The sequence below is a fragment of the Tachyglossus aculeatus genome, chromosome 3 (assembly GCF_015852505.1).
Source record: "Tachyglossus aculeatus isolate mTacAcu1 chromosome 3, mTacAcu1.pri, whole genome shotgun sequence".
Lineage (NCBI taxonomy): Eukaryota > Metazoa > Chordata > Mammalia > Monotremata > Tachyglossidae > Tachyglossus > Tachyglossus aculeatus.
This window is the reverse complement of record NC_052068.1, coordinates 58,123,970-58,268,148: the sequence shown is the minus strand read 5'-3', so window position 1 is coordinate 58,268,148 and position 144,179 is coordinate 58,123,970. Positions and strand designations below refer to the sequence as shown.

The 144,179-nt window shown below is 43.4% G+C and overlaps 1 protein-coding gene and 5 non-coding genes across 7 annotated transcripts in view; 4 read left to right on the top strand and 2 right to left on the bottom strand.

Annotated features, from left to right (window-relative positions):
• The window catches only part of LOC119926268, a 137-nt gene extending 33 nt beyond the window's left edge, over positions 1 to 104 (top strand). The window contains exon 1 of the small nucleolar RNA XR_005450156.1: positions 1 to 104. This exon is cut by the window's left edge and continues 33 nt beyond it. This is a non-coding gene — a small nucleolar RNA (small nucleolar RNA SNORA7).
• Positions 105 to 26,697: 26,593 nt separating this feature from the next.
• On the top strand, positions 26,698 to 26,834 carry LOC119926226. The gene has a single exon (XR_005450118.1). It is a non-coding gene; the product is annotated as a small nucleolar RNA SNORA7 (small nucleolar RNA).
• A 7,329-nt stretch (positions 26,835 to 34,163) lies between these two features.
• LOC119926286 lies at positions 34,164 to 34,300 on the top strand. Its single transcript, XR_005450174.1, has one exon. It is a non-coding gene; the product is annotated as a small nucleolar RNA SNORA7 (small nucleolar RNA).
• Positions 34,301 to 52,845: 18,545 nt separating this feature from the next.
• Positions 52,846 to 52,983, bottom strand: LOC119926334. Its single transcript, XR_005450220.1, has one exon. It is a non-coding gene; the product is annotated as a small nucleolar RNA SNORA7 (small nucleolar RNA).
• A 2,786-nt stretch (positions 52,984 to 55,769) lies between these two features.
• Positions 55,770 to 142,355, top strand: DAB2 (DAB adaptor protein 2). Of its 2 annotated transcripts, none has more exons than XM_038743681.1 (14): positions 55,770 to 55,853; positions 101,374 to 101,565; positions 106,637 to 106,776; positions 109,778 to 109,876; positions 110,590 to 110,721; positions 114,193 to 114,276; positions 114,740 to 114,766; positions 117,525 to 117,587; positions 122,835 to 123,491; positions 124,445 to 124,607; positions 133,317 to 133,952; positions 136,256 to 136,374; positions 139,116 to 139,190; positions 140,729 to 142,355. In XM_038743681.1, exons 2-13 carry the CDS (start codon positions 101,475 to 101,477, stop codon positions 139,182 to 139,184), a joined length of 2,280 nt encoding a protein of 759 aa, XP_038599609.1. In that variant the 5' UTR covers positions 55,770 to 55,853; positions 101,374 to 101,474; the 3' UTR covers positions 139,185 to 139,190; positions 140,729 to 142,355. The 2 variants fall into 2 exon arrangements, with proteins under 2 accessions (XP_038599609.1, XP_038599608.1); XM_038743680.1 differs by lacking the exon at positions 55,770 to 55,853 and adding an exon at positions 57,739 to 57,881.
• On the bottom strand, positions 94,681 to 94,818 carry LOC119926060. The gene has a single exon (XR_005449974.1). It is a non-coding gene; the product is annotated as a small nucleolar RNA SNORA7 (small nucleolar RNA).
• Positions 142,356 to 144,179: the final 1,824 nt, after the last annotated feature.

Below are 144,179 nucleotides of genomic sequence, written 5' to 3'. Positions count from 1 at the left end.
ACTCTACCAGCCTTGGTTACGGGAGAGAGAGTCAAGCAGAGGCATACCCATTCCATTCCTACCTTGGCCAGTGGCTAGCAAGTGGAAGGCAATCTGCTACAAGTCAAAACTCACCTGTGCTGGGCAGCGGCGGCAAGGGAGAGAGTCAAGGGCGGAAACTAGAGTTTACTTCACAGAAGGTAGCAATGGTAAACCACTTCCATATTTTTACCAAGAAAACTCTCTGGATACACTACCAGAACAATTGCAGATGGAGAGCGGGGTGTTCTCGGAGGGACGTTTCTGTTGTGTCGTTATGTGTTGGAAATGACTCGACGGCATAAGACAAGACAAAACATGGTATGGTCTCCCTCAGAATTGTAAATTCCATCTGGAATAGAAAGTGTCCATTGCTTCCCTGCAGTCATGTGGCTGTAGTGATGACACCCTATGACTCAACTGTGTCTGGGAAGATGTGGCCTTAGAGATTCTTGAGGGCAGGGATCATGTCTAGCAACTCTATTTAATTATACTCTCCCAAGAGCTCTCTCTGGCTAGAACATAATCAATTACCTCTGATTGACTGGGAGAAGAGTTAAAAGAGACTTTTAGGTACCACTGGTAGATAGAATTGTGTTTGTGCTACTAGACCGTAGTCCGAGAGATGGAGGAAGAGAGATGAAGAGCAGGACAAGAGGCCAAAATCATAATAACAAACTGATTGATGGTGGAAAGGTCTTGTCTTATGCTGTCTTGTCTTCTTTGACCCATAGCGACGCCATGGACACATCTTTCCCAGAACGTCCCATCTTCATCTGCAATCGTTCCGGTAGTGTATACAGAGAGTTTTCATGGTAAAAATATTGAAGTGGTTTATCACTGCCTCCTTCCATGGTGGAAAGGTAGAGGGATAATTATAAGGCCCTGCTTTTCAGGAGCCCCATATCTTGGGCTGAGAAAGTGGCAGGTTTAACGAAGCAACATGGCACAGTGGATAGAGCATGGGCCTGGGAATCAGAAGGACCTGAGTTCTCATCCTGGCTTTGCTACTTGTCTGCTGTGTGACCTTGGGGAAGTCATCAGTCATTCATTCAATTGTATTTATCGAGCGATTACTGAGTGTGAAGCACTGTACTAAGCTCTTGGGAGAGTACAGTATAACAACAAATGGACACATTCCTGCCCATGACGACCTTTTCACTTCTCTGTGCCTCAGTTACCTCATCTGTGAAATGGAAATTGGACTATGAGCCCCACATGGAACAGGGACTGTGTCCCACTCAGTTTGCTTGTATCCACCCCACACTTAGTACAGTGTCTAGCACATAGTAAGCACTTAGATGCCATCATAATTATTACTATTATTAAGGCTGTACAAGTATCAATCAATGATATTTATTGAGCGCTTACTGCTTGTAGAGTACTGTACTAAGCACTTTGGAAATTACAACACACAATAGATTTGGTGGATGTGATCCCTCCCCACAGAGAGCTTACAGTTGCCACCCAAAGCACTTATGTTATACAGCAGCGGACATTCTCTATTCATCTATTTATTTATTCATCTCTCCAATGCCTTGACCTTGTTCATTGTAACTTTGTTTTTCCTCCTTCTCACGCTATTTAATAATTTTTGTTAAGCGCTTACTATGGGCCAAGCACTGTACTAAGCACTGGGGTAGATACAAGATAATCAGGTCCCACATGGGGCTTGCAGCCTAAGTAGGAGGAAGCACAGGTATTGAATACCCATTTTGTAGATGAGGGGCCTGAAGCACAGAGAAGTCACGTTACTGACCCAAGGTCACACTGCAGACATGTGGCAGAACCAGGATTAGAATCCAGATCCTCTGATCCCAGACTCATGTTCTTTGCACTAGGCCACAACTATCTGTAAGTCATTTATGTCCACGTGATTTCTATTTCTATTGTACACTCAGGACAGCCCTCTGCACCTAGTACGGTGCTTTGCATAGTGTAATAGAGAAGCAGCGTGGCTCAGTGGAAAGAGCCCGGGCTTTGGAGTCAGTGGTCATGGGTTCAAATCCCGGCTCCACCAGTTGTCAGCTGTGTGACTTTGGGCAAGTCACTTAACTTCTCTGGGCCTCAGTTACCTCATCTGTAAAATGGTGATTAAAACTGTGAGCCCCACGTGGGACAACCTGATCACCTTGTACTCTCCCAGTACTTAGAACACTGTTTTGCACATAGTAAGCGCTTAACAAATACCATTATTATTATTATTATTATTATTATTATTAATAGTCCAGTTCAGCTCTCGGGATACGTTCCCACTCCACAGGGGTGATGTGTACAAGTACCCACCTCCCAACCTCTAGACTGTAAGCTCGTTGTGGACAGGGAATCTGTCTGTTTATTGTTATACTGTACTCTCCCAAGCACTTAGTACAGTGCTCTGCAAACAGTAAGCGCTCAGTAAATATGACTGACTGATTAATCCTCATTCACCCCAGCTCTCTTACAAGACCTAAGGGTTTCTAATCAGGACTGAAAAGCCCCCAGATGGTGGCTTTTCAGCATATTCGCTCTTTAGAGCTTATCTTCTCACAGTCTACATTCTCTTCTAAAATTCCAGCCCCCTTTCTTCCCCCTAGCTCAAAATAAATCACCACCTCTGGTTCTCCATAAAAAATTCATGCTCAGTGAACCACCCTGGACATAATAGGCCTCCACTGATCTGTTCTGCGCCTTGTAGATCCCTAGTAGATTACACATAGTAGGTGCTCAGGGAATACAATTAATTGATGGATTAATCTGATTTCACAGGACTCTCCCTTCTCTCTCTGGGTTCCTTATGGTGACTCCTCTTAGCAATCAGTCAATCAATCAAGCATACTTATTGAGTGCTTGCTGTATGCACAGCACTGCACCAAACATTTGGGGGAGTAGAATACAACAAAGTTGGTAAACGTTCCCTGCTTATCAGAAGCTTACAGTATAGAGGATGGGCCAAACATAGTGTTTTATCATGTGAAAACATTCCATAAAATGGACAGTTTTGCCCACCCCTAAGGCAAACATTCTATGTCCAGTAAGATGTCTCCAATTTGGAATAAAAGGAAAACTGGTCAGAGCTGATGAAAAGTCTGAATAACACAAAAATGTTATTTTTAATGCAGTCTTATGTAGTCCCTCATTGCAATGTGTATGTTTTAAAAGCATCATCCAAACAGCTTATCATTTTGAGATAGGGAGAAGGGGAAAACACAGGCTCAGCTGAAAAAGAACAATGAGCCAGGAACAGGAGAAGGAAAATCTGGATAATAAAGACCCAAGCTGAAGGAAGTGTTAGACAATCTGTCAATCTCTCTCTCTCTCTCTCTCTCTCTCTCTCTCTCTCTCTCTCTCTTTCTCTTTTTCCTTCCTCAAATCTTTTCCTCCCTTCTTCGTCCTCCTCTTCCATTCACCACCTCCAATTGCCCAGTTCTGACTTTTCTCTCTGCATCACCTCTCTGCCTTATTCTTTCCTTGACTCCCTCCCATGGCTCCCAGCCTCTGACCTCCCTCCTTCCTCAGCCCGTGCCAAAGCCACCGTCTTTTCTCGGCTTTGGTGCTGACTGCTTATTTCCCTTGTCAGTCTTTTCTGAGACTGGTTTCTTCAGCAAACACTCTAAAACCTCTTTCTGGATTATCCCACATTCCAAGCTAGTGGAGTCCAGATTCGTGAAGCTTTACTGTATCAAGATTTTTCCAATAAAGTGCACATTTTGAGACAAAGCAGGATTTAATTACTCCTCTTTCATCACCTCATCTTCAACACAAATTTACTGAGCATCTTCCAGATGTGAACAGAGTTGATCAAAGCAAAGTGTAACTAGCGCATTGTTGGGTAGGGACCGTCTCTATATGTTGCCGACTTGTACTTCCCAAACACTTAGTACAGTGCTCTGCACACAGTAAGTGCTCAATAAATATGAATGAATGAATGAATGAATGGTATATGTCGCAGGACTGCCCTGGGGTTCAAGAGAGGACAGGGAAGCAGTGTGACCTAGTGGGTAGAGCATGGGCCTGGAAATCAAAAGGACCTGGGTTCTAGTCCTGGCTCCACCACTTCCCTTCTGTGTGACCTTGGGTAAGTCACTTCACTTCTCTTTGTCTCAGTTACCTCATCTGTAAAATGGAGATCAAGACTGTGAGCCCCATATGGGACATGGACTATGTCCAATCTGATTCCCTTTTATCCACCCCGGGGCTTAGAAAAGTGCCTGGCACATAGTAAGCACTTAACAAACACCATTAAAAAAGTGGTCAATGCCTGAGAAACAGTGTGGTCTAAAGGAAAGACCATAGGCTTGGGATTCAGAAGGACCTGTGTTCTAATTTGCCAAGTGCTCTCTGTGTGACCTTGGCCAAGTCACTTAACTGTGCCTCAGTTTCCTCAACCAAAAGATAGGGATACCTGTTCTCCTTCCCACTTAGACAGTGAGCCCCATGTGAGACAGGGACTGTGTCTGACCTAATTAACTTGTACCTTCCCCAGTGTTTAGGACAGTGTTTGACACATAGTAAATGCTTAACAAATGCAATTTTTTAAAAATTGGAAAAATTACTCTGGCATAGTTGGGCAATAACTACTTTTTTCTTCCCCTTCTCATATGTTCTTATGCTCTGTATCTGCTTCTGTCCCCATTAAATTGTAAACTCCTTATATTTGCATTCTCCTAAGCATCCATAAAGTGTTGTGTACACAGCAGGTGCTCATTACAGTGTCCTTCATCCAATCAGTGTCCAGTACAGTATTCTGCACCCAGTGGGTGTGTAGTGCAGTGTTTTGCATACAGTAGGTGCTCAAAAACTACTATTGAATGAATGCATGATTGAGCAAATGGTTGAATGGATGGATGGTGAGGGGAGTTGGGAAGGATTTATTCATTGATTCAGTCGTATTTACTGAGCACTTACTGAATGCAGAGTACTGTACTAAGCGCTTGGGAGAGTACAATATAACAATAGATGGAACTATACCATGCCCACAATGAGCTTACAGTCTAGGGGGTGAAAAATGTGGATGAAAAAGCTCTGCCTATTCTGGGCAAGACTGGGCAGCTTTCTAGGAATTCAGTTTAGTCTTAGATGCATATCATAGTATTAATTCTTTGAATTGTATTTATTGACTGCTTAATGTGTGCAGAGCGCTAGTATACAACATTGAGAGACTTCCAACACACCATTTAGCCACATGCCTGCCCTTGAGGAGTTGATAGTCTAATGGAGGAAACAAGATAGGAAAACCCGAAATAGAAACATGTAACCATCGCAGACAAGTATCCCTGGCACATGTTGAAATGTTTATGAGAAGAAAGGACCTCTGAGGCTTCAAGGTTCCAGTTATCAGTTGATGATTGGCTAAACCCTCAGTTTAGACAGGTCACCCAATGGCCAGCCTGGACTTTCTAAACTTTGGACCTTAAGGCCTAGGGCTTGGAAATTTTAATACCACGACTGTGAAACTGAACAAACAGAACCAGTGTGACTTTGTGAACAGCGCACTAGCTGGGGAGTCAGAAGGACCTGGGTTCTAATCCCAGCTCCGCCACTTGTCTGTTGTGTGACCTTGGGCAAGTCATCTCACTTTTCTGGGCCTCAGTTACGATCTGTAAAATAGGGATTAAGACTGTGAACCCCATGTGGGACGAGGATTGTGTCCAACCTGATTAGCTTGTATCTACCCAGTGCTATTTTTGTTTGGCTTTGTATTATGGTATTTATCAAGTGCTTTCTAAAGCTAGGAAAAGTCCAGGGAAAATGTGGGAGAGGCAGACCAGTGGCTAGATGGGTAGAAACCATAACAAAGATAACGGAAAAACCATTAGCAAGGTTACAGATTATGGCAGAAGACAGGACCTTCTGGAGAAAATGTATCCATAGAGTCACTATGAATCAGAAATGATGACACTTGATAAAAATAATTAAGTGCTTACTATTTGCCAGGCACTGTACTAAGCCAGGAGTACACAAGCTAATCAGATTGGACACAGTCCCTGTCCCACATGGGGTTCACAGTCTAAATCTCTATTTCAAAGATGAGGTAACAGAGGCTTAAAGAAGTTAAGTGACTCGCTCAAGGTCACACAACAGACAGATAGTGGAGCTGGGATTAGAAGTCAGGTCATTCTGACTCCCAGACCTACGGTCTATTCTCTAGGCCATGCTACTTAGTACAGTGCCTGGCACATAATAAGTGCTTAACAAATACCATAAAAAGCATATTTAAGAGAAGCTAAGCATACCAAGAGACTCTTGTTGACAAGGGAAGCCTGCTTTCACAAAGACAGAAACATGGCCCTTCCCGGAGTAGATGAAGACTAAGGAGAAATCAGCATGGAGAAGCAAAGTGGCCTAGTGGAGAGAGTATGGGCCTCGGAGTCATAGGGACCTGAATTATAATCCCAGCCCTGACAATTGTTTTCTGTGTGACCTGGAACAAGTCACTTAGCTTCTTTGGGCCTCAGTTCCCTCAACTGTAAAATGGGAATATCTGTTCTCCCTCCTTCTTAGACTGTGAGCACCATGTGGGACAAGGACTGTGTCTGATCTAATTAATTTGAACCTACCCCAGCGTTTTGAACAGTGTTTGAACACAGTAAGTACTTAACCAGTATCATAAACAAACAAAAAAAGATTTAGCTCAAGTATTTTAGTCATATTCCTCGATTCCTTTTTTTTTACCATCCAGAATGTCCTCCCTGATTAAACTCTCACTTCCCCACCCTATTCTCCCTTCTTTTTGCATCACCTCTGCCTTTGGATCTGTATCCTCTAAACACTTAAATTCCTCATCCGACCTCCATGCCCATAACACTTATGTTCATATCTTTATACTCAGGCACTTCCCCTATCTATAATTTATTTGATCATCTGCCTCCCCGACTGAATTTTAAGCTCCTTGTGGGCAGGGATTGTAACTAACTCGATTGCATTGTACTCTCTCAGCAGTGTGGCTCAGAGGAAAGAGCCCGGGCTTTGGAGTCAGAGGTCTTGGGTTCAAATCACAGCTCTGCCAATTGTCAGCTGTGTGACTTTGGGCAAGTCACTTCATTTATCTGTACCTCAGTGACCTCATTTGTCAAATGAGGATGAAGACTGTGAACCCCCCATGGGACAACCTGATTATCTTGTAACCTCCCAAGTGCTTAGAACAGTGCTTTGCACATAGTAAGTGCTTAACAAATGCCACCATTATTATTATTATTATTATTGCTAGGGTGCTCTGCACACAGTAAGTGCTCAATAAATACCATTGGTGGATTGAATCTGGAGCTGACCCCAGCTCTTGCTGCTCCTGAGCCCCCTTGTTGAGCCCCCTGGGACAGATAGTCAGTCATATTTATGAAGTGCTTACAGTGTGAAGAACACTGAACTGAGCACTTAGGAGAGTACAATATAACAATATAACAGACACATCCCCTGCCCACAACGAGTTCACAGTCTAGAGGAGCACAGCAAGAAGCAAAGCTGTTCCCAGCCAGAGCAACCGAGTCTCAAAACCAGCCTCTGTGGCTGTTTCCACCTCAACCCCTTTCCCACATCCTGTCTCTAGGCTGAAACTTTCTCCCTCTTCATATATGACAGACCACAGTTCTCCCTAACCTTCAAAACCTTATTAAAAATCACATCTCCCCCAAGAGGTCTTCCCCAACTAAGCTCTCATTGCCCTTACCCCATCTCCACTTGGATGTGTACCCTTTAAGCTGATATTTAACCCACGCTCATCCCTACAGCACTTCTGTATGTATTTGTCATTTATTATTATGTCTGTCTTCCTCTCTAAACCATAAGCTCCTTGTAAGCAGGTAATGTGTCTAAAGACTCTGTTATATTATACTCTCCCAAGTGCTTAGAACAGTTCTCTGCACACAGTAAGTGCTCAATAAATATAACTGATTGATTGATTTATCGATTGATTCCTACTTAGAGTGTGAGGCCCATGCAGGACAGGGACTGTGGCTGACCTGATTCATTCATTCATTCATTCAATCGTATTTATTGTGCACATACTGCATGCAAAGTACTGTACTAAGTGCTTGTACTAAGTAGAATATAACAATAAACGGACACATTCCCTGCCCACAACGAACTCACAGTTTAGAGATGAGCTTACTGTTCCTCCCGTCCCGCAACAGACAGGGGCAGAGACTGCAGCTTTTTCCTCTAATTGGGGGAGGTGAGAGTCCATCAGAGCCAAAAAGTAGGGTGGAGAGGTTGGAGAGGGAGACCTGGAAGATAGTACAGCCTAGAGCTCCAGTGGGGGTTGATCTGGTCTTGTTGTCATATCCAGAGATATCTCACCCTCATTAAGGAAAAGCTTTTTGTGCCAGTAAAAATGCTCCAAAATTGGCAGCAAATGGAGGTGACAGAAGAGATAAAGCTTCTTATTGAAGTTTTTTTTAATTTTTCCTAGTTATTATATGGCATTCTGAATCACAAAGCTTTTCTCCATCTTACCATTTTCCTAACAAAGTGCTAAAGCTTTAAGATATTCTGATTAGAGTACAGGAAAAGTAGATAGTGACAGTTTTATGACTGATGTAATCCCATTACATCAATTAAAGATGATTCTTCCCCAAGGTTAAAATAATTACTGAGAGTTTCTTCTTAAGGTCATTATTTATTCAAAATGTTCACATTCAACTTAATGCTTATATCATCTCCTTCCAAAACAAGGAAGAAAACATCACATTTCTCAAAAAAAGCAGGCAGAATCTTTATCTCATTTTTTAATGCACAAATTGATGAACCACAGTTTAAAAATATTCAACTAAAATATTGGGGCAGGACTCTCAAAATGCATAAATTGCCAGATTTCCAATGTTTCTTATTTAATAGATATAATTGGAAAAATTAAAAACTTGAAAATCAAGGAAAATTTGGATCAAAAATGCAATCCACCGTGTGCCCAAGGCCTAAAAGAAACCACACAGCAAACCAGAAATATATCTGATTTCCTTTCATTCAGTTTTCATAAAATTTTAACTGAATTTACAAAGCTGCCGGATAGCTTTTGCTAGTGATTTACATCACAATAGGTAGCAATTATGTAGTTAATGATTTAGGTAGCAACAGAAATGATACGGGATATTTTGGCGAGGCAGTGTATAAGGAGATAGCATTGTTGAAATTTTGTAAGCACTGTTTTTCAATCAATCAGTGGTATTGATTGAGAACTTACTATGTGCAGGGCACTGTACTAAGTGCTTGGGAGTGTGCAATATATGTAAGCTTTTGGTAACTCCAAGTTCATTGATAACATAGCACCCATGTTAAAGAACTGTGTACACAAGTGAGCGGCCGGCCCTCCCTTGCCCGCAACGCCCAGGGGAGAGAGCCAGGGCGGGAGGACGATAGACGGGGGGTGCGTCCAGGACAGTCCCCGCCTGTGGACGTGTGGCCTAGACACCCCCCAGGGCCTGGCACGGCCTAAGCCTTTGGCTCGGTCGGATCCCTTTGCCCGATATGGGGTTAGCAAGAGCCAGAGGGGCGATGAGGCCTAAGTGGGCTTTTTCCTCCCCTTCCTCTGTCCTTCCATGCTTCTCTTCCGCCTGCTTCAGTCCTGGTCCCCCCAGCCTTACCTCCTTCCCCTCCCCACAGCACCTGCATATATGTTTGTACGTATTTATTACTCTATTTATTTATTTTACTTGTACATATTTATTCTATTTATTTTATTTTGTTAATATGCTTTGTTTTGTTGTCTGTCTCCTCCTTCTAGACTGTGAGCCCACTGTTGGGTAGGGACCGTCTCCCCCTTCTATCATCATCATCATCAATCGTATTTATTGAGCACTTACTATGTGCAGAGCACTGTACTAAGCGCTTGGGAAGTACAAATTGGCAACATATAGAGACAGTCCCTACCCAACAGTGGGCTCACAGTCTAAAAGGGGGAGACAGAGAACAAAACCAAACATACTAACAAAATAAAATAAATAGAATAGATATGTACAAATAAAATAAATAAATAGAGTAAAAAATATGTACAAACATATATACAGGTGCTTCTAGACTGTGAACCCGCTGTTCGGTAGGGACCGTCTCTATATGTTGCCAACTTGGACTTCCCAAGCGCTTAGTACAGTGCTCTGCACACAGTGAGCACTCAATAAATGATTGAATGAATGAATATTTATTACTCTGTTTTACTTGTAAATATTTACTATTCTATTTATTTTATTTTGTTAACATGTTTTGTTCTCTGTCTCCCGCTTCTAGACTGTGAACCCGCTGTTAGGTAGGGACTGTCTCTATATGTTGCCAACTTGGACTTCCCAAGTGCTTAGTACAGTGCTCTGCACACAGTAAGCACTCAATAAATATGATTGAATGAATGAATGAATCAATCAATCAATCAATCAGTGCTCTGCACACAGTAAGTGCTCAAAAAATACGATTGAATGAATTTATTGAGCACTCACTGTGTGTGATTATCTATTATCTATCCTATCTCTTCAAATGGTTCTTGGAACATAGTAAGGACTTTAATAAATACCGCAATTATTATAATGTAAAGAGAAAACTGGCCTATTATAGACTTAATATTTCACCCTCAGATAAAGCTTAAAAGGGATCTTGAAGAAAATGACTTAAGAAATTACCTGAGATTAATCTTATTCTAACAACATTTCACTAGTGATTGTTGAATGTGTTGAGGTAGGTGAGTTTTATTGGAGTGTTTGTAATAACGTCCCAAATGCTTAGATTAACACTCCCATAACACTCCCTGAAACGGCAGGGGAGTCAGAGGACCTGGGTTCTAATCCTAGCTCTGCCATATATCATGTATCTTCTGTCTACCTCAGCTCTTAGTACAATGCTTGGCACACAGTAAACCCTTAACAAATTATTTCATTATCATTATTATTACTATCACAGATCTGCAATGCAGTATTCTGCACCCAATAGGTACCTAGTATACTGTTAGGAAACAGGAGGCACTCAGTATAGCTAGGGCTCAGAACACAGTAAGTGCTTATTAAATACTTTTGAAAAAGTGAATTGATTTGTAAAATAGTAACCATATAGTTGTATTTATGAAAGTTGGGCATTGTGAAACTTTGGCAAAAAAAGAGGATTTATAAGACATTCTCCTCAGGGACCTTTAAAAGATGTAAATTCTTCAGGGAGGCTGAACAAAGACATGGATTCCACTTGTGATCAGGTTCCATAAAATTGTGACAAATTATTCCATTCCTCTGCCAGATTTTGTCACAGAGCATGAGAGACAGTAATAAATAAATGTCCGCCTGTCATCCCATCAAAACACATTACCTTCCACTAAATAAACAGACATGTCACAGCTACAGTGTCTAACTTTGTGCAACATATAAATATTTCACTGGAGTGTTCATAGTGAGTTTCCTTTCAAAACTGCATAAATCAAAACTTTATTTGGAAAAGTCAATATGAGTTGTCTCCTGCAATGCCTCCTGGAATCTCAGAGCATCCACAGTAATGGAAAACCGGACACTTTCGTGCACTGAGGTAATTAGCAGGAAAAGCAGAAAATCAAATTACCTTGATTTGATTAGCTGTTTTAGGGTCAACCTTCACATTGATGGTGCTCAAGACCAAAATCATTTAGCCTTCCAAAGGCTTTCTTAAAAGTCAGAGGTCTTCTTAAAAGTGACAGTGGACAGGTCCACGCAGTTCTGAGAAGGCAAAGGAAAAGGCTAGTCATCCTACTCAAGAGAAGCAATGTGGCTCAATGGAAAGAGCCTGGGCTTGGGAGTCAGAGGTCATGGGTTCTAATCCCAACTCCGCCACATGTCTGCTGTGTGACCTTGGGCAAGTCACTTAACTTCTCTGAACCTCAGTTACCTCATCTGTAAAATGGGATTAAGACTGTGAGCCCCATGTGGGACAACCTGATCCCTTGTATCTCCCCACACCAGTGCTTAGAACAGTGCTTCGCACATAGTAAGTGCTTAACAAATGCCATTATTATTATTATTATTATTCACAGAGCATAGAGAGTTCACGCTTTAGATTAGTCTACACAAGCAAGGAATGGTCCTTTGTACTTGGGTAGAATTTCTCCAACAACATCAGCAGTGAATCTTTGATTTACTTATATTCATGTCTGCCTCCCCCTCTGTATTTTAAGTTTATGTGGGGAGGGATGTGTCTGTTTATTGTTAATAATAACAATAATAATTATGGTACTTGTTAAGCGCTTACAATGTGCCAAGCACTGTTCTAACTGCTAGGGTAGATACAAGTTAATCAGGTTGGATACAGTCCCTGTCCCTGATCTAGGAGTCCTCTGACTGGGTTCTATTCTGGCTCCAAAAGGAAAGTCACTTACCTTCTCTGTGCCTTGAGTAGCCTCATCTGTAAAATTCATTCCTTTCATTCATTCAGTCATATTTATTGAACACTTACTGTGTGCAGAGCACTGTACTAAGTGCTTGGGAAGTACAAGTTGGCAAAATATAGAGATGGTCCCTACCCAACAACTGGCTAACAGACTAGAAAGGGGAGACAGACAACAAAACAAAACATGTGGACAGGTGTCAAGTCATCAGCACAAATAGAATTAAAGCTAAATGCACATCATTAACAAAATAAATAGAACAGTAAATATGTACAAGTAAAATGAATAGTGTAATAAGTCTGTACAAACATTTATACAGGTGCTGTGGGGAGGGGAAGGAGGTAGGGCAAGGGGATGGAGAGGAGGAGAGGAAAAAGGGGGCTCAGTCTGGGAAGGCCTTTTGGAGGAGGTGAGCTCTCAGTAGGCTTTGAAGGGAGGAAGAGAGCTAGCTTGGCAGATGTGCAGAGGGAGGGCATTCCAGGCCAGGGGGAGGATGTGGGCCGGGGGTCGACAGCGGGACAGGTGAGAACGAGGTACAGTGAGGAGGTTAGCGGTGGCAGAGGAGCAGAGGGTGTGGGCTGGGCTGGAGATGGAGAGAAGGGAGGTGAGGTAGGAAGGGGCGAGGTGATGGAGAGCCTTGAAGCCGAAAGTGAGGAGCTTTTGCTTGATGCGTAGATCATATTTATCTGCTGTGTGTGATCTGGGTCTAGTCACTTCACTTCTCTGTGCCTCTGTTACCTCATCTGTACAAAGGGGATTAATTTGGTGAGCCCCACGTCAGACATGGACTGTGTCCAACCTGATTACCTTGGGTCTACCCCAGCACTTAGTACAGTGCCTGACACCTAGTAAGCATTTAACAAATATCATTTTAAAAAAGGAGGTATCCTTCCAAGCCATTCAGAAGCAGGAGGCAAGGCAGAGAAGGCCTCAGTGTTTACAAGTAAAATACCAGGCATAAAGCAGTCTGGTGCAGAAATCAGTACCAGATGGGGGCCAGACCAGCCGAAAACCAACTATACTGTCTATGGTGAGAGCTGGAACAGCATGACACCATCCCTATGTCCTGAACCTTAGTTTTCCCGGGCATGGCACAGGTGTAGGAGTGAACTGTGGTGTGGGGCCAGCCGTACAGGGGAGCTCGAAGGGAAACTCAAGCCACAGCTGGTTGGCATTGTCCGCAGGGTTCTCCCAGCTTAGTCAGCGCCATCCCAATTGAGAGGCATTTCTTTATTCTTTCTAAAATGTGTAATTGTGGCTTCTCTAAAGGTCTTACTCTGGGGTGATCACTGGGGGTGGCCCTGGGAAAGTTACAAGAGAATCTGAGCAGAAACAGTCCCTAGCCCTCACAGGTTCACAATCTAAAGCTCTCCCAAGTCCCATCTTCTCCACTTCTACTCCTTATTATTTTGGTGCTTATCATGTTATTTGTTAAGCACTTACTATGTGTCAAGCACTGTTGCTAAGCACTGGGATGGATACAAGTCGATCATGTTGGACATCGTCGCTGACCCACATAGGGTAAATGGTCTAAGTAAGAGGGAGAACATGAATTTAATCCCCATTTTATAGATGAGGAAACAGGCATAGAGAAGTTAAGTGACTTACCCAAGGTCATACAGCAGATCCTTGCATACAGGAAATGTAAACTGGGTTTTGGTTGCACTTCTCAAGCTATTTGGGCTGTGCATTGCACTCAGTGGGTACTATCATTTTTACTGCTAAAAGGTGTGGAGAGGTATCTTATCCCCATTTCCCAGATGATTCATTCATTCATTCATTTAATTGTATTTATTGAGCACTTACTGTGTGCAGATCACTGTACTAAGTGCAAGGAAAGTACAATTCAGCAACAGATAGAGACAATCCCTACCCAACACCTGGCTCACAGTCTAGAAGGGGGAGACAGATAACAAAACAAAACAAGGAGACAAAGCACAGAGTGGCTCAAAAGTTTGCCTGTGATCACACAGCAGACCAGTAGCAACTGAACTGGGATTAGAATCCATGTCTTCTAACTCTCAATCCCATGCTTGTTCCATTGGACCGCAATAAAATCAAGGCCTCTCTTAGCTGAAAGGGGGTAAATGGCCAGCCTAATTAAATGAGATCTTAATGCTCCTAAAGAGTTCATTCTACTGTCAACAAGCCATTAAGTTACCAGGAGAACTGGGCATCTTTCATTACCTTTTATTACATTCATTATTTGCAAAGTGCTTTGTTAGGTATTTCTGGGTGAATTATTAAAGTCTTTATAATGACTGTATTGTCATGTTGATGCTTTCAGTACTCAATAAACTTCCTAAAATAACCAGGATCTCGACCACAGTGCTTTGCATATAGTAAACACTTAATAAATGTCATTATTATTATTATTATTATTATGTCTCTATGTTGCAAACTTGTACTTCCCAAGTGCTTAGTACAGTGCTCTGCACACAGTAAGCGTTCAATCAATCAATCAATCAATCAATTCTATTTATTGAGAAGTATTTATTGAATACTTATTGAATTATTGAATTTATTGAATTGAACTGAATTGTATTTATTGAATCGTATAAATACGAATGAATGAATGAATGAATAATAATGTCTTGATTTGTATCACCCTTGAGAAAAAAAATCTCCAATGTCTTGAATTTGCATCACCATTAAAAAAAAAAGATCCGAATTGCTTCCATATCAATTTTCTCATGTTTTCCTAGCAGTAACCCTGGAAGGAAGATGGGGCAGGTATCCATCTCCCCATTTTATAGATGAGGCAACTGAGTCCCAGAGAGGCTAAGTAACTTTCCCAAGGGTCACACAGGATGCCAGTAACAGAGCTGGGACTAGAATTCATATCTCCTGTTCACCGCCACCTTCCCCTTGGATAGAAAATTGACAATTTCCCCCATGTTCAAGTTCTTTCCCTAATCCTCACTGGATATTTGACTCTACCTGCACCTCAGTTTACCCAATTCCCCATGGGCAGAGAAGCATTTTTGAGTTGTCAGGAGTTCGAGTGCCTCAGCTGAAGGACACTGGTGAAATTACTACATGAGCCAGGGCTGAGTCCAAACAGGATTGGTTTGAGTTTTGTGAAATCAGGGGTTTTGCCCTTCACTGGCTAATTTTGGGTTTTGGTTTTGGTGTCATGGCCTTCAAGAACAATGTGTGTTTTTGCTTTCCAAGTTTTCTCAGCTGAACTGTTGTCGCATCCGGAAACAATAATCCCTTCTTTCTTTTAAATTGTTCTTGCTCTGCTTTGTGGCCGCCTGGGCGACTCAGTCGAAACAGGATTCATTGCGGTAAAATGATTCCCAAGAGCAGGAAAAGTCTGTACACTCTTTGGCATGGTTCCCTTTCTATCAGCCAATCATATTTATTGAGTGCTTAGTAAGTGCAGAACACTGCCCATTGTTGGGTAGGGATTGTCTCTGTTGTCGAATTGTACTTTCCAAGCACTTAGTACAGTGCTCTGTACATAGTAAGCACTCAATAAATATGATTGAATGAATGAATCCTTGGGAGAGTACAATACAAAAATAGACATATTCCCTGCTTACAATGAGCTGATGCTCACAAACCTCTATTCACAGACCACATGCTGACCTTCTCTAGACTGTAAGCTCGGTGTGGGCTAGGAATGTGTCTGTTTATTGTTCTATTGTATTCTCCCAAGCGCTTAGCACAATGTTCTGCACACAGTAAGTGCTCAAAAAATGTGATTGCTGACAGAGATGGTTGACTGGCTATCTGCTTGCATTCTGGAAAAAATGCTCTCATTTCTAGTTACACCTTTGCTCCTCAGGCTCTCTCAGAATAGCTATGGTTCTCTCCATTATCACTATTATCATTTTTACTAAGAATTCACAATGTGCAGAGGGCTGTACTGAGCACCTACTATATACAAATCACTCGAGCCCCTATGGTGTGCAATCAAACATTCATATACATTGAGCACTTACTGTTTGCAGAGCACTGTATTTAAGCACTTGGGAGAATACAATATATAACTGAATTGGTAGACATATTCCCTGCCCACAACTGAGCACCCACTGTGTGCAGAACACTGTGCTGAGAGCCTACTGTGTGCAGAAGACTGAACTGAGCATTGTGCCCTACACTGAGCACCTACTGGGTGTGGAGAGCACTTTACTGAGCACCGTATTGGGCACTTATTGTGTACAGAGCACCTTAGTGAAAACCTACTACTAATAATAATGTTAGCATTTGTTAAGCGCTTACTATGTAATAATGATAATAATAATGGTGGCATTTATTAAGCACTTACTATGTGCAAAGCACTGTTCTAAGCGCTGGGGAAGATACAAGGTGATCAGGTTGTCCCATGGGGGACACACAGTCTTAATCCCCATTTTACAGAGGAGGCAACTGAGGCACAGAGAAGTCAAGTGACTTGCCCAAAGTCACACAGCTGACAATTGGCAGAGCCGGGTTTTGAACCCATTACCTCTGACTCCAAAGCCTGGGCTCTTTCCACTGAGCCACGCTGCTTCTCTAAAGTGTACCAAGCACTGTTCTAAGCGCCGAGGAGGAAACAAAGGTGATCAGGTTGTCCCATGTGGGGCTTGCCGTTTAAATCCCCATTTTACAGATGAGGTAACTGAGGCACAGAGAAGTGAAGTGACTTGCCCAAGGTCACACAGAGGAAAAGTGGAGGAGCTGGGATTATAACCCACGTCCTCCGGCTCCCAGGCCCTTGCTCTTTCCAGTAAGCCACACTGATTTTGCACAGCATATACTGAGAATTTATTAGGTGCATATCTTTGGACTGAGCACATTGGGACAGAAAATAATAGTAGAAGACACGGTCCATATCCTGGTTCCATGGTTTCTTCTTAAACTAAAACCTTTCATCACTTCTTTGTATTTGCTTTTGGGGTGTGCCCAAAGCCCAGTTGTCTCTCGCCACCCTGAGGGGCTGCTTGTTCAGATCAGTGCCTGTCAAGCTTTCTTACAGCAAGTATGCTTTGGCCCAAATCCTTTCTTGGGCCTAAGTATCCAAGCTCTTGGGATGTTTTGGATAATGCTTGGAGCCTTTTTGAGAAAGCTTTTGAAAGTCACACTCCAAGACAGGCCAACAGTTTGTGTGTGGATAACGTGATAGCAATCCAGAGTCGAGAGCGGTTTCTCAAGTCTTTTCATTTTTTTTGTTTCATTTTTTTTTGTATGGTATTTGTAAAGTGCTTACTCTGTGCCAGGAAATTATGCCTTAGCCATAAGGTATAGGAAAGCTAATCAAGTAGGATACAGTCCCTGTCCCGAATGGGTATCACAGTCTTAATCCCCATTTCACATATGAGATGTGAAGTGACTTGCCCAAGGTTACACAACAGACAAGTGGCAGAGCTGGGATTAGAACCCAGGTCCTTCTGACACTCATGCCCGGTCTGTACCTACTGAGCCACACTAAGGCAGGGGAGAAAGTGAGACCTAAGATGGGCCTAAAGGTGAAGGAAAGTGTCTCTAAAACATTTGTAACATTCTTCCCAAGGAAACTTCTGGGGCTCTCCCATGTAGGCACAGAAAGGACATTCCTTTGTTTTTCTCACAAATCCATTCACAGAAATTCCAGAGAAAGATAGGCACTCACAAAGGAAGCCAAGCATGGTGCTGTTTCAGTCTAGAGAAGAAGGGCACCCTTGTACATATTTATTACTCTATTTATTTATTTATTTATTTGTTTTATTTGTACATTTCTATCCTATTTATTTTATTTTGTTGGTATGTTTGGTTCTGTTCTCTGTCTCCCCCTTTTAGACTGTGAGCCCACTGTTGGGTAGGGACTGTCTCTATGTGTTGCCAATTTGTACTTCCCAAGCGCTTAGTACAGTGCTCTGCACATAGTAAGCGCTCAATAAATACGATTGATTGATTGATTGATTGATTGATTGATTGTGGATAGGACACTACCCTGGGAGTCAGAAAGACCTGGGTTGTAATCCCAGCTCTGACACATCTGCTGTGTGACCTTGGGCAACTCACTTCATTTCTCTATACCTCAGTTACCTCAAAAGTAAAATGGGGATTAAAACTGCGAGCCCCATATGGGACAGGGACAGTATACAACCCAATTAACTTGTATCTACCCCAGGGCTCAGTACAGTGACTGGCCCATAGTAAGCACTAAACAAATACCATAAAAAAACCAAAAAACAGAACTAGGCCCTGACCCCAGAGGAGCAAATGGGACCAAGACAGCTGCAAAAACTCCTTCCAATCTCCCACCAACACGATCTGGTTTGGGTGGAGAATTTTGAACAGCTCTCTCAGGAAACACCCAACAAGGTCTGAGAAATGAGCCTTTCTAAATCATTTCTCAAACAATTAATCAATCGACAAAACTACTGAACACCTACTGTGTGCAGAGCACTGTGCTGGGTACCTCTCTGTGCATAAATCTGTAATATATTGATCATACTATTTGTTAAAAACTTAAGTGCCAAGCACCATACTAAGCAATGGGGTAGATACAAGACAGGTCAGATTCACTCGCCGTCCCACAAGGGACACACAGCCTAAGGGGAAGGGAGAAGCACTATTGAATTCCTATTTAACAGAAAAGGAAGCAGAGGCTTTAATCAACCCATCAGTCATAATAACTAAGCTCTTACTGTGGGCAGAGCACTCTAGTAAGAGCTTAGGAGAGTACAATATAGCAGAATTGGTAGACTCTTGCCCACAATAAACTTGCAGGCCAGAGTTAGGTGACTTTTCCAGTGTCTCTCACAGTAAGTAAGTGGCAAAGCCAGGGAATAGGACCCAAGTGGTATCTGTGGTATTGTTAAATGCTTACTTTGTGTCAGGCACTGTACTAAGTGCTGGGTGTAGATACAAGCATATCAAGTTGGAAACAGTCCCTATCCCACATGGGCTCACAATCTCAATCCCCATTTTACAGATGAGCTAACTGAGGCCCAGAGAAGTGAAGTGATTTGTCTAAGGTCACACAGCAGCAAGTGGCAGAGCCAGTATTAGTAACCATGATCCTCTAACTCCCAGGCCGGTGCTCTATCCACTAAGCCGTGCTAGCCCATACTCTTTCCTCAAGCCATGATGCTTCTTGGAAAGCAAGTGGGAGAGTAAGACAAAACTAAAAGGAGATTGCAATTTAAAGGAGTCTCGTTTTTCTTGTCTTATGCCATCAAGTCATCTCCGACCCATAGTGACTCCATGGACTCATCTCTCCCGGAATGCCCCACCTCCATCTGCAGTCGTTCTGATCTGGAAAGGAGGATATTAACCAAACATTCCCTCCTAGAAATGACAAAGTTAAAAATGGTGGATAAACTTTGAAAGTAGGAGGACAGGGTGCCCTCATGACAGTGCCGTGTCCTCCAGCCCAAGCCCAACAAACTCTTTGGATCTGGTGCTTTGGTTCCTTGGGGTTAGAGAAGCAACAAGGTCTAGCAGATAGAGCATGGGACTGGGAGTCAGAAGGTCGTGGGTCCTAATCCTGACTGCGCCGCATTTCTGTTTCATGACTTGAGCAAGTCCCTAAACTTCTCTGGGCCTCAGTTACCTCATCTGTAAAATGGGGATTAAGATTGTGAGCCCCATGTAGGACAAGGACTGTCTCCAACCCGATTCGCTTGTATCCACCCCTGCGCTTAGAAAAATGTCTGGCATTCATTCAATCAATCACTCAATCAATCGTATTTATTGAGCGCTTACTGTGTGCAGAGCACTGTACTAAGCGCTTGGGAAGTACAAGTTGGCAACATATAGAGACAGTCCCTACCCAACAGTGGGCTCACAGTCTAGAAATTCAGTGGTATTTAATGAGTGCTTACTGTGTGCAAAGCACTGTAATAAGGTAAATAGCACTTTGGAGAGTACAGTACAACAACAGACACATTCCCCGCCCACAGCGAGCTCATGTCTAGTGTATAATAAGCACTTAACCAATACTGCGGTTATTATTATTGTTAACGGAAAGGGTTCCATTACAGGTTGGCACAGTTTTCTTTATGAAATGTTTATCAGGCAAAATCCTTCAAAATAATATAGTAAACTAGTGGTTAATAATGGTTATTAATCAGCTATCTACACTGTTTGAATTATGAGGTTGCCTGATCTAGTGACCGGGGGTGGCCCCGAGGAAGAGGGAAGGTGGGACTTTCTGTGAAGCTCGGGAGGAGGAAGGGACACAGGCCGACCGTGGGCGAGCGCGTGGGCTGCCTACCGAGGACACATGTGCTCAGGATTTCCTCTGCTGTCCCGTCTCATCAGCCGAGGCGCTGGAGTCGGGGAAGCAGGAGAGGCAGCTGTTGATCCTTACCAGTCTCCCCACTCTTGGCACTGGGCTCTGGAGGGACGGGCGGAGCAGAGAGAGCAGGAAGACAACTGCAGCTCCTTGCAAATAATGACTGTACTTGTTAGGTGCTTACTATGTGTCAAGCATTATTCTAAGAGCTGGAGACATACAAGCTAATTAGGTCGGACACAGGCCCTGTCCCACATGGGGCTTCCTTTCTTCCTTCCCATTTTCAAGATGAGGTAACTGAGGCCCAGAGAAGTGAAGTGACTTGCTCAAGGTCACACAGCAGGCTGGTGGCGGAGCCAGGATTAGAACCCAGGTCCTTCTGACTCCCTTCTGATGTGCTCTATCCACTAGGCTGTGCTGGCTAGATCCCTGGCCCTGAGGGTTTACCTGCCCCTCCATGTTTGTTTTCTTTCTATTTAAAAAGTAGATGAAAATGAATCCAGTTTGGATTTTTCTATTCCCTTTCCTGAATGGGTCCGCGGGGGCTGATCCTGCCAAAAGCCCAGAGTGTAACTCAGCACGTTTGGGGGACAGGTGCCAGGTTGGCATCAGATTGTGTCATATGACCGGCAGAGCGAAGTGGCACCATGTTGGGTCGTAGTTCAACCCCTTTGCCTCTGAATTGGTAGAACTGAGATGATCGACTTGTACTTCCCAAGCGCTTAGTACAGTGCTCTGTACACAGTAAGCACTCAATAAATACGATTGAATGAATGAATGAATCCCCAGAAGTTCCGTAATCCAACCAAACACCTCTTAGGCAAATCACATCCTTGTCGCAGATGCCTGCAAGCTAACCAAACCATAGGTGTGTTCTAAATACCTGTTCTCCATCCTACCTAGACTACACGCCCCAGGTGGGACATGAACTGTGTCTGAACTGATTATCCTGTGTCTACTCCAGTTCTTGACAAGTAATAAGCACTTAACAAAAATCATAATTATTATTATCATTGATTATAATAGATAGTGCAGTGTGGCCTAATGGATAAAGCACAAACCTGGGAGTCAGAAGGACTTGGATTCTAATCCCAGCTCCACCGCATGTCTGCTGTGTGACCCTGGACAAGTCGTTTCACTTCCTTAAATTCCTTCATCTGCAAAATGGGGATTAAGACTATGAGTCCTAAGTGGGACAGGGACTGTGTCCAACCCAAATATCTTGTGTCTACCCCAGCACTTAGAACAGTGCCTGGCACAAAGTAACGGTTAACAAATACCATCATCATTATTATTGGTATTAACCAAGGAGTTAACTTGTAAAATCATCCTTTGCATTTAAGAGCTCTTCTCATAAAGTCACTGGATGCTGAAGGAATAGAATTTGCAGCGGCACTGTATTTGTGGAAAGAAATCAAAAAAAGTGCCTGGCTCAAGCTGCCACCCTGTCATTTTCCCTTTCTATTTTGAAGCTCCATGTTTGGGAATTTTCCTGTCGCCAAAAAGTGTTTGGAAAATAGTCGGCAGGCTGGCAGTTCACTCGGCTTGTTTTCCATGATGGAAGTGAAGTCAGTGGTTAGATGCAGCCTTTAGGGGTCTGATTTGTGTCTCATGATGCTTGGACTGCATATTTTTTCTCTTCCCTGCTCTAACCAAGAGATAAAGAAAAATATCTGGTTTCCAGCTGGAAGAGGAACATATAGCACATTCGCTAAGTGACCTTCTAAAATATAAAAAAGATCTTAGTCTCAAAATCTCCAAAAACGGGAACTGAGAAGGGCTGAGTTTTCAGTGGTGGTTGTTGAAAATCTAGGGTCAGTGAAATGAGAGGAAATATGATTTTCATTTCAGTGTGGCCTTCCTCTCCAATAGAGCCTGCTTTGTTTAGATGCCCAAGCTTGGTGTTCTTGTGGGAGTCCTAGGTTATAGAAATGTTGCTACAAGCCTCAAAGAGAACGACTGAAATGTTTTCACAGGGTGTCAACTTCCCAGTCACCATTAATGTTTACAGTTTCAATAGCAACTCGCATTGCTATAGTAACTCTTAAAGGGAAATTCCTTCAGAAAAACAAGGCTGAAACAAAAACAAATCCTGCTATTTAGATAGTAAATTCCTGGCATATTGATTGGCACTTAGATAGTCCCAAAGACTGCATTCAAGAACTTGGGGGTTTCTTATGTTGTTAAATCCATTTTATGTAGTGTTGGGTGATGGGCTGTAACCCAAGTCTTACAGAGACTCTTTTCTGCTTAGAAAAATATAACTTCTGTGGGCGCTGAGGGTCAGGGGTGTAAGAAGGGGAATGCAGAAAAAATACCTGGGGGAGAATATCCACAGCTATTGAGAATCAATACAGCAATTCCAAATCTCATCCTATTGCTAGGAATTCAGGAAGCAGAGTACACCATGATCCCACAGATTCTTTAAAACTTATCTCAATATCCTGAGTCCCCAAGTCAAGCGAATTCTCATTTCAGTTGGCCTCCACCTTCCTCCACAAACACCAGCACTTTGACAGTCAAGAGAGTGAGCTGTTTGGGTCGATTTTTTTGTGTGGTGGTGGTGATGTGAAACGAGATTGTGTTGACCAAAGATTTCTTGATAGTCTGAAAAAAGGTGCTATCTGGAAATTGTTACTGGTCCACGGAAGGTTCTGTGACTTGACAAAGCAAATGTGATTGAAGGACTGTGAGCCCATTGTTGGGTAGGGACCGTCTCTATATGTTGCCAACTTGTACTTCCCAAGCACTTAGTACAGTGCACAGAGTAAGTGCTCAATAAATACATTTGAACGAATGAATGAATGAAGTTGAAAGCCGTGGAGCTGGAGGCCACTTCTACGGTTCCTGAAACACTCTCATAATAATCTGCCTTTTAACTATCATTTCTTTCAGTGAATATCAAAGTTCATTCATTCATTCAATCCTATTTATTGAGCGCTCACTGTGTGCAGAGCACGGTACTAAGTGCTTGGAAAGTACAATTCGGCAACAGAGACAATCCCTACCTAACAACAGGCTCACAGTCCAGAAGAGGGGAGGCAGACAACAAAACAAAACAAATAGACAGGCATCAGTACCATCAAAATAGATAAATAGAATTATAGATAGATGCATATCATTAATAAAATAAATGGAATAATAAATATGTACACATATACACAAGAGTTGTGGGGCGGGGAGGGTGGTGAAACAGAGGGAGGGAGTAGGGGCGATGGGGAGGGGACAAGGAGCAGAGGAAAAGGGGGGCTCAGTCTGGGAAGGCCTCCTGGGGGAGGTGAGCTTTCACTAGGGCTTTGAAGGGGGAAGAGAGTTAGTTTGGTGGATGTGAGAAGGGAGGGCATTCCAGGCCAGAGGTAGGACGTGGGCCAGGGGTCAAAGGCGGGAAAGGTGAGAATGCAGTACAGTGAGGAGGTTAGCGGGAGAGGAGCAGACTGTGTGGGCTGGGCTGTAGAAGGAGACAAGAGTGGTGAGGTAGGACAGGGCAAGGGGATGGAGAGCTTTGAAGCCACTATTGAGGAGTTTTTGCCTCATACAAAGGTTGACAAGCAACCACTGGAGATTTTTGAGGAGTGGGGTGATATGCCCAGAGCATTTCTGTAGATAGATAATCCAGGCAGAAGAGTGAAGTATAGGCTGAAGTGGGGAGAGACAGGAGGTTGGAAAATCAGAAAGGATGCCGATGCCGTAATCCAGTCTATTTACCATTTAGGAGTGGCCTTCCCTTATTTAGTAAATTGTATTTTTTCATTCAATCGTATTTATTGAGCGCTTACTGTGTGCAGAGCACTGCACTAAGTGCTGTAGGAGGCCTTCCCAGACTGAGCCCCTTCCTTCCTCTCCCCCTCGTCCCCCTCTCCATCCCCCCATCTTACCTCCTTCCCTTCCCCACAGCACCTGTATATATGTATATGTGTTTGTACATATTTATTACTCTATTTATTTATTTTACTTGTTCATATCTATTCTATTTATTTTATTTTGTTAGTATGTTTGGTTTTGTTCTCTGTCTCCCCCTTCTAGACTGTGAGCCCACTGTTGGGTAGGGACTGTCTCTATATGTTGCCAACCTGTACTTCCCAAGCACTTAGTACACTGCTCTGCACACAGTAAGTGCTCAATAAATCCGATTGATTGATTGATTGATTCATTCTATTTTGTCATTTTGTCATTTTGCTATTGTCATTCTCCCAGCTGCTAACTGATGGAAGTGTCATTTGCTCTAGCAAATGGGTCCATTCAGGTAATTCCCAGATGGCTTCACTTACATTTTGTTGTGATTATCTTACTCCACTTGAAATAATGATCCAACTGTTCTTTGAAGATGAGATCACTTTCCCTGCCCAACACTGCAGAAGGTAAGCTCCTCAAGAGGTAGAAGAAGCCACATGGCCTTGTGGAAAGCTCATGGACCTGGAAGTTGGGGGACTGGATTCTGCTGTGCTCCATGTGTGACCTTGTAGAAGTCACTTAACTTCTCTGTGCCTCATGTTCCTCACCTGTAAAGTGGGCTTTAAGGCTTGACCTCAACATGGGACATGGACTGTGTCCAACTAATTAGCTTGTATCTACCCCTCTGCTTAGGACAGTGCCTGGTACATAGTAAGCTAGAAGCAGTGTGGCTCAGTGGAAAGAGCATGTTCATGGGAGTCAGAGGTCATGGGTTCTAATCCCAGCTCCACCATATGTCGGCTGTGTGACATTGGACAAGTCACTTAACTTCTCTGAGCCTCAGTTACCTCATCTGTAAAATGGGGATTAAGACTGTGAGCCCCCCGTGGGACAACTTGATCACCTTGTATCCCCTCCCAGTGCTTAGAACAGTATTTTGCACACAGTAAGTGCTTAACAAATTCCATCATCATCATCATCATCATCATCATCATCACTTAACAAACACTGTTAAAAAGTAATGATAACCTGGTATTTTACTTGTACTGAATACCCAAAACATTTAGTGCCCATTAGACATTTAGCACAGTGCACCACACACAGTAGTAGTAATAATAATAATAATAATAATGGTATTTGTTAAGCACTTAATATGTGCCAAGCACGTACTAAGCACTGGGGTAGATACACATTAAGAAGCTTGGACATAGTCTCTGTCTCACATGGGGCTCACACTCTTAATTCCTATTTTGCAGATAAGGTAACTGAGGCCCAGAGAAGTTAAGTGACTTGCCCAAGATCACACAGCAGGCATGTGGCAGAGCTGGGCTTAGAACCCCTGTCCTTCTGACTCTCAGGACCATGCTCTATCTACTGAGTCATACTGTTTCTCGCTCAGAATGCTGTAGTGGATAGAGCACAGGCACAGTCAGAAGGTCATGAGTTTTAATCCCGATTCCGCCACTTTGTCTACTGTGTGACACTGGGCAAGTCACTTCACTTCTTCTGTGGCTCCATTCCCTCAACTGTAAAATGGAGATTGAGAGTGGGAGCCCCATGTGAGACAGGGACTGTGTCCAACCCGATTTACTTGTATCCACTCCTGTGCTTAGTACAGTGCCCAGCACACGTAAGCACTTAACAAGTACCACAATTATCATTATTATTATTAACAGTGCTTGGCATGCAGTACATACCGAATAGTGTCATTCAGTTCATCCCTAATGAGTTCATTCACTATATATTTTAGATAGAACACTGTGAGGGAGTTTGGCACAATTCTTCCGACACTGCGTGTGTTTATCTGGATAGAATGTGATGTGGTGTTGGAAGAAATGGTTATGTGAATGGATATGGCATCCACTAAGTCAAACTTACTCTAACCCAAGTTTCCTTTAACCTAGGGAATATCAAGTAATAGTAACAATATTCATTAAGTGTCTTCTATAGGCTCTTTGAGGACTGGGATTATATCTACCAACACTTTTGCACTCCCCCAAGTGCTTAGTTCAGTGCTCTGCATAAGTACACAAAACATACCATTGGATGATTGAAATATGCAAAATACTGTACTAAGCACTGGAGAATTAGACACGGTCACTGGATCTCCAAGAGCTCACAATGTATGAGCAAGCGGGGCCACTGGCATATAGGAAATTTGTAAAGAATAGATGCAACTAATAAATCAATAGTATTTATTGAGTTCTTCCTATATGCAGAGCACTGTACTAAGTGATTGAGGGAGGGAGTACAACACAGTGTAGTTGTTTTACGTGATACTACCCTCTCAGGGTCGCACCTGGAGAGTGTCCAGTACTCTACCAGTTTTGGCTATGGGAGGGAGAGTCAGCAGAAGCATACCCATTCCACTGCTAGCTTGGGCAGTGGCTAGCAAGTGGAAGGCCATCCACTACAAGTCAAAACTCACCTGTGCTGGGCAGCAGCTGTATGGGAGTGAGTCAAAGGCAGAAACTCGGGTTTACTGCGTGGAGGAAGGCAGTAGTAAACCACTTCAGTAGTTTTACCAAGAAAACTCTCTGGACACACTACCGGAATGATTGCAGGCGGAGGTGGGGCGTTCTGGGAGAGATGTGTCCATGGCGTTGCTATGAGTCGGAGAAGACTCAAGAGCATAAGACAAGACAAGACATGATGATACCTACCATGAAGAGCTTACAGACTAGTGGGGGATTAAGATATTAAAAGAAATTGCAGGATGGGGAAGGGACAGTGTATAAGGCTATAAACATGAAGTATTTAAGGAATACAGACTCACTCCTATAGGTGACACAGAAGAGAGGAGGAATAGGGTGGGGAAAAGAGAGGTTAATCAGGGAAGGCTTCTTGAAGAAGATATGATTTTTGTAGAGGTTTGATTGGGAACGTGGTGTTTTGGAAGGGGGAAGTAGAACCAACCCTCTGGGTAAGGGATCAGTAGAAAGAAAAATGAAATTGAGGCACAGTGAGTAGTTGGTTGCTAGAGGAGAGAAGTGAGTGTGCTGGGTTGTAGTAGGAGATTAACAAGATTAGGTATTGGAGGGGGAGCAGAATGAATGCCTTAAAGCCAGTAGTAGGGAGTTTCCATTTGATGCAGAGATTAATAGACAACTACTGGACACCTCTCCACAGGCTTTGTTTTGTTGTCTTTCTCTCCCTTCTAGACTGTGAGCCCATTGTTGGGTAGGGACCGTCTCTATATGTTGCCAACTTGTACTTCCCAAGCACTTAGTACAGTGCTCTGTACACAATAAGCGCTCAATAAATACGATTGAATGAATGAATGAAAGAATGAATAGTGGAGGTTCTACTAAGCAGTGGATAGAGCATAATAATAATAATAATAATGGCATTTATTAAGAGCTTACTATGTGCAAAGCACTGTTCTAAGCTGGGGAGGTTATAAAGTGATCAGGTTGCCCCATTTTAATCCCCATTTTACAGATGAGTGCTGGGGTGGATACAAGCGAGTTGGGTTGGATGCAGTCCCTGTCCCTTGTGTGAGGCTCGCAGTCTTGAGCCCCATTTTGCAGATGAGGTAACTGAGGCACAGAGAAGTGAAGTGACTTGCCCAGGGTCACACAATGGAAAGAGCAGAGCCTGGATTAGAACCCAGGTCCTTCTGACTTTCAGGCGCTGGCTCTCTCCATTAGACTACACTGCTAGCACTTACTATGTGTCCAATACTGTTATACTGAGCTGGGAAGGTACAGAGTCCCTGTCTCACATGTGGCTCACACTCTAAGTAGGAGGGAGAACAGGAATCCTCATTTTACAGTTAAGGAAACAGAGGCCCAGGGCCAGGATTAGAATCCACGGCTTAGTAATAAATAAATAACGATGGCATTTATTAAGCACTTACTATGTGCGAAGCACTGTTCTAAGTGCTGGGGGGGGATACAAGGTGATCAGGTTGTCCCACGTGGGGCTCACAGTCTTAGTCCCCATTTTCCAGATGAGGTAACTGAGGCCCAGCAATGTGAAGTGACTTGCCCAAAGTCACACAGCTAACAGGTGGCAGAGCTGGGATTAGAACCCATGACCTCTGGCTCCCAAGCCCATGCTCTTTCCACTGAGCCATGCTGCTTTCTCAGCACTTAGAACAGTGCTTTGAACATAGTAAGCACTTAATAAATGCCATTATTATTATTAGTATTATTACTACTCTAGAAGCAGCATGACTCAGTGGAAAGAGCACGGGCTTTGGAGTCAGAGGTCATGGGTTCAAATCCTGTCTCCGCCAATTGTCAACTGGGCAAATCACTTAACTTCTCTGGGCCTCAGTTCCCTCATCTGTAAAATGGGGATTAATATGAGCCCCCCATGGGACAAGCTGAGCACCTTGTAACCTCCCCAGTGCTTAGAACAGTGCTTGGCACATACTAAGTGCTTAACAAATGTCATCATTATTATTATTATTACTCTGCACACAGTAAATGATCAATAAATATGATTGAATGAAAGAATGAATCCAAGTCCTTCTGATCGCAGACGGTACTCTATCTGCTAGGGCATGCTGCTTTTCAGTGTTTCGTTTGGCAGCCCTTTGTGATGGAAGGTCAGAGGCTGTGATGCCCCGGCTTGAGTCCCACTTTACAGAAGAACCAAGCAGAATATTGACTGGGTGATTGACTGACTGATTGGCAAGGGCATTTGTAATAATAATAATAATAATAATAATGATGCCATTTGTTAAGCACTTACTATGTGCTAAACACTGTTCTAAGCGCTGGAGAGGTTACAAGGTGATCAGGTTGTCCCACGTGGGGCACACAGTCTTAATTCCCATTTTACAGATGAGGGAACTGAGGCCCAGAGAAGTTAAGTGACTTGCCCAAAGTCACACAGCTGACACTTGGCAGAGCCGGGGTTTGAACCCACGACGTCTGACTCCTAAACCCATGCTCTTTCCATTGAGCCACTCTGCTTCTTTGTATATCCCTGCCCTGCTCTAGCTTGCCCACATAGCTTTCATCCTAATTCCCCCACACTCCCTGATATTCCTCTTAAACCCTGCTGCTTTGATTTGCCTCCTGTGTGACCATGGGCAAGTTACTTCACTTCTCTATCAATCAATCAATCAATAGCATTTATTGAGCACTTGTGTGTAGAGCACTCTACTAAGTGCTCAGGAGAGTACAAAATAACAGAATTGGTAGACATAGTCCCTGCTCACGAGTCTTGCACTGTACTAAGCGCTGGGGTAGATACAAGCAAATCATGTTGGACTCAGTCCCTATCCCACATGGGTCTCACGCTCTCAATCCCCCATTTTACAGATGAGGTAACTGAGGCTCAACTAAGTGAAGTGACTTACCCAAGGTCACCCAGCAGACAAGTGACGGAGCCAGGATTTTAACTCAGGTCCTTCTGAGTCCCAGGCCCATGCTCTATCTCACCTGTAAAATAGGGATCAAATAAATCTCTTCCTTTTAGACTGTGAGCCCCATGTAGGGTGGGAACTATGTCTGATCTGCTTATATTGTATCTTCTCCAGCCTTTAGTACAGTACTTTGTACACAATAAGTGCTTAACAAATGGCACAATAATGATTGACAGTATCATTACTGCATCCAGAAAGCATTTCTCACCCAAAAAGCTAACGAGAGTCAACATCACGGGCTCTTCATTGGGTAACATTTCCTGCCAGGGCCAGGCATTGCCAGCTCAGCTGAATTCCCTAGAACTTTTATCCAACCAGAGAGCAAAGGGCTGGGACAGGAAATGGGGAAGTAGGAAAAGTTTTCTTATGCAACAGACAGAGGGAGGTCTTAATTCAAGGCTAATTGAGAAGCTGAGACACTAATCTTATTTTATTAATCATAGACAAGGTACAGTATCTCTCTGTTCTTGGATGATCAAGGCAGACTCCCTTCTTCACTATTACTGTCAATTAATGAATCCATCAGTGGTATTTACTGAGCACTTATGGAGTGCAAATCACTACGTTAAGCACTAGGAAGGGTACATCAGAAGCCAACGTCACTTTTCCCTATCCTCAAGGAATTAAAATGTAGCAGAGGAACATTTAGAAGTGCTCAACAAACATGATTGTTGATGATGATGATTCAGAAATAGTGAAAGCAAGAGGAAGGACGTGGATATACCTGAAAATACCAAGACTGTATCAGGAAGAAATAGAATAAATAATTGAATAAATGTTCATATTAGTGGCTCAGTGGAAAGAGCATGGGATTTGGAGTCAGAGGTCATGGGTTCAAGTCCCAGCTCCACCGATTGTCAGCTGTGTGACTTTGGGCAAGTCACTTCACTTCTCTGGGCCTCAGTTCCCTCATCTGTAAAATGGGGATTAAGACTGTGAGCCCCCCGTGGGACAACCTGATCACCTTGTAACCTTCTCAGTGCTTAGAACAGTGCTTTGCACATAGTAAGCACTTAATAAATGCCATTATTATTATTTCAAGGGCTTATTACTGTGCTCTGCACTCAGTAAGTGCTCAATAAATATGATTGAATAAATGAATATATATGTATGTGCGGTAGGGATTGTCTCTATTTTTTGCCAAACTGTACTTTCCAAGCACTTAGTACAGTGCTCTGCACACAATAAGTACTCAATAGATACAATTGAATGAATGAATTTTATATGTTAGATATATTTTTCATTCATTCATTCATTCAATCACATTTATGGAGCATTACTGTGTGCAGAGCACTGTACTAAGCACTTGGGAAGTACAAGTTGGCAACATATAGAGACGGTCCCTACCCAACAACGGGCTCAAAATCTAGAAGGGGGAGACAGATAACAAAACAAAACATGTAGACAGGTGTCAAAGTCATCAGATCAAATAGAATTAAAGCTATATGCACATCATTAACAAAACAAATAGAATAGTAATATTTTAATGTCTGTCTCCCCTATAGTCTGTAAGCAAGGATTGTATCTGCCAACTTTACTATATTGTACTTTTCCAAGTGTTCAGTATAGTGCTCTGCCCTCCATAAGCACTCAGTAGTATTGAGTGATTGTGTTGAAGGTGGCTGTGGGGTGGACATAGTATCTTCAGCTAGAATATTGACAGAGGGTGATGATGGGATTTTTGACTCCTAAATAGCTGTCTACAACTGCTTGAAAACTAGTTGAAACTAGTTGGTTGAATCTTTTTTTATAGCTGGCCAAAGTATCTAGGTAACAGGTTTCGGAAAACAGAGAATTAATACCACTGTCAGTTCAGGACTCTCCGTTGCATGATAGTATTTTCATATTGGCATCAAATGTCCATCCATTCCATTACAGTAAATCAGTCAATCAATCAATAGTATTTATTGCATGCTTACTGTGTGCAGACCACTGTACTAAGCGCTTGGAAAGTACAATTCAGCATTTGTACTTGGGAGAGTACAATACAGTAGAGTTGGTAGACACATTTACTGTCCACAAGTGTAACATGTTACTAGATCAGATAGAGATAGGAGGGTTGGAAATGTATAATTTACCACCCTCTTGCAATCATCCACGCTGATGGAAAAAGTCCAGTTCCCTACCTCCCAAAAGCCATCCCCAATCTGGGTTGGAGCTAATAGCCTCAACCTTCATTCATTCGTTCATTCATTCAATCGTATTTATTGAGCGCTTACTGTGTGCAGAGCACTGTACTAAGTGTTTGGGAAGTACAAGTTGGCAACATATAGAGACAGTCCCTACCCAACAATGGGCTAACATAAAAGCTCCCAGTCATTCACAGCATAGCTCACTGTGGGCAGGGAATGTGTCTGTTTATTCTGATATCATCCTCTCCCAAACACTTAGTACAGTGCTTTGCACACAGTAAACACTCAATAAATAAGATTGAGTGAATGAATGAACATCTGACTCATTTGGAATCACAGCCTCCTCTATTCCTAGTGGAGACGTGTGAAATGTGAAATGTGGGGCATAAGAAAACAGATGCTATTTCATTCCTTCATTCATCCAGTTTTTCAGATTTATTGAATCAGGTCGGATGTGGGGCTCGCAGTCTTAATACCCATTTTACAGATGAGGTAATTGAGGCACAAAGAAGTTAAGTGACTTGCCTCAGGTCCCACAGCAGAAAAGTGGTGGAACCAGGAATAGAACCCATCACCTCTTGAGTTCTGGTGGTACAGAGTGCTCTACCAGGCACTCACTTATGTTCACATTCGTAATTCATTTGTTTATTTTAATGTCAGTTTCCCCCTCTAGACTGTAAGCTCATGTAGGGCAGGGAAAGTGTCTGTTGTAGTGTTACATTGTATTCATTCATTCAACCGTATTTATTGAGTGCTTACTGTGCGCAGAGCGCTGTACTAAGTGCATGGAAGAGTACAATTGCTCTTGCTGAACTGTACTTTCTGTATTTGCTGAACTGTACAATTGCTGAACTGTACTTTCCGAATGCTTAGTACAATGCTCTGCACACAGTAAGTGCTTAAAAAATACAAATGACTGACTGACCCATTGTGTGCAAAACATTGAACTAAACCCCGGAGACCTGTTGTTGGCACAGTGTCAAGAGCACGGCTCTGAGAAAAATCAGACGACCTAAATCTTAGGAGGCCTGGCAACCACAAGTAAGGCAATGCCTGCTGGCACTCTGCCATCAGTGGTGAAGATTTGTAAAGAAAGAATTCCCTAGGGCATTCCATGAGGGGACAAGTCCAGCTGGAATCCTGAAAACTAGCTCGTAAGCAGTGAAGATTCAAGCAGGTAATGATGATAGTAATTGTGGTATTTGTTAAGCCCTGACTATGTGTCAAGCACTGTACTAAGTACTGGGGTTATTATTATTACTATCAAGTGCCATCGAGTTGTTTCCAATTCATAGCAACTTTATGGATATATTTTCTCCAGAACGTCCTGTCTTCTGCCATATTCATTCATTCAATCGTATTTATTGAGCGCTTACTGTGTGCAGAGCACTGTACTAAGTGCTTGGGAAGTACAAGTTGGCAACATATAGAGACAGTCCCTACCCAACAATGGGCTCACAGTCTAGAAGGGGGAGAGAGACAACAAAACATAACATGTAAACAGGTGTCAAAACCATCAGAATAAATAGAGTTACAGCTATATGCACATCATTAACAAAATAAATAGAGTAGTAAGTATGTACAAGTAAAATAGAGTAATATATCTGTACAAATATATAGAAGTGCTGTGGGGAGGGGAAAGGGATAGGGCAGAGGGGGAACACCTGTACAATGGGATGTAAAACTATAAGCCCCTTGTGGGACAGGGACTGTGACCAATCTCATTAGCTTGTATCTACCTCAGGGTTTAGAACAGTGCCTGGCACAAAGTAAGTGCTTAACAAATACCCACCTGGAAAAACAATTGAAAAATTAAAAAAAAAATTGGTTTGGACACGGTTTCTGTTCCACATGGGGCTCAAAGTCTTAACCCCCTTTTTGCAGATGAAGAAATTGAGGCCCAGAAAGTGGCCTTCCCAAGGTCACACAGCAGACCAGTGGTGGAGCCAAGACTATCCTCTGATTCTCAGGCCCGAGCTCTTTCCACTAGGCCATGCTCCTTCTCTGGAAAGGCCACTTCTCAGTATCTCCAGAGCCTTTGACATAGTAAAAATCTTTTTCTGCACTGGTTTTAGGATTAGCTCCGACTAAACTGCCAACTATAGTGTCTTACAACAACAGGGTAGCCAGTCATGCACTGGGGTAGATACAAGAAAATCAGGTTGGACACAGTCCCTGTTCAGTGTGGTGCTCACACTCTCAATCCCCATTTTACAGATGAGGTAACTGAGGCCCAACCTCTCAGGGTTGCACCTGAAGAGTTTCCAGTACTCTATCAGTCTTGGCTACAAAAGGGAGAGTCAAGCAGAGGCATACCCGTCCATTCCTAGCTTGGCCAGTGGCTAGTGAGCGGAAGGCAATCTGCTACAAGTCAAAACTCACCCATTCGGGGCAGCAGTGACATGGGAGAGAGTCAAGGGCAGAGACTTGGGTTTACTGCATGGAAGGTGACAATGCTAAACCGCTTCTGCATTTTTACCAAGAAAACTCTCTGGATCCACTACCAGTACAATTGCAGATGGAGAGCGGGGCGTTCTGGGAGAGATGTGTCCGTGGTGTCGCTATGGGTCGGAAATGACTCGATGGCACGACAAGACAAACTGAGGCCCAGAGAAGTGAAGTGACTTGCCCACGCTCACACAGCAGACATGTGGTGGAGCCGGGATTAGAACCCATGACCTTCTGCCTCTCAGGCCTGTGCTCTATCCACTTCACCATGCTACTTCCTAAGGCAGCCGCTGGCTTGCTGGATTATGACACTCCCACAAAGCATCAGCTCTGTGCCGTGACCACTTTGGCCACAGTGTTTGCTGCTTTATAAGAACACAGTCTCTGCGATATGGTTCACAATGGGCTGTACCCCTGCTCGTCACACCCTGGCCCAGAGGAAATAAAACCAGCAGGGACAAGAGAGTGCAAGTGGCACTGTACAAAATCCAATCACTATAATAATTCCCTCTCCCAGGTTCTCGGTTTTGGAGCTTCAAAACTGAGGCTCAGCCATCATTCTCAACTAAAGTCTTCATCACTAAGTGTTGGGGAACATATTAATAATAATAATAATGGTATTTGTTATGCTCTATGTGGTAGGCACTGTACTAAGTATTGGGCTGGATACAAGCAAATTGGATTGGACACACTCCCTGTCCCACATGGGGCTCACAGTCTCAAACCCCATTTTCTAGATGACGTAACTGAGGCACAGAGAAGTTTCTTGCCCAAGGTCATACAACAGACAAGTGGCAGAGCCAGGATCAGAACCCATGACCTTCTGATTGCCAAGCCAATGTTCTATACACTGCACCATGCTCTTTCCCTACTTACATGACCTTAGGGTCATTCATTCATTCATCAATCATATTTATTGAGCGCTTACTATGTGCAGAGCACTGTACTAAGCCCTTGGGAAGTACTGTTCGGCAACCAGTTAGGGTCAGTCCCTACCCGACAACGATCACAGTTTAGAAGGGGGAGACAGACAACAAAACGAGACAGGTGTCAATAGCATCTAAAATAGATCAAGAAGGGGAGAAGGACATCAGTGTAAATAAATGTTATGGGTAAGTTACATTGGTGCTGTGGGGCTGAGAGTGGGGTGAATATCAAGTACCCAAACAGTAGAGAACCAAGTGTAGCTTCTCTAATGAATGTAGATGTCACAGTCCGAGTCAGAGGTCATGGGTTCAAATCCCAGCTCTGCCAATTGTCAGCTGTGTGACTTTGGGCAAGTCACTGAACTTCTCTGTGCCTCAGTTCTCTCATCTGTAAAATGGGGATTAAGACTGTGAGCCCCACGAGGGACAACCTGATCACCTTGTAACCTCTCCAGCACTTAGAACAGTGCTTTGCACATAGTAAGCGCTTAATAAATGCCATCATCATTATTATTATTACTGTTACCCTCGAGGAGGCTACAGTGTAATGGGGAGTCAGCTTGTATACATGAGATGGTGAAAGGGAAGCAGAGGTTCTCAGAGTTTTGCTCAGCAGTCAAGTGGGACCAGGTGGGAAAACATTGACCCAACTGCTAACAGAAAAATCGGATTAACCGATGAATCAATCCTCTAGATTGTAAACTTGTTCTGGGCAGGAGACTTGTCCGCTAGCTCTGTTGTACTGTCCTCTCCCAAGCATTTAGAACTGCGCTCTGCACAGAGTAAGCATTCAGTGAATATCATTGATTGATTTATCAATTCTCCCACTCCACTCTGCATCACCCTTACACTTGGCTTGGCTCCCTTTATTCACCCCTCCTTCAGCCCCTCAGCACTTATGTACATATCCATAATTTATTTATTTATATTAATGCCTGTATCCCTCTAGACTGCAAGATTTTTGCGGGCAAGGAATGTGTCTACCGACTCTGTTACATTGTCCTCTCCTAAGCACTTAGTACTGTGCTCTGCACATTGTAAGTGATTAATAAATATGGTTGTTAGATTGATTAATTGGTAATCAATTGATAGCGTTTATTGAGTTCTTACCATGTATAGAACACCGTATTTAGAGCCCTTGGGAGAGTACAATAGAGTTGGTAGACATGATCCCTGCCCTTGAGGAGCTTACAGTCTATTGGAAAAAATATATATAAATGCCTAAGTAACTGGAATTAATAGTAATAATAATAGTTATGGTATTTGTTTAGCACTTACCATGTGCCAACCCCTGTTCTAAGCACTGGGATAGAGACAAGTTAATCAGGTTGGACACAGTCCCTGACCCACATGGGACTCCCAGTCTTAATCCCCATTTTCTAGATGAGGTAACAGACCCAGAGGAGTGAAGTGACTTGCTCAAGATGACCCAGCAGACAAGCAGCAGGGCCAGAATTAGAACCCATGTCCTCTGACTGCCAAGCCCAGGCTCCTGCCACCAGGCCATGCTGCTTCTTGTGCATATGAATTACAAAATTGATATTCACAAGAGTTTTGGGGTAGCTGCTGGAATGACACAATTGGGTGTGGTGAAAATGGATTGGGAAATGCTCCAGGATTTAAGGAGGATCTTGAAGTAGAAGTGGGTGGTGACCAATTTGAAGGGGGAGGAGAATCATCATTTCTTTATAATTGAGACCTAATCGTGCACAGCTAGGTCCTGATCGATAGCAGCTGGGGGAAAGCCGAGACCCAGCAGCCAAATCTGTGGGCCATAATTCAGGGATTCAGCTCCAATCTAAAAAGGACAAGTGATTATTTGACTTGTCAGCCAGCTAGCAGCAGGGGATTTGATCAGGGCCAGATCAAGACAGCCAGGGTTCCCGGGGACTATCCAGTTGTAGGGTGTATCCTGTGGGATGACGTGGCATAGAGGATAGAGCATGGCCCTGGGCGTCAGAAGGTAATGGGTTCTAATCCCAGTTCTGCCACTTGTCTGCTGTGCAACCATGGGCAAATCGCTTCACTTCTCTGGGCCTCAGTTACCTCATCTGGTAAATGGGGATTGAGACTGTGAGTCCTGCATGGGACAGAGACTGTGCCCAGCCCAATGCTGGGTGCCTGGCACATCATAAGCACTTAACAAATACAAGAATTATGATTATTGTTATCATTATTATGTCAAGCTGCACATGCTTAATCCCCTTCTCTGTTCCACCACAATCCATAGCCCCACAGCCCCTCCCCCTACTCACTCCCTTTTCTATCTGCAAACTCCCATCCTCAACAGAAAACTCTAAACATGCAGAAGATTCCCATAATATTTTAACAACTATTGTAAAAACTGAATGTGTGTTTAGAAGCAGATAGGCATAAGACCACACTTTCCTACTGGAGGGATTGAAGACATTTTAACCTAGTGATTTAGAATCATCATCATAAAGAACTGAGGATAGGAGGTACAGTAATCTGTTCATACTCCAATGATATCATAGGCTTAGATGTGAATTCAAAGACACTGACAGTGAAATATTAGCATGCAAATCCTCTTTTCTTTTTTCTGTTGTAAAAAGAATCATCCAGAACTCAGATCTGGAACCTCCTCAGTCCCTAGGACCAACAGGACCCCAGTCTGATATTGAACCACCCTTCCCCATCCCGCCCTCCAGGCACTGTTATCAAATCGGACACAAATGTTTAAATCCCTCAGCATCCCTGGCAACAGCATGAACCCCTAGATTATGTGAAACCAGAACTCAACACCAGCACAAATAGGGGTGTTGTCTAAGACTGTCTACCAGGCTGTTCTCTGCTGGGCTAAGGCCAAAGGGACTTTGCACCTGTTTGCTCTGCCGGCCCCAAGGGTGTGAAATGCAGATGGGAAGAACTTGTGCTGGTCATCCACCACCATCCTTGAATCAATCACCCAAAGGGAAAGAACATTCAGAGAGCGGAGTGACCTCTGTCCAGCCCCTCCTGACTTTGCCTTTGAAGACAGCTTAGCCACCAAGGAGAACACACACAATCTGTTTCTCCAAAGGATGACATCACCTTCTACCTCAAGCAAAAACTCCTTAGCAACCAACTCTTTCCTTCTTACATATCTGCTTTATGATAAAAAAAATATAATGGGGGTAATTGGCAAGCCCCTACTTGGGTTAAACTAGGTTAATCTGGGTTAAAGCTATGCTAAGGTCTAGAATAATCATCTTGGCCATAGTCCCTGTCCCACTCAGGGTTCACAGTCTAAGGAGGAAGAACAGACAGATAATCTCCATGTTTACAGTTGAAGAAACTGAGGAACAGGACCAGTGACTTGCCCAAGAATACACAACAGGCAAGGCAGAGAAAGAATTAGCTCTGGCATCTTGATTTCCAATCCTGTGCCTTTTCACTAGGCCCTGCTGCTTCTCCAGCTACTCACTTTTCGATGCCCCTCAACCACACCTTCTAACTGTGCCTCCTTCTTCGCCTCTCCTTTCGGGTGGTTTTACATGGGAAGCTGTACTTGTGGAGGAAAGCTGAGGCATCTGCTTCTCTTCTCTCGAAACAGTGTTAGAGGGAACAGTTGAAGAGGATGAGGACAGAAGGTGAAGAATGGCAAGTAGCAGATAAGGCCGGAGCCAGTGAATATTTTGCCCAACAAGAACATCGAGCTGAAACTCCTGACTTTCTCTGGTTTACATTTTTAGCTCTCTTCCTCTAGATCGTAAACTCTCTGTGGGCAGGGAACATGTTACCAGCCCTGCTATATTTTACTCCCCTAATCACCTACTACAACGCTCTGCACAGAGTAAGTGCTCAGTAAATCCGATTGTTTCACCATTACTCATAAGCTCGTGCTCGATTCTTCCCAAGTTCCCATAAGTGTATCCTGCTGTTACCTCACTTATCTCCAATCCTTAACCAAAGAGGTTCTTCTTACCTAAAACTCTCCCCCTGAACCTTCCTTTGATATTCACCCCACCTTCAGCCCCACAGCACTTATGTACATATCTGTAATTTATTCATTTGTATTAATCCTGTCCTCCCATCTGGCCTGTAAGCCTCTTATAATAATAATAATAATGATGGCATTCATTAAGCACTTACTATGTGCAAAGGACTGTTCTAAGCGCTGGGGAGGTTACAGGGTGATCAGGTTGTCCCATGGGGGGCTCACAGTCTTAATCCCCATTTTCCAGATGAGGGAACTGAGGCCCAGAGAAGTTAAGTGACTTGCCCAAAGTCACACAGCTGACAATTGGCGGAGCTGGGATTTGAACCCCTGACCTCTGACTCCAAAGCCCGTGCTCTTTCCGCTGAGCCACACTTCTTCTCTTATGGGCAAAGAATGTGTCTACCAACTCTAGTGTATTGTACTCTCCCAAGTGCTTAGTACATTGTTCTGCACATGGCATGTGCTCAATAAATGCCATTGATTGAGAAGGACCTGGGTTCTAATCCCAGCTCTTCCACCTGACTGCCATGTGATCTTGGGCAAGTCACTTCACTTCTCTGTGCCTCAGTTACCTTGTCTGGAAAATGGGAAATAAGAGTGTGAGCCCCATATGGGACAAGGAGGATTGTGACCAACTGGACTAACTTGTATCTAGCCTAGCACTTAGAGCAGTGCTTGGCAAATAGTAAGCACTTAACAAGTACCCTATAATTATTATTAGCTCTTAAATTGATGATTGAAAATTGAATTTCTAGTGAAAGAATGCTAAATGAAACAGAATTTCCCCTAGAAAATAACAGAGAATTCATGCATCCTCCAAGATCCAAAATACTGACCCAACACAGTTATAATAAAGTATATTTATGAAAAGTAAAAAAGATAGTTTTGTGATCAAATAGCAAGGTAAATATGTAGCAATAATAAAATATTTCGCAATAGTTTTTTAATGTCTATGTAAGTAAATATATGATTATGAGTCTTATTTTCATGTAGAAAAAATGGTGCCACCTGCAACAAACACTAAGCGCAATTCCTCAACAGGAGCAATTTGTGAGCAAAGTGAGGCCAGAACTGTAGGTTATGCATTGCCCTTTTCATCCACACACACACTTGTAGGTGAACTTCATCCATTTACTGATTCACTCATTCAATAATATTTATTGAGCACTTACTGTGTGCAGAGCACTGTACTCAGTGCTTGGGAGAGTACAATACAGCAATAAACAGACACATCCCCTGCCACAAGCTTACAGTCTTGAGTGGGAGACAGATATTAATACAAATAAATAAATTACAGATGTGTACATAAGTGTTCATTGTCAGTGGTGTCTTCTTGAATACCATGGATAATAGATGGATGGATAGACAGATTGATAGAGATAGAGAGATCTATATATCTTTCACATCTTATTAAACAACCGTGTTAATAGTAGGCAAGATCTATCATTAATCCTAATACCAAATGGAGGACAAACAGCAGTTCAACTTGGTTTTTATTCCCCTTATTAGTCTGCTAAAGCACTTCAGAAATTGAGATGGGGAAGAAGTGGAGTGATCTAGACTCCTGAAAATTTAGCTGTGAGGTGTATCCTGTCTCTTGGCCTCAGGCCCCAATATTTGCCACTATTGCTTTATTTTATTAGTTGAATGAGTTAGCATAACCAAATAAGTTTCCATTTTAGTCAGAAGGAATTTGATGTGTTTTAAATGTGCCAGCAAGTGTGTATGAATCACTGTATGACTCACTGTCCTCCCAAAATTCACTTTTCAGACTTGTTTGCTCCTCTGTCCTACTTCTTTCTGTCTCACTCTCCTCCCGGTTAAAAAAAAAACAAAAAACAAAACCCAAAAGTCAACCAGTGGGGAGCAGATCATTAGTGTGAGTCCCGCATGGTCACCCTAGCATCAATCACATGCATATTATTAGTTATAGAGGAGGATGGTTTGCAATAAAAAAATGAAATTTCACCCGAACTCAAACACTGTGTCTTTTCCAAATAAGATTATCTTGATAATAAGCTCATCTCTCATCTTCACCAAGAGGTCTTCCCCATTTAATAATAATAATAATGTGCAAAGCACTGTTCTAAGCACTGGGGAGGTTACAAGGTGATCAGATTGTCCCACGGGAGGCTCACAGTCTTAATCCCCATTTTACAGATGAGGGAACTGAGGCACAGAGAAGTTAAGTGACTTGCCCAAACTCAGTTTAAACCCTCTTTCTCCTAGCTCGCTCTCCCTTTATAACATCTATGGACTTGGAGCTATGACCTTTGAACATTTCATATTCATCCCACCCCCAACTCCATAGCAGTCATGTATATAACTTTAAATTATATATTATAAATTATTTATTGATATTAATGTCTGTCTCCCCCTCTAAACTGTAAGCTTGCTATGGGCAGGGAATGGGTCTGCCAATTTAACTCTCTTTGATTAGCTAGTGAGTTATGGTATCGTTTGAGGGGTTACTACTTATAATGATAATCATAATATTGATATTTGTTAATAATAATAATAATAATGGCATTTATTAAGCGCTTACTATGTGCAAGTGCTTACTTTGTTCCAAGCATTGTTCTAAGCACTGGGAGATGGATACAAAATAATCAGTTTGTCTCCTGTGGGGCTCACAGTCTTAATCCCCATTTTACAGATGAGGTAATTGAGGCCCAGAGAAGTGAAGCGACTTGCCCAAAGTCACACAGCTGACAAGTGGCGGGGCCAGGGGAGGAGGTCTTTGTGATGCTGTTGGATGCATCTCCCTGGCCTTGAGGACCATCCCCTTGTAGTGTGGGCACAGTCAAGTCAATCCCCAGACTTGCCCCACCAGTGAGAGATTGAAGTGTGAACCATGTTGCCACCACAAAGGGAAGGATTTGTGTGTGTGTGTGCGGGGGCCCTTGTGTGTGTGAAGGGATTAAGCTTTTGGGGAAGGCTAGTTAAGACAAAGCTGCCACTCTAGGTATGGAGGCTGGTTCTGGAAACAGGACCTGGAAATCTGTGCAGGGAACTGGTTCTGTCTGACTTGACTCTGGGACTGAGAAGACCCAGGGCCCTTAATTCTATAGCTGGGTTAAATAATAATAATAATAATGATAATAATAATAATAATGGCATTTGTTAAGTGCTTACTATGTGCAGAGCACTGTTCTAAGTGCTTGGGGGATACAAGGTGATCAAGTTGTCCCACATGGGGCTCACAGTCTTAATCCCCATTTTACAGATGAGATAACTGAGGCTCAGAGAAGTTAAGTGACTTGCCCAAGGTCACATAGCAGACATGTGGTGGAGTTGGGATTCGAACCCATGACTTCTGACTCCAAAGCCCGGGCTCTTTCCACTGAGCCATGCTGCTTCTCTGCAAGTTAAACCTCCCTGCAAGCACAGTCCTGTCTGCAGGGTCAACCTGCACACCCTCAGGCCCTGGAAAAGGACCCGTCTTGGCCAAATTGTTGCCAAATTGTACTTTCCAAGCACTTAGTACAGTGCTCTGCACACAGGAAGTACTCAATAAATACAATTAAATGAATGAATGAATTATACTCTCCCAAGTACTTAGTGCAGTGCTCTGCTCATCGTAAGCGCTCAACAAATACCATTTATTGATTGACTGATTGGGAAAGGAAAAGGAGATGTCTGAGCCACGGTAAACTTTTTGTGTGTTGTAAAACTAGATTGAGTTCTTCAAAGGAAAATCATGCTAAGAAATGCAGGCATTAAAATTCAATAGTCCTGTTATGAAAGAGCACTAAATGAAAAGTGTTATAATAAGGGATAACTCTAAGTCTACCTATATAAACTAGTGTATTTACCCATTCAACTATATGTCTTTCCTTTATCTTGCTCTGACCACCTGTATCTTTGTTCTGCCTCCCGCTCCCACTATTGGAATATAATCTCTATTGGTTTATTTCCCCAATAAAGTGTAAAATCCATTATAGGACAAGACCACATCTTTTACCTCTGTTATACTTTCTCAAGTCTTACTTCAGTGCACTACATTTAGTATGTAGTACAGTGCTCTGAACATAGCAGGTACTCAGTAATAATAATGATAATGGCGTTTATTAAGTGCTTAATATGTGCAAAGCACTGTCCTAAGTGCTGGGGAGGTTACAAGGTGATCAGGTTGTCCCACAGGGGGCTCACAGTCTTCATCCCCATTTTACAGATGAGGTAACTGAGGCCCAGAGAAGTTAAGTGACTTGCCCAAAGTCACACAGCTGACAATTGGCGGAGCGGGGATTCGAACCCATGACCTCTGACTCCAAAGCCTGTGCTCTTTCCACTGAGCCATGCTGCTTCTCTAATGCAAGTACTATGAAATGCAGTACATGCATTTCACAGTATATAGTTGCTCAGTAAACACCACTGGCTGATCATATATATCAAAGCAACATGAAAATGATAAGGAAGGGTCTATAGTAGCAGAAGTAGTAGTAGTAGTTTTGGTTGTCTTCTTTTTAATGGTATTTGTTAAGTCCTTACTATCTTCCAGGCACTGTACTAAGAGTTGGGGTAAATATGAGTTAATCAGGTTGGAAACAGTCCCTGTCCCACATAGGGTTCATGGACTTAATCCCCACCTTGCAGATGATGTAACTGAGGCACAAAGAAATTAAGTGACTTGCCCAAAGTCATCCAGCAGGCAAGTGGCGGAGCTGGAATTAGAACCCAGATCCCCTGACTCCATGATCTGTGATCTTTCCATTATGCCACATCGCTTCCTGAGGGGCTCCAGGAAGAATGAAGATACAGAATGAGTTGCTCTCTTCCCCCAAGCATCTACATCTTTGTCAGACTGGGGAAGCTCATATTGGTGCTGGCTTTGGGTTTGCACAGAGGAGAAATCTCTTGTCTCCCTTAGACAAAAACCAGTGACTATTTTTCAGCAATGCATACTGGAGCTCCAGGACAGTTGAGTGCCAGGCAGGGACTTAGAAAACCTGACTCTGTCTTTGGCCACCAAATCATGGTGTAATCACAGTTCTTCCATGACAAAATGAATGCGGTAATACTATTAGATGTCCATCTCCCAGGGATGTTATGAGGATATATTAGAAAGCTTCCTAGAAAAGAATTCTGATGAATTAACAGGAATGATAAAAATAACAGTATTTGTTAAGTACTTACTATGTGCCAGACACTGTACGAAGCACTGGGGTGGATACAAGACAATCGGTTTGGACACAGTCGCTGTCCCATGTGGGGCTCACAGTCTCCATCCCCATTTTACAGATGAGGTAACTGAGGCCCAGAGAAGTGAAGTGGCTTGCCTCAGGTCACACAGCAGAGAAGTGGGAGAGCCAGATTACCCATTGTTGGGTAGGGACCTTCTCTATATGTTGCCGACTTGTACTTCCCAAGTGCTTAGTACAGTGCTCTGCACACAGTATGCGCTCAATAAATACGATTGAATGATGAATGAATGACTGCTCTATCTACTACAATTAAGCATAACAATAAGTGCTTTGTACGTGGCAAGCACCATAACAAGCCCTGGGTAAATACGAGGAAATCAAGTCAGACCCCATCCCTGTCTCACGTGGGGCTCACAGCCTAAATAGGTGGGAGAACCCGGATTAAATCCTTATTTGACAGACTAGGAAGCTGAAACACAGAGAAGTTAAGTGACTTGTTCAGAGTCAAGCAGAAGGTAAGTGGCAGAGCTGGGATTAGAACACTGGACCTCTGCCGCCCAAGACTATACGCTTTCCACTAGGCCCTTTCCGTTTTTCAGCATAGTTCATTTGGAGTGAAATAAAAATGCTACATGCCACCTGCATGTCACACAAGACGAGCTCATAAGCAGTGATGTCCTGGAACATAGAACAGCACTATCAAAGCAATGCTCACCGCAGGGCACCTTCACTAGAAGGGGGCATGTGAGAACAATGGATGGTATCAGGATACCCTATCACCTGCTCGGTTGGGAGCTGAATAATCATAATAATAAATGTGGTATTTGTTAAGGGCTTACCATGTGTCAAACATTGTACCAAGCTCTGGGGGAGACACAAGATGATCAGGTCTCACAGAGAAGCAGTGTGGCTCAGTGGAAAGAGCCCAGGCTTGGGAGTCAGAGGTCATGGGTTCAAATGCTGGCTCCACCACTTGTCAGCTGTGTGACCTTGGGCAAGTCACTTAACTTCTCTGTGCCTCAGTTCCCTCATCTGTAAAATGAGGATTAAGCTGTGAGCCCCACGTGGGACAATCTTGATTACCTTGTATACCCCCCAGGGCTTAGAACAGTGCTTGGCACGTAGTAAGCGCTTAACAAATACCAATATTATTATTATTATTATGAAGCTCTCTGTCTGAGTAGGAGGGAGAATGGGTGTTCAATCCCCATTTTGCTGATGAGGGAATGGAGACAGAGAAGTTAAGTAAGTTGCCTAGGGTCAAACAGCAGACAAGTGGCGGAATCAGGATTAGAACCCAGGTCCTAATTCATTCATCCATTCATCTTCCCTTTGTCTTGCTTTGATCACATGTGTCTTCCAGACTGTAAGCCTGTCTTCTAGACTGTAAGCCCGTTGTGGGCAGGGATCACCTCTATTGCTGAATTGTACTTTTTAAGTGCTTAGTACAGTGATCTGCAGACAGTAAGCACTCAATAAATATGATTGAATGAATCTTTGTTTTGCTTCCTGCTCCCACTATTGGAATATAATCTGTAATTGCTTATTTCCCCATTAAAGTGTAAGATCCATCACAAGAGAGAACCACATCTTTTAACTAAGCCTGGGCTTTTTCCACTAGGCCATGTGGCTTCTCATGAATGGCGAAAGGGATAATAGTAGAAAGGGGAGCAGAAGAAACCTTTCGGAGTACAGTGTAGGGAAACCTGAAATGATAATTGCTTCCCCCCACTTCAAAGCCTTATTGAAAGCATATCTCCTCCAGGAAGCCTTCCCTGACTGAGCCCTCCTCTCCTCTTTGCCCATTCCCTTCTGCACCGCTCAGACTTGCACCTTCATTCGTCCTCTCTCCTCTCTCCCTTCCCCACAGCACATATGTATATATCTGTAATTCATTTGTTTGTTAACTTATTTATATCAATGTCTCTCTCCCCCTCTAGTCTGTGAGCTCACTGTGGGCAGAGAATGTGTTCCAGGTTATATTGTACTCTCCCAAGTGCTTAATACAGTACTTTGCACACAGTAAGCACTCAATAAATATGAGTAATAATAATGATGATGTGACAGCAGAGGACAGCTAGGGGACAGCAAGAGAAGACAATTCAGTCTGGGGCGCAGCGGTCAAAAATGGGGTGACTCTCTTGGAACAAAGAAAGATCATGCCAATGAGAGGTGAAATGAAAACAGTATCAAGCGCTGTAAATATCAAATACAACCATGTCGCAAGGGACACTTTTTGCTTGCACACAGTGTGGAAGTCACACATTGATTTTATCTGATGATGATGATGATGATGGCATCTATTAAGTGCTTACTATGTGCAAAGCACTGTTCTAAGCGCTGGAGAGGTTACAAAGTGATCAGGTTGTCCCACGTGGGGCTAACAGTCTTAATACCCATTTTACAGATGAGGGAACTGAGGCACAGAGAATTGAAGTGACTTGCCCTAAGTCACACAGCTGACAATTGGCAGAGCTGAGACTTGAACCCATGACCTCTGACTCCAAAGCTCATGCTCTTTCCATTGAGCCACGCTGCTTCTCCTGCACCTGCGTACACTGATGAACTCTCTGGGGCAATAGCATCATCCTCTAACCTGAAAGGTAGCTAGCTGTGCATTCGACTGTATATGGGCCTATATTTCTTAGGCAATTTGTAAGAGAAATTGATTCTATAAAGGGATCTTTATTCTAAAATAAGAGTCTATTTTCACTGACAATCCAATCACCTGGCTTTCACTGGTTAAAATTTCTTAATCATCAGCAAATTAAAAAGCTCCAACCCACCAGGTGTTAATGATGCTGGGTTTTATTCAGAGTTAATTAAGAAACAGGCTAGTCCATAACCTCGAGAAACTGGCACACTGAACATAAAATAACAGGTAGATCAAATTTCAGATACAGTGAAGTGTTTTCTATTCAAAATCAAAGAAAAAATAATATAGTTTTGCTGGTCCATGCTGATCCTCACCAATGGACAGATAATTCTAGGGTAACATTGTTTTCCTAAGATACAAACCAATCAAGGAATGTGAACAGGTAACCCTGAATAAGCGATCAGGTTATCTACAGTTTCTATGGCAATGGAGAGAAAAATGCCACCTTGTCATTTTCCGTAACTTGAGCTATTTGCTGTTTGATGGTGACATATCTGTCACCAATCAATGGTATTTAACTGAGCATTTATTGTGGGCAGAGCACCGTACTAAGAGCTTGGAAGAGTACAATATGACAGTTATCAATCAGTGGAATTTACTGAGCATTTACTGTGTGCAAAGCACTGTACCAAGCACTTGGAGAGTACCACACAATGAAATTGGTAGACAGGTTTCCTGCCCACAAGCAGCTTACAGTCTACAGGGAACTGTTGACCCATAAAGGCATCCAGGAGCACAAACGATTTCACCTCACGGCAAAGTCCCAGCAGCAATTAACATTCATTTGAACATTGGAACTGGGAAGTTGTTTGATTTTTTTTGGCTGAGAGGATTAGGGGGAAGATGATGGTGGGGGAAAGGAAGAGGGAAAGTATCAGATCTCTGAGTCTGTGTGCACACACACACACACACACGTTGAATTATGGAAAAAAAAGATTCACATTTACATTCACCCAGCGTAGAGTTCACAAGCACTGCATTGCTGGGGAAGCAAATTCCAGTCAAATCTTCAAAGATGACTTTAATAATAAACCACACATTCTTTAGCAGGCCAACCGGGGATTAGCCATCACTCCAGGTTGCTGGAAACAGAGGGTTTTCAGAGCAGGGTAGCATCAGAAAATGACTCCACTTTACAACGTTTGTTCCTCATCTCCCCTACCTCCTCCTCCTCCACAAACTGGATGTCAGTAGGGGAAGACAAGGTTGGGGCTTCTCACAGAGTTAACATCTGGGAAGGCTATCCTGAGACAAGGAGCAGTGAAACTGTCCAGATGCTGGGAAGATAATTTTAGGCTGGTGGACAAATGATTTGCATATGTGTGGTACAAGATTAAAATGTGCCACTGGGCAAACGGGGGTTAACTTTCTTTTTGGCTGGTTTATTTTGCTTTTACTGTGAGCGGGCACTGATTCTCCACCAGAAGTATCATCAGAGCACTACGTACGTAGAGATATTTTCACCTTTAAAAACCAGACTTCTCTGTGTCTCCTTCCAGAATTTCAGTTTAAAGTTCCAGAGAGCAGTGGCCATTTCTCTTCATGCGTGTGAGCCAGCTGCTTTCAAACAAAAACACTTTTTCCCTAAACCTGCCCTTGAAATTCCTGCTTTTAGCACATGTGATCATTTTATACCACTGCTTGCTCATCCCCAACCCCTCCCCTCTTGAAAATCACGATGTGCCTACGTGACGATTACTGAAGACTAGTTTTTCGATCAAAAAGGCAAAAAGTGCTCGGGCTATTTCCCAATTCAAAGTTTCCGATTGAGAGGAAGAAAATACAGGCTGGCTCCTTGAATATTTGTCAATGTGTTTCATCCGAGGAAGCTGCAATATTTTCCCAGTTAGTCATAGGGCATTTAAAAGTGGAGCAGTTAAGCTCTACTGCCATACAGAGCAACATATCCCGAGAGGCAAGATCGCTGAAGTCCTCTTAGCATTTCTGAACTCTACCCTGATTTTCCAGACTTCTCCCTTGTGCTTTTCAGCACCAATTGTGCCTGAAATATGAATTCCTGCCATCAACTCACCTGCAATATTTTTTCCTAGTGAAGATGTGACTTTATTTATTGAGCATTTATCATGTGCAAGGCACTGCCTTAAGCTTTGGGAGTTAAAAAGTAAATGGAGGAGATAGTCACAGACCTCTTGGTTCCCAATGACCTCACCATCTAAGCCTAAGAGGATGAGAAGTGGTTGATGACAGGCTCATAAGGAAAGATGAAAACATAACTATATGAGACAAGAATTAAATAAATGAGGAGCAGTGGCTTGTTGAGGAGGGTTTCAGACGAGTCACAGCCACAATGGTTTGGTCACAAGACATTCCCAACACTCACAAATCTGAGAAGGCATGGGGCAGGACTCATGGGAGTCTGGACAGTATGTGCAGTGGACAGCTTCTCACCCACACAGGACTCACCCTGCTTTCAGTGCAGAGACAATTCTGGTGAAATGTATTAAATTGTTTCTGTCGACCTCTCCCTCCCTTATCATTCCCCCTTCCTTTTCCTCTCCATCTTTTCCTTTCCCTTTCCTCTTTATTCTTCTCTGTTCCCTCTACCCTTTTTCTTGGTCCCTTTCTTTTCCCTCTCTCTCCTCTCTCAATCCATCATATTCTCTCTCCCTCCCCACATTTCTCGACTTTGTAATATTAATAATAATAATGGCATTTGTTAAGTGCTTACTATGTGTCGAGCATTGTTCTAAGTGCTGGGGTAGATACAAGGTAATTAGGTTGTCCCACGTGGGGCTCATAGTCTTAATCCCTATTTTACATATGAGGCAACTGAGGCACAGAGAAGTTGTCACTTGCCCAAAGTCACACAGCTGATCAGTGGTGGATCAGGATTAGAACCCAAGACCTCTGACTCCCAAGCCTGTGCTCTTTCCACTAAGCCACAATGCTTGTCTTCTCTTTCTCCATATCTTTCCTCCTCCTTCCTTTCTCAGTCCTTAAAAATCAATAGTATTTATTGAGCACCTCCTATGTGCAGAGCACAGTATTCAACCAATCAGTGGTATTTATTGAGTACTTACTGTGTATAGAGGACCATAATTAGGACTTGGAAGAGTACAATATACTACCGTGGATAAACATGATTGCTGCCCTCAAGGAGCTTATTCACTGAGTGGAAGTTTCCAAATCTAGTGGATAGCACTGGGGAAAGTAAAGATAAAATAAATCAATCAATTGTATTTATTGAGCACTTACTATGTGCAGAGCACAGTACTAAGCTTTTGGGAGAGTACAACACAACAGAATTAACGGGGAACAGTCAAATAAGGGGGGCAGACAATCAATCAATTAATCAATGACATTTATTGACAGCTTACTGTGTGCAGAGCACCATACTTGGAAGTGTCACAAGTTGGCAGACATGATCCTTGCCCACAAGGAGCTAATAGTCTAGAGGGGGAGACAGGCATTAAAATAAATTACAGATAGACCCAAATTATTCATAATTAGTGGGAGCTGTGGGAAGAACAAACACTCAGTTGGGAATAGCAAGAGAATGGAAAGGTGAGTAGATAAATAAGCAAGGAGAGGGCATAACTCGATTAGTACATACGTATTAAGGGCAGTTGTTGGGAAGACACAACCAGCATTCCCTTCTTTCTCCTGTCTCCTGTCTCTTCCCTTTCCCTTCACTTTCCCTTCTCTCTCCAATTCCTGCACTAATATCTTCCCTTCCTTCTCTCTCCCTTTCCTCCTTTATCACCTCTTTCTTCCTTCTTCCCTCTCTCTTCCTCCTACCTTCTCTCCCATGACTCTCCTTCTGCCCTCCTTTTTTTCCACCTTTTCTCCCTTCAGCTCCCACTTTTTCTTCACTGTCCCCTCCTTTCTCAGTCCTTCTCTAATGGATGTCGCCCTTTCACTCCTTTCATCTCCCTTCTCCAAAAAGCAGAGTTTGGACAGGTGGAAGGTAACTTTCCTCTGGCAGCCCCACTGTTGCCCCTCTTCAATTTGTGACCTCCGCTCCCCTTGCTATTCCAAGTCAGACCTAGTTTGGAGCGAAGATTGCCACTCATTCCAAATTCCACCAAATTGCAGAGTGTGTTTATATTCAGGATCAGCCTAAGACCACAAAGCACATGCTTCTATGTGACTCTAGCCAGATTTAATCCCCACCCACTCAGTTTCTTCATCTACAAAATGAAGATTCCATAGCTGTCCTCCCTTCTCCTTAGACTGTGAGCCCCATGTGGGACAGGGACTGTGTCTGACCTAACTTGTATCTACTCCAGTGCTTAGCTCAGTGGCTTGACACATAGTAAGCACTTAACTAATACTGTAATTATTACTAGCCATCACCCATCCCCTGTCTCCAGAGGCAAAATGTAAATCCATTATGCTGCTTTGTTCCTAAAACAAATGAATGTCTCAATTCCACCACAGTCTGACAGGCCTCCTAATTGCTAAATGTTATCTGAAATTTGGCTTTAGACCAGATGAAATATGTGGGCATGTTGAATTGAACTTATGCCAGCAGACCTTAAACTTGTGACTTGATACATTTAGAGGAAGCATATCCAGTTCCACAAGCTGGGACCATTCATTTTGTAACTGCTATTTTCATCATTATTAGCTACCTTCAATAGTAGCCCTTCCCATGGCTCTTGCCTCATTTTCCTTCCTTCTCCCCCTAAAAATAGCTTTTACAAAAGAATTATAGAGAGTTATAACTAAGTCTATGAAGTATTTGGGGGTGGGGTGAGGAGTAGTTATATATATATATATATATATATATAGATATTTAGAGAGAGAGAGAGAGAGATCTATATATCTATCTATAATAATAATGGTGATAATAATAATGGTATTTGTTAAGCGCTTACTATGTGCCAGGCACTGTTCAAAGTACTAGGGTGAATACAAGATAATTGGATAAAGGGCTCACCATCTTAATCCCCATTTTACAGGTGAGGTAACTTAAATCCAGAGAAGTTAAGTGACTTGCCCAAGGTCACACAGCAGACAAGTGGTAGAGACAGTATGAGAACCCTTGACCTTCTGACTCCCAAGCCCGTGCTCTATCCACTAGGCCATGCTGCTTCTACATATGTAGATAGATAGATACTTATTCATTCATTCATTCAATCAATCATATTTATTGAGCACTTACTGCATACAAAGCACTGTACTAAGCGCTTGGGAGAGTACAATATAAAAACAAACACATTCCTGCCCACAACTAGCTCACAGTCTAGAGATATATGTCTTGTATGTGTGTATATGTGTTTATATATATGTGTGTATCTATCTGAAATAGATAGATAGATGGATAGATAATGATTATAATAATAATGATGGTATTTGTTAAGTGCTTACTATGTGCTAAGCACTGTTCTAAACGCGGGGGTAGATACAAGGTCATCAGGTTGTCCCAAGTGGGGCTCACAGTCTCAATCCCCATTTTACAGATGAGGTAACTAACTGAGGCATAGAGAAGTGAGGTGACTTGCCCAGAGGCACATAGCTGTCAAAGTGGCAGAGCTGGGATTAGAACCTACGACCTCTGACTCCCAAGCCTGTGCTCTTTTCAATAAGCCATGCTGCTTCTCTATACTATGCATCTGGTCTTATGCTGTCGAGTCATCTCTTATCCATAGTGACACCATGGACAAATCTCTCCCAGAATGCCCCACCTCCATCTGCAATTGTTCTGGTGGTGGGTCCTTAGAGTTTTCTTGGTAAAAGTAAGGAAGTGGTTTACCATTGCCTCCTTCCGCTCAGTGAACTTGAGTCTCTGCCCTCGACTCTCTCCCGTGCCGCTGCTGCCCAGCACAGGGAAGTTTTGACTTGTAGTAGATTGCCTTCCACTCGTTACCCACTGGCCAAGCTAGGAATGGAATGGGTAGGCCTCTGCTTGACCCTCCCTCCCGTAGCCAAGACTGGTAGAGGACTGGAAACTCTCCAGGCGTGACCCTGAGAGGGGAAGATACTATACGTATATATGGCTACCCTTGGTATTCAAAGAAGAGGCTACTGATAGTAAAAGGAAAATATAGGACCACAGTTGTTACTGCATTGTACATATACACACAAAGCCTGTCCTGGATGTACTGTCAGGTTGGTTGCTTGCTTTGCCCAACATTGATTTCACTTTTGCCTCCTTGTCTCATAATCCTTATGCCCTTTCCACTTGAAAAAAACCCCACTCCTTTCTTGATGGTGGTACCCCACATCAGTCTATCTCTGGCAATTGTCCCCTGTTTTCATCCGGAATGCTGCACTTCCTGAGACTTGTTTTACTGTATCTTTGAAATGTTTCCTCTGTCCTCCTTACTTTCCACTTTCCAGTTTCAGCTCCCTAAACAGCAGCTGTGTGGGTATCCTGCAGTCTTCATTTCCCTTCATGTCTCCCACCCAGGATAGTTGTGTCGAATGAACCTCAATGCTAGGGGACTGACTCTATTCCAGAACTTTGTTGTTTGTGATCCAGTTTTGCTATCTGATGTTAAGTGTAGTTCATACATAATGCTGATGGAACTACTAGAGAAGTTGACTTTATTGCCTGTTTAGTTTAGTACAGTGCTCTGCACAGAGTCAGTACTCAATAAATATGATTGATTGATCGACATACTGGCCTTCTTGATTTCATTTTGGACTTCTGTGTCTATCTCAACCAATCGATCATATTTAGTGAGAGCTTACTCTGTGCAGGGTGCTGTACAAAGCACTTGGGAGGGGAAAATACACCAGAGTTGGTGGGCACGTTCTCTGCCTATAATGAGCTCATGGTCTAGAGGGGAGACATACAGTAATATAAATAAATATAGATATACACATAAGTGCTGTGGGGCGGAGGGAGGGGTGAATAGAAGGAGTAAATCAGGGTGACAGAAGGAAGTGGGAAAAGAGGAAATGAGGGCTTAGTCAGGGAATACCTCTTGGAGGAGATGAGCTTTCAATAAGGCTTTTAAGTAGGGGAGAGTAATTGTCTGTCAGATATGAGGAGGGAAGATGTTCTATGCCAGAGACAAGAGGTGGGTGAAAGGTCATTGGTGAGATAGATGAGGTGGAGGTACAGTGATTAGGTTGGCATTAGAGGAGTGAAGTGTGCAGGCTGGGCTGTGTGCCTGTGGGCAAGTCACTTGACTTTCCTGTGCCTCAGTTACCTCTTCTGTAAAATGAGCCGCATGTGGGACAGGGTATCTTTCCCAGCACTTAGGTACAGTGACTGGCACAAAGTGAGCACTTAACAAATATTATTTAAAAAAAAAGGAGAGCAGTGAGTTTAGGTAGGAACAGGCAAGGCGATTGAGTGATTCAAAGCCAATAATAATAATAATAATAATAATAATGGCATTTGCTAAGCACTTACTATGTGCAAAGCACTGTTCTAAGCACTGGGGAGGATACAAGGTGATCAGGTTGTCCCAGGTGGGGCTCACAGTCTGAATCCCCATTTTACAGATGAGGGAACTGAGGCCCAGAGAAGTGACTTGCCCAGAGTCACGCAACTGACAAGTGGCAGAGCCGGAATTTGAACACATGGTATTAGTAAGGAGAACAAATACCAATACCAATACTAATACTAATACCAATAGTAAGGAGTTTCTGTTTGATGCAACAGTGTATGGGCAACCACTGGAGGTTTTTGAGGAGTGGGGAGACGTGGACTGTACATTTTTGTAAAAAGGTGGTCTGGGCAGCCGAGTGAAGCACAGATTGGAGTGGGGAGAGACAAGAAGCAAGGAGGCTGATACGGTATTCAAGGTGGGATAGGATAAATGCTTGGATTAACATGGTAGCAGTTTGAATGGAGAAGAAAGTGTGGATTTTTGTGATGTGAAGATTGAACCGACAGGAATTGGTGATAGATTGAATCTACCGATGCATCACTGTAAATTCCTTGTGGGCAGAGAATGTGTTTCGTAGTTTGCAAAGGATTAGCACAGTGGATTGCACCTAATGGGAGCTCAATAACTATTACTATTACTGTATGGTGTAATGCCTGGGTAGCAGAATTCTATGAAAACATTAGTAAAAACCATGGTATTTGTCAAGCATTATACTAAGGGCTGGGGTAGATACAATACAATCATATCTGACATAGTCCCTGTCTCATATGGGGCTCATAGTCTGAGACAACTATTTAATCCCCATTTTAGAGATGTGGAAACTGAGGCACAGAGGAGTTACGTGCCAAGATCCCAGAGCAGGCTGAGGATGGAACTAAGATTAAAACCCAGGTCCATTGACTCCCAGACTCCTGATCTTCCCACTAGACACAGTGCATCGCAGCCAGTGGGTACTCAGTAGGTATTATGATGATGATAACAACTACTACTATTACTTCTGCTAATACTGGACAATGCGGTGTCTGGTTAAGGGAATTCTTAAAAGCATTGAAAAATGAAGCAAAGCAAGTCAGGAGGGCACCAGACTGCCTGCTCTGGTTCAGTTAGTGGTTGCCGTTGGTCTACTTAATTACTGGGTAGCAATTTTTGGAGTTGAGAAAATAATCGGCAAGAGAATTAATATCCTGCTTTTCATGTAGAAGAATGCCATAGCATAGTCTCAATTCTGGAAATGCACTGTGTGTGGGTGTGTGTGTATGTGTGTGCACTGAGGGGGTGAGGGAAAGAGTCTTTACACCATTTCTTTTTCACTGTTGCGGCCACCTCTGGGGTGAGATGCTCCTTCTTTCACTGAGGGAGGACTTTAGACTTTAGAGTCGCACGAGGAGGGAGGGAAGGACCTGGCTCCCACCACAACCGACCACGCTGAGCGGCCCGAGTCCAGCCCTGGTTCAGCCTGGAGGCCCCTTATGTGCCCAACAGGGAAGCTGCAAAGCGAATGGTGAGCTGAAACAAGCCAACCTCTCAGCCCTTCCTCTGTGTCCGGGTCCCTAAGGGGCTGGGGCTGGGACTGGGATTCGCGCGCTGGGACTGGGAACTGTGGTTGGGGTGGAGATTGGGGCTGGGGCTGGATTGAGCTGGGACTAGGGCTGGGGATGGGCTGGAAATGGGGCTAGCAAGGCTGGGGGGACTGGAGGTGGGGCTGGGCCTGAGACTGGCTCTAGAGCTGGGATTGGGATTAGGGCTGGGGCTGGGATTTGGGGCTGGGACTGGGGGTGGACTGGAGTTGGGACTGGCACTGGACTGAGCCTGATGCTGGGGTTGAGGCTAATGAGCCCATTGTTGGGTAGGGACCATCTCTATATGTTGCCAACTTGTACTTCCCAAGCGCTCAGTACAGTGCTCTGCACGCAGTAAGCGCTCAATAAATACGACAATGAATGGAGAAGCAGCGTGGGAAGGATCACGGTTTGGGAGTCAGAGGTCATGTGTTCTAATCCCGGCTCTGCCATTTGTCAGCTGTGCGATTTTGGGCAAGTCACTTAACTTCTCTGGGCTTCAGTTCCCTCATCTGTAAAATGGGGATTAAAACTGTGAGTCCCATGTGGGACAATCTGATTGCCTTGAATCCCCCCCAGCGCTTAGAACGGTGCTTGGCACATAGTAAGCGCTTAATGAACACCATTATTATTATTATTATTATTGTGAATGGGGGTGGAGATGGGGCTGAGCCTGGGGGTGGGCTGGAGCTGAGATGGGGCAGGGGCTAGATTGTGAGCCCCTTGTTGCGTAGGGGCCATCTCTATATGTTGCCAACTTTTACTTCCCAAGTGCTTAGTACAGTGCTCTGCACACAGTAAGCACTTAATAAATACGCTTGATTGAATGAATGAATGAATGAATACGATTGAATGAATGAATAGAGAAGCAGTGTGGGTCAGTGGAAAGATCACGGGCTTGGGAGTCAGAGGTCATGGGTTCTAATCCCGGCTCTGCCATTTGTCAGCTGTGTGGCTTTGGGCAAGTGACTTAACTCCTCCGTGCCTCAATTCCCTCATCTGTAAAATGGGGATTAAGACTGTGAGTCCCATGTGGGACAATCTGATTACCTTGTATCCCCCCCGTGCTTAGAACGGTGCTTGGCACCTAGTAAGCACTTAATAACACCATTATTTATTATTATTATTATCTTATTTTGTTAGTATGTTTGTTTTTGTTCTGTCTCCCCCTTTTAGACTGTGAGCCCACTGTTGGCTAGGGACTGTCTCTATATGTTGCCAACTTGTACTTCCCAAGCGCTTAGTACAGTGCTCTGCACACAGTAAGAGCTCAATAAATACGATTGATTGATTATTATTGTGAATGGGGGTGGGCTAGAGCTGAGCTGGGGCTGAGGTTGGGCTAGGGCTCGGTCATGTGTTCGAATCCCGACTCTGCCACTTATCAGCTGTGTGGCCTTGGGCAAGTCACTAAACTTCTCTGCGCCTCAGTTCCCTCACCTGTAAAATGGGGATTAAGACTGTGAGCCCCACGTGGGACAACCTGATCACCTTGTACCCCCCACAGTGCTTGGCACATAGTAAGCACTTCACAAAGCCCATCATCATTATTATTATTAGGGCCGGGAGTGGCTATCCTCTCCAGGACGTTTCCCTGCCGTTGTTGGGGGGTGGGGGATGGTGGGGGCGCCCCTTGGGCAGCAAACAGTTAAGTTTGGGCGATTGGGCAGACCCAGGGGGCCGGCCGGAGGGGAGGGGAGAGGAAAGGAGGGGAGGGGCGGGGGTGCGGGGCCAGGGGGAGTGGAATAGCCCGGCCCGGTCCGGCCCGGAAACATCCCGGCGCATTCCTGGGCGGCCGCCGCGCTCAGCTGCTCGCCCCTGGCCCGTTGGCTGGCCCGGCCCCTGATTGGAAGCGGCCCCTGTGGTCGGGCCCCGCCGACAGGCCTAAGGGCTATTTAACCGGCGCCCCCGGGGGGGGGGCCGCTCGCCTGCAGGACACAGCCCGGGGCCAGCCCCAAAGCCCCCCGACCGTGAGTACCCCGGGAAGCTGCTGCGGGGGGGGACGTTGGGGGGCAGGCTTATTTGTTCTTGGGGGGACTTTGGGGGGGGGGGGGGCCTGCTTTGGGGAGCTTAGAGGGGCAGGCTGGGCTGCTCCTGGGAGGATTTGGGGGGACTTTGGGGGGAGGGGATCTGCTTTGGGGGGGCTTGGGGGGACGTTGGGGGGCTTGGGGGGCAGGCTTGTCTGCTCTTGGGATTTGGGGGGACGTTGAGGGGCTTGGGGGGCAGGCTTGTCTGTTCTTGGGAGGATTTTGGGGGACGTTGGGGGGCAGGGGGATCTGCTTTTGGGGAGCTTGGGGGCAGGCTTGTCTGTTCTTGGGAGGATTTGGGGGGATGTTGGGGGCTTCGGGGGCAGGCTTATTTGTTCTTAAGGGGACTTTGGGGGCTAGGGGGATCTGCTTTGGGGGGGCTTGGGGGGCAGGCTTGTCTACTCTTGGGAGGATTTGGGGGGACTTTGGGGGGAAGGGGATCTGCTTTGGGGGGCTTGGGGGGCAGGCTTGTCTGCTCTTGAGAGGATTTTGGGGGACGTTGGGGGGCTTGGGGGCAGGCTTGTCTGCTCTTGGGAGGATTTGGGGGGGACGTTGGGGGGCTTCGGGGCCAGGCTTATTCTTGGGGGGACTTTGGGGGGTAGGGGGATCTGCTTTGGAGGAACTTGGGGGGCAGGCTTCTCTGTTCTTGGAAGGATTTTGGGGGAACTTTGGGGGGCAGGGGAATCTGCTTCTAGTGGGCTTGGGGGGCAGGCTTGTCTGCTCTTGAGAGGATTTTGAGGGGACGGGGGCAGGCGGATCTGCTCTTGGGGGGATCTGGGGAACACTTACCTGCTGTTGGGGGGATCTGGGGGGCAGACTTTTCTGCTCTTGGGAGGATCTTAGGGGGACATGGGGGGCAGGCGGATCTGTTCTTGGGGGGCAGAATTATCTACTTTTGGGAGGATCTTGAAGGGACGTAGGAGGGTAGGCGGATTTGCTCTTGGGGGGACGGGTTGGGGAGCAGGAAGATCTGCTCTTGGGGAGATCTGGGGGGGGGCTCTTGGGGGCACAGGCGGATCTATTCTTGGGAGCCCCTTGGGGGTAGGCAGATCTACTCTTGGGGGGATCTGAGGATGGGCGGGCCTTTCTGCCTTTGAGGGGAATCTAGTGGGGGGGGGGGCAGGCGGATCTGTTTTGGAGGGGCAGGGATATTTAATAGGGGAGAGGGTGTAGTCGTGCGGTGTATAGAATAATAATGATGGTATTTAAGTGCTTACCATGTGCCAAGCGCTGGGCAAATAGACTGGGGCGTGAGTTGAAGGAGCGGAGTATCTGGGGAGGCGAAAGCGGGGTACCTGCCTTGGGGTACACAGATGAGGAGCTAAGGGAGGGGATCCCGGCGGAAGGAGGGGAGCTGTCTTCCCTCTTGCCCCGCAAGATAGGCTGGGGGTTCGGGAAAAACTGAGCCAGGGAGCAAAAGTCTCTCTAGCCCTCTCCATGTCCCCGGAAGATGCCGGGACTTCAGAGCTCTCCATCCCCCCACATTTACCAGGGCGCATTTCTAAGACTAAGCCCCCCTTCTCCTTTGCTCCTCCCCTCCCCCTGCTCTTCTCCCCCCCCCCCCCGCCCCACAGCACTTGTGTGTATGTGTGTACATATTCTATTTATTAATGTGTTATATCTATAATTCTATTCATATTGATGCCTGTTTACTTGTTTTGATGCCTGTCTCCCCCCCTTCTAGACTGTGAGCCATTGTGGGCAGGGATTGTCTCTGTTGCTGAATTGAACTTTCCAAGCGTTTAGTACAGTACTTTGCACTCAGTAAGCGCTCAATGGATACGATTGAAAGAATGAATTTCCCGGGGTGCGCTCAGGGCGCAGGCGGAGACCCTCCGACTTGGCGTCTCCAGCCCCGAGGGGTTAGGGGGTGACCGGGACCAGACCCCAGGGACCCTCTCCCGGGCTTAACGACCCCACCGGAGGGAGAGGGGACTCAGGGGGTTATAAGGCGCGGCGGTTCCCGGGGGACACCAACCCCTTGCTCCCTGTCCCCAGCTCACTTTCCACCTCTGAACGCAATCCAAGCTGGATTTCTGCAGCTGGACATCACTGTCCTCCAGTCTGCTGCAAGGCCATCCCCAGTTGCAGTTTACAAGCCCAGAAATCTGAAACCGGATTCCCTCCTCCTCCTCCAATCAGAGCCTGGAGGAGGCAAGAGGGAGCAATGTTTTTGGGGGGCTACTCACAAAGCCAAGTTAAACTTTGGGGTACCAGAAGCTGCCCACGCCCTCTAGAGAGGTGGGAAAGCAACCCAAATTACCCCAAAGGGAGTTAAAGATCTGTGGTGGAAGACCGAATTTCTTTTGGACTGCTTCGAGGCAGTCAGGCTGTGTCCGTATAACTTGCTTTCTTTTCAGGTCTCTTCTCCTACTCCACAGGCTTCCCACCTCCCCCTCACAATTAATGCCCCAGAGCTCCTTCTGCTTGACTAAATGTTGTTAAATCAAATAGCCAGTTGCAAAAACACAACATGAAACCCGTCCAGGAAAGTATTAAGCCCCCTTGAGGCTTCCTAGACAGGACTAGCGTTCCTCAGCTGAAGCCATGCAGTGATTGCACTAAGCTTTTTTTGCAATTTAGCATGATTATTTCTTCAACACACTGGTTTTAGCCTGATCTAACCCAAGTGGGTTTAATCCCCCTGTAATGAGGTTTGATGGCCTTTGGAACCTGGTAGTTTTGGCTTAGACCTGCTGCTGTACCGTCTATGTTCTGGGACATGGAAGAAAATAAACAGGACTGCATTCTTAATTAACAGAATACATAAAGTAAATAGACCTATAAACAATGGTAAATGGTTTTCCAAAGAGGCAGGATAAAAGGATTATTGTATAGCCCCGGTAGCCTATTTGTGAATGTGTCTGTTCCAGGCATATCCCCCTTTGGTTTTAAGAAAACACAAGCTGCTTTCAATCTGCGTGGTGGCTAGTTTTCCCCCTTTCTCTGAGAAAGGTGGGCAATCTGTTTAAAGTCTAGCACCTCCTGGCAGTGAAATGAGCGTTTTGGGAAAGCCGTTTGATCCAGGTTGTGTGAACCGGTTTCGAACGATGCTCCTGGATTAGTAGTAGCTAATGTTGCAGATGGCAGTCACTTCCCTATCAAATCTGGGGGCTAGGGGAGTGGATCTGAACTTCTTTTAAGATGAGTCAGGAGCAAGAGTTCACTTGATTGTGCCTCATGGATCTAATTAAACTATTGTGAAAGCATTTAGTGCAATTTAACACACTATCATGACCTCACATGGCTACTAATTCAACAGTATCATTCCAACTCTGCATTAGAGTGACTTTCTGGTGCTCTATTCTTTGTATGTTTGGTGTTTGCTGCTTGTTCATATTGGAAGGATCATAGCAACATCTTTACTCACGTTCTTGTTTCATGATTGGAATGCCCTCCCTCTGCCCATCCGCCAAGCTAGCTCTCTTCCTCCCCTCTATGCCCTACTGAGAGCTCACTTCCTCCAGGAGGCCTTCCCAGACTGAGCCCCTTCCTTCCTCTCCCCCTCGTTCCCCTCTCCATCCCCCCATCTTACCTCCTTCCCTTCCCCACAGGACCTGTATATATGTTTGTACATATTTATTACTCTATTTTACTTGTACATATCTATTCTATTTATTTTGTTAGTGTGTTTGGTTTTGTTCTCTGTCTCCCCCTTTTAGACTGTGAGCCCACTGTTGGGTAGGGACTGTCTCTATATGTTGCCAACTTGTACTTCCCAAGCGCTTAGTACAGTGCTCTGCACACAGTAAGCACTCAATAAATATGATTGATGATTGGCCAACTGACAATAACGTGGCCATCTATTTGGACAGTGAGAGCCAGGGGAATTACAGCAGTAATGAATTTCCAACAGTACACTTTAGGTAAGGTAGAGCTATAATAGTGCAGTAATACAACAACACTTGAGAATCAAGCCGACCTGTTACAAACTCTGCTGTACAAGTTTTGTAGCCGAAGCTTTTCTATTTACCAAATGAATCATCCCTGGCTACTCTTCTCAATGTCCTAGCTAAAACTTTGAAACACTTAACCATCTGAAGGGGAAGGAAGCACGAATACTTGGCATCTTGAGCACCCTTGAGTGATTATAATCAACAATTTATATTTATTGAACACTAACAGTGTGCAGAGCCCTGTACTGAACCTTTGGGAGTGTAAAATCTAACAGGTGGTGGACACTTTCCCTGCTCATAACAAGCGCCTCTAAAAACTTCAAAACAAAGGCCCAGCAGCTGATGGTGCTTGACAGCTAATTAACTCCAAAGTTCTGTTTGCACTTCTTATTAGAGAGCACAATGGTTCTTCCTTCCTAACCAGAATGGCAATATGAGACACCTGAGGAACAGGATGGGTTGTCTTCTATTCTCCTGACTGGCAAAAACCCTATCTTTCCTCAAGTGTACGGTAATCTTTCCAGGGTCAGCAGGGAGGAGTTTAGTGTGGTGATGGATTATTAGGGGGAAACATCATGGAGCTGTAGCTCAGCCACTTTTAAGTGGCTGTAATTTATCTGTAATTGTATTTGTACTGATGTCTCTTTATTGATTTCTGTCTCCTCTCCCCCTCCCCCACCCAAGATTGTGAGCTAATTGTTGGCAGGGATTGTTACTGTTTATTGTATTGTACTTCCCCAAGTGCTCAGTACAGTGCACTTAATATGATTGAATGAATGAAACCTAACTGGTCCTCTGCTTTACTGGTAGTTGCCATCTAGGAAGTAAGCTTCAGTGGTGGCCAGAAGCAGGGATACGTGCAGTGTTTATTTTGGTAATGTGCCACCTATCATCCCTAAATCAGGGTTAAAAACAGACTTCTAACCGGAAAGTACACCCTCAGTTGGGTGAACTGGAATTCCTCACCCCTCCTTCAGGGAAAGACCACTTGTGTAGGGCTACTTATGGAGCATTTCCATCCTAGCTTGTGAGGGCAGTCTTTGAGGAGAGCCATGTTTTAACTAGCAACCCTGGAGGTTATTAGTGCAGAGTCCTGGCTTTCACCCTTCTATCTTTAAGCTAGTCTCTTACCTATGTGATTTTTCTTAAGGGTTTCTCTACAGCCCATTGAACCCATCATCAGAGTAGGATAAAACCATCTGTGCAGTCTGTTGCCCTCCTTATAGGTTAACAAAGCTTTTACTATCGCCTATTTGACAGACTTTCAAGGTAACCCCTAAGGAGATGAAGCTATAGAAAAGAGTTCTATATCTCGTAGAAAAGTAGGTCAAAGGACAAGGGAGGCATTAAATTGAGTCCTCAGGTCATGAAGCTATCTCTTTATAATGGAGATATCACAGCAAGATGTCACAAGAGACTTGATCATCTGTGCTAGTATTTAAAGGTGCCATCTCAGGGCATGTGACTAAAACTTATCTCTTCATACAATAAGTAGTTTGTCTAGCAGGTTCACTAGGTTATAAATTCCATGTGGGCAGGTAATCTGTTTTGTTCTGGTGCACTTTCCTAATCAGTACAGTACTTGGCACTCAGCTTAAGTAACTCTGAGTGCTAATAAGTCAAGGCCAATAAATGGCGTATTTTCAGGAGGAAGTCCTCTTGAGCAGGTAGAGGGGAATTCAGGGAGAAAGCCCACATCTACATAAGTGATAAGTGAGATTGTCTATTGAGATCAAGTTTTTTGAGGTAGAGGGGGTGGAGCAGTAATAACTAGTCTTTTAACTCACACTCAGTTTATTGGGGTAGGGGCTGAAAGGGGAGAGGAATACAAATCCTAGGTGTCTAAGGGTCTTTTTGGCCTCTATTTCCTAATGAACACTTGGGTACAACATAAAAAGCAATTTCCTCTAGTGTTGATAAGCCAAGAAGGCCCTAGTTCTAATTCATATCTCCCCCTGCCCCCTTCTAGGTGAGTCTAAGGTAAGTTCTTTCATATAGGTATTTTTATGGGAGAAACATTTGACAGTCAAATGGACTAGGATGTGTAGTGGCACTCCTTTTTAATACATATGAACAAGGGATGATTCAATTCCTTAGCAATCTCCTTGATCACAGACATTTTTTCTCCTATTCCAGAAGAGAATATTGATGTGTGCAATAGGAGCAAGATTTTGAAGGGAAGATATGTAATGTTTCCTCTTGGCTGTCGGATAAACCTTAACCAGAAGATCAAGATCAGATTTCTGACTGAGCAGGGCATGTAAAATTTTGCATTTGCTTTAAGAACAAGAACACCAGTCCCCTCTTGCAGGATTATGGCTTCTTGGCCTAATTGGATTTGGGATCTTGGCAATAAAATGCTGTGAATTGTTGCAGTATGCTACAGCCATACAAGGTACAGGGAAAACAGGGGTGGTAAATAGTCTTAAGTGGGGGAGGAAGAAAAAAGTACAGGTGATTTCCAGATATTGTGCAATTTACCATTCATTCAATCATTTACTGAGCACTTATTGTGTGCAGAGCATTTACTAAGCACTTGGAAAGTACAATGCAGCAATAGAAAAAGAAAATCCCTGCCCACAATGGGCTCACAGTTGTTTTTTTTAGGGGGAAAGGCAGTTGGCAAGTCTACCCAACAACCTCCCTTCCCTCTGCTCTCTTAGAATGACTTCACAAATGTGTGGAGCTCTATAGAGCACCTTGCATAGAGTTCTTACTACATTCATTCAATTGTATTTATTCAGTGTTTACTCTGTGCAGAGCACTGTACTAAGCACTTGGAAAGTACTACATGCCAGGCATTGTGCTAAGTTCTGGGTAGATACAAAGTAATCATATCAGACAGAGTCCCTGACCCACATGGGGTTCACAGACAAAGTAGGAGGGTGAAAAGGTATTAGATCCCTATTTTACAGAAGAGGAAACTGAGAGCACAGAACAGTGAAATGAGTGGGCATACAGCAGAGCCAGGAGTAGAACCCATATCCTCTAATTCTCAGGCCCATGCTCTGTCCACTAGGTCACCCATCTCTATAAAAGGACACCTCATCTCTAGGCTTGGCCATGCTAGCAGGAATACTTTACCTTCAGATGATTAGGACAGTAACCTGAATTTTCACTTTTCTATCCCATTGGCTCTAAATTTTTTCTTGCTGGAGCTGGACTAGACCAGATGAGAGGTTTGGATGCTGCTGTTGGGTTAAGCTCACTTGGACCTATTGAGTAGAATGCAATTTGAGGGTAGAGATTGTGTCTACCCATTATATTGTACTTTCCCTAGTTCTTAGTAAAGTGCTTTGAGCAAAGTAAGTGCTCAAACACCATGGGTTCAAAAGTGCTCATGGAACTGCTAGTAGAAGCCAGGTATACAGAAGAGAGGGGAAGAAACAGAACTTGACTAGGAGATCAGGCTTTTATAATAATAATAATAATAATAATAATGACATTTATTAAGTGCTTACTATGTGCAAAGCACTGTTCTAAGCACTGGAGAGGTTACAAGGTGATCAGGTTGTCCCACAGGGAGCTCAGTCTTAATCCCCATTTTACAGATGAGGTAACTGAGGCACAGAGAAGTTAAGTGACTTGCCCAAAGTCACACAGCTGACAATTGGCAGAGCCGGGATTTGAACCCTTAACCTCTGACTCCAAAGCCTGTGCTCTTTCCACTGAGCCACACTGCTTAAGTCTCTAACTGCTTGGATTTCAAGGTTTCATTTCAGGGAATATGACTCTTATTTTAACCGAGCAGTGTTCTAAGTTATCTGTCTGGGCAATACAGTCTATTCAAGTCTTTTCCCCTTTCCTTGGCCATTTTGGCGCCTTTGAATTTTTCGTCATTTTCAGTGTGGCGGAGTGGCTAGAAACAGGCTGGGAGGCAGGAGGTCATGGGTTCTAATCCTGGCTCTGCCACTTGTCTGCTGTGACCTTGGGCAAGTCACTTTACTTCTCTGTGCCTCAATTACCTCATCTCTAAAATGGGGATTGAGACTGTGAATCCCATGTGGGACTATATCCTACCCGATTTGCTTGTATCTACCCCAGCGCTTAGTACAGGGACTGGCCTGTAGTCAATGCTTAACAAAACTATATTATTATTATTATTCAGTTGTGGCTTAGTTGCAGTAACCCCATTAATTATTGGGATTCATCCATTTGTCTTCCTTCTGCTTTCCCATTCCATTGACCCACTTAAGCACATCTCTCATCTTGTGAGTTCCCCAAATATTCCAGTGCCGGTGAACCTTACCTCTTCGTGCAGGGTTGCAAACTCACTTCTTGACCAACACTTCTGTCCAGTGGTAGGCCCTAATGACTCCAGTGTAGACTCCATTCCTAGGATTCTCTAAAGGGCGCAGTCATCTGACTCGACTGAGATTTGCTACCCAGCCCACAGACCTGGACCAAGTAGATCATCTTTCTGGCCCCCTTCCTGAGTTCCTCCCTTGGGCAAAGGGATATCCAACTTCTCCTTGGGTTGAGTAGCTTGATTCTGCCTTGTAGACCACTTGGTGGATGCAAAAATGGCCCAGTGAGAGACATCTAAAGGAATTAGAGGAATATTCAGTTTGGAGAAGAGAAAGCTAACAGCTGACTAGTACTCAGGGTTCTGTTCTATTGAAAGCCAAAACTCAGTTTCCCAAGACTGAGTTGGGCAAAAAACCAAGGGCAAGAGGACTTTTGGAATTGAGTTGCTTGACTGTTGCCATTAGGGTTGGAGTGTCTGCTGTGTGCAGAGCACTGCAAGAGGCATTTGGAAACATTCATTCGATCAGATTAAGTGCTTACTGAGTGCAGAGGTCTGTACTGTTTAGACAGTAAAACTCAGTAATAGAGACAACCCCTGCCCACACTGGGCTTAGAGGGTAGCAGACACAATCCCAGCTTATTCTCTGGACTGCAAACTCCCTGTGGGCATGGAATGTCTGTTCTATTGTTGTATTGTACTCTCCCAAGTGTTTAGTACAGTGTTTTGCGCACACTAAGTGATCAATAGGTATGACTGACTTTGAGACCCTACAACCTGTCAGAGGACCTGAATTCTAATTCTGGCTCTGCCACTTGTCAGCTGTGTGACCTTGGACAAATCACTTCTGTGCCTGTTTCCTCACCTGCAAAATGGGGATTAAATCCTACTTCCTCCTACTGTGAACCCCATGTAGGACAGGGACTGTGTCTAAACTGATAACCTTTTATCTATCCCAGCACTTACAACAGTGATTGGTTCATAATAAGCACTTAATGAATACCATAATAATCTGGGAGGTGCACAGGGGGATGGACTCCTGAGGAAGGCTATGGAAATTTTAACCTTAGATTTTTTTTTTCAGAAAGTCTAGGTCCCATCTGTATATCATAGCTATAATTCTGTTTGTTCTGATGATTTTGACACCTGTCTATATTTTGTTTTGCTGTCTGTCTCCCTCTCCCATACTGTGAGCCCGTTGTTGTGTAGGGACTGTCCCTATATGTTGCCGACTTGTACTTCCCAAGTGCTTATTACAGTGCTGTGCACACAGTAAGCGTTCAATATGATTGAATGAATGAATCTGACCTGGAGGCTAGACCTTCCAGCTCTGAGGCTCATAACTATCCACTTCATTCAGTAAATCATATTTATTGAGCACTTACTGTGTGCAGAGCACTGTACTAAGCACTTGGGAGAGTACAATATAATGAAAAAACACATGTTCACTGCCCACAAGAAGAGCCACATAGCAAACTGTCAGGGCACTCTGTTTTGGGTCTGCTGGTCTCCCTATGGGGACAAACATATCAATCCTAGAAGCATGTAAAAACAGAGTTCACAGTCCCATAAGGCCTGGCACATTACATAATCTTATAGTACCTTTAAATTCCCATTTTCAGCAGATGAATTGGATGCCTTCTAAGTAAACCCAGCCTCCTCAGCTACAGGCTTATCCACTGCTCTTTAAGAGTCAAGCAAAAGCTTTCCCAAAACAAGCTTTGGCTTTCCTGATCACAAGCTAAGAAAACAGGTGGCAGATCTAATCCTGCTCAAGATTTTAAACTTATATTCTCCCTCCAACTCCATCCTTTTGCCACTATTGTAAATCGTCTTAGTACTGTTTCCTGAAATCTCTGCTCATACGAACCCTCACTCACATCCTTGTCCTCCTTCAGAAATAAAATCCTCACTGTAAAGGCTGGCAAGGATAGAGGCAATAGCATAGATCCAAGGCATGGGGTATAACTGTTTGATCTGATTCAATGACTTGCTTCCCCACCAATCAATTTATGGTATTTGAGTATTTACTGTGTGCAGAACACTGTACTAAGCACTCCAGAGAGTACAATATTCATTCATTCAATTGTATTTATTGAGTGCTTAGTGTGCAGAGCACTGTACTAAGCACTTGGGAAGTACAAGTTCACATCATATAGACGGTCCCTACCCAACAACAGGCTCACAGTCTAGAAGGGGGAGACAGACAACAAAACATGTGGACAGGTGTCAAGTCATCAGAATAAATAGAAGTAAAGCTAGATGCACGTCATTAACAAAATAGAATAGTAAATATGTACAAGTAAAATAGAGTAATAAATCCGTGCAAACATATATACAGGTGCTGTGTGGAGGGGAAGGAGGTAGGGTGAGGGGGATGGGGAGAGTGGAGTGGGTGATCCCTACCCACAAGGAGCTTACAGACTAGATGGGGAAATCAGACACTGAAATCAATTATATGTAGGTAAGTGCTGTGGAGGTAGCATGGAAATCAAAGTGCTTGAGGGAATCAAGGAGCACTTGATTCCCTTGAGAATCACCACCACATCCCCCCAGCAAGGAGTTCTGCACCTGGGGACTCAGTAGTCCCTGGGAGCTTCTGCCTTCTCATCTTGAGAAACACAGATCGTGGGTTGAAAAGCAATTGCTTTGGGGATAAGTAGAGCTGTCTCACTTCTGGTTTTGTGGCTGAAATTATTGTAAACGATGATAGGCTCAACCCCAAGACCCAGGGAATCCTCATCATTAGTAAAAAGAAACAAGATCCTGCAAGCACTTTTTTTTTTTCCCTTCTGGTTGATCCTAACCAGTTAAGATTGTTCACATAAAACTGAATTGGGAAACAGACAATTTACAGTAAAACTAAACAGCAGCTGAATTTTTTTTAACTCACTTTGGGCTGTGAGATTAGAACAGATACATCAAATTGCATTTTCAATGCTTGACCATTTAAAATGAAAATTTTATTTCTAAATGTTTCGCTTAAGGGCCATGTTAACGAGGTGATTATTTTGATAATACTAGGGGTGAGTTAACAGGTTAACTAGTCTCTCCCTGGTCACTTATGGAAAATTCATCTCTGCTGTCATGATCCCAGTGCAGAACCAACAATTCAGCTATTAGCAGAAGCAGTGCTAGAAGCCACTTGGCTTAATGGAAAAAGTACGGGGTTGGGAGTCAAAGGTCATGGGTTCTAATCCCTACTTTGCCACTTGTCAGCTGTGTCACTTAACTTCTCTGTGGCCCAATTACCTCCTCTGTAAAATAGGGAGTTAAGATTGTGAGCCCCATGTGAGGTAATCTTGTATCTACCCCAGCGCTTGGAGCAGTGCTTGGCACACAGTAAGTGCTTAACAAATGCCATCATCATCATTTAAAGAGCCAACCCCTTGCCCAGATCCTGCCTCTGGCCTCGAATGCCCCCCCTCCTCAAATTCAACAATTACTCCCCAGCTCCTGCCCCACCCATCACCACCTTCAAAGCCTTATTGAAGGGACATCTCCTTCAAGAGGCCTTCCCTAAGCCCTCCCTTCCTCTTCTCCCACGCCCTTCTGCATTGCCCTGATTTCCTCCCTTTATCCATCTCTCCTCGCAGCCCTACAGCACTTGTGTACATATCTGTCACTGATTTATGTCAATGTCTCTCCCTCACTTTGGACTGTAAACTCATTGTGGACAGGCAATGCCTGCTTATCATTATTATACTCTCCAAAGCCCTTAGTACAGTGCTCTGCATATGGGAAGTGTCCAATAAATATGAATGAAGGAGTCCTTGGCCTAGTAGGGAGTGCACCTGGGTGACCTCTGACATGGCATTTAACCTCAGTTTCTCTCACTATAATGGGGCAATGCCCCCCAGGGATGTCCTGAGAAGAAAATGAGACTAGGGAAGCCTTTGTGGATTACATGGGAGGAGGACCAAGGTGACAAAATGTACCCCCATAGACTTGCTTAACTAAGGAATTGTGTTCTTTCAAGTATTGTCAGAAGTGCTTCAAAGTCCTCAGATCATGCCCATCCATACAACCTTGCATCCCATCATCCACTAATCTCTAATCCAAGGGCCCCACCGACTGGCTTTGGGCCTGTCTTCAATAGTCACTGTGAGTACAGAAGCCAGGTGCCGCAATCAGTGTCCACTTTAAAAGAACATTAAAGCTGTTTCCTGCTTTGTTTCTAACTCCTTAAGCCCCATAGATTCAAAGAATATACCCTTGAGAAGCAGCATGGCTTAGTGGATAGAGAATGGACCCGGGTTCTACTCCCGGTTCTGCCACATATCTGCTAAGTGACCTTAGGCAGGTCACTTCACTGTGCTTCAGTTGCCTGATCTGTAAAATGAGGATTAAGACTGAGAGTCCTATATGGGACAGGAACTAGGTCCAACTTGATTAGCTTGTATCAACCCCAGCAGTTAGTAAAAGGCCTGGCACATAGTAAGTGCTTAAAAAATAGAAGCAGCAATAGAAGTGTGACCTAGTAGATGGAGTGTGGGAAGTCAGAAGGATCTGGGTTCTAATCCCAGCTCCTCCACTTGTCTGCTGTGTGACCTTGGGCAAGTCATTTCACTTCTCTGGGCCTCAGTTACCACATGTGTAAAACAGGGATTAAGACCGAGAGCAATTGTGGGCAGGGAATGTGCTGGTGTTTGTATTGTACTTTCTCAAATGCTTAGTACAGTTCTTTGCATACAGCAAGTACTCAAATATGATTGATTGACATGCGGGATAGGGATGGGATCCAACTTGATTATCTTGCATCTACCCCAGTGCTTAGCACAGTGCCTAATGCATAGTAAGCACTTAACTAATACCATAAGAAAAAATAAATCATAAAGTGGTGTGTCCTTGTTTGGTAAGGAATTGAAAAGTTACAACTTAAATCTACTCCCTCTAGGCCAAGGCCAACAAACTCCTAGATGACTTTGAACAGTCCTCTTCCCGCCGGTTTTACAGGTGAGAAGAGTAGGGAGAGGGTGGGGACACTCAAATTCTTTTTAGCAATGCTGAGTTGACTCACTGTTATTCTATAAACTCGAGGGCTCTTATCTATAAAAGGGAAGTTAGGAATCTTTGATATGTTGGTCCTCTTGTTTCAAAGAAAACCAAATGTCTTATGTAGCTAATAGTTTCTCATAGTGCTGGTCTGCTTAATACTGTAACTAGTTACAGTAGAAATTGTTTAATTGCAAATGCCTTCCATGGTATAAGACAAAGATCAGATTGAAAGCCATAACCTGGAGCAGAGGAGAGGATAGTTCACATCGTCAGGTTTATTGTTTGGCAGCTTTCCTTTAGTGGGAAGAGCATGAGCCTGGGAGCATGAGAAGGAGACTGTGAGCCCCCCGTGGGACAACCTGATCACCTTGTAACCTCCCCAGCGCTTAGAACAGTGCTTTGCACATAGTAAGTGCTTAATAAATGCCATTATTATTATTATTATCTGTAAAATGGGGATTGACTATGAGCCCCACGTGGGACAACCTTGATTACCTTGTATCCCCTGGTACAATATTATACCTGTATTAATACCAGCTCCACCATTTGTCTGCTGGGTGTCCTTTGACAAGTGACTTAACTTCCTTGTACCTGTTATCTCATCTGCACAATGGGAATTAAGACTGTGAACTCTATGTGGGACAAGCACTGTATTCATTCCGATAAGCTTGCATCCACCCCAGTGCTTAATACAGTGCCTGGCACAGAATCAGTGCTTAACAAATAGCATTATTATTATTGTTATTAGATATTGCTCTGCATACTATCAGAGATATTTGATTGTATACTATGTGCAGAGCACTGTTCTAAGCATTCTTTTTTATGGCATTTGTTAAGCTTACTATGTATCTGACACTACATCTAAGAGGCCTTCCCTGACTAAGCCCCTTTTTCCTTCAGTTCTCTTCTGCATTGCCCTGACTTGCCCCCTTTATTCATGGCCCTCCCCTCAACACTTATATACATATCTGTAAACCTACCTAGATATCTAAGATATCTAGACTGCATGTCCAGTGTGGGCAGGGATAATCTCTCTATCACTGAATTGTACTTCCAAGTGTTTAGTACAGTCCTCATCACACAGTAAGTGCCCAATAAATATGATTGAATGAATGTAACGTTTATATTAATGTCTGTAGGTTTGTGGGCAGGGAATGTCTATTGTCATACTGTACTCTCCCAAGCACTTAGTATAGTGCTCTGCACACAGTAAGCACTCAATGAATAAGACTGACTGTTCTAAGCTCTGGGGTAAGTACAAGTTCAGTCAGACATAGTTCCTGTCCGATGTGGGGCTCACATTCCAAGTAGGAGGGAGAACAGAATGGTGGGAGAATCCCCAGTGGAAGGAACAGAGGCACAGAGAAGTTAAGCGACTTTCCTGAGGTCACAAGCAAGCAAATGGCAGAGCAGAGATTAGAACCCAGGTCCTTGCTTTTTACACTAGGCCATGCTGCTTTTCCACTTGGGGGAGTACAATTAAACATAGTTGGTGGACATGTCCCTTGCCTACAACCAGTTTACAGTCTTGAGGGGGGAGACTAACATTGATGAATAATAATAATAATGATGGCATTTGTTAAGCACTTACTATGTGCAAAGCACTGTTCTAAGCACTGGGGGGATACAATGTGATTGAGTTGTCCCACGTGGGACTCACAGTCTTAATTCTCATTTTACAGATGAGGTAACTGAGACTCAGAGAAGTTAAGTGACTTGCCCAATGTCACACAGCAGACATGTGGCAGAGATGGGATTCAAACCCATGACCTCTGACTCCAAAGCCTGTGCTGTTTCCCCTGAGCCATGCTGCTTCAGATTCCCAGAGTCAGAATAGGAAACAATTTAACTGCATCTCAAAATTTTGTTTACGTGGAAAGAGTAGTAACTGATTCAGAAGCGGATCCTGATGTCATCACACAGTTTCTTGAATGGAAAACCAGGAATGACAGAGAAAATGTCTTGGGGAAAACTTCAGCTTGGCTAGTGTTGTCAATTGTAGAACAGTGCTTTGCACATAGTAAGCGCTTAATAAATGCCATAAAAAAATTGTATTGAGTGTTTACTGTGTGCAGATCTCTGTACTAAGCACTTGGGAGAATAGAACAGAGCATAGGGGGTAGACACATTCCCTGCCTACAAAGAGGGTGTAAGTAACCAATGAGCAGTTCTCCAAGAGTATTTACTCTCTAGAAGAATGTTGTTTATAACAAACAATATCGAGCAGTTTATATCTACTCAAGGCCGGGGCAGGGGGGGGAGTGGAAGTAAGAGGGGACAGGGATGAGCTGTTGGTGAAATTCTCCAGATGGTGCTCTTTGCAACTCCCTCTTTTTAATCTACCAATAAAATACCTCCTCTAAACAAATCCCTCTTCAAAAATGCACTTGACTTTAGTTTGAAGTCTATCCTATCTTTAGCTTTTCATCCCATAAACAAATGCATCTCCCTCAACCTTGGCCTTATTAAAAAAAAATAGTCATATTTCTCTCTGAAGGAGGCTTCCCCAACCTGATTGAGCCCCTGCAACCTCTCTTTCTGCTCAAGGCTGTGTCTTTGTAGTCCATTATTGTGTTCCAGTCCACTTTGCCCTCGAGTGGATTTCTTGTAAGCTGTATCTTGCAAGGTTACAAAGTTATCACTCATTCAGTTGTATTTATTGAGTGCTTACTGTGTGCAGAGCACTGACTAAGCGCTTGGGTAGTACAGATCAGCAACATATAGAGACGGTCTCTACCCAACAATGGGATGAGGTAATTGAGGCACACAAGTTAAGTGGCTTGCCCAAGGTCACACCGCAGATAAATTGTGGTGCCAAGATTAGAACCCATGTCCTCTGACTCCCAAGCCTGTGCTCTTTCCGCTAAGCTACACTGCTTCTCTATAACAATAGACTTTATGACCTTGGACAAGTCACTTAAATCCTCTGCCTCAGTCACCTCACCTGTAAAATGGGGATTGACTGTGAGCCTCATGTGGGACATGGCATGTATCCAACCTAATTAGCTTGTCTATACCCCCAGCTCTTCATACAGTGCCTGGAACAGTAAGCAATGAAAGGAACTGAAACAATCAGAACACCAAAGAGCCAGGTTTCTGTGCTCAGTAGTATGAAATAAAATATTACTCAGTGGCAGCTGGAATATACTTGACGAATCTTAAATCTTTGATTTAAACTTGAGAAGAATTGCCCACTCTTTCAATCTCTGAAGCTTAAAGCTAAACTTAGTTACATCAGTGGCACTACCCTAAACTGCCTTAGATTCTATCCCACCTCATAAATATGCTAGCTGAAATAGAACAGCAATTCCACTATGTCCGGTTCTCTTGGGCACAGAGGAGTTTCGTGACACAGTGTTTTAAGTGAAAGGGCACTATTCTAATGAGTGAAAGCCAAACCTTTTTCATAAAAATTGGATTTAATAGTAGATTCTAAGAGGTGGGCTTATCCAAAGAGGCCTTGGAACTCAGCTGAGGAAACAGATGATCCAACTGAGCCCCCAAATGATCCTGACAGAAAAGGTGGCAAAATCCACACCCCTAAAGACTTGTAATGGCACTGATTAGGGAAAAATTGCTAAAGACAGCCCTGGAAACCATGTGGCTTGTACTAAATAGCCCGGGTCTACTCAAGCTGGACTATCCATGCCACGCACCCCTAACCACGTGCTTATCCCAACTTTTAGGGCCAACATGTCCCTTTTTTTAAAAAAAAAAAAAACACTTAATTGTGGTTATTTAAGTGCTTCCTATGTACTAAGCACTGTACTAAGCACTGGGGTAGATACAAGGTAATCAGGTTGAATATAGCCCCTGTCCCACATGGGGGCTCACATACTCAATCCCAACTTTACAGATGAGGTAACTGAGACATGGAGAAGTGAAGTGACTTACCCAAGGTCACACAGTAGGCATGTGGCAGAGATTAGAACCCATGTTCTCTGACAAATAGGCCCGTGCTCATGGTAGCAAGGACACTGGGCAAATCTACTGGTCAGGATGACCCTGAGCAAGTAAGAGACATAGCTGGGGAGTTATAGGGCCAATACCAAGCTCCTGCCTTTGGATAAATTTTTTGCTTTGTTTTGTTTTTTTCTTTATGGTATTTAAGCTTTTACTATGAGCCAGTCACTGTGCTAAGCACTTCGGGTAGATGCAAACTAATCAGGTTGGATACAGTGCCTGTCCCACATGGGGCTCACAATCTTAAAACCAGTTTTTCAGATGAGGTTACTGAGGCCCAAAGGTAATAAGTGACTCACTCAAGGTCACACAGCAGACAAGTGGTGGTAACAGGATTAGAACCCAGATTTGCCAGCCCAGTTTAGTCTAGCAGAGATGATTTGGAAAGCCTTCTCGATGGCACTGTTGGGCATGCCTACTGATCGCAGAGCGCAGAACTACTACTTGTCCTTGGACCCAAGTCAAAGCTCCTGATGATCATCAAAACAGTAGTAAGTCCTTACTATGTGCCAAGCACTGGGGCAGATAAAATGAATGTGATTAGTCACACTGTCGCACATGGGCCTCACAATCTAAAAGGAAAGAGGACAGGGATTGAATGTCAGATGAGGAAACTGAGCCACTGATTTGTATCCATAAACTTGTTTTGGGAAGGGAATGTCTACCAACTGTTGTGCTCTTCCAAGTGTTTAGTACAGTGCAGTACACACAGTTAGTGCTCAAATGATTGATAAACATGATGTGCTGTTGAAATCACTGGCACACCAGCTCCATGGATAAATATTAGGAACTGCTTTTAAGTGCCCTTTGCTGTTCAGAGTGGGTTTTACTTAGGAACCAGTGACTGTAAGCTCCCTGTGGGCTGGGAATGTGTCTACCAACTTGGTTATATTGGTATACTGTACTCTGAACATAAGTGTTCAATAAATATGACTGAGGTGAGGTCCAAGGATGAATATGACCTGCCAGGAAGATATGAGCTTGAGAAGTCTTCATAATAACAATAATAATAATGAAAATTGTGGTATTAAGTTCTTTTGTGCCAGGCACTGTACGAAGCCCTAGGGTGGTTACAAGGGAATGGGGTTGGACACAGTCCCTGTTGCATGTGGGGCTCACAGTCTGTCCCCACTTTATAGATGAAGAACCATTAGAAAGGTTGCGGGTTGTGGCAGAAGACAGGATGTTCTGGAGAAAGTATATCCATGCAGTCACTATGAATCTGCAACAACTTGACGGCACTTAATAACTAAGGCACAGTGAAGTGACTTGCCCAAGTTTTCACAGCAGACAAGTGGTGGAGCTGGGTTTAGAACCCATGACCTTCTGATTACCAGGCCTGTAGTCCAGCCACTACGCCATTCTGATGGTGACTTGCTCCAAGCCAGTGGATGATCTCTTGCCCGATGAGTCTGCCCAGAGGCACCCCCCATATCCTTGTCTGCAGGCTTGGAACATGATCTCTGAGACGGCAACACCAGGAGCCTCTGTGGCCTCGCCCATTTCATTAGCCATCATAAGCTCATTGTGGACAGGGAACATCTCTAACAACTCTGTTATATTGTACTCTCCCAATGGCTCAGTACAGTGCTCTGCACACAGTAAACGCTCAATGAATACGATTGATTTGACTGACCCTCAGGGTAGCTCAGCAAATGTTGATTTAGTGTGTAGGACTATCCAATAGAAATAGATATTTCAGGCCCTGCCTTTGAAGTTAACAATCAAGTGATTCTTCTGGGACAGATGTGGGTTCCTGAGATTTAGTCTGGATAGTTGAGCTTTTATAGCAGAAACTCCTAACCTGTAGGAATCTCCAACAGGAGCCAGAGATAGGACAGGTTTAGAAGAAACCCTGGAGGCAGCTCCAGTCCTTGCCGGAGTCGGTTCCCCAAACTTTCTTTTCCTTCAGAGGAGGATAATAATGATAGTGGTATTAAGTGCCTACTATGTGCCAAGTACTGTACTAAATATTGGGTAGATATCAGATAATCCACTGTGCCATGCTGGTCCTACCAGAATGCACTAGCCCCACCGAGAGACAGGAATGGTATGTAATTTCTAGTGCTTAGCACAGTGTTTTCCACATGAAGTGCTTGAATATTACTACTATTTGTCCCACTCCCCAGCAAGTGCAGCCTGAGTCACAAATGTTGCGTTGCTTCATTCTTCTTCATGGTAAAGATTCTAGCCAGAGTGCCCTTGAACCACTAAAGACATTCTTAACCCCATGCTCCTAGGACTGTAAGTTTGTTTGGGGCAGGGAATGTCTACCAATCCCTTTACACTGTTATATTGTACCCTCCCAAGTGCTTAGTACAGCACTCTGCAAACAGTAAGTGCTGAGTAAATATGATCGATTCATTCAGTCGTATAAATGCTTACTGTGTGCGGAGTGCAGTACTAAGTGCTTGGGCGAGTACAATATAATAATGAACAGACATTCTCTACCCACAGTGAGCTTACAGTCTAGAGGGGGAGACAGATATCAATATAAATAAATGATTGTTTGCAACTGGGCATAGGAATCTTCAGTTCAGCTGTCTGATTCAGTGTAAACTTAGGGATTAGTGTCAAAGCTTTTGGGTGGTGCTCTGAGGCTTTGAGGAAACTGGAGTTCTCTGTAGAGCTGGCCTTCCATTTCCATTTAACACCCAGAGCCAAAAAGGACTCCACGGTGATAGGGTTGTTGGAAACCTCCCTTTTTAGGAGAGTAAAAGAAAGCTGTAGGCTAGATCCGGTCCTATTTATTGTATCTGACATCACACCCCGTGATCCAACAAGGGGTCTGGCTTGTTGATGAAAGTCTTTGAATCACTCATGCATTCATTCAGTCATATTGAGTGCTTACTGTGTGCAGAGCGCTGTACTAAGTGGTTCATGTGCTAGCTAAGTTGTACTTTCCCAAGTGCTTAGTACAGTGCTCTGCACACAGCAAGTGCTCAATAAATATGATTAAATGAATGAATGAACTTTGCACACCCAGACCTGCAGGTGAGAATGAATGGCTTCTCAGGTGGGAGAGCACTTAGGGGTGGAAAATTAGGCTTAAGCTCTTTGTGGGCAGGGATTGTCTTGTTTATTGCCCTGTTGAACTCTCCCAAGTGCTTAGTACAGTGCTCTGCACATAGTAAGCAATCAGTAAATGATTGAATGTATGAAGGACATGGCAATTCATGTATAAGCCTGTACCTGGCAAACCCTAAATACACAAGTTTAGGAACTGAAGTCAGTCTGTCAGTGCCTCAATGCCTCTCTGCCAAATAAATGGAGCAATTGCAGAAGCTTCTTGAGTTCTCTTGGGCCACTTTGCCCATTTAATGATTTCCAGAGAATTCCCTAGGAGATGATCTGACAACCTCTAAATATGGCCCCTCAAGCCATTTTAGTATAAAATGAACTAGATTCTACAAAAGCCAACAGTTCTCAACCCTCTTTCCACTGCTAAGGGCCCTGTAGGCCTCTAAATCAGGCCTAGCTAGTTCAAAGCCAAAAGTTTATGGGACAGTAACATTCCCTCTGCTCTGACAGTTCTCCTCTCTGCCCACAGCTGTAATTCAGGCTGGGTCAGAAAATGCATCTATAGGCCTCTGAGTCGACGGCCCAGTAGAGGTTATTTCTCTGGTGACATCTCATTTTTACCATTTGGAATTAAGCTAAATAACCAACCTTCCTGGGTGTGTGGCTGTTGAGAAATCTCACATGATCGTACAGCTTAAGCTGATACTTGCAAAGATGGAATGATCAAGTGAAAGTCAAGCTGGAGTACGTTAATTCCATCTTGATCTTGCCAGAGTAGTACCTGAGCAACTAGACTCTGGGGAAAAAAAAAATCTAGAAAGAAATGACAAAACTTCCTCTGTATGGCAGATGCTTCTTTGAGTTTAACCTTAGCTCTTTGAGGTTTGACTTTGGACACTGTCCTCCTGCCCTTAGTGGCCCAGTAAAATTTCCAACTGTAAATCTTCTTTTTTCCTTTTTTTATGGTACTAGTTAAGCACTTACTATGTTCCAGGCCCTGTTTTAAGCTCTGGGGTGTACACAAGCTAATCAGGTTGGACACAGTCCATGTCCCAAATAGAGCTCTCAGTTGAAATCCCCATTTTCCGGATGAGGTAACTGAGGCACAGAGAAGTGAAGGGACTTGCCCCAGGTAACACAACAGAATTCAGGTCCTTCCGACGCCCAGGCCCATGCTCTATCCACTACAATCATTAATCGTTCAAATTCCATTTCTTCATTTTTGACACTTTCAAGTCATATTTTCTCTGCTGTTTCCTTTCCCTCCACACCCAATCTTTTGGTCTAGTGGAAAAAGTACAGGTCTGGGAGTCATGTACCTGCTGTATGACCTTGGTCAAGTCACTTAATTTCTCTGTGCCTCCATTTCCCACAACTGCAAACTGGGGATGCAGTGTTTGTTCTTCTATTTAGACTGAGACCCATTATCTTGTATCTACACTAGCACTTAATATGGTGCTTGGCACAGAGTAAGCACTTAACAGACCACAGTTGTTGTTATTTCCTCCTTTGAAAGTTGGAATTCTCGTGATGATTGTGTTTGTGGGGCATAAAAGCCACTTGTCCTTAGAACTGGCTATGAAGGAAGGCAGAATCAATCACTGGTATTTATTGAGCACTTACTATGCTCAGTTGTATTTGGGAGAGAAAAATACAGCAATAATTCTACTTCTGGAGACTTTTTAACAAGGAATTAATAATAGTAATAACAATAATGGCATTTGTTAAGCACTAAGTGTGTCAGGCACTGTACTAAGCCCTGGGATGCATATGAGAAAATCGGGGTGGACACAATCTCTGTCCCACATGGGGCTCACACTCTTAGTCTCCATTATACAGAAAAGGTAACTGAGGCCCAGAGATGTGAAGTGACTTGCCCAAGGTCACACAGCAGATAAGCGGTGGGCCCGGGGTTAGAACCCAGGTCTTTTTGACTTCCAGGCCTATAGTCTATCCACTTTGCCATGCTGAATTACCCAGTCTAGTTCAGTGTAAACCAAGTAAGCAGTGTCCAGCAGGTAAACTCCGCTCCTTGCTTATTGGTTCCTCTAATGATTACTGGGGGTGGGACTGTTCTCTGAATTCTGTCTAATCAGTAGGCATATGAGTTCCCCAAGATGGCCTGGCTCTGCTGGTGAGACCACTGACACATAATAAACAAGAGAACATCATCATGATCCTCATCATCAGTTGTATTTATTGAGCACTCACTACTACGTGCAGAGCACTTGGGAGCATACAAGGCAATAAAGTTGACAAACACATTGCCTGCCCACAAAAAACTTTCAGTCTGTAGAGGGAGACAGACATCAATATTAATAAATAAAACTTGTCCTCATAAAGAGAAAAACGGGAATTCTGACTTTCTGTGGGGAGGGAGGACCAGAGTGATTAAACCCTATTCCTTCAAAAGCCCAGACTAAACCAGAAGGCAAACCCAGTCTTGATTATCATATGTGATGCAACCTGGAAGTGTGAAATATCCATCCAGACCATGCAGCCTTCTGTCTACATGTTTTGTTTAGTTGTCTGTCTCCCCTGTCTAGACTGTGAGCCCGTTGTTGGGTAGGGACTGTCCCTATATGTTGCTGAGTTGTACTTCCCAAGCGCTTAGTGCTCTGTACACAGTAAGTGCTCAATAAGTATCATTGAATGAATGAACTGGTTCAGAGGCCAAAGCACAAATCAATCAATCGTATTTATTGAGCGCTTACTATGTGCAGAGCACTGTACTAAGCGCTTGGGAAGTACAAATTGGCAACATATAGACAGTCCCTACCCAACAGTGGGTTCATAGTCACAAATGACAGACTAATCAATTCAACCCTTCAGCGTACATACCTACATGGCTGCTTTGAGGAAGCATCACACGGCTGATGGATTTCTTTCCTTTTGACTCAACTCAGAAACCCAAGAGGGTCTCTGAAAAACAAGCTGCAGAAAACTCTATTGTAAACCCTCTTGATAACACTTAAGGGGAATGAGCACTTTAGCCTGGAGGTCCTAGGAAAGGGAAGCACTGAATGCAGACTTGGTGTAGTTGAGCAGGCCTATCCTCTGCTTGATGATTTCTCTGGAGATGAGTGCTATTTTCGGGGGACAGTTCATGGGTAGGCACTAGAATTCCTGGCATCTGCTCTCTCTAACTTTTTTTTTTTTGCACCCATGTCCTAAATTTACCTCACAAGGTGTAAGATCTAATTGCATGTTGTACCTCAATATGTCCAGCTGGTCATCATTTAAAATGCAGATGTTTCTGAATCGGTTTTCCTTCTCTGTCCCCCAGCAAATGAGCACTAGTGTTTAAGCTTACTCAGTGCAGAAAATGTGAAAAACGAATGGCAATTATTTCTGAGATTTATGTGCATAATTGTCATTGTAGGTCAAGCCACATAGGGGCTGACATGAATGTACTATTGTATTCTAACTGCCACATGCTAAAGTAGTGCATGGTGTATATAATGCATAGGCATTACCTAACTACTCAGGATTGCTTCCTTTGGGAAAAGAGGAGGAAAAATGAATTTTCTCTCCCTCCCTCCCTCTCTTTTTTTCTCTCTCCGTTTCTTGCTCCCTCCCTGCCTCTCTTCCCTCCCTCCCTCCCTCTCTCCCTCTCTTCCCTCTCTCCCTCCCTCCCCTCTCTTCCCTCTCTCCCTCCCTACCCTCTCTTCCCTCCCTCCCTCCCTCCTTCCTTTCCCCTCCTTTCCTCCCTCCTTTCCCCTCCCTCCCCCATCCCTTTCTTTCTTGGAACTATGACAAAGGAAAGTTACTCTCAAATATAAAGGAATAGTGTTGCAGGTTCAACTTCTAAAGCAGCAGGTATTCTGTAAATATTTTTGCACTTTGCTCTGTTTAGCTTAAGACATGCTTTGCACGTTGACCCTACCATCTTTCTACAGGGGAGTTGGGGGAAGGGAGAAGAAAATCACAGTGACTTGGTCCTTGGCACCTTTAGTAATTAATGGATGTGGAGACCAAAGTCCAGCTAGGACAACTTTGTATCTTAAGGAATATATATTCTCCAGTCATGGCTTTTTGGGGGAAAGGCATTCTGGAGAAAGCGCCCCACTCCATGCTCTACCAAGAGTTTTTGTGTTTCCATTGTTGTGTTTTTTGTTTTTTTAATTATTAAGCACTTACTACGTATCAGGCACTGTAATCATGTTGGAAACAGTCCATGTCCCTTTTGGGGCTCACAGTCAAAATCCTCATTTTACAGATGCAGTAACTGAGGCACAGAGAAGTAAAGTGGTTTGCCCAAGGTCACAGAGCAGACATGGCAGAGCTGGAATTTTCTAATTCTCAGGTCCTCTGACTCCCAGCCCTGTGTTCTAACTAACCATAAAATCCTGTTGAAGACTCTGTCCTAGAAAATATTTGCAAACAAAACATCTGTGTGCAAATCCAGGGGTGAGTCTATAACTAGTTAGACTTTTTTTTCCCCTTCTCTTGAAATGTTAAGGCAAAATTTGAAAAAAAAATTCTAAAATATATTGATTATATTAGTGATCTGTATTCCATCACCAGTATGTACAGAGCATTGTACTACTTTCTTGGGGGAGTATAATAAGTAATAGACATGGTCCCTGCCCTCCAGAAGCTTACAATGTAACTTGCTGGGAATTTAAGGAGAAACATGTTTACAGCTAGTAACAACAAAGGAAACTTGAAAGCAAATTAAGTGGAATATAATGCTGATGGAAGGACTGAATCAGTTGTGGCCCAGTGATCTAGCACAGGCCTGGAATTCAGAGGACCTGGGTTCTAATCCCAGCTCAGTCCCTTGACTGAGGTATGACCCTGCATAAATTACTTGGGGGGAAAGTTATGGATAAGAGGCAGAAGGAGGAAGAAGAGCTAGCCAAGGAAACCTGAGAAGAAGCAGTCAGAAGGGGGGAAAGGACTTGACCCAGAGGAGACTTTAGTGATGGGTGTGGTCTCAGAGTGGAAGAAGTGAAAACTGGATGACAGAGAGCTGAAAAGTGAAGGCATTCGATGTATATGGCCCAATAGAAGGAATTGTGCTTTACACACAGTAAGCAGTCAGTCCAGACCATTCCTCAAAAAGTGGGAGGAGAAAGGGGGGCAGAGTTAGAGAATGCTGTGCAGATCAAGAAAAGACCTTTTACTGAGAGAAGTAGCATGCCTTAGTGGAAAAAGCATGAGCTTGGAAGTTAGAGAATGTGGGTTCTCTAAACCAAGCTCCTCCACTTGCTGCCGTGTGACCTTGGACAAGCCACTTAACTTCTCTGTGACTCAGTTACCTCATCTATAAAATGGGGATTAAGACTGTGAGCCCCACGTGGGACAACCTGATTACCTTGTATCTACCCCAGTGTTTAGAACAGTGCTTGGCACATAGTAAGTGTTTAACAAATACCATAGTTATTATTATTGTTACTGTGGGGGAGAGGGTTGAGCAAGTTGAAAGAGAGGAAGGAGCTGATGGAAAGAGGTGGACAGAAGGGAAGAAAGCTGGGAAATCTCTAGGGAAAGTAAAAGGGATAGATTTGAGAGCCGACGGAAAACCTCCTCAAGAGTGAGGGGATTGTGGAAGTGGGAAGCTGGGGAGAATGACCTTCAGGGAAGTTTGCTCTTGTTGGTCCAGGAATCAGAAGCTGGTATGGTTTTTGGGAGTTGGAGGTGGTGATGGGCACTGGAGGGTCTTAGGAGGGAGTTAGAGGTCTTGAATAATTGGGGTGGGACTCTGAGGAAGAGGTTCACTTTATCTCTGAAAGTTTGCATGGCCCACTAGATAGAGCTTTGGCCTGGGAGACAGGGGATTTGGGTTCTAATTCATTCAACCATATTTATTGAGCACTTACTGTGTGCAGAACACTGTACTAAGTGCTTGGGAAGTACAAGTTGGCAACATATAGAGACGGTCCCTACCCAACAACGGGCTCACAGTCTAGAAGGGGGAGACAGACAACAAAACAAAAACATGTAGACAGGTGTCAATTGTCAGAACAAATAGAATTATAGCTATATGCACATCATTAACAAAATAGAATAGTAAATATGTATAAGCAAAATAGAGTAATAAATCTGAACAAATATATATACAAGTGCTGTGGGGAGGGGAAGGAGCTAGGGCAGGGGGATGGGGAGGAGGAGAGGAGAAAGGTGGCTCAGTCTGGGAAGGCCTCCTGGAGGAGGTGAGCTTTTAGTAGTGCTTTGAAGGGAGGAAGAGAACTAGTCTGGTTGTGTGGAGGGAAGGCATTCCAGGCCAGGGGAAGGACGTGGGCCTGGGGTCGATGGCAGTATAGGTGAGAATGAGGCACAGTGAGGAGGTTAGCGGTGGCAGAGCAGTGGAGGGTGCGGGCTGGGCTGTAGGAGGAGAGAAGGGAGGTGAGGTAGGAGGGGGCGAGGTGATGGAGAGCCTTGAAGCTGAGAGTGAGGAGTTTTTGCTTCATGCCTAGGTTGACAGGCAACTACTGGAGATTTTTGAGGAGGGGAGTAACATACCCAGAGCATTTCTGCACAAGGATAGTCTGGGCAGCAGAGTGAAGTATAGACTGAAGTGGGGAGAGACAGGAGGATGGGAGATCAGAGAGGAGGGTTGTATTGCCACCTTCTGACAGTGTGATCTTGGGCAAGTCACTTGATCGAGCCTTCATTTCCTCATCTGGAAAACAGAGATTCAATTTCTGCCTTCCCTCCCTCTTAAATTGTGAGTTCCACATGTTTATAAAATGTCAGTGCTCTGTACCGTGGTTTGTAAATAGTAAGCATTTAACTAATTTCTTAGTATTTTCTTGTTGCTTGAATCAACTTAATAATGATAATGATATTTGTTAAGTGCTTACTATGTGCCACGCACTGTTCTAAGCACTGGGGCCGATACAGGGTTAACAGATTGTCCCAGATGGGGCTCAGTGTTCATCCCCATTTTACAGATGCAGTAACTGAGGCCCAGAGAAGTTAAGTGACTTGCCCACAGTCACAGAGCTGACAAGTGGCGGAGTAATTATTCGAACCCATGACCTCTGACTCCCAAGCCCGTGATCTTTCCACTAAGCCACGCTGCTTCTCTTAGCCATGCTTTTAACTTAGCATTTTTCTGTAACACTTTTTGTCTATCAGTGGAATTGATCTTAATTTTGGGATGTATTTCCACTTCCAATTTGGGGGTGGGAAGGATGGAACAACTAGGAGAAAATATTTCCCTTTGCACAGCTAAATTGTCTAGTTTGTTCCTGAGTAACTGGCCATCTTATCTTTCCTCATCCTTCTGGCTTGAATACAGAGCCTTCCCATCCAAGGACGGAATCTGTAGCTCAATACCATAAATTAAGTAAGGTTATCTTAATGTTGCTATGTTTGCCAACTCTTAGCTATGTCAAGCGATCACTTAGGCATTTGGAAATGCAGAAAAGGAGTAATAATAGGGAAGGAATGCTTATCATACATATTTAGGCCTTTTTGTATTTACAAAATCTGATAACCACAAGTTAATCTTAAGCCTCAAAAGTTGGAGACTTGGTATGTAAAGTAGTTGAGGGGGGACACCCCGTAGCTATGAAAGAGGACTAAAATTGGTAACTGAAAACTTCCTTTATCACATACCTAGAACAGGACTGCAAAAACTCCCAAGGCTAATCAGGGAGTGAACTTAGCTCAAGTATTTGTTTGTTTTCATGCCAGACTCATCTCTGCTTTAGGCAGGCCTGCATCTTGAGCATTTCCATAACTTCTCCAGCCCAGGTCAGTCAGTTCTTGCCCTCCCTCCGCACATCCGCCAAGCTAACTCTCTTCCTCCCTTCAAGGCCCTACTGAGAGCTCACCTCCTCCAGGAGGCCTTCTCAGAATGAGCCCCCTCCTTCCTCTCCCCCTCCTCCCCATCTCCAGCCCCCCCCGCCTTACCTCCTTCCCTTCCCCACAGCACCTGTATGTATGTATATATGTTTGTATGTATTTATTACTCTATTTTGTACATATCTATTCTATTTTATTTTGTTAATTTGTTTTGTTTTCTTCTCTGTCTCCCCCTTCAAGACTGTGAGCCCACTGTTGGGTAGGGACCGTCTCTATATGTTGCCAACTTGTACTTCCCAAGCACTTCATACAGTGCTCTGCACACAGTAAGCGCTCAATAAATATGATTGATTGATTCTGCCCACTAAGTGGATTGAAGTAATCTTAGTGTTCCTCTATTCTTGTTCGGATTTAATGGTGCAGAGACAGGTGAAAATGGAATGGCTTTCCTACTTTATCATTATCACGCATGCTGACCAAATCCTTCCAGACTCCAGAAGGGTCAGAATCAATCGTGTTGAATCACGCTGACCTTTGTCATCTTAGGAATTTTAGACCTTTATTCACTTTTTTTAATGGTATTTGTGTTTACCATGTGCCAGGCACTTTACTAAGTACTGGGATAAATACAAGCTAATCAGGCTGGACACAATCCATGCCCTACATTTTAATTCCCATTTTACTGACGAGGGAAGTGAGGAACAGAGAGGTGAAGTGACTTGATCAAAAGTCATACAGCAGACGAGTGGCAAAGCTGGGTTTAGAACCCAGGTCCTCCAACTCCCAGACCCAAATTCTTTTCCACTAGATCACACTGATTAGTGTGTTCCCCGCTTCTTGGTGGAGGGAGGAAGGAGTGAAACATTCACTATCTGGAGAGAACTTTTGGGTGATGGTGTGTGGAACTTGTAGACCTGCAGGGGAACAGGCTTGAGCCCATCACTGTTCTTGAGCTGTGATGTTTGCAGGCAGAGAAGAGTACATTCCTAACGGGAATCTGAGCAGTTCAGGAGAGGAAAGTGTTGGCTCAAGTATCGGAACTGCATAACTTTGATATTGCAGTTTCTCTGGCAATTTCTCCTGTTCCCTATGGGAGACTTTGAAGACAGTGGTAAAGACTGTTTTCCTGTCCTCTTGGCCGCCACCACTCTCCTTGGATGTAATATTTTACACGCTGTAGTGTAACAGTTCAGCTGAATCGGGAACAAAATACCAAGACACAATGGAAAACATATTGTAAAAACGATGAAATACTGGACACCTAGCAAAGATTGTTATTCTACTTTATTAATGTTTCCAATTCTCATCACATTCCTCTCCAGAAACTTAGTTGGACCCTTTTTAAAGGGTAAGCTAGTTATCAATCAAGAAATGGTATTTATTGATAATATCTTGTTGACAGTTAACTCAGGTCTATGTAATATATTCTAGGTAATAATTACTTAGAGAAGCAGCGTGGCTCAGTGGAAAGAGCACGGGCTTGGGAGTCAGAGGTCATGAGTTTGAATCCCGCCTCTACCACTTGTCAGCTATGTGACCGTGGGCAAGCCACTTAACTTCTCTGTGCCTCAGTTACCTCATCTGTAAAATGGAGATTAAGACTGTGAGCCCCACGTGGGACAACCTGATCACCTTGTATCCCCCCCAGTGCTTAGAACAGTGCTTTGCACATAGCAAGTGCTTAACAAATACCATCATTATTATTATTGTTATTATTATTACCTCTGTTAATCTATGTCACTAATGAGGGTTGTTTTTTCTCCCTAGCTTCAGCCTCAGGAAGCTGAAGTTCTTTAATAAAATGGTGGTAGGGAAATCGCTCCAAGAAGCCCCCTAATATCTGATATTAAAATGGAAGAAGCTACGGAAATTGTTCCTTGTTCTAAAAGTGACCCTCGTATAGTCAATTCTAGGTGAATAAATTTAGTATTATGTTTCCTTTTAGAGTCAGCATCTTGACAGGCTTGGAAGCAGTGTGGCCTAGTGGAAAGAACACAAGTCTGGGAGTCAGTAGATTTGGGTTCTAATCCTGAATCCTCCACCTTTGCTGTGCCTCAATTTTCTCACTTGTCAAATGAGGATTAAATATTTCTCACTACTTAGACTGCAAATCCCACATAGGACTGGGACTGTGTCCATCCTGAGTCTCTTGTATCTATCTCAGCACTTCAAACAGTGCTTGATACATGGTAAGTGCTCAAATGTCATAATGATGATAACCCAAAAGGTATCCTCTATCTGTGCCAGAAACTTATTCACACCCTGGAGAGTCAGTTTGCCTTTGGTAGTGACTGTAACCAAGAAGAACTCTTTTCACTGCCATTTCTACAATGAAGAACCAAATAAGAGAACCCTTAGGAGATGTAGCTGAGTGACTAGTTCCATATTCGCTTGCCTATTTACGCCCAGGCACTATGTCAGCCTCTCTGGTCTTTAAGCTCCCTGTAGGCAGGGATCATGCCTACCTGCAGTATTATTCTCTCCCAAGGGCTTAGTAGAGAACTTTACATAAAGTCAGTGCATACCACTGATTTGATTGAATATTGACTCATTTATTTTGATTCCACGGCTTGACTTTCTATGTCACCTATTAAAAATGTAATCTCCATGTGGGCAGGGAGTATGTCTGAGTCTGTAGTGCCTAAGGGTTCAGTACAGTACATCACATTAAGTAGGTGCTCAATAAATAGTATTTGTTACTACTGCTCCTCCCTCAGTCCATTTGAAAGGAATTGCTTTTGAGGACACTCCCTTAATGGCTACAAGGGAGCCTCACTCTACAGTCACTTAGGACTACCCATTGACAAAGTCACTGCCTCTCCCACTGCCAGGCAAGGAGCTAGTGACTGGACTTCCAACTGGCTGGGGACACTCAGGAGTCAGTTATCTCCAGAACTAGTATGGTAAGGGAGATCAAGCAATCAAATGGTAGCATTTATTGAGCACCTATTGTGTGCAGAGCCCTATTCTGAGAACTGGGGAGAGTACCACAGAGTAAGTAGGCTTGATTCTTGCCCTCAAGCAGTTTACCTAGTAGGGGAAAGACAGTGAGATAGTTCACAGATAAAAGGAAGTAGTGGGTATGAATGTGAATTTTAAGCTCCTTGAGGGCAGGAATCATGTTTAACTCTATTGTACTCTCCCAAGACCTTAGCATAATGTTCAGCACTCAGGTGCTCAGATTTATTAGCATCAGTATTTTTACTACTACATTTGTTAAGCCTATTATTACTATTACATAAAGTAATAATGAACTACTGGGTAGATACAAGTTAATCAGATTGGACACAGTCCCTGTCCCACACAGGGCTCATAGTCTAAGTAGGAGGGAGAACAGGTATTACTTCCTCATTTCTCAGCCCAGAAAACACACAGAAAAGTTAAGTGATTTGTCCAAGGTCACTCAGCAGGTAAGTGACAGAGCAGGGATTAGAACCCAGCTCCTCTGACTCCCAGTACCATGCTCTTTCCACTAAGCCATGCTGTTTCCCCTATACTGATAGGCTCCATGTTAGGCTTTTTGGGTGGCAAGAATAAGTGCCTTGCTGCTTTTGTACTTTTCCCAAGTGCTTGGTACAATGTTATGCTCAATAAATCCATAACCACTACTAAAACCAAAGGGTGTAATTGTCCCACCCATGCAGGGTCTTCTGGTCACCATAATCCTAGGTGGAAAATCACTAACTCATGGACTGAATACACAATCTGTTGCACCTATAATTACTGCCATCTGCTACTATTTAACAGAAAGGAGGGGTTTGAAACTTATTTATGCCTCCTTGTATTTGTTGACTATAGAAAAGTTTTCCAGATCATGGGAACTAGAGAAATGAGGTGTAGAAACTTATGATCCTGTCATGAGGGGCAGAATTAAATGGTCAGTCTCAACATATTTTTCTTTTCCTCGTCCCCTCCGCCCCAAACCAGTCTCCTCAGAGCTCACTTGGTCCCAAACTTGGTTCCAACTCTGCCCATCCGCCAAGCTAGCTCTCTTCCTCCCTTCAAGGCCCTGCTGAGAGCTCACCTCCTCCAGGAGGCCTTCCCAGACTGAGCCCCTTCCTTCCTCTCCCCCTCATCCCCCTCTCCATCCCCCCCCATCTTACCTCCTTCCCTTCCCCACAGCACCTGTATATATGTATATATGTTTGTACATATTTATTACTCTATTTTACTTGTACATATTCTATTTATTTTATTTTGTTAGTATGTTTGGTTTTGTTCTCTGTCTCCCCCTTTTAGACTGTGAGCCCACTGTTGGGTAGGGACTGTCTCTATATGTTGCCAATTTGTACTTCCCAAGCGCTTAGTACAGTGCTGTGCACATAGTAAGTGCTCAATAAATACGATTGATGATGATAGAAAGAGGTAAATTTTAGAAGTTGTGTATTAAGCTTTGTGACCTGTCCTAAAACTTAAAACTCACACTTTACAGCTCCTCCGGAAGTAAGCCAACATATTCTACTTGCAGTAGAAAACATGAAAGTCCAATGAGTTTTAGAAAACAATGGAAGATCAATACGAGGTGAAATTCCTTGAAGAGATGACTGCTCTCCATCCTGCTGTGAGATGCCCTGAAATTTTCAGCTAAAATGAGAGAGGCAGCATTATGTGGGACTATTCTGGATTGTAAGCTTCTTGAAGGCAGAGATCATATCTACCAACCTAAGGTTATACTTTTGCTGTCTGCTTTTGTTCTCGCTCTGCATATTTACAAATTGTCCCCCTGTTTCTCTTATTAATCAATCAATGGTATTTATTGAGCACTTACTATGTACAGAGCACTGTACTAAGCACTTGGGAGAGTACAATACATAGCAGACACGTTCCCTGCCCACAGTGAGTTTACAATCTGGGAGAACTGGGGGGAGAAGAGATAGACATTAATATAAATATGGTATTTATTGGGCACTAGGTATGTGCACAGCACTAGACACTTGGGAGAGTAGACATGTTCTCTGCCCACAAGAAATTTACAGCCTAGAGGAAGAGACAGATGTTAGTATAAATGTTACACATATGTACCTAGGTGCTGAAGGGCCTAGGAGTCAGAACATCCTAGGTTCTAATACACCGCTTGTCTGCTGTGTCATCTTGGGCAAGTGTCACTTCTCTGTGCTGTAGTTACCTCATCTGTAAAATGGGGATTGAGATTGTGAGCCCCAACATGGGCCAGGGACTGTGTCCAACTAGATTCGCTTGTAACCACACCAGCGATTAGTACTGTTCCTCATTCATAGTAAGTGCTCAACAAATACCATATCATAATACAGTGGTCTGCCCACAGTAAGTGCTCAATAAATACCATTAACAAGAGCAGAGTAAGCTTTTTAGGGATGTGGTAAAATCAAAGCATCAGAAAATTCTGCATCCCAGCTGAAAACTGTGGTGAACGGAACTGTGAGGAAGTAACTCTCTGAGCAAAAGCTTCACATTGAGAGAGACAAGGAGGCAAACAGTCCCAGGTGCTGCAAACATTAAACACAGCTAAGTAAGGGACAGCCTTTGTGTTCCCTGTAGGACCAGCTTAGCCTATGAGCCATGGGTGGGACGGATTGTGTCCGACCTGATTAACTTCATTCTACCCTAGTGCTTAGAAGAGTGCTGGGTACATAGTAAGTACTTAAGTACCATGATTAGTATTAGGTCTGTAGACATCCCCCAGAACAGTGCTCTGCACACAGTAAGTGCTCAATAAATATGATTAAATGAATGAATTCCCCCAGCCGCTGTCCCTTTTAGACACAGGCATGCACTTCATCAGTGGTGTCTTCTTTGAATGAAGGACACACAAATCTATAAACACAGTAAACAGCAGAACTTTCCCCCCGTCATAACTCTACTGAAGGCTCACCTCCTCCAAGAGGCCTTCCAGACTAATCTCCCCTTTTTTCTCAGCTCTTCCTCCTCATTGCCTCGACTCTCTCCCTTTGCTCTCCCCCCAATCTATAGCACTTGTGTATATGTACGTATCTCTAATTCTATTTATTTATATTAATGCCTGTTTACTTGTTTTTGATTTCTGTCTCTCCCCTTCTAGACTGTAAAACTGTTGTGGGCAGGGATTGTCTTTTTATTGCTGAACTGTACATTCCAAGCACCTTGTACAGTGCTCCACACACAGTAAGTGCTCAATACATATGAATGAATGAACTCAAATTTCCAGGTGAAAGAGAATTCCTCCCAAAAAAGTGCTCAAAGAATGAACATTAAATACATGTATGTTGTAGTCTGCATACATGCCATTTCAATCAATAGTACTTATTGAGAGCTTACTGCAGGCAGAGAAATGTATTAATGATTGTTATTTGTTAAGCACTTACTATGGGCCAGGCACTGTACTAAGCATTGGGGTGGATACAAGAAAATGGGGTTGGACTCATGTGAAGTTCACAGTTTCAATCCCCATTTTACAGATGAGGTAACTGAGGCCCATTTCTATCCACTAGACCATGCTGCTAGTGTACTGTACTAAATACAATGGGGAAAAGTACAATACAACAGAGTTGGTGGACATATTCACCCTTTTGTTGCATTTTTTTTGATGGTATTTAAGTACAAATTGTGTCAGGCACTGAACTAAGCACTGTGGTAGATACAAGCTAATCAGGTTGGACACAGTCCATGTCCCACATGGGGTTCACAGTCTTAATCCCTGTTTTACAGGTGAGGTAACTGAGGCACAGATAAGTGAAGTGACTTGCTCAAGATCACACAGCAGACAAGTGGCAGAGCCAGGGTTAGAACACAGCTCCTCTGCTTCTCAGGACCGTGTTCTTTCCACTAGGCCACAATCCTCATTGCTTTCTGTTTCTCAATTTCAACTCTGTTACTGTGTTACCAATCTTTAAAATATGCCTGTTTGGCTCCTTTAATGTTGAAGCATTCAGAATTCATCTTGTTTCACTAGTTGCAGAGGAGAATGTGGTCTCTGCCCTTCGTACTTAGTCCAATTCTTCTTGACCTCAGGCTTACAGGTTGCTGTCATGATTAACTTGTGTTTCAGTAATGTCATGAGGTGGGAATTCTTTCCAGCCATCTCTGCTAGAGCATTGTGTTGAAAGGTTTGCTGCCTGATCCAAATACAGAAAACCACAGGATATGCAAATCAGTCATCCATAAGCAATAGAGGCATTCCAGAATGAAATCTACTACCCTGCTTTATTTATGCAATGCAGAAGTGGGGTAGACAGGGCTTACTAGGTGTCTTTGTGCTTAGGACTCTGAACAACTTTTTCTTCTCCCCTCCACACATTCCCCTGAACCTCAATGAAAGGAGGAGGCTGACACAACCATATTGAACCCGCGTCTTCCCTGTACGCTGGAAGTCTTGACAATCACTGCTCTTATATTTGGTTGTTTTTTTTCTCTTTTTTAATTTTTCATTCTTGTTATACTTTTGCTGTCTGCTTTTGTTCTCGCTCTGCATATTTACAAATTGTCCCCCTGTTTCTCTTATTAATCAATCAATGGTATTTATTGAGCACTTACTATGTACAGAGCACTGTACTAAGCACTTGGGAGAGTACAATACATAGCAGACACGTTCCCTACCCACAGTGAGTTTACAATCTGGGAGAACTGGGGGGAGAAGAGATAGACATTAATATAAATATGGTATTTATTGGGCACTAGGTATGTGCACAGCACTAGACACTTGGGAGAGTAGACATGTTCTCTGCCCACAAGAAATTTACAGCCTAGAGGAAGAGACAGATGTTAGTATAAATGTTACACATATGTACCTAGGTGCTGAGGGTGGGTGGATTCTAAACTCTTGGCGACTGAGACTGTCTCACCTGTTGTAGTCACCCAATCATCTAGTACACTGCTCAGCTCACAGGCATTTAATAAATACTAGTGTCAGGAATAGCATGAAAACCGAGGTGAAAGAAGCAGCAACTGGTGTCTAGAAAGCTATTTGCAATGGTCAGGTCTGTTTAGTAGCACTCGGCTAAAGTAGAAAATAAAATCCTGTAGCAAAATAAACTATTTCTAATCCAGATTTTATCCTGAACTCTAATATCAAGTGTCCGCTAAGCACTGGGATAAATACAAGATAATCAGGTCAGACAGAGTCTAAGGGGGAGGGAGGACAGGTATCGAATCCCCCTTTTCTACATGAGAAAACTGAAGCTGAGAGAAGATGTGACTTGCCCAAGTTTACGCAGCAGGCAGGTGGCAGAGCCAAGATTAGTATCCACGTCCTCTGATTCTGAAGCCCATGTTCTTTCCACTAGACCATGCTGCTTCTCTCTGAAGATGTTTTAACCCCTAGGGCTGGTCCTTCCTTATCTTTAAACATGGAATAGAGATTGAGATCTCCCTAATGTGAGTGGATAGTGTCATCTTGTATTTGGGGAAAGCTGGCCATGAAAGGATTTGTTCATTCTCTGTCTTCTGTAAGAGAGCAGGAAGGAGAGGCTGAAAGTAAGAGGAAAGGAGGATTAGGCTATCCAGAATCACTGAATGGGAACAGAGTTTATTCTGTAGAACCGTGTTGCAAGACTAAACTTTTAAAGGATTCCACTGAGTGCAAACTCGAGCTTAATTTAAGGCAAAAAAGTCTCACCTCCAAGTTATGGTAGTGCTTCAAACACTGCACGCTTATATGGTCTGTTGCTCTAAACTAAATGACTAAGGCAGTATTTTTTAATCTTGTCTTTTGCTGTTGAGACGTATCCAACCCACAGTGACACCATGGACACATCTCTCCATTTGCAATCGTTCTGTAGTGTATCCATAGAGTTTTCTTGGTAAAAATACGGAAGTGGCTTACCCTTGCCTCCTTTCGTGCAGTAAACTTGAGTATCCAACCTTGTCTCTCTCCCATGTCACGGCTGCCCAGCACAGGTGGGTTTTGACTTGTAGCAGATTGCCTTCCACTTGCTGGCCACTGCCCAAGCTAGGAATGGAATGGAAAGGCCTCTGCTTGGCTCTCCCTCCCATAGCCAAGGCTGGTAGAGTACTGGAAACTCTCCAGGTGCGACCCTGAGAGAGGTATCTTTTAATCACCTAATGGCAATTATTGAGTGCCGAGAACTGCACTAAGCACTTGAAAAGCAAAGTGTAACATTCCTTCTTTTCAAGGCACCTTCAAGCTAATGGGGAAGGCAGGCAGACATGAGTTATTTTCATATAGCGGGAGGAGGGAGAACAATTTGTAACAGATGAATAAGTAATTGAAACATTTGGGAAGCAATGAGGACTAGTGGATGGACCTGGGAATCAGAAGAACTTGGGTTGTAATCCAGGCTCTGCCAAGGTCTTCTGGGTGACCTTGGGCAAGTCGCTTCACTTCTCTGGGCCTCAGTTACCTCATCTGGAAAAAGATGGATTAAGACTTGGAGTCCCATGTGGGAAATGGACTGTTTCAAGCTTGCATCTACCCCAATGCCTAGCACATGGTAAGAACTTAACAAATCCATAAAAATGAAAGTGGAGAACTGGTATAAAGAATTGTGTTTATGATACGTATTAGGCTGATGCTGCTTGAGGTTTGAGGGAACTTATTGGGGAAGTTTCTCTGGAAGAGATGGAAATTCAGGAGGGCCTCTTAAAGGTGGGAAGACTTGCTAGGTAAATAATAATAATAATAGTGGCATTTAAGTACTTAACTATGTGCAAAGCACTGTTCTAAACACTGGGGAGGATACAAGGTCGTCATGTCTCACGTGGGGCTCACACTCTTAATCCCCATTTCACAGATGAGGTAACTGAGGCACAGAGAAGTTAAGTAGCTTGCCCAAAGTCATACAGCTGACAAGCAGTGGAGCGAGGATATGAACCCATGACCTCCGACTCCCAAGCCCATGCTCTTTCCACTGAGTCATGCTGCTTCTCAATATCTGAATCTGACATGATTCTGAAGATCTATGAAATGCAATTTAAGACCACTGTCATAAATTGCATTCAGATCCTATCTGAATCTGAAGGGGAAGGTAGTTTCAGATAGGAAGTAGGTCAGTCGTATTTACTGAGGGTTTTCTGTATGCCAAGCACTGTAGTAAGTGCTTAGAAGAGTACAATATAACAATAAACACATTTCCTGCCCACAATGAGCTTACAAGCATAAACGAAGGGTCAGAGGCAGGGAAAGTTGAGAGTCAAAAGGTAAGAAGGTTATTTTGATAGGAGGGAAGAGTGCCTACAGGGAATAACGGAAAGGAAAAGGGGGATCCCCAGCTCCATGAGATCTAAACCTGAGGCTCCTGACTTTGGATATCCATAACCAGAGTACATAAACCGAAGTTGGGCAAAGAACCCGTGCTTACAACAACTGCTTAAAACGCAAAGCACTCTCCCTGGCATTTCATAGCTACTACTTAGGTTCCTGTATCTGTCTGTGAAGTATTTGGACATGGTTCTTTGCTCTCAAGTGCTGACTAACACCCTGCCGCTAATCTCTTACCCGAAGAATTTATTCTCAAACTGAGGCTCGGTGTCTTGGTACGAAAAATATTTCCCGGCCAAACTGCCTGCTCAGCACTTGGCCGAGTTAAGTCTTAGCATTAAACTGTGGGGTACGGGAGTCTTGCGAATTAAATGTGGGCTGTAATGTTAAGCTCTGCACATTCCTGAATGCTCAGCAACTCAGCGGGAGATGAGTCAAGTACTAGTGGCCCCTCAGAAGCCTTTGACCTGACACAGTGGTCTTAAATTGCATTCCATAGATCTTTAGAATCATGTCTCCTGAAAAGTGTGTGTGTGTGTGTGTGTGTGTACATGAATGCACACTTGGCTCTTAAACTAGAGCGAGTCGGATATATTAATCAGATCATATTCTTCCAAGCATTTAACAAGGTGCTCTGTACTCAGCAAATGGAATTGATGTGTAGAAGAGCTGCTTGTGACTGATCTCTTTTTTTTTTTAATAAAAAAGGAAATCTTTGGCAGGCAGATGATTGTAATTGTATCCCCAATGGAAGCTAACTTGCTAATAATGTTTCCCTCAGCTTCATGAATATTGGGTACAACAATCCTGTTGTAAGTTTTTTTAAGCTTGCACTCTCTAATTTTAATATTGTGATGCTATGAAGTTTACCCTGAATTAAGCACCCTTCTTCCTCTGAAATATTCAGGCTGACTTGAATAGTGATTAAAGTTAAATTTCAATGTGGCGTAGATCATGGCAAATGGATTTTATGTATACTTTGAAAAATGGCAATTTAAAACCTGTTCTTCCTAACTTAGACTATGAGTCCTACTTGAGGCAGGAACTATATCCAACCTAATTAGTTTGTAACTACCCCTGTATTTAGAATAGTGTTTAGAACACACAGTAAGAGCTTTACAAATACAATAATTGGTAATATTTCTAATCTTTTGGCTAAAAGGTGCTCTGTGAAAGATTGCAAGATGAAAATTAAGTATTGCATTTCTCTTCCTCCCTTCAAAGCCCTACTGAGAGCTCAACTCCTCCAGGAGGCCTTCCCAGACTGAGCCCACCTCCTTCCCCTCCCTACAGCACCTGTATATATGTTTATACATATTAATTACTCTATTTTACTTGTACATATTTATTCTATTTTATTTTGTTAATATTTTTTGTTTTGTTGTCTGTCTCCCCCTTCTAGACTGTGAGCCTGCTGTTGGGTAGGGACCATCTCTATATGTTGCCAACTTGTACTTCCCAAGCACTTAGTACAGTGCTCTGAACACAGTAAGCACTCAATAAATACAATTGAATGCATATATGTGCATATCTAATTTGAAATCTTTCATTTTTGGAATATAGTTTACTCTTCTACTTGATCATATAATTATGTCTCTATCATTTGTTTCTAATTTATATTGTGTTGCTCATTTTTTTTTTTTGGTTTCTGAGGATTCATTAATGCACCTTTGGTTCTGAAGTGGAAGATTTTTCAACACAGCATTTTCTTTTCATGGAATGAAAGAACATGGTTAACAAGTACTTAATACGGTGCTTTACACACAATAAGCACTGAATAAATATGATTGAGTGAACTGGTCTATAGCAGGACCCTATCTTGAATTTGATTGAAGAAACTAGTGCATGCTCCAGTATTTGTCTTTTTTGGTTATTTTTTTTTCTTTTTTATTTAAGCTCTTACTACATGCCAGGTACTGTATTTAGCACTGGGGTAGGTACAAGCTAATCAGGTTGGACACAGTCCGTGTCCCACATGGGGCTCACAGTCTTAATCTCCATTTTACAGATGAAGTAATTGAGGCACAGAGAAGTTCATTCATTCATTCAATCGTATTGAGCGCTTACTGTGTGCAGAGCACTGTACTAAGCGCTTGGGAGGTACAAGTTGACAACATATAGAGACGGTCCCTACCCAGCAGTGGGCTCACAGTCTAGAAGGGGGAGACAGACAATAAAACAAAACATATTAACAAAATAAAATAAATAGAATAACTATGTACAAGTAAAATAGAGTAATAAATATGTACAAACATATAGAAGTGAAGTGACTTGCCCATAGGCACCCAACAGACAAGTGGCAGAGCCAGGATTAGAACCCAGGTCATCCTGGCTTCCAGACTTGTGCTGTTTCCACAAAGGCATGCTACTTCTCTAACTGCTCCAGTTGAAGAATGGTACAGAATTTCTGTCTACTAAAAAAGGTGTCCTCCTGGAATCAGTCAGTGGTAACTAATTAATAATGGCATTTATTAAGCGCTTACTATGTGCAAAGCACTGTTCTAAGGTAACTGAGTACTTCCTGTTTGCAGAACATTGTACTAAGTGCTTAGAGTACCATAGAGTTGGTAGACATTACCACTGCCTGCAAGGATATTACAATCTAAAGAGGAATAACCCTGAAAATAATTCACCCACCAAAAATCACTTTAGCTTTTCTACATGAAGTCTGAATTACATACTGGTTCTCCCTTACATTGTAAGCTTCTTGAGGTCAGAAATCATGTCTAGCAACTCTGTTGTATTCTCCCAAACACTTGGTACAGAGCTCTGCCTAAAGAAAAAGCTTAGTAAATACCATTGATTTGGTTATTCAAAGAAACCCAAATATTGCAGTGGCATCTTGTGACTTCAGCAGTAGTTAGCCAGTTCAAAACTAACAGGAATAGAACCTTGTAAATTTCATAATTTGATCATAGCAAAGGAGTACTCACTTCCTTACTTCTGGTATAACACTCAAAGTGCAACTTCCAGTAGCCCATAACTCCCCAAAGAAAAGGTGGTTTTACCAGCTGCAGGGAGCTTTTGTTCTACATTGTAGCTAAAAAAAGTCCACCATCCTTCTGAGTACTGAAGTTGTAGTGGAAAGGGAGAGACAGAATCTCTTCTACTCAAAGGCTATCAGAGTTTGGAAACAATAATAATAATAATAATAGTACTTGTTAAGCACTTAGTAGGTGCTAAGTACTGTTCTAAGTGCTGGGGTAGATACAAGTTAGAATGAACACAGTCCCACATGGGACTCCCAGTTTAAGTAGGAAGGAGTGGGATTTCAACCCCATTTTCCAGATGAGGTAACTGAGGCACTGAGAAATAAAGTGACTTTCCCATGGTCACACAGCTGGCAGTGGCAAAGCTGGGATTAGAACCCAGGACCTCTGACTCCCAGTCCTGTGCTCCTTAATTCAGTGATATTTATTGAGCACGTACTCTGTGCAGAGCACTGTACTAAGCACTTGGGAAGTACAATTCAGCAATAGAGACAACCCCTGCCCACAATAGCCTCACAGTCTAGATGGGGGGAGACAGACATCAAAACAAGTAAACAGGCATCAGTAGCATCATTATAAGTAAAAAGAATTATGGAACTATACACATCATTAATAAAAATAGAATTGTGATTATAAAAATGTAAATATATACACTAGGCCATGCTGCTTCCCAGAAGGCATAACACTCCCAGGAGTGACCTTGGGTCCTTATCCATCAGTGTTCCAACAAGGGCACGAAAAAATATTGGTGGCCATGAACAAACCCATTAAATATAAATACATCACTGCACTGACTCCAACTATGTAAAAAAAAAAAAAATCAAATATTTTTAAAGTGTGAAGTAAGATCTCTCCATAGTTCCCTCTGAGGTGGTTATTGTTGAAATGGATTTATATCACTGTCTTTCTAAATAATAATAATAATAATAGTGATGGTATTTATTAAGCGCTTACTATGTGCAAAGCACTGTTCTAAGTGCTGGGGGGGATACAAGGTGATCAGATTGTCCCATGTGGGGCTCACAGTCTTAATTCCCATTTTATGTACAAATACAACTGCAGTGTAGAAATCTTGGTACACAAGTACTGAGTTTATTAAAGGAGAAATTAAAAGTAGGACATACTTTCCCTCAGAGCTGAAATGTTAGGAAAATTGGCATACTCAAGTTATTTTAGTGCTATTCCTCCAACCATTTTCCAGTGAGACTAAAGGCTAAAAATGTGGCTCCATATCTGTGAAAAGAATTGCAGGTAATAGCATTGATTGTGAGGTGCACAGCAGTAGAAGTCTTGGGGTACAGAACAATGTAGCAACACACTCTCTACCCATGAAGACTTACACTCATGGTGGAGAGGAACGTGAATATTTACAATTAGAGGAGTGAAAATAAACTTGAGCCAACATACATGAGGGTGTAAATGAATTCCTAAATGCTAGAGTTGGCAGTAGAAACAGTACAGCTCAGGTGCTGGAAAACTGATCGAGGGAAGATGGTTAGAGGCGGTTGGTGTTTTTGTTTGTTTGTTTGTTTCATGTTTTTATTTAAGAGAAGCAGCATGGGCCAGTGGCTAGCACCTGGACCTGGGATTCAAAAGGAACTGGATTCTCATCCCAGCTGTGCCACATGTCTGTTCACTTCCCTTCTTTGTGTTTGTTACCGTATTTGTAAAATGGAGATTAAGACTGTAAGCCCCATGTGAGACATGGACTATATCCAGTCTGACTAGTTTATAAGTACCCCAGTGTTTAGGACGGTGCTGGCACATAGTAAGCACTTATCAAGTATTGCCTAGTGGATAGAGCAAAGGTTTGAGTCAGAAGGACCTGAGTTCTAATCCTGTCTCTGCCACTTATCTGCTTTGTGACCTTGGTCAAGTCACTTAACTTCTCTGTGCTTTAGTTGCCTCATCTGGAAAATGGGGATTAAGACTGTGAGCCCCATGTAGGGAAGGGACTGTGTCCAACCTGATTAGCTTTTTATCTACCCGAGGGCTTAGAACAGTACTTGACACCTAGTAAGCCCTTAACAAATATCGTTATTATCATTAAGAAAAAAAAATGGTGGGAGCAGTTTGGAGAGAAAGGAGTTGATTTGGGGTATGTTGTGTGGGAAAAACTGTCAGGATTTGACTGTCTTACACTGCCTTTCAGCTTTTTCTACTTGCTATACAGCTTGGACTGCATAACCTCTTGAGGGAATGTTGTAGAGGTGTAGGACATCTGAGATTTAACACAAAATATGACGATTTGTTCTCTTATGTGCTTTCCTTTGCTGTGACTTCAGACCTTTAAAAAAAGGGTAACCAAAAGATGGCTTTTAAGACGTGAACTTGGAAACACAACTAAACCCCCATCTGCCCTCACCATGCCTCTAATGATCTCCGTTTACAGGTCACCTTCGAGCATGTATGTTTGAATCTCATAGTTTGGGAGTTCCCCAAAGTCAGTAAGTGACTCAAGAAGTGAGGCCAATTTGCCTGCTTTAATCCAACATGTCTACCGAAGTGGAAACCAACACGAACGGTCAATCTGATCAACAGCAGGCTGCGCCGAAGGTGCCGTCGAAAAAGGAGAAAAAGAAAGGTAGGAATAAGCTTCCTTCTTAGGAGCTGGCTCTTGTCCCTTAAGGCTAGCTAAGCCTAAGCACTAGGGCAGGAGATCCATTCATTAACTCATTCACTCTTATTTATTGAGCACGTACTGTGCACGTGTTTGCAGGAGGTCGCTGTGAGCAAGGTTTGGGTCTGTTACATTGTACTCTCCCAAGCACTTAGTGCTTTGCACACAATAAATGCTCAATAAATACAATTGAATGAATAAGTGAATAAGTTCATGCCTTCCCTGTATGAGACAAATGCATTTATTTATATTATTGTCTGTCTCCTCCTCTAGACTGTAAACTTATTGTGGGCAGGGAATGCGTCTGCTGAATTGTACTCTCCCAAGTCTTTAGTACCATGATCTACATGCAGTAAGTGCTCTATAAATACAATTGACTGAAAAGGATAAAGCTGGCATTGCTGTATTCCAGTAGCATTGCCTCGGACAAGGCGGGATGAGAGTCCAAAGTTTCAACCTTGAAGCTAGCGAGAGACTAGACAATCAAAATGGAAAACAAGTTCTAAAATACTGATAATATCCAGAATTAATGGCTGCAATTTTTTATGATTACTATTAATATTATTGTATTTCTAAAGTGCTTACAAATGTGCCAGGCACTATACTAAGTGTTGGAGTGAGTACAAGTAAATCGGGTTGGACGTAGTCCCTGTCCTATGTGGGGCTCAGTCTCAATCCCCATTTTACAGATGAGGTAACTGAGGCCCAGAGGAATTGGTTACACAGCAGACAAGTGGCAGAGCCAGGATTAGAACCCATGACCTTCTGACTCCCAGAAGGTTTATCCACTGCACCATGCTGCTTCTCCAATTTGGCTATAGGGCTGTGTCAGGAAAAGCTGTAGCTGACTTTGTAGTGGCTCTTCAGATTGCATATTATCCTTATTCTTACATAAATCCATCATGAGTTATCTGCATTTGCAAGCTCCTTGAAGGCAGGAATTATATCTACTAAATGTGCTCTTAATCTTATTTATGGAGCCCAGAACACTATACTGGCCTACTGAGGAGACCAATGCAGGACAGACCAGCTTGACAAGTAGCTGTCTAGAGGGGTCTCTCTCCAAGCAGAGGATGTAAAATAAAATCAGGATAGAGCAACAGGCCCAGTGTGAGACAAACCCATCAGCAAAGCATTCTTGTGCTATCCTTCACACACATGGCTATGACTGCGTATGTTTCAAAATCAAACAGATATTTATAAATGATCATTTTTCAGTGCCTTAAATATTTCAGTGACTGAAGTCAATTTTCTTGTTTCCTACCAAGCCGTAAGAACATAAGCCATGTCATATGTGAGTCAGACTAATTTCCAGTCCAGCAGCGAGTACCTCTAGAGTGTAAGCTTTCTTTGGACAGGGAACATTTCAACCAACTCTGTTTTAAATTGTACTCTCCCAAGAGCTTAACAGAGTGTACTGTGCACAATAAGCACTAACATACCAGTGATCAAATTTATTCTTTCTCCGACGTATCAATAGAATACTTTGAAGGAACTGTATACTGCCTACCCTCTTTGACATATTGATTGTTGGCTGGTCCACAAGATAAATCTTTGATCTATTTTCTTTAAAATATGAAAAGGCAAGTGAGGCAATAATATAAGTGAATAAAAACATCTACATACAGTTGTACTTGTAGATATTGACATTTGGAATTTTAAATTGTGGATAATTTCTGCCTCAAATTCATTGTCCTAGCCCCTTTCTCGATGACTCTGAGGAAGTCTAATAAATTGATAGCCATCTATCTTGATGGAGTAATGACTGAGTAGTTGTTGCAATAATGAATAGAAAGGAGAAAGAGGAAGCAAGCCTGTATTGGCTCATGACATTGCTTTCCTCTGGACAAGGAATATCTTTGCTTCTACAGAACTCTTGGTAAGCAGGATGCTGTTTATAATAATAATGGCATTTAAGTGCTTACTGTGTGCCAAGCACTGTTCTAAGCACTGGGGTACGTACAGGGTAATCAGGTTGTCTCACGTGGGGCTCACAGTCAGTCCCCAGTTTACAGATGAGGTAACAGGCACAGAGAAGTCAAGTGACTTGCCCAAACTCACACAGCTAAGTGGTGGAGCTGGGATTAGAATCCACGATCCCTGATCCCCAAGCTTGTGCTCTTTCCACTAAGCCATGCTGCTTCTCTCGATTTCTACTCTTCTTGTATTATCCTTGAGAGAGTACCATACAATGGAGTTGGTAGATCCATTCCTTGCCCACAAGGAGCTTGAAGTCTAGAGGAGACATCCATTAAAATAAACTATGGATATATACATAAGTACTGTGGGACAAATATCAAATGCTTAAAGGATAAAGATCCAAGGCACCCCAGAAGGGAAAGGGGATAGGAGACAAGAGGGCTTAATGAGGGAAAGAGAAGTTGGGAAGAGTTTCTGGTCTTCCATATATAAAATGGATGTGAATCTAGGCCAGGGAGAGGACATGGGCAAGGATTCAGCAGTGAGGTAGACACGATTGAGGAACAGTGGGTAGAGTACAGGTGTCTAGTACCGTGTTCTGGTCTGCTAAACACTCACACTAATGAATGAACACAAGAATGACTTGCAAATCACAATGTACCGTTTTGTTGCAGATTCTTTCTTCCCAAAAGAAACTAGAGCCACAATTAAACTGACTAATCTTAAACAATATCCATATCCCCCATCAGCCTTGGGTAACTTCCAAACTCCTCACTGTCCCTTTTTATTCTCCTTCAAGCGGCATTAAACTTCCCAATTGACAATGACCTGTACTACCACCCTTTGAAGTACCTGATATACCGGTGAGAACATGTTGAAAGATGACACAATCAATGACTCCAAACAGTTATGTACTATGGCAAAATTTCATCTATTCTGGTAGGCAGTCAGTGTCTGAGTTCCCAACAAGTAAGAATGGAAGATCCCGACCCCTCTTTTTTTTTCCATTCATTTTAAAAATCAGGGTGAGGAGAGAAACCGAACATGACCTTTCGATTTTTAAAAGCACTTTGTGGAGAGGAGCATGAAGCCTCTTGTATGAAAGGGCAGGGGTTGGTATGAAAGGGGAAAAATCAATTTCTTAGACTCTTTAGCTTCCATTTCCCCTCTTATAAAATTGGAAATGAGATTCACCTCTCCTAGCAAAAAGTGCAAGTGCAGTAAGCTTTCAGAAGAGACTTGGGAGAGTTGACTATAGTAATATTGGTATTTAAGAACTTTCTATGTTCCAGGCACTGTACTAAGCTCTGGAGTGGATACAAGCAAATTGGATTGGACACAGTCCCTATCCCATGAGGGGCTCACAGTTTCAATACCCATTTTATAGATGAAGTAACTGAGGCACAGAGAAGTGAAGTGACTCACTCAAGGTCACACAGCAGACAAGTGGTGGAGCTTGAATTAGAACCCATGACCTTCTGACTCCTAGGCCCATATTCTATCTACTACACTGTTCTGCTTTGGGAGAGGAATTACCTGGATGAACTCAAGGAGTTAGAAACTTCTCTTGTAAAACTTTGGGTTACTAAGAGTAAATGTTTGAAAGTTTCAGAAGGCAGGTCCTTGAGCATGGGAATAAGTATCATGGAGGGTAACAGTTCTCTGGTGCCCCTAGCAGGGACAGAATCATTCATTCATTCTTATTTGTTCATTCATTCATTCAGTCGTATTTAAGAGCTTACTGCGTGTGTAACACTGTACTAAGCACTTGGGAAAGTACAATACAACAATAAAGTGACAATTTATTAAGTGCTTACTGTGTGCAGAGTACTGAACTAAGCTTTTGGGAGAGTACAATATAACGGGCTGAGTGGGCCAGTGACCTGTCCCAGGATGGCACTCCTTACCTTAAGTTCTAAAACTTCCCTTCCCAGCCTCTGAGGAGAAGTCCTGAGCGTGGGACTGCCAAAATCAGCCACCATGAAGGGAGCGATTCAAGGCCTGAGCAGAGATTCTGGACGATTGTTGTTCTGATGACTTGACACCTGTCCACATGTTTTGTTTTTGTTGTCTGTCTCCCCCTTCTAGACTGTGAGCCTGTTGTTGGGTAGGACCATCTCTATATGTTGCCAACATGTACTTCCCAAGCACTTAGTACAGTGCTCTGCACACAGTAAGCGCTCAATAAATACGATTGAATGAATCAACCAACCACAAATGATGTACTAGTTTCTCCAATTTATAAAGGTTCTAAAGAGTAGCAGCGAGAAGCAGCGTGGCTCAGTGGAAGGAGCCTGGACTTTGGAGGCAGAGGTCATGGGTTCAAATCCCAGCTCTGCCAAGTGTCAGCTGTGTGACTTTGGGCAAGTCACTCAACTTCTCTGTGCCTCAGTTACCTCATCTGTTAAATGGGGATGAAGACTGTGAGCCCCCCGTGGGACAACCTGATCACCTTGTAACCTCCCCAGTGCTTAGAACAGTGCTTTGCACATAGTAAGCGCTTAAAAAATGCCATTATAAAAAAAAAAGAGTAGGAATTTGAGTGCTTACTGCATGCAAAGCACTGTACTAACCCCATGGGAGAGTACCATAGGAGAGAGTTGGTAGACACATTTCCTGTCCACAAGGAGCTTGCAACCTAGAGGGGGAGGCAGTCATTAAAATAAACTGGGGACAGGTACATTAGTACAGTGGGACAAATATCAAATGCTTAAAGAATACAGATCCCGGTTCCTAGGTAATGCAGAAGGGGAAAGGAGGTCGGGGAAAAGAGGGTTTAATTGGGGAAGAGATGTGATGTTAATAAGGCATTGAAGGTGGGGAAGGTTCTGGTCTGTGGTATATGAAGGAGGGGAGGGAGTTCCAGATCAGGATATGGGCAAGCGGTCAGCAGCGAGACAGACAAGATTGAGGTACAGTGAGTAGAAGATGGGCTTTAAAGAAGCACAATGTGCAGGATAAACTGTAGGAAATCAGCGAGGTGAAGTAGCAGGGGGCTAGCTGTGAGTGCATTTAAGTTAGTGGTAAGGAGTTTGTTACCATTCTTGTCTGATAATGCTTCTTCACTCATGACCCCCTGGAGGGGCCTTTTCTCAAACTGCTCTGCTTTCTTTAGGTTCCGAAAAGACTGATGAATTCCTCTTGGCAAGGTTCAGAGGTGATGGGGTGAGGTACAAAGCCAAGCTCATTGGCATTGATGATGTGCCAGAAGCAAGAGGAGACAAGATGAGTCAGGATTCAATGATGAAGCTCAAGGTAAAATCTTGGATTGCCGGAGGAGCAACATGGGACAACATGGCGGGTAGGGAGAGGTGGGCAAGGGGAGGGGTGGAAATTCGTCCCTTGATGAATTGGCATCCTCACGAGATGGGCCCACACTTTTAATTTTTGATTTATTCATTCAATCATATTTATTGAGTGCTTACTGTGTGCAGAGCACTGTACTAAGGGCTTGGGAAGTACGAATCGGCAACATATAGAGACAGTCCTTACCCAACAACGGGCTCACAGTCTAGAAGATTTATGGTACTTGCTACTTGCCAGGCACTGTACTAAGCACTGGAGTAGATACAAGACCATCAGGTTGAACACAGTCCATGCTCCACACGGAGCTCCCAGCTTTAATCCCCATTTTACAAATGAGCAACTGAGGCACAGAGTAGTTAAGTGACTTGCCTAAGGTCACAGGACAGAACAGTGGTGGAGCTGGAATTAGAACCCAGGCCCATGTTCATTCCATTAGGCCATGCTGCTTCCCTAACTGAGATTTCAATGGGGCCAAAGCAGAAAGCATTCTTGTACCAATCACTTTAAACTCCTAGGACTCCCTCCTATTAGAAATGATGAGCCACTTCTCTGGCCCTGCTGGGCTAGGTGATCTATTAGTCACGACTGTCCGAGTTGGAGGCAGGATGATCATGGAGTCTACCCCAGTTGTAGTATTTGTTTAGCACTTACTATACATCAGGCACTATACTAAGCCCCGGGGGTAGATACAAGCAAATTGGGTTGGGTCCCACAACAGGCTCACAGTTTGAATCCCCATTTTGCAGATGAGGTTACAGAGGCACAGAGAAGTGAAGTGACTTGCCCAGTGTCATTCAGCAAACAAGTGGTGAGGCTGGGATTAGAACCTAGGTCCTTCAGACTCCCAGGCTTGTGCTCTATCCACTAGGCTGTATTAATAACAATTATGGGATTTAAATACTTACTATGTGTGAGGCACTGTTCTAAGTGCTGGGGTAGATACAAAATAATCGGGTAGGACACAATCCCTGTCCCACATAGGGCTCACAGTTTTAATCCCCATTTTCAAATGAGGGAACTGAGACAAAGAGAAGTGAAGTGATTTGCCCAAGGTCATACAGCAAACAAGTGGTGGAGCTGAAATTAGAACCCAGGACCTTCTGACTCTCAGACTAACGTTCTATCTGCTAGACTATAATAATAATGATGATAACTATGGTATTTAAGTGCTTAAGTGAGGGAAGGAAGTAGATAAATTGGGTTCCTTCCCTCATGTCCCTCAAATATAGAAGCCCAGTCTCTTAAACCTGACTCATTCTTGGCTATGACCTGGGGATCCAGGTTTAAAGACGCTGCCCTAAATTAATGACACCAGCTTTAAAATTGACACTCAACTCTTAGGAAAACCTCACAGGGCCTTTAGAGGTCTTTGTTTTCTGCAAAACATATCTGTGGAATAATGGTGGTTCTGCCAGAGTTCTTGGAAACAAGTTTTTGAACTGTGTCTGCCCAGGATGTGCATTAACTGCTGACCGGAGAGACATTTTGTGGAATCTTGCTTGGGTCTTAACAGCCCAGTGAGCTCATGATATCAGATTATTATTATTTTTAAACCATATTTAAGGACTTACTATGTTCCAGGAATTGTTCAATGTGCTGGGGTAAATACAAGGTAATCATGATGGACACAGTGCCTGTCCCACATAGGGCTCACAGTCTTAATTCCAGTTTTACAGAGGAGGGAACTGAGGCACAAAGAAGTGAAATGACTTGCCCAAGGTCACACAGCAGACATGTGGCAGAGCTGGGATTAGAACCCATGACCTTCTGACTTCCAGGCCAGTTCTCTATCCACTTGGCTATGGTACTGGCCTGCTGTGGGAACTCAACAAAGTCTCTTAACCTGTTTCATCATCTGTAAAACCTTGAGTTCCCCTCAGACTAGATATCTTCCTGCCCAACAGCCGCAAGTGGGACTGGTCCACTTTCTCTTGACCCCCTTCTGCTCTGTCCAAAGAAGGCTTAGTGAAGTCATTATTACTATTAATAATAATAATAATAATAATAATAATAATAATGTGCAAAGCACTGCTCTAAGTGCTGGGGAGGTTACAAGGTGATCAGGTTACCCCACGGGGGGCTCACAGTCTTCATCCCCATTTTACAGATGAGGTAACTGAGGCCCAGAGAAGTTGTGACTTGCCCGAAGTCAAATAGCTGACAATTGGCAGATCCGGGATTTGAACCCATGAACTCTGACTCCAAAGCCCGTGCTCTTTCCACTGAGCTATGCTGCTTCTCCACTGCCATGTCATTGTCATTTAGACAAGCTGGAGGAGCCCAGAGGCTTGATGTCACTTGGGCAGACTCCTTGGTTAACCTAAAGAATGGCTCATGGATGGAATCCATATGTTGCCAACTTGTACTTCCCAAGCGCTTAGTACAGTGCTCTGCACACAGTAAGTGCTCAATAAATACAATTGAATGAATCCTCCAGGAAAAAAAATAGTGTGGCTTAGTGGATAGAGCACAGGCCTGGGAGTCAGGGCCTGGCTTTGCCACTTGTTTGTTGTGTGACCTTTAATTCCTCTGTGCCTCAGTTACATCATCTGTAAAATGGGGATTAAGATTGTGAGCCCCACGTGGGAAATGGACTGTGTCCAACCTGATTACCTTACAGCTACCCCAGTACTTAGAACAATGCCTGGCACATAGTAAGCCCGCAAATAGTAGTAATAACCATAACAAATACGGTTTAAAAAAAAATAATAATCTGATGTCATGAGCTAACTGGGCTGCTAAGACCCAAGCAAGATTCCTCGAAATGTCTCTCTTCAGTCAGCAGTTAATGCTTATCCTGGGCAGACACAGTTCAAAAACTTGTTTCCAAGAACTCTGGCAAAACCACTGTTCCTGAGCTTTTTGCAAGCACTAGCATGTGGTCAATTCTCATCCCAAGCTTAATGCTGACTCTGACTCATGTGTTTTCTTTTTTTCTTCTTCTCACCAGGGAATGGCCGTAGCCGCTCGGTCTCAAGGGCAACACAAACAGAAGATCTGGGTGAACATTTCACTCTCTGGAATTAAAATCATTGATGAGAAAACTGGGGTAAGAATCAGTCTGAACTGAGCATTCGGACAACAGTTGGTGGTAGGCTATTGAGGGGAATTTTAATTCCCTTCTCTGAACAGCTTCCTTTTCTGCTCAGCCATGAGAACTGGAACTTTGCAAACTTCGTGCAGGTATAACAATGGAGGGAAGGGAGTGGATAAGATAATTCCTTCCCTAATGGCCCTCAAATATAGAAGCCCAATCTCTTAGGCGTGACTCATTCCTGGCTATGACCTGGGGATCTAGGTTTAAGACACTGCCCTAAATTAATGACACCAGCTTTAAAATTGATATTCAACTCAAGAAAACCTCACGCGGCCTTTAGATGCCTTTGTTCTCTGCATAACATATCTGTGGAGTAGAGGTGGCTTCAAGCCAGGAGACTGAAGCCCAGTTTGGTTCTCAATTCCTGCCTCCTGAAATTCATCCTTCTACAATCATTTCCGCTCTCCCTCCCCACTTAACTTATGCTGCAGCTTCAGAAGACCTCCACTGTGAAAATAGTTTTCTAACAGAGGAAGCATTGTTTCCCTAAACTTTCTTCCCCCTGCTTACCCTTAAGAAAATCTCTAAATGGAAGAGAAAATACAGCTTTAGCCCTCTACCAAGACTGCCTTAAAAAAAAAAAAAAAAAACCACACTCAGCCTCTCAGACATTGGCCTTAAGCTTCTGGAGGCTGGCTAACTTTGATTCCTTCCCTTTTATCCAGGTGATCGAACACGAACATCCTGTGAACAAAATCTCTTTTATTGCCCGTGATGTGACGGACAATCGGGCTTTTGGCTACGTATGTGGGGGAGAAGGACAACACCAGTTCTTTGCCATAAAAACTGCCCAGCAGGTGAGTGTTTTCTCTGATCGAACACTCACTCCTTCTGCATAGGGTGTGTGTACATGTATATGCAGGTGTGTCCCCAGGAAAGAGACAGATAATCCTCACAAGGCTGATGATGATGATAATAATAAGGAATTAAGCACTTACTCTGTGCCAGGTGCTATACTAAGTGCTGGGGTAAATACAGCTCAATCAGGTTGGACACATTATCCCTCCTGGAGGTCACAGCCTTAATTTTCATTTTACAGATGAGCTAACCGAGACACATTCATTCAGTCATATTTGAGTGCTTACTGTGCATTTATTGAGCTCTGTACTTAGTGCTTGGGAAAGTACAGTATAGCAATAAGCAGACTTATTCCCTATTCACAGTGAGCACAGAGAAGTTAATTGATCCTCCTCCCCTGAAAGATGTCACACCAAACAAATGGTGGAGAAGGGGTTAGAACCCAGGTCCTTCTGATTCCCAGGCCCGTGGTCTATCCATGAGGCCACACTGTTTCCCAATAGGTCCACTGAGTTCTCATCTGAAGCGGCTTTCCACCCTTCTTGTTGAGGGCACCACCTTCCAAGCAGGCTGGAGCAGGTGAGAAGTATAGTCGGGGAAAACGATGAATTCGAACACTGCTGTCTTCATAGTGAAACACTGTGATGTCAGAAGGGCAGGTTGGCCTGCAGATGTTGCTATGGTAACCTCAAAAGAGGCTATTTAGTCCAGAACTGAGGGGTTTAACCACTGAGCATAAAATGAACACCAGACTGCCTCTTGGCTGCCAAAGCAGGATCCCGTTACTTTTCAGCCAGAGCACAGGGTGGAGTCGATGTGACCCAACATCTTGTTTAACAGGCAGGGCTAGAACAGGCTGTGATGTCCTGAAAGTGAAAGCTTTTTCGAGGAACCAGGGTGTCAGACTAAGAACTTTAAGTGGCGACTGTGCCAATAGCAAACCAGAAAACTGGCTTCCAAGCCTGCCAACTACCCTACATGAAGACATTGTGAGCCCCTTATCTGTTGTCCTAATTAAAGAGTTTGTGGCTGAAACTCAACCCATAGGAATGAAACCACTTATCAATGCTTGAAGCTGGGGGTCTTTTTTATTTTTTTTATTATTCAACACGCACTAATCCTCTATTGGGGAAGACCAGTCAGTCTTGGTTGTGAATCTAACTTGAACTTTGCTTTCATGAAACCTACATTTGATATAGGTATCGAGTAACTTACATTCGCATGCTATATCTAATCTGCAAAGTCTTTATAGGTTTATTTGTAGGAGCTTGGTTTGTTGAAATCTGTGTCTCAACTGGCTGCCTTGCTCAGCCAGTATAGAACGGCTATATATGTTTAAACTTCTTCTACATAATTTTGTAATCTAAATGACACGTTTAAACACTGAAATGTAATGTATCCCTCTCCTCCCATTCCAAATTTTTTGTGATATGAGCAGCATCAATTTTGGTGTCCTCCTTTCTCTTTGGAGACTTTTAATAATAATAATAGTAATAATAATAATAATAATTGTTCTTTATGTTAAGCACTTACTATGTGCCAGGCACTGTAGTAGATAAAAGATAGTTGGGTTGGACACAGTCCCTGTCCCACATAGGGCTCTCAATCTTAATCCCCATTTTACAGATGAGGGAACTGAGTCACAGAGAAATGAAGTGATTTGCCCAAGGTCACACAGTAGACAAGTGGAGGGCTGGGGTTAGACCCAGGTCCTTCTGACTTCTAGGCCTATTCTCTATCCACTAGACCATGCTGCTTCTCTTTTGAATAAGGGTGACCTTAAAGAAGCAATCAGATTTATTCAGAAACATCTCTTCCTTTCTTTCATTGGTATTTACGCACTTACTATGTACTGGGTACTGTTCTAAGTGCTGGGGTAGAAGCAAGATAATCAGTTTGGACACTGTTCCTGTCCCACGTAGGGCTCACAGTCTTAATCCTCATTCTATAGAAGAGAGAACTGAGGCACAGAGAATAATAATAATGATATTTGTTAAGCACTTGCTATGTGTCAAGCACTGGGAGAGATACAAGGTTATCAGGTTGTCCCAGGTGGGGCTCACAGTCTTAATCCCCATTTTACAGATGAGGTATCTAAGGCACAGATGAATTAAGTGACCTGCCCAAAGTCTCACAGCAGACAAGTGTCAGAGCTGGGATTAGAACCCACGACCTTTGACTCCCAAGCCCATGCTCTTTCCACTGAGCCAAGCTGCTGCTTAAAGTGAAGTGACTTGCCTAAGGTCATACAGCAGACAAGTGGCAGGGCTGGGATTAGAACCCAGGTCCTCTGACTACCACGTCCATGCTGTTTCCACTAAGCCACACTGCTTCTCAAAATCTTGAGAAACAGACTTAAGCTTTGGTTCTAGTCCATCAAGCATAGCTGCCTTTGATCTTACATATTCGCCAGTCTGATTCATATGGCACATGAGGATTCTAAAATTCCCCCCATATCAGGATTTAGGCTCTATGAGAGATCAGACGCAGGGGAGGTGGCTCTACATATTATGAGAAAATGTTGCTTCTGGCCTTGCCAAGCTTTTCTGGAAGGAATAAAGTTAGTGTCTGAAATGCGAAGGAGACATGTGTCAGACTACTTCAAGAGAGCATCGACTGAATGCTTTCTTTCAGAAAGGTTTCCTAGGCAATTAGTGTATTGGAAGTAAGGATGCAGGGGATACAACTAGTTGATCCAAAATGGCAATTCAATGCTTTAAAATTGGTTGCATACCATCTGATAGGGCTGCTAAAGATGGAGAGGTGACAATTCCCTCTGGAGAGACTGCTGAATTAGAGCGCAGCAGGGGTATTTTGTCACTCAAAGCATGATAAGTGGATGAGGACATAGGTAGCATGAAAAGCAGTGCGGTCTAGTGGAAAGAGCCCTGGCCTGGGAGTTAGAGGACCTGCGTTCTAATTCTGCCTCTGCCACTTGTCTGCTATGACCTTGGGCATGTCACTAAAGCTTCTCTGCCTTGAATATCTCATTTGTAAAATGGGAATTCCTACCGAGTCTTGTGGAACAAGGACTGTGTCCAACTTCATTATCTTTTATCTACTCCAGTGCCTGGAACATAGTAAGTTCTTAATAGATACCATTTAAAAAAAAATCTTGGTGTCATCATCAATGTGTGCAGAACTCTTTATTAAGCACTTGAGAGGGTACAATATAACAAAGTTGACAGGCAAGTTCCCTGCCTACAAATTTACAGTCTAGAAGGGAAGACAGACAGAAATAAAGAATAGCTTCCTTCTCTCCACCTTGGGGGAAAAAAACACCTGGGCCAAAGAATACTCAAAGCAAGCACATTAGGGGGAAAAAGTAGGATTCACGTAGGAACAATCATAAAAATCTATGAGTTGGGGATGGAAGATGGGAAAACCGGTTTGGGTTTCATTCAGTTTAACTGGAATCAAGGAGGAGACCAGATCTATGGTCAGAAATAAAACACTCATTTATTTTTTAGGCTGAACCCTTAGTAGTTGATCTCAAGGACCTCTTTCAAGTAATCTATAATGTCAAGAAAAAGGAAGATGAAGACAAGAAAAAGGCAAGTGAATAACTGATGGGTTTTCTTCAATGTTGGAAAGTTATCAATGGGTCATCTAGTTAATTTGTGTGGACTGCTTCACCCTCTTGAAATTGAGCCCATGGTGCTATGAGAAATCTGTGCATCTAAGGGACTCTTAGGGAGGACCTGGCTCTGCAGGGTGTAAAAACTTACAGGAGCTGCAGTGGAGAAAGAGGATTGTGGGAGGTATAAAGCTCGTAGCAGGCAATCTTAGTTCTCCCCTTTCTTTCTCTCACTTGAAAGAAGGTTCTTGGTTGAGGTCTCTGTCTTGTTTTGCTTTTTACTATGGTAGTTAAGGGCTCACTATGTGTTAGGCCAATTCTATGCACTGGGATAGATATAAAGTAATCAGATATGTCTCATCTGGTAATTACCGCTGAACACTTTTTAAGTGCCTCTCCTATTAACTTTTTCCTCTCCTTTTTCATCCTCCCCTTTCTAGACTGAAGAAGCCAACAAGACTGTTGAGGTAAAACTATGGTCTCTCTGTGTGTCTCTCTCTGCCTGGTCTTTCTAGTAACCAGTAAATGTCACATGTCTCAAGTCACCCAAACTACCATGTACTTTAACATTCAATGTAGCTCTGTGTGGGTGTGTATTGCAGGGGGTGGGAGAGAGAGAGAGATTTTTTTCTGGAACTCTTGGTTTAATTTTAAAGAGTGGAATGCTTCTCAAATGTACCACTGTAAAACTGTTTTCCACTGGCTTCCCCTTTTCTAGAATGGGAGTGAGGCCCTGTTGACTCTTGAGGGCCAAGCTGGAAAAATGAAACTGGTATCCTCCATTGCTTCTCTATTAGTACTTTGGAAATCTCTTTCTCCCCCACCTCACACATTTACACTAGCCCTAACTCCTCTCCTCAGGCATCTTGCATATTTCCTAAAGGTCAAAAATTCAAAACTAAACTACATTTTTTCCAAATCCTCTCTGCGCATCTAACTTTCCCATCCGTCACAACACCCCTGTCCTCCGGATCCCTTAGCGTTTTCCTTGACTCTTCCCTCTCAACTCCCATATGCAGTCTATTAGTCTATCAATTAGTGGTATTTATTGAGCACTTACTGTGAGCAGAGTACTGCATTAAGTGCTTGGAAGAGTACAATATAACAGAGTTGGTAGCAGTGTGGCTTAATGGAAAGAGCATAGGCTTAGGAGTCAGGTCATGGGTTCTAATCCTGCTCTGCCACTTGTCTGCTGTGTGACCTTGGGCAAGTCACTTCAGTTTTCTGTACCTCAGTTCCCTCATCTATAAAATAGGGATTGACTTTGAGCCCCACATGGGACAACCTGATTACCTTGTGTCTACCCAGCATTTAGAACAGTGCTTGGCACATAGCGCCTAACAAATACCATCACTATTATTATTATTATCCCCTGCCCACAACAGCTTACAATCTAGAGAGGGAGACAGGCATTAATATAAACGAATTACAGATGCGTATATAAGTGCTGTGGGGTGAATACCAAGTCGATCACTAAATCCTGTCATTTCTTCCTCCATAAAACTTCCAGCATTACCATCTTGGTCTCCATCCAAACGGCCAACCATGCTGGCCTAGGCACTTGCCATATCCCACTTGGCCTACTGCCTAAGCCTCTTCACTGATCTTCCTACCTCCAATCTCTCCAGTGGAAGCTTTACTCCACAGCCTAGATCATATTTTTTTTTAATTGTATGTGTCAAGCAGTTGTAAATGCTGGGTTAGATACAAAATAATCAAATTGGACACAATCCCTATAGCACAAAGGGCTTACAGTCTGAGTGAGGTTTCTTCCCCATTTTACAGATGAGGTAACAGGCACAAGGAAGTGCTTAGTGCAGTGCTTTGCACAAAGAAAGCACTCAATAAATATGATTGAAGGAAGTGAAGTAACTTGTCCAAGGTCATACAATAGGCGAGTGGCAGAGCTGGAATTGGAACCCAGGTCTTCTGGCCCCCAGGCCCATGCTCTTTCCACTAGACCATGCTGCTTCTCTCCAACATAGTTTGGCATGTGTCTCACCACTTTTCAAAAATCTCTAATGGCAAACCCCTTCCTCTTCATCAAGCTGAAACACCTGACCATTGGCTTTAAGGCACTTAATCAGTTTGTGCATGTACACTCCCCCTTAACTATTTCCACTTCCCCCCACACACTTGTCATTTCTCCCAAGCTAACCTATTCAGTATCTTTTTCATGTCTCCTGCCTCTGACCCCGTCTCCATTCAGATCAGTCGGACCACAGCTCTCTCCATCTTTAGCATCATTCTGAAATACCTTTTCCAGCAGGCCTTACTTGATTAATTTTATTCTCTCCCACCTCCTACAAGCTTATCTTTCAACTGCTACTTGAGTAGCTGTGTGACACATAAGGGTCACAGTCTCCCATAGCACATATAGTATCATACATACCTTTTTACTTAAGCAGGTATTCAAGTACCTCCATTTTCTTCTTCCTTCTAAACACACTTTACCTTGGTGTGTCTCCCCACTTCTAGACTGCAAGCGTTTGAGGGCAGGGAATCATCTCCTAATCCTATTTTACATTCCCAAGGGCTTGGTACAGTGCTGTACATGCAGAAAATTCCCTCCAAATCCAACTAGAAGCAGCTTGTTGTTAATGGATTGAGCCTTGGGCCTGGGAGTCAGAAGAACCTGGGTTCTAATCCTGGCTCTGCCACACCTGCCGTGTGACCTTGGACAAGTCACTTAATTTCTCTGAGCCTCAATTACATCATCTGTAAAATTGGGTCTGAGTGTGAGCCCTATGTGGGACAGAGGCTGTGTCCAACCTGATTTACCTCATATCTACCCCAGTGCCTGGCACATAGTAAGCACTTAATGAGTACCACGATGATCATTATTATGATTATTACTGCTAGAACACTCTATGTGTACTGCTCGCATACTCCACGCTCTTAATAGTTGTACCTACTTTTCCTCCTTTTTCCCATTGATCTGCCTAGTTTCCCCTATTTCCTCACTCAGCAGTAAATTAAGTCAAGGTCTGTCTTCTCCTCTTGGTGTACTCTCCCAGGATCCTTGAACTGTCATCTTTGCACACAGTAGGAGTTCAAATTGAAAGATCCATTAACATCCTCTGCGGCCATAGATGTTTCTCCCAAATGTTTGTTTGTTTTTAATGATGCCCAACTCACTACTAATAGTACCAACAAACTTGATCCTGTTACTTATGGTGAGTTGGTTTTGCCACGATTGAATCTAATCGAAAATATTTTTTTAAGGGTGTTGACCAGATGGATCTGTTTGGGGACATGTCTACACCTCCTGACTTGAATAGTCCAACGGTAAGTTAAAGTTTTGCAAGGTAATGGTGTGGCCTAGTGGAAAGAGCGTGGGCCCGGGAATCAGAGGTCCTAGGTTTTAATTCCAGTTCTACCACATGCCTGCTGTGTGACCTTGGGTAAATCATTTAACTTCTCAGTGCCTCAGCTGCCTCATCTGTAAAATGGGGATTAGGACTGTGAGCCCCCTGTGGAACAGGGCCTGTGTCCAACCCAGTTATCTTGTATCTACCCCAGTACTTAGAACAGTGCTTGGCACATAGAGCTTAATAAGTGCCATAATTGTTATCATTAACTTTCTGAAATTGACTAGAGGAGCAGGCTTATTATGTTGTTGTAATTTTTGTTTATGCCTACTGGTTGGAGCTCGTTGTGGACAGGAATGTGTCTGTTGTAACATACTTTCCCAAGCGCTTAGTAGAGAGCTTTGCACACAGAAAGCACTCAGTAAATACAATTGAATGAATGATGTGAAAATTTGGCTAAGGAACCCCAGTGGTATATTGGCATAAAGGGGTCTCAAATCCAACATTGTTTTAGCCAATTGTCCAGTAGTTTGGGACTGTACATTGGTATTTATTGAGCATTTACTATGTGCAGAGCACTGTACTAAGTGCTAGGGAGAGGACAATAACACAGAGTTGATAGACATGTTCTCTGTCCACAATGTTTTGGGCTATGCTGACACTGCTCTTGGGTAAGGGAGACGGGATAGCTGAAGCCAAGAAAAAAAGGGAGGAAAAGAGACTTTTAAAGAATGTCGTTTAATTATATCGAGGTGCTAGAATTTAAGCCACTTAGGTAACTAATATTTATGTATGTAGTGTCTTTGAAGCTATGTTGATGATTTTATGACTGAGTATTCTTGTCAATCACGAGCTTATTTGAAAGTGTAATCTACTAGTATAGTACTGTGCTAGTGTCAGCTCTGTAACCTTTTAATAGAATATATATTTTTTACTCATAACTGAATCACTAATTCCAGATTGAAATGAAGCCCTAGTAATTATGATAGTCTTGCATTCCTTAGTCTGCCCTCTTTCCACTTAGGTGGAAACCTAAATGTTAATTCACCAAGTCATACCTTTTGCACACATAATGCCCAAAACATAATAATAACAACAATAATAATAATAATAATAATCTTATATTCCCCAAGGCAAAGTTACAGGAAATCAGTGAAATTTACTAGGTGCTAATTTACCACTGAAATTTACCAGTGAAATTTACCACTGTACAAAGTACTTGGGAAAAGTATATTGAAGTTGGTAGACACAACCCACATGGTGCTTAGAACTCAGAGGGCGAGACATAATAAAATGAATTACAGCTTGGGTAAGTAACAGAATAATGATATGTGCATAAGTTCTCTGGGAGTGGAGGATATGGCCACACATGTAATACATGTCTCCATAAAATAAAATGTGACCATCATGACTACTGCCAACTCTGATACTGACCCAAATATGTTCTTTACCTTTTTAGACAGCAGATAGTGAGCACATGGAGTTTCCCCAACTCTATCCCCCACCCCCAGAAGAAACTGTGAACAGAAAAAACCTCTTCTGGTTCAGGAGGATAGGTAGTCCTATCAGATCCATAATGGATCATTAGTGGGACAACTTGTTGTCCTTCCCCATGGATGGAAGTGTCTTAACACCCCTTCCAAGCATTCTCTGTTGAAAACAAATGGACACTTCCTCTAGTCCTACAGAAATAATGGGCTTCATAACCATTTCATGCATGGTAGAAGGCTCTTCTGTCTTTTCTCCTTTTCCAAACAAGAAATACAACTCCGCCCAAAGCTTCATTGATATGAGATAGGTAATGTTTAGTTTGTCATTAGCCATCCCCCAAGTCATTCTGCACGTTTAAACTATACCTGAATGGGAGAGAAATAGAAATGGGGAAAGATAGGAGGCACTCCCTGAAGCAGCTGCTGTACAAGAGTAATAATAATGGCAGGGAGAGAAGGGTTCTTGACTTTTAGTTTGCCCTTCGAGTTGGAAACTGAGACCCCATTAAGACCACTCAATAGTCCTGTTGTAAGATGTAATGATTTTTTGCCTCCTTGATATCACTGAGAAGTCATATTGCACTCCATGCCTCTTCTAATGCAGGTTCCAAGACCATATAAGGTATTATACCGGCCATGAACTTGGTAGGTTTTTGGACTTGCATAAGGAGGAGAATTAACAAGGCCACCCATGGAATCAGTGGGGGAAATGTTGGAAGACTTTCTCCAGTGTCTGAGAAAATTCTCTGAGATAAGAAAGAGCCTTGGAGATATGTTCCATAGTTTTGAATCCTCTTCCCACCTGCTCAAGTGCAGTGTTACAAGAGGCTGCCTTTTCCTTAAGTGGGCAATGGTAGCCTCCATTACTGCTTGAAGATCTGAACCTCTAAAAATTTAGCTTCCTCAGGTCCTTTCTGTTGTACCTTAGAGGCAAAAACTGCCCAACTTAAGCTTTCTTAGCTGGAACTCATTACAAAACCTGAATAATAATGGATAGCAGCATGGCCTAGGGGAAAGATAATTTGCTTGGAAGTCAGTGGACCCTGGGTTCTAATCCTGACTCTGCCACATGCCTGTTGGGTGACCTTTGACAAATCACTTAACTTCTCTGTGCCTGTTTTCTCATCTATAAAAGGAGGATTGAATCCTCCTCCCACTGATTTAGACTGTGAGCCTATGTGGGATAGGAACTGTGTAAGACCTGAATATCTTGTATATCCCAACACTTAGAATAGTGATTGGCACTTAGTGCTTAACAAATACCATTATCATTCGTAGTAGTAATAGTGGTAGGAATAGTATTTATTAATCACTTAGTGCAGAGCACTGTACTAATTGCAGGGAGAATCCGAGAGACCCTGTCCAGATTAACTCCCACTGGGGTTGGTGGGCTTGGTGGTCCACATTTATCTCCATCCTTACGAGGCCAGAGATGGATTACAACCCACCTCCACACCCATATTGTAAAAGTCCTAGACAAAGACTTTTGATATTACCATGTCTTTTGAAAGGTGACTTGAAAAACTCATACATCACAACTCTGTTTTTTGAAACATATCCAGCCTTTGGTTGAGGCTCCTTATTATAATAATAATAGCATTTGTTAAGCACTTACTATGTGCAAAGCACTGTTCTAAGTGCTGGGGGGAATACAAGGTGATCAGGTTGTCCCACGTAGGGCTTGCGGTCTCAATCCCCATTTTACAGATGAGGTAACTGAGGCTCAGAGAAGTTAAGTGACTTGCCCAAGGTCACAGAGCAGACAGGTGGTGGAGCTGAGATTAGAACCCATGACCTCTGACTCCCAAGCCTGTGCTCTTTCCACTGAGCCATGATGTATGTCTTCCCTCAAAACTATAAGCAACAAAGTGAAATTCAACTTGATCTAATAAAATGTGAATCTGGGAGCCAGGGCACCTGGGTTCTAGACCCAGCTCTGCCATAGTCTGCTCTTACTGGGTGAACTTTGGAAAGCCACTTGACCTCTTTTGGGCACATTTCCTCAGCTGCTCTCCCTACCTCTCAGGGATGTTGAGGGTAAGATAAGCAAAGTTAAAACACTCTGCAATTCAAAGATATCTTTAAACTGCTTATAGGCATTAGTATTTAGCACTTAATAATAATAATGATTATTGCACTTAGTGCTTACTATGTGTTAAGCACTGTTCTAAATTCTCGGGTGGATATGAGATGACCACATTAGACACAGCCCCTGCCTCACATTTCATTGTCAGTCATATTTATTGAGCTCTTACTGTGGGCAGAGCACTGTACTAAGCACTTGGGAGAGTACAATACAACAATAAATGCACACATTCCCTGTCCACAACAAGCTTACAGTCACATGGGGCTCACAGTCTAAGTAGGAGGGAGTTAGGATTTATTCTTCATTTTCTAGAGAAAAGTGAGGCATAGAGAAGTTGTGACTTGCCCAAGATCACATAGCAAACAAGTGGCAGGCAGAGTGAGGATTAGAACCCAGGTCCTTCCAACTCCTAGGCCTATGCTCTTCCCACAAGGCCGTGCCGCTTCCTCTATACTGCGTATCAGGCCACTAGGCTTAAATTGTAGGTGTCAAGAAATTACTCTCTAGAAGGATTTCTCAGGATATCTGAGAAACATGAAGTGATTTAACCACCATAATCTGAGGTGGCTCAGAATAATATCCATCTCAATATTAGCTGCCTGTGCAGAGCAAAATTCTCACTTTGCCAGTACAGTTATATCTGCTGTATTTGCTGCTGTCTGTGTATTCGTGGAGTGTAATATGCTCTTATACACATGAAGGGGCTGACTTGATCACAGTGATCTGCTGGGACAATTGAGCTTGGAGTGAGCCCATGTGCTTTTTTCATTGCAACCATAAATGAAGACTGAGAAACCAGAGTGGCAGGAAGTAGTAAAGGGAATAATCTATCACTAAATCTTATTTGACCACTTACTGTGTGCCGAGCACTGAACTAGGGACTTAAAAGTACAATATAACAGAGTCTGTAGACATGTTTCCTGCCCAAAAAGAGTCTACAGTCTAGTCTGTCCAGGAAACTAGTTCTACCATGTTGATTTTATATATATGTATATATAAAATATCCAAATTATACATAAAATCCAATTTATATATAAATATGTTATATAAAATATATCATATATATATATATATAAACTGGATTTTAACAAATGTTTCAAGACAACTGTGTCCTCTTAGTAAAACAAGTTAGGAGGGATGAGGGATATGTGACTCTTGGAATTGAATCCTCTTCCTCCTTGAAGCAGTGTGACCTTGTGGAAACTTGCCAAGCGCTTAGTACAGTGCTCTGCACACAGTAAGCACTCAAATACAATTGAATGAATGACCAGGAGTCGGGAAACCTGAATTCTGACCTTGGCTCTGCCACATGCCTATCGTGACCTTGGGGGAGTCCCTTAACATCTCTGTGCCTCAGTTTCCTCATCTTTAAAATGGGGATTAGATTGTGAATCTATGTGGGAGAGGGACCATGTCCAGTCTCACCATGTTTCATGTACTTCACTGTTTAGCACAGAATGACCACTTAAATGCCACAGTTTTGCAATTGATTCACTGTCATCTTATCTAAAAGGATCGTTACTAAATTTTAGCACTCGAGCTACTTACTTGCCAATCAGTAATCAAGGAATAGCTCTCCCTGCGTTATTGCATTTGAATCTTCCACCATGATTAATCCTGTCTCTCTCCTTTCTCCCAAATTCAATAGGAAAGTAAAGATATCCTGTTAGTGGATCTAAACTCTGAAATCGACACCAATCAGAACCCTAGCCGAGAAAATCCTTTCCTAACGAACGGCCTGACCTCCTGTTCTCTTCCTCGACCAAAGCCACAGACACCCTTCTTGCCTGAAAACGCTTTCTCTGCCAATCTAAACTTCTTTCCGACCCCCAACCCAGACCCTTTCCGCGATGATCCTTTCGCCCGTCCAGACCAATCAACACCCTCTTCATTTGATTCCCTCAAACCTCCAGATCCGAAGAAAGAAAACGCGAGTAGCTTCTTGACTCCTCAGCTAAACAATGGCTCTCTGAATGGTGATATTGATTACTTTGGACAACAGTTTGACCAGATCTCTAATAGAACGGGCAAACAGGAGACAAAGGCAGGCCAGTGGCCATTTGCGAGCGCACAAAGCCAGCCAGTAGTAAGGACTTGGAACGGGGTGTCTGGGAAAGAACAGAACGGCTTTCTTATCCAGTCTCCCCCAAACCCTCTTGCGGGAGGCTCTGCCAAAGGACCGTCACTACAGAACGGAGTAAAGCAGGACTCTGAACCCCTTGGCCCATCCCCGTCTCATGACTCCATAACCATTATCCCACCTCCACAAAGTACCAAACCAGGAAGAGGCAGAAGGTCTGCTAAGGTGAATTCTCTCCTCCACATCCCCATTGGCAGAATGCATGCTCGGTACCAAAGGGTGGTGTGATATCAGCAAGCTTTTTCCTGCTGGTATATTCTAGCTTCCAGAATGTGGCTGTGAAATAGAAGGTGGGACCGGTGACATCTTTCTCCAGGAACACTTCCTGCTAATCACCACTCTAAAACCCTCTCCCTGCAGCCATGTCACCCTGCTTTCCATTTGCATGTTGTCACTTATTAGAGTCACTAAACACAAGTTTTCCATTTTAATGCTGCCGTGCTTCTATATTCCTGGTAAGTCGATTATTTATGAACTCTCAGGGGAAGGGGAGCATTTCTGGCCTCGGGGACTTTCATTACCACTAGAGAATTCAACTCGAATTGGGCTGTTCTGGGGCTGCCTTGCTTTCCAGATTCAGTCAATAAATGATTCGAGGAGTAAATTAAGGAATCACATAACGATTACTCTAATGTGGGTCTAGATGCATTCTTTGGTTTCTAGTGGCTGACAATCCCTCATAAAGCATACCTATCATCCTAATGTTCTCTGAGTAAGAGGAGCTGCTGCTTGTTGGAATAAAGTCTTCCAAATTGATTCACCAAGTGTGGCTTACAAGCAAGGATTCTGGGAGCTGATTCTACACGTGTACAGAGTCGTGGAGGAGATTCTTGCTTTGACTCCACTCTTAAGGACACTAGTGGAATAAAGCCAACAATTTGGAGCTCTAAGATTGTTTGGAACACTAAGTTATCGATCATCTGTCCTCCGATCAGCACTGCGCAAAATTCCCTCCCCACATCTATATATTGATACTCTTGGGTTTTAGGAAACCCAGGACTTCCCTTGGGGCTCTTTTTGGGATTAGAGGGAGGTGACAGAGGAGATTTCCATTAAGTCTTCTACTTGCAGCTCTTTAATCCATGTTGTTAAGATAATACTCCCATTCCTTCTGTCAGTCTTCAGCCAACGACTTGTTTGGGACAGACATCTTGGCTACCCCCAGCCCAGAAGCCCCAGGCCAGACTTCACCTACTGGACAACAGGCACCCGGACAGACCAACCCTCTGGACCTCTTCAAAAGCAGTGTTCCCCCATCATTGAGCCCTCTGGGGGGCTTAGGTAGGTTCAGTGCTGCTGCTTCTGAGTTCATATCTGTTGGCTTTACAATCTCTGAAGCAATCAATCAATCGTACTGAGTGCTGTGGGCAGAGCACTTTACTAAGAGCTTGGGAGAGTACAATGTAATAGTTGATACGTTGTCTTCCAGCAACGAGTTTACTGTATAGAAGGGGAGATAGGCATTAAAATAAATGAATTATGGATACGTTCATAAGTGTCGTGGGGCTGAGGGAAGGGTGAATAAAAAGGAGCAAATCCAAATGCAAGGGTGATACAGAAGGAAGTGGGAGAAGAGGAAATGAGTACTTAATCAGAGAAGGCCTCTTGAAGGAGATGTGCCTTCAGTAAGCCTTTGAATGTGGGGAGAGTGATCGTCTGTCAGAGATGAAAAGGGAAGGTGTTTCAGAGCACAGGCCAGGTGAGAGGTCAGTGATGAGATAGGTGAGACTGAGGTACAGTGAGGGGGTTGGGAGAAGAGGAGTGAAATGTGAAGGCTGGGTGTGATGGTGAGTGGGTGGAACCATCTCATCGATTTGTTGAATGGAAGTAGTTTCAGGTATTGACTTGATTCTCAGGTGGAGGTGAACTGACTGTCATATTCTCTCCCCTGCCCCCTTCACCCCAGGAAAAAAAAACACTCTTCTAATAGTATCTGCTGAGTAAAAGGGCCTGCAAAAGAGTCTTTCTTAGTGGGTGGAAGAAAAGGTGATCTATTAAGACCTCTGCCCTCTCTGGTAAAATATCTTCTTGTGCAGGGAAAGCTGCTGGGCATGACTCCCTTAAAATTGCTACCTTAAGTTTTTCGTGGAACCTAACTTTAATCCATGACCCATCCAGGTGGTACATAGATCAGAAATCCTTATGTGCTTCATGGCTGCTCAGTACTCAGGTCTTCTCTATTTTATTTTTAATGGAGTTTATCCACATAGCTGTCTCCTAAAAAAGCAAGGCAGCACCTACAATTAGCTAGTTTTGCATGCCTGTAATCTAATATCTATGGCCTAAAATATTTTTACAGCCCCCATTTTAGTCAGCCTGAAGATACAGCTGGCCCCAGTGCCTGTTGATTTATTCAAATGAAGTGAAGCTCTTTGGCAAGGTGCCTCCCATTGAGGCCCTGAGACCGACAGCAGCAGAATACTGATGATTCCCTGAGAGTTTAAACTCGGTTTCAAAACTGAGAGCTACAGTCTTAGCCCTGTCTGCCGGCAGTGATCGGTAGGCCTGGCTTCCGCACCCAGCTGGGTTGTTGCTTTCTGCGGAGAACTGGATTGGGATGGAAATCTGTATACCGTTCTAATCCTCGTTCAAGAGAGCAGGGGGTGGATTTACATACTCTGTAACTGACAGTGAGATCCCAGAGCACTGAGAAAATGATGACTCTGGTGCCATTTCTTCCAGCCCAGGGAGCTAAACTGGTGAGGATTTTAGCTATCCTCCATGATGAGGGTTCTTTGTCTTGAGTGATTTTTTTTTTTAAAGGAACAGAGATGCCACCTAGATCTTGGAATCCAGGGGATAGTAAAATTAATGGTCATGTAGTAAATCAAACTAGTCAGCTCCAAAGCATGTCTTTCTGGGAATAGGGAATGCATTTTCTCTTTTATTCTGACTCTAAACTACAGCCTTGGGAAAGAGACAGTAACAGTCTGACCCAGTGCAGAGGGAAAAACAGCTGATTGGTAGCATGGGTAGGGACCGCCTCTATATGTTGCCAACTTGTATTTCCCAAGCGCTTAGTACAGTGCTCTGCACACAGTAAGAGCTCAATAAATGTGATTGAATGAATGATCTTTGGTGTCTCTAAACAATCAGTTATACTTGAGTGCTTACTATATGCAGAACACTGTACTAAAAACTTGGGAGCAATGCTTCCCTGAACAACAAAGGAGAAGTGGCCCCTAGTGAATCTTCATTGGCAAAGGAATGTATCTTTGAGTTTCTGAAGTTACAGTCTCCCCATGTTGCCAACTTGTACTTCCCAAGAGCTTAGTACAGTGCTCTGCACACAGTAAACACTCAATAAATATGATTGAATGAATGAATGAATCTAGACTATGACTGTGAGCCCGTTGTTGGGTAAGGACTGTCTCTGTATGTTGCCAACTTGTACTTCCCAAGCACTTAATAATAATTATAGACTGTGAGCCCACTGTTGGGTAGGGACCGTCTCTATATGTTGCCAACTTGTACGTACAAGCGCTTAGTACAGTGCTCTGCACACAGTAAGTGCTCAATAAATACAATTGAATGAATGAATGAAATATAATTCTACTATTCATGTAACTGCTTAGAGTTAGCAGGTCTCTGGGCAACCATGTTTTCCAACTAGAAATCAAGTAACAAAACTCCCTTCCTCCACCAGAGTAGGTATACTGGTTAGTATTTGATTGCCTAATGTCTACAGAGCACTGTACTAAGCACATGGGAGAGAGAAAAACAGTTAATAGACTTAATGCCTGCCCACATGGAGCTTGCAATCTAGTGGGAGAGACAGACCAATAAGTTGCAGATATGGGAAGCAACAGAGTAAAAAGATATGTATGTAAGTGCTCTGAGGATGAGAGGAGTACAATTGCTTGAGGGGTCTGAACATGACTGCAAGGATGATGCTGAGGGGAGGGATGATAGGAAGAGCAGTTGAGCAGTTTGTCTGGGAAGGCTTTTAGAGATGTGACTTTAGGCATTGAAGATGTGGAGAGAGGTGGTCTATTGGACATGAAGTGGGAGAGAGTTTCAGGCAAGGGATTGATGGCAGGAGAGATGAGATTTGGGCACGGTAAATGGGTCACTATTAGAAGAGCGATGTATGTGGGTTGGACTGTAGTGAGAGAGGAAAAAGGATAAGTAGGATGGAGAGCTGATTGAGGGTGAAGAGTTTTTGCTTGACATGGTGATCAATCAATTAATCATATTTATTGAGCAATTAATGTCTGCATAGCACTGTACTAAGCGCTTGGGAGAGTACAGTTTAACAGAGTTGGTGGACACATTCCCTGCCCACAACAAGCTCAGAGTCTAGAGAGGGAGACAGACATTAGCATAAATTATAGATATGTATGTAAGTGCTGTGGGGATGAGGAAGGGGTGAGTAAAGGGTGATTCAGAGAGGAGTGGGAGAAGTGGAAATTAAGGCATAGGGAAGGGCTCTGGGAAAAGACATGTGTTCAATAAGACTCTGAAGGAAGGAAGAGTAATAGTCTATCTTCAATGAAGAAAGAGTGCTTTCCAGACCAGAGGCAAGGAGTGAGCGAGAGGTCAACAGTGAGATAGATGAGGTAGAGTGAGGAAAACGTTGGAGGTTTTTTTAGAAATGGGGAGATGACCACAAAACTATGGACAGCAGAGTGAGGTGCAGACTGGAGAGGATGGAGGAAAAGCGGTCAGTGAGGAAGCTGACACAGTAGTCAAGGTGGGTTCTAAGTGCTTGAAATGGTGTGATAACCATTTGGAGGGGAAAGGGGGGATTCTAGAGATGTTGTGAAGGTAGAGCCAACAGGATTTGGTAACAGACTGAGTACTTAGGTTGAAGAAGAGAATCATTGACTGCTATAGAGAGTTTTGCTCTGTCATTTTGATAGTACCCAACCCTTCACCAACAAACTTCCTTTACCTCCAACTCCTCAAGTCTCTTGAGTCCACATTGCTGTTACAGAAAGGAAGCAGTAAGAGTAAAACAGATTTATGTGCAATAGGCATCTTCTCTAAGGCTTTCAAGCATGTCCACCCTTAACTCCCATTGCCCCCTCCAGTTATCACCCTCTCTCCCTCCTACCATTCTTCACCAAACTCCTTGAGCAAGTTGTCTACACCCACTGCCTCCACTTTCTCTCCTCAGCCCCCTGTAATCTGGTTTCTGCCCCCTTCACTCCTCAGAAACCGCCTCCTCGAAGGTCACCAATGACCTACTTCTGGCCCAATTCAACAACCTCTATTTTCTCTCTTAATCCACCTCAACATAACTACTTCCAACAGCTGAATGTACCTTCAACAGATGACCTTCTACCCGCTGGAAATCCTATCTAACCCTGGCTACACTGTCATCTCTGGCCACTCCTTCTCCAGCTCTTTTTTTCAGGCTCCTCTTCTGCATCCCAAAATTTAACTGTGGGGATCCTTCAAGGCTCAGTTTTGGGTCTCCTTTTATTCACCCATTCATTTGTTCCCATGGCTTTAATTACCACCTCTACACAGATGACTTTCCTATCTACCTCTCCAGCCATGACTTCTGTCCTTCTCATATTTCCCCCTGCCTTCAGGACATCTCTACTTGGATGTCCTATTGACACCTCAAGCTTAACATGTTCTAAACAGAACTCTTCATTATCCCACCCAAACCCTCTCCTCCCCTTGACTTTCGCATCACTGTAGACAATACCACCATCTTCCCTGTCTCCCAAGCTGGTAATCTTGGCATTAATTCCAATTCATCTCATTCAACCCACGTATTCAGCCTGTCACCAAATCCTGTCAGTTCCTCCTTCATTGTCTCTAAAATCAACCCTTTCCCCTCCATCCAAACTGCTACCGCACTGATCCAAACACTTATAATCCCCCCCTTGACTACTGACTCAGCTTCCTCACTGCCCTCCCTGCCTTCTGTCTTCACTCTGCTGCCCAGATATACCTCACTTTTTAGGAAAATGGTCTATCACCTTACTTCTCAAAAACATCCAATGGTTGCCCATCCATCACCACATCAGACAGAAACTCCTTACTGTTGACTTCAAGGAATTCAACCAGCTCTCTTCCTACCTTACTTTGCTGATCTCCTACTACAACCCAGCCTGCACACTTTGCTCCTCTAATACTAGCCTACTCACTCTATCTTGATCTCCTCTATCTCATCACCAACCCCCTGCCTATGTCCTTCTTCTGGTCTGGAACTCCGATAGACACCCCCCCCCCCCCCCCACCGCACTCTCCCCACCTTTAAAGGTCCCTTAAAATCACATTGCCTTCAAGAGGCCTTCCCCAACTAGCCCTCATTTTCCCCTGCTCTTTCTCTTATACAATTGAATCTATATCCCTTAAACAAGTTCACTCCAAACAAGTTTGGATATTCACTCCAAAGCACTTGTGCACATCATTACACTCTATCATTTCCCCTACCTGGAATTGATTTTTATGTCCGTCCCTTGCTGTGGAATGTAAATTCCTGTGAGCAGGGACTGTGTCTACCAACTCCTTTGTACTCTCCCAAGTGTTCGGTACAATACTCCGCACTCAATGAATAACATTGATTTCTGTAGACTAAGCCAGTTTTGAATAGTTTGGTGATTCCCTGATCCACCTACGGAGACCACTAGAGACCAATATAGAGACCACGAGAAGCAGTGTGGCACAGTGGAAAGAGCATGGGCTTTGGAGTCAGAGATCACGGGTTCAAATGCCAGCTCTGCCAATTGTCAGCTGTGTGACTTTGGACAAGTCACTTAACTTCTCTGTGCCTCATTTACCTCATCTGTAAAATGGGGATTAAGACTGTGAGCCCCCCGTGGGACAACCTGATCACCTTGTAGCCTCCCCAGCACTTAGAACAGTGCTTTGCACATAGTAAGTGCTTAATAAATGCCATTATTATTATTATTATTATTATTAATGGAGATAGCCACACCTTTCCACCAGAAATCCACCCTGTAAGTGAGCCCTCATCCACTTAAACTGTTCTCATAATAAATCATATTTATTGAGCGTTTAATGTGTGTGGAGCACTGTACTAAGTGCTAGGGAGGGTACAATATAAGAGTTGGTAAACACATTTCCTGCCCACAGTGAACTTGCAGTCCAAAGCCGGACAGACAGTTATATGAATAAATTATAAATAGGTTCCTAAGAGGTGAGGGACTGAGAAAGGGGTGATCAAAGGAAGCAGATCTAAGTGCAAGGGTGACGCAGAAAGGGACCGGGAGAAGAGGAAATGAAGGCTTACTCAGAGAAGGCCTCCAGGAGGTTCTCTGCCTTGTGTCTAAAAGGCATAGCATGACATAAGTCCTACTGACCCTCTTAGTCCTGTTATGAGCAATGCAGAGGCTCTAGTCATGCAAGGGGTTTCCTTCCTGAACCAGATGGTCTGGGCTCTGTTCTAGCACTGAGCAAGTGCTCCTCCATGTAAACTCAATCCTCCAGAAACATTACCTTCAGTGTAAGTAGACTTCGCAAATTGTCACCTCAAATGGCTGGTCTGTAAGTGAAGCTTGTAAATTAATTTAGGCTGTTTGCACGCCTAACTTGAGCCAAGATAAATATCCAAGTGAAGAGCAGTGATGGTACCTATTGAGCATCCACTAAGTAACAAAACACTGCATTTTGTGCCTGGGAAAATGTAGGAAAATTGCCTACACAACTGAAACCTGGGACTTTAAGTTGGGTAAGCAATATTCAGAGCACATAATGCCATTGGAAAGAATTCTTAATTGTGGTTGCCTAGAAGGGAGTAGAATCATCAATACTACCATGACACAAGAGATGGAAATATATTGCTTTGATTGTTTTCAAACTGCACTCTGGATACCACCCAGATCAGATGCCTGGATGTAGGCAAGTTCAGTTTTAAAAGCTAAAAAATACCCTGCTCATTGACTTTCCGGCTCCGATCGGGATCGGTGACCCAGTGCAGGAATTTTGTTGTTGAGTAGTCAAGAGGAAAAACTCATACAGAGCCCTTTTTCTTTACTCTTCAGTTGATTATGTCTGTCTTAGAGCTCATGGTATAGAAACACTTTACACCAACTGCATTGTTTTTGTGACAGAGCTGGGAAGAGCCGTGCTTAAAAAAAAAAATGGCATTAAAATTTAAGGAAAATCTGAAAAAGAGTTTGGCTGCCTGATGAGGGAGACTTTATGAGAAGTAGTTATTGTACACATTGGACTCTAAACATGAACTGGCTGTTACAGTTCCATGCCATGTGTTGAGAGAGTTCAGGTGGATAATAGTTAACCAGTTGGTGGAATATGCCTCTCCTCCTAACATCTCTAGGTGCTTGCCTTGAAGGTGCTGAGACCATTTCTCCTTTTTTCTAGAAGAAATCCCTTCTGCATCCACCAGCAAAGCTTTTTCCACTAAAGAGAGGAGCAGTGACTAACCCATTAATCATGTGTTAATAGGTTAAGCAGACTGGTCTAGTGGATAGAGCAAGGGGCTGGAAGTCAGAAGGACCTGGGTTCTAATTCCTGCTCCACCTCTTGTCCCGGCTCCGCCACATATGTGTCACTGTGTGACTTTGGGCACGCCGCTTCACTTCTCTGTGCCTCAGTTAATAATAATAATTATGGTATTTAAGTGCTTACTATATGCCGGGCACTATACTAAGAACTGGTGTGTGTACAAGCAAATCGGGTTGGACACAGTCCCTGTCCCATGTGGGGCTCATAGTCTCAATCCCCATTTTACAAATGAGGTAACTGAGGCACAGAGATATGAAGGGACGTGCCCAAGGTTAAAAAGCAGATGAGTGGCAGAGCCAGGATTAGAACCCATGAACTTCTGACTCCCAGGCCCATGCGTGGCTCAGTGGAAAGAGCATGGGCTTTGGAGTCGGAGGTCATGGGTTCAAATCCCGGCTCCGCCAACTGTCAGCTGTGTGACTTTGGGCAAGTCACTTAACTTCTCTTTGCCTGTTATCTCATCTGTAAAATGAGGATTAAAACTGTGAGCCCCCAGTGGGACAACCTGATCACCTTGTAACCTCCCCAAACAATCAATCAATCAATCGTATTTATTGAGCGCTTACTATGTGCAGAGCACTGTACTAAGCGCTTGGGAAGTACAAATTGGCAACACATAGAGACAGTCCCTACCCAACAGTGGGCTCACAGTCTAAAAGGGGGAGAGACAGAGAACAGAACCAAACATACCAACAAAATAAAATAAATAGGATAGAAATGTACAAGTAAAATAAATAAATAAGTAAATAGAGTAATAAATATGTACAACCATATATACATATATACAGGTGCTGTGGGGAAGGGAAGGAGGTAAGATGGGGGGATGGAGAGGGGGACGAGGGGGAGAGGAAGGAAGGGGCTCAGTCTGGGAAGGCCTCCTGGAGGAGGTGAGCTCTCAGCAAGGCCTTGAAGGGAGGAAGAGAGCTAGCTTGGTGGAGGGGCAGAGGGAGGGCATTCCAGGCCCAGGGGATGACGTGGGCCAGGGGTCGACGGCGGGACAGGCGAGAACGAGGTACGGTGAGGAGATTAGCGGTGGAGGAGCGGAGGGTGCGGGCTGGGCTGGAGAAGGACAGAAGGGAGGTGAGGTAGGAGGGGGCGAGGTGATGGAGAGCCTTGAAGCCCAGGGTGAGGAGTTTCTACCTGATGCGCAGATTGATTGGTAGCCACTGGAGATTTTTGAGGAGGGGAGTAATATGCCCAGAGCATTTCTGGACAAAGATAATCCGGGCAGCAGCATGAAGTATGGATTGAAGTGGAGAGAGACACGAGGATGGGACTTAGGACTTAGGACAGCGCTTAGGACAGTGCTTTGCACATAGTAAGTACTTAGCAAATTCCATCAGCATTATTATTATTATTACACCATGCTCCTTCTTACCTCATCTGTAAAAGGAGAGTATGAGTGTGACCCCACATTGACAGCAACTCGGTCTCACCTAATTACCTTGTATCTACCCCAGCACTTAGTACAGCGCCTGGCATGTAGTAAGTCCATAACAAATACCGCCATTGTTATTATTATTGTTGTTGTTATTTCCCTAGGTGGCTTGCCAGTCCCACCATCTCAGACAGGACCGTGGAGCTCACAGCCTCTAGTGTTCAACCCGCCGTCCTCGTCCGTCCTCCCTGGCCCCATGATGGGCACTCAGTCTCCAGGATTCAGCCAGACCCTCCCCTTCGGTCCGGCCCCCCAGGTTCCAGGCTGGAGTCAGCCGACCTCCTTTGGCGCCATGCCCTCGACTCCATCCCCCGCCCTCTGGGGCCCTGTGGCGTGCATCTCGACGAGCTCGTGGGTACCTCCAGCCCCTGTAGGGAACCCCTTCCAGCCAAGCGTCTTCACCTCTCCCACCCTGCCTGCCCAGCCGTCCACCATGCTGGCCTCAGGCCCCATCACTCCTCCTCAGCCGCCTCCTAGATCGGTCCCACAGAAGGAAGTGTCTAGCGATGCCTTCACGGCCTTAGACCCTCTGGGGGACAAAGAGATCAAAGATGTGAAAGAGATGTTCAAGGACTTTCAACTGAGGCAGCCCCCGGCAGTGCCGGCCAGGAGGGGAGAGTGTACTACTTCTGGGGCCTCTGGAGCTTTCAACAGCTACTTTAATAGCAAAGTTGGCATTCCTCAAGACAATGCTGACCATGATGACTTTGATGCTAGTCAACTCTTAGCTAAAATTAATGGTAAGTTCCCCTTTTTCTGCTCGCCTCTTATGTCGACTAGGTCTGTGGGTCACCCACGGTGATGTGATCTTCCCCGTAAGACTGTGAGCCCCATGTGGGACGGATTGTGTCCAACCTGATATATCTACCCCTATTCTTAGAACAATGCTTGGCACATAGTAAGCGCTTGACAAATACAATCGTTACTATCAAATTGATGCCTCAGGCCAGAAAGAAGCCTATTCACCCAATCATTCATTCAATCATATTTATTGAGCACTTACTGTGTGCAGAGCACTGTACTAAGCGCTTGGGAAGTACAAGTTGGCAACATGTAGAGACGGTCCCTACCCAACAGTGGGCTCAGAGTCTAGAAGGGGAAGACAGACAACAAAACAAAACATATTAACAAAATAAAATAAATAGACTAGCAAATATGTATAAATGAAATAGAGTAATAAATCTGTACAAACATATATACAGGTGCTGTGGGGAGGGGAAGGAGGTAGGGCAGGGGGGATGGGGAGGGGGAGAGGAAGTAGGAGGCTCAGTCTGGGAAGGCGGCCTGGAGGAGGTGAGCTCTCAGGGCTTTGAAGGGAAGGCTCGCACATGACAGAGCTGAGGTTACAAATTTCAGAGCTGTAAAGAATCAGTAACTGGCCACCTCCAACCTTCAAGACTGGATCCTCCCTATATACTATATCTCTTATGATATACATATGTTAAACACTTACTAATTGTGAACCAAGCATTGTGCTAAAATCTTAAGATCAGTAGCGACCCCATTTTCAGAATGGGCTCCTCTGCTTTATTCACTTGTGGACAGGGATGTGGTCTGTTATATCGTACTCTCCCAAGCACGTAGTACAGTGCCCTGCACACAGTAAGTGCTCAATAAATACAACTGATTCAGTAGTATTTATTGGGCCACTAATATTCCAGAAGTAGCACATGTGGCTCTCCTGTCTCAAGGATCTTTAGTCCAGTCCTCAGTTGCTTCAGACTGTCCTGAAAACATCTAACACTTCTAGAACATTATCACATGAATGCAAAACTGAGTGTAGTCCCCAAATTAATTGAACATTGCCCTCTAGTGACATCTTCATTACAGAAGCTAATTAGGCTAGGATAACGACTTATAAGTACAGCTTTCCCTTGCCAACCATGGAGAGTTTAGTGTCTGCAAATAGCTGAGGAATAATCTGATTAAATCAAAGACTTATGGCACATATAGTATTGGGGGCTTCCAGCCAGTCACTGGGTGAAATTTGAAGTCTACTGTCATGCGATCCAGTCTCAGCCAATCTGAAGTACCCAGGAGCATTGCTCATATCCAATAAATTGTGGTTTCTATAGTCTGTGATAGTTAAGATAAGTCTTCAGCAAACTAAATCCAGACATAGAAAATTGTAGCTTGCCAAGGAAAACTGCGCTTCCGTTAAGGAGTTAGATTGACTAAACTTCAGTGAATACATACACCGATCATCTAGTTGAGGCACAATGTCTCCCATCACTAAATTAATTTATAGGTCTTACCTTTTAATAGAAACTGCCAAACTCGCAATTGAAATTAACAGCTTTAGAATCTAATTGTGGAATGAATCATTGCCATACAAACACTTCTGCTATATTTTCATTGTGCAACTTGGATAGAAAAATGATGCAAGAACAACATGATTTCCAAAATCCTGCAGCAAATTTGGCTATGACTTGATGGGATTCTGGTAGGAATCCTGTTTCATGCCGATGAATGGATAGTACTTCATTCTCGTGGTGAGTCTTCCATTAGCACCTCAAAGAGAACTAGTCGCAAATAATTAAAATTCATTATTCATTAGAAATTGAGTTGAAGCAACAGAGATCATTTCCCTGAGAGGTGCTAATAACCACTGATGAGGCAGAGAAACAGTCTAATAATTTGAACTTGTAAGGCTAAAATTTGAAGTGAAACAAGCCCTATAAAGCCTTTGCCGCTATCACCTTCTTGAATTTCACCTAGTGTGTTAGAAGCCATTGACACATAGTAGGCACTTAACAAATACCATATTATTATCATCATCAGCATTAGAGAACCATCTTCCCCTCAGTCTACTTCTCACTGAAACAATGGTAGATGCATAACTGCTGAATCGCATGGAGGTTTGCGGGAACACACTTATTGTTTTGTAAAAGAAATGCATGCAACAGTTTTGTAAAGGCAGTTTTGAGTGCTAAAGACTGATACAAGAGAGAGGGAAGCAAGCCTGCCCTGGGAGTGTTTGACAAACGCTATTCAGGATGAAGCCAACCTATTGAATATGCTATATTTTTTTTCCTTTCTGTAGAACCACCAAAGCCCGCTCCCCGACAAAGCACTCTGCCAACTTCTAAACCTGCCGAAAGCGTATTTGAGAATCCCTTTGGGACAGACCCTTTCAGTACTCCATCGCCAACCCCTGCAAGTGTAAGTAGGAACAGGCATAATAATTATAATGGTATTTAATTGCTTAAAATGTGCCAGACTCTGTTCTAAGCACTGAGGTGGATACAATTAAATCAGGCTGGACACTGTTCCTATCCCACTTGGAGCACACAGTCTCATCCCCATTTTGCAGATGAGGTAACTGAGGCACAGAGAAGTTAAGTGACTTGCCCAAGATCACACAGCAAAGACTCTTTCCTGCCCCTGGGCACTGGGTCGACCAATCTTTAGACAGTCACACCACCAACATTCAATATGTGACTTGCAGAGTCAGTCAGTGGAAAAAGCATGGGCTTGGGAGTCAGAGGTCATGGGTTCTAATCCTGGCTCTGCCACTTATCAGCTGTGTGACTTTGGGCAAGTCACTTAACTTCTCTGTGCCTGTTACCTCATCTGTAAAATGGGGATTAAGACTGTGAGCCCCAAGTGGTTCAATCTAATCACTTTGTATACCCCCCAGCACTTAGAAGAGTGCTTTGCACACAGTAAGTGCATAACAAATGCCATTATTATTATTATTATTATTATTAATAACACTTCCTTGTAAATATGGCAAGTCCACAGCCTGTTGCTAAGACTCAGTAGTAACCAAACATAAGAAGCTGTCTTTTTCCATTGTGATGAAATCCCAGATGATCAAAAATAGCTTAAGAATATGTTGTAGATCAAAAACAAAGTTTGACATTTGATAGGGTTTGTGAGGATGTTTGTTAAATGCTTGACAGCGTTCATTACCAGTGTGCAGAAATCTGTGGAGTGGGGAACTGCTAAAGAGAATTGGCATGAAAGAATCTCTGAAATGACCAATGTCAGTCATGCCAAGCTGGCTGGCGCTTTCTTGGGAGTGACTTCACATGTGTGCCACAGAAGGGAAAGTGACAGACCCTAGCTCTTATTTCAGTCAGTCATTTCTCTACCATGTGTGGAGAACTGTGCTAGACACTCAAGTAAGAATTAGTAAGTGCCTGTCACAATTTTTTATGCCAAAAACTAGGGTGGATATAGGTAGGATAATCAGGTTGAACACAGTCCCTGTCCCACATGGGGCTCACAGTCTAGAATACTCAGGTCCAATCTTTTCCGCTAAGGAACTTCCAGTCTGAAGGAAGAGACAGACACTAAATTACAAATAGAAGGAAGAAAGTGGAAAGGTGCATGTGAGCTTCTAGACTGAGCCCATTGTTGGGTAGGGACCGTCTCTATATGTTGACGATTTATACTTCCCAAGCGCTTAGTACAGTGCTCTGCACACAGTAAGTGCTCAACAAATATGATATGAATGTGGATCTTTTTTCTAAATAAAGTATGTAAGCTGATATGCATAGAAGCACTACAAGTGATTGTGAGTGCAAAAGTGCTGTGGTGGTAGTTTGGGAAATGTGGACTAAGAAGGACAGAAACTGATCAGGGAAAGCTTCCAGGAAGAGACCCAAGTCATTTTTCTGAAGTATGAACTGCAGATGGGAGGCAAATTCAGAAGCCTAATCAGGATATGACAAATGCCTGAGCTAGTGTGGTGGCCGTGTGCATGGAGAGGAAATGCTGTCGAGGAAAAACTGCCCCCATAGACCAAATCAGCCCAGGACTGGGTCTCTTGGCATCAGGAAGCTCTCAGGAGGAAAGCTCATTGTGGGCAGGAAATGTGTTTGTTATATTGCTATAACATACTCTCAAGCGCTTAGTACAGTGCTCTGCACACAAAGTGCTTAGGAAATAAAACTGACTGACTGATTAGTAGCTGCAGAAACCAGTGTGGCTCAGTAGAAAGAGCCCGGGCTTGGGAGTCAGAGGTCACAGGTTCTAATCCCGGCTCCACCACTTGTCAGCTGTGTGACTTTGGGCAAGTCACTTAACTTCTCTGGGCCTCAGTTACCTCATCTGGAAAATGAGGATTTAGATTGTGAGCCCCACATGAGACAACATGATCACCTTGTATCTACCCCAGCGCTTAGAACAGTGCTCGGCACATAGTAAGTGCTTAACAAATACCATCACTATTAGTATTATGGATGAGCGTGCAATTCAGGGGTGGACCACCATAGACCTTTCCAACCAGAACACAACATTACTCAGGAGCAGGCAAAGTCCCGTGCCTGGTCATATTCTCTCTCAGAGTTTGGGAAGATAACACTACCTTTCTCCTTCCCCTCCTTGTTGTGGCCTGTTGGACACCTTTAAGGCCAATTCCTCTTCGTTTTTGCCCAACTTCTGCTCTCCTCCCTCTTCAGATATCTGGGCCCCACCTAATTTCCAGCAAACCTCTTTTGGATGCAGGAGTTTGCAGAATCTAATAAGTTCACTCAATCATATTAAGTGCTTACTGTGTGCAGAGTACTGTACTAAAGTGCTTGGGAGAATACTTAATAATAATAAGGTTTATGCAGAGCTCCAATCTAACCTTTTAATCTGACATTTCTTGCTCTCATGTGTGGTCCTCTGAAAGGGAGATTAGCCATCATTATATGGGGATGAATGCCAACAGATTCATTAATCATTGGAACTTCGTTAAGAGAAGGAGGTCCAAAGAGCTTTCTTAGTGTGAATGATGCATATTGTTTTGAGATTTGGAGGCAAATCTAAAAAAAAAAAAAAAATCTGTTGAGGATTTTCGTGCTAAAGGAACCAAATCTCTCTAAATGTTAAATAACTGACTGAATTAGCCGTGATAAATTCCCACTGCGGAAAAATTCAGTTTATTAATCACCAGTATTTCGTGTTTTTAGGCTCTGTCACCTCAACCGCCCCAACCATCTGATCTATACGGGGATCCTTTCGGGAATCCATTTGCATAACTTCCTGTAAGTATTATTTTTTCGATATCAAATCACTCCTGATTGGGATCAGCTTTAGGTAGGGGATAGTTGGCCTCTTCCAAGTTTGGGTGACTTAAGATGTAGAATTTGGTATTTAACACACATCTCCTCCAAGAGGCCTTCCTCAAATAAGCCCTTATTTCCTCCTCTACACCTCTCTTCTGTAACACCCTTACACTAATAATAATAATGGTATTAAAGTGCTTACTATGTGTCAAGCACTATACTAAATAGGATTTTCCCTCTTTATTCACCCCTCTATCAGCCCCTTTGATACTCACACAGTAGCAGTTATGTACATGAATTTATGACCAATTTCTCTGATCTATAATTTACTTTAATGCCTGTTTCCCCTCTAGACCATAAGCTCCTTGTGGGCAGGGATTGTGTCTATCAACTCATATTGTATTATACTCTTCCAAGCTCTTAGCAAAGTGCACTGCACACAGTTAATGCTGAGACACCATTGATACTGAAAAAAGTAAGGTGCAAGGGTGGGAAATAATGTCATAAACAAAATAAGGATAATTTGAGCTTCATTTATTTGACCAATGAACAGTTTGCCACCCTTGCTTGAGCTGTTCTTCAGCTTCACTATATCTCTAAGCTTAGCTCTTTCACCTTTCCTCTCCATTCATACAATCAATCATATTTATTGAGCCCTTACTGTGTTCACAGCACTGTACTAAGTGCTTGAAAACACACACACACACACACACACACACACACACACACACACACACACACACACACACACACACACACACACACACACACACACACACCCCGCCCAAGATGGACAGTTTCCTGGAATAAAATGCAACACAACAGCTGCTGAACCACAATATCTGCTGCTTTGGCCTCCCCAAAATGTCTTAAGTCAAGATATCATCCAAACAAGAAGAAAAGAGACAGTAGTCTACTGGAATACAGGATTTGGAGTCCAAGGACCTGGGTTCCAGTCACAGATCTGACACTGGCCTGCTTTGTGACCTTGGAGAAGTTGCTTAATCTCTCTGGGACAGTATTCTTTCATCAAATGGGAAGCTCATCTTGGGCAGGAAAAGGGAACAACTTTGTTATGCTTGGAAGAGTACAGTGCTCTGCACACAGTAAGTGGTCAAATACCACTGAATGCCCTTAAATTGCTCTTAAATGTCCTTAAATTGCCCTTTTTAGCACATTTTATTTCCCTGTCCCTATGCATATTAGCTCTTGTCTGTTCAGGTGACCTGGAGCTGGTTAGGGCAGATTAGAAGGGAAGTTAATGTCACATCCCTTCCTCATAGAACAAAATGAAAGCAAATGAAGCAGTGATGTTTTCTGATTGCTTACTATGCGCAGAGCACTGCACTAAGAATAATAGAGTTAGTAGACACAATTCCAGCCTTTGGAACTCAGTGTAATGGTAATTGCAAATTCAAGCCATTATTAAGTACATCCTTAAATTACTAATCACCATCTTCCTTTTGCTTTTTTTGCTTTCTTCCCTCCAACTCTCATCCGGCACCCAATTTATTCAGCATCAAGACCAACAAAGAGTTTTGCCACATTTGCCAAGGACAAAGCTAATAACCAGGCACCTCCTTGTCATTGTCTTGACTTAAGCATCCATCTACAATGGCTGTTGCCTCTCACTTAAATGTCTTCTGCTTTTTGTTCAGACATAAAGTCTGGCTTTTAAGCCTGGCTTGAAACAAACTGTAAGTACCGGAATGTCCGAACTTAAAACAAGTCGAGTGAACTCTCCCAAAGGAGACTGTCAGTCCTGCCGACCTGAAGCCTCTTCCCTACCTTCCTGTGGCACTATAGTACACTTCTTAAAGGGAAAGGAGATCCCAAAACTCGTGAACTAATGGTTAAGCTCTTGAATGTCTATCCTTCAAGGCTTCTGTATCTTTTATGTTAATGGTGTAATGGAGCTGAGCACTTAAAACACAGGATGGAAGTCTTGCTTTCTCTGCCTCTACAAAAGCGCTTTTACAGTGAAAATTGAAGTGAATCCTTAAATTCTCTAGAGACAAGGACACATTCCAACCCAACAAGCCTACTTCCCCAAGTCATGTGCCTGTTCCTTAAATTGCCCTTTTTAGCACATTTTATTTCCCTGTCCCTATGCATATTAGCTCTTGTCTTTTCAGGTGACCTAGAGCTGGTTAGGGCAGGTTAGAAGGGAAGTTAATGTCAGATGACTTGTGCTGTGCAGTTTCTCAGTTGGTTGCCCTACTCACTCCTCCCTATCCTTATGCAACAGAGGAGAATTTGTAGGTACAGTAGGAAATTGTCTCTGTTACCAGAGTTCTGGCCTTCTCTAACAGATAAATGGCTGTCTCAACCTAATCTGGAGACCCAGAATCCAGGACGCCACAATCTCTAGTTCTATCCCCCGACCAGGCCAAATACCTTGAGGGCTTGTTGAGGGTTTTTGGTGCTCTCTGGTAACTAACTTGTTCTTTACTGACTTGCAACAATAAATATATGGTGTTTGAATGAAGGCTATAAGTCTTAAATATCTGGTTAGATCGGCTACAATGTAACGAGACTGTCAGCCTACTTCTTGGTACCAAAAACAAAGGCACTAATTTTCTATAATGTACTCCTACTTCTAGCACAATGAAGGGTGCATTCTTGCCAAAATGAGGGTTTTTTTTTTGTTTTTTGGGGGTTTTTTTTGGCTGCAGGCCTCTGACCTTCAACTCTCAGGTTCTTGTGGGTAATGGACCCCACATACTAAGTTCACTTTTTTTGGTGGTGAAATGGTGTCGGCCTTAAAACTTAAGCATGCTGGTGGACCTCTTTTGATTAGCCCTAAGCCTAATTTGATCGTCTAAGATAAATTCACGGGTCTCTGTGTTCAGGGGTAATAGCTGATCAACATATAGACTTAATCTTTCTGTTTCTGACTTTCCGCTCGACCATTATCAAACATGAATTAGAAAGTGTATTGTGATGTCAAATGCCATCCCATGTGCGAAACTGAAGTTACTTTTAGATCGTGAGATTGTTTTGAAAGCTGAAACTGACACATGCAGCCAGTCACCCAACTGTTCTGTACATACTTATCCTTCGTGCACTTTTCTGTAATGCAAATAAAGCTATGAATTTATAATTTCAATAAACTGGAAATGCAGACTCTCCTGTTCACCATGACTGAATGAATTGTTGTGTCCTGATGTTAGAATCCAGTGATTCTACTGATTCTTTAGATCACTTATAATGGCTTTCAGTCCCTCAAGAGATTGGATGAAGGTGGAAGTCAACATCCATGGTGATAAGGTAATGGGTCCACTCGATCTGTTTCTCCACCCCTTTCCCCAAGGAGCCATCAAATCCGGATTGCAACTTAACCTGAAGACTGAGGGAGTGCATTGCATGCTGAACTCTCTTGAGTTACCGAGATGTCATCTGAGTTGCTCAATGCATCCTCTGTGCTTTCTCATCTCAAGGGGCAAGTTAGTGACTTCATTGCACAGCTGAAAAGCCTACTCAGGGCTTGGATGTTCAGAAAATCAATCAATTGTGTTTACTGAGTGCTTAGTGTGGGCAGAACACTTGGTTGAGCTAAGTGTGAGAAAGTACAGTATAACAGTTGGTAGACAAGTTCCCTGCATACAGTGAGTCTTGGAAAACATCGTGTCTGGGGGTAGTGCCCATTTGGACTATAGGGGTCTCACCTGAAACAGGTGCTTCATGCTGCTAGGGCATTTCTGAAATCCCTCTAGCATCTCAAAATCAGAAAAGGTGGGGATGCTGAAGTGTCAGCTGTGAGTAAAGACGCAAATTTTGTGTGACATGTGGAGGCAAAACAATAAATCAAAAGTCTCTGATCCAAGTCTGTTACATAAGCTGTTGTTGTACGCCAGTCTCGCTTTATTCTTTCCATGGTTTTGCAAGAGGGTTTTTTTTTTTGACTTTTTAAAATCGATGTTCAATTGTCAATGTTTGAAATGGCTCAGCTAAAGGGTAGGAACTTATCACACCTGCTTTAAAGAAAGGCTGCAGTAGTGTTTCATGATTCTTGTGGCTTTCCCTACAGAGCAGTAGTTAACTTCAGTGGCCTGCAGTTGGAGTGATTTTTTTATATTTTTATTATTATAATTGTGGTATCAAAGTGCTTACTATGTGTCAAGCCCTATGTTAAATGCTGAGCTAGAAACAAGCTTATCAGCTTGGACATAATCCCTCTCCCACATGGGGCTCACACTCTGAAGGGGAGTGAAAACAGGTATTGTATCCCCATTTTACAGAGGAGGAAATTGAAGCACCGAGAAGTTGTGATTTATCCAAGGTCAACCAGCAGGCAAGTGGTGGATCTAGAATTAGAACCAATGGATTTGTTTTCTAAACAACAAAAACACACCCAAATAGCTTTTTGAGCTTGCATAATAATAGTAATTGTTAAGCATTTACTATGGGCTGAGCACTGTTCTAAGTGCTGGGGTAGATACAGGGTCATCAGGTTGTCCCACAGGGGGCTCAGTCTTAATACCCATTTTACAGATGAGGTAACTGAGTCACAGAGAATTCATTCATTCAAACATATTTATTGAGCTCTTACTGTGTGCAGAGCACTGTACTAAGTGCTTGGGAAGTACAAGTTGGCAAGACAGCCCCCTACCCAACAACGGGCTCACAGTCTAGAAGCGGGGAGACAGAGACAGACAACAAAACATGTGGACAGGTGTCAAGTCATCAGAATAAATACAAATAAAGCTAGATGCACATCACTAACAAAATAAATGGAATAGTAAATATGTACAAGTAAAATAGAGTAATAAATCTGTACAAACATATACAGGTGCTGTGGGGAGGGGAAGGAGATAGGGCGGGGAAGATGGGGAGGAGGAGAGGAAAAGGGGGGCTCAGTCTGGGAACATCTCCTGGAGGAGGTGAGCTCTCAGTAGGGCTTTGAAGGGAGGAAGAAAGCTAGTTTGACAGATGTGCAGAGGGAGGGCATTCCAGGCCAGGGGGAGG

Bases quoted from the DNA above. Each gene is read 5' to 3' on its own strand.
- DAB2 (XM_038743681.1), top strand. From the start codon at position 101,475: ATGTCTACCGAAGTGGAAACCAACACGAACGGTCAATCTGATCAACAG. The intron at 109,877-110,589 runs GTAAGAATCAGT...CCTTTTATCCAG, and splicing joins TCATTGATGAGAAAACTGGG to GTGATCGAACACGAACATCC. The intron at 117,588-122,834 runs GTAAGTTAAAGT...CAAATTCAATAG, and splicing joins CTGACTTGAATAGTCCAACG to GAAAGTAAAGATATCCTGTT.